Source organism: Sus scrofa, chromosome 12, assembly GCF_000003025.6.
Source record: "Sus scrofa isolate TJ Tabasco breed Duroc chromosome 12, Sscrofa11.1, whole genome shotgun sequence".
In the NCBI taxonomy this organism is placed as follows: Eukaryota; Metazoa; Chordata; class Mammalia; order Artiodactyla; family Suidae; genus Sus; species Sus scrofa.
Genome location: NC_010454.4, coordinates 53,521,151 through 53,646,722, shown reverse-complemented (window position 1 = coordinate 53,646,722; position 125,572 = coordinate 53,521,151). Strand labels below are relative to the sequence as shown.

The window sequence follows — 125,572 nt, the reverse complement described above, 5'->3', positions numbered from 1 at the left end:
TCTGAAGCAGGTCGTGAAACCTTCGCTGGGCATTTACAGCCCAAGGAAGACAGCCGACGGGAACTGGGCTCAGAGTGTCCAAGACAAGGCACCCGGGGGGCCCCCACCTGCAGGGTGTGGTCAGGCGTGGGGAAGGGTTCGGGCAGGCGTGGGCCACCTTCAGCTTTCTGTGAAGACGGAGTTAGATGCGCTCTGCCGGGGTTCTGACTCACCTACGCTCTAAGTGCCGTCTGCTCTTGCCGCATCACAGGTGCTGCTCTTTTTAAGGCAGACATTCCAGGAAGTTCTTTTAAGTTACTTTTCTGAGCCTGACTGTCATCAGGTGCTGACCTCAGAGCCTAGTGCTCTAGCACATCTCCTTGTCATCCCCGATTTTCCCCATCCCTGGAAACCCTGCAATGAACTGAGCTGGAAGAGCAGAGTCCTACAACCAGCTCTGGGGGGCCACTGACCCCCGGCTCCCTCCTCCAGAAGCCAGCATGGCTAAGACAACAGACACATCTGTCAAGATCAGACTCAGAACCACCCCTGCCACTGCCTGCCCTGCCCCCTAAAAAAAAAAGTAAACCACCACAAGCCATAGGTTAGGCTTTTTCGAAATGGAAGGGGTGGCCCCTCTACCCTAGTTCAGGCGCGTCCCAGTCAAGCCTGTGGCTGAGACCGGAGGGGAGGTGCCGTGCTCAAAGGCTTCCCAGCTTCTGGGAGGAACAGTGTCTACACCACGAGCGCTCCCCAGGTCTGAGCGCCTGTTAGAATGCTACGCCCTGTGCGCTTCCTGGGGTAGCCACCTGTCATTAGGGGATTTAGAAAATCATGCAAAGCATCTCATATAGTTCTTGTCAGAACTCCAACATGAAATTATCAGTAAGGGTCCACAGACACAATGCCGCCAATTTCAAAAAACAATGTTAACTAATGACAGCGCCTACACACTGTGTGCAGGAGGCGTGAACACATCCTTCAACCCCTACTGAGACCAGAGGTTCGGGTTTGCTGCTTCACAGGCGTGAGGTCTGCTCATCTTCCCAAAGCAGCCCATTGATGGACTTCATCTCCGCTGACTGGACGTCGCGAAGCCTCATTCAAGATACAACAGGACACAGACGATTAACCCGGGGTCTGACTGAGACATCCAAGCGAGCACCGCCTCCAAGGACCAGACTGCACAGATGCTCAGAGGCTCCTGTTCTCACCCGGGTGAACGCACGTGTCTCACAGTCAGGAAGTGGCAGCTGTCACTGCCCGACTCCTGGTAGGGTCCATAAAGCCCAGCATCAGATCCGGTAGAATATGGGTATCAGCATCTCCGAAGAACATTCTCGAGCCTGCAGCAGAATACCCTCTGCAAAAGCACTGTGTCACCGGGGCTCACCACGGCACAGAGAAAAACAGCACTGCTTGGGAAAACGTGGACGAGGACACCTCGGGGTCAAAGTGCGGTTCAGCACGTCAGAATCACACGGCAGAGTTCTGGGAGGACGGCTCACATCTTCCTTTCTGTATGTGACTTGTGACCAAAACTGGTATAAAGAAGAGCCCTTCAACAAAGTCTAAATGACAGGCATTCTCAGAGTTCTGACTGGCACGTTTTTCTTACTGGTTTGCAAAATAAAGATGTCTTGGAATTGCTGGTGTTTGAGATCCCATGAAATACAGTCCTCACTGGGCCAGTGCTGGGGTAGGAAGAACCAGGGAATCTGCATTTTAAAATTCCCCCAAGTTCAAATTTTGAATCAACTATAACTAAAAAATAAAATCTCCTCGGGTATGACTCAGCCTGGTCATCCGGCAGGTTAGGGAGCCCCTGCCTTGTGCTCAAAGCTCGGAACTACTCACTCAGCACAGGTCTTCAGGCCAACTGGGGCAATGAAAGAAAACTGGCCTCGTTACTGTGGATTTCTTTAAAAACTTCAGCAACTTCACAGGAAAATCTAGAACTCACGAATGGTAAACAATGTGCATCTTTTCATTTGGCTTCTGTTTTTCTCACGAAGCTGCAATGCCAGGCTCCTCTTTTCCACTGATCGTTTCCACTCCTGTGGCTGAGCACCCGTGCCCGCTTACAAGTCAATGGCTCTGTGGGCGCCTCTTCAGCTGCGAAGTCAGCCTAAGCCTTCCCTTCCCTCCCATTAGTGCTCGAGACGGCTGCTGTTTGTTCTTACCGTGGAGGAAGAGCCGTTACAGCTTAGCACACTGTTAGAGTCCAGACTCTCAGGATAATTCAGAGTCCCATGTAAAAGTGTACCTAGTCCCCGAAATTCTAGGGGGCAGGGGCATGCGTGGGGGTGGAGGTGGGGTGGTTTCCAGTTAAAACGGACAGTTTTTGAAACAGTGTTTCATAGCTCCGTCTACTGACAGGGCTCTGAGCCTCGCAGACACCACTGTCTGTCTATCCACGCAGATGCCAGAAACCTACTGGCCAGTCCTGCCAGCCCAGCACCCTCATCCCAGGCCCACCTGCACCTCAGGATCCAGGCAGGATCTCCCTAATTTAATGGAGGCAGCAAACTTGATCTCTGATTAGAAACCCCCTCCCCACAGGCCAACAAGTGACATTTCTGTTCAGTTTCCCTTGGGGAGGACCTCAGAGCTGACAGGAAACTAACTCCTGCAGGTGCAGACAGACAGCAGGACAAAGCATGACTCCCGACCATAACCCCGTGGCCCCGCAGCGCCGGCCCTGTCAGCTTTGTTCCGCTTTCACATGTGCCTCTTCACAGCAGTATCTTCTACGAGGAGTCCACTACCTTAGTCTTTACCAGAGTTTTTCCTTAAGATCGAAACAGGGCTACTGTAGGCCCGTGTGCCATCCTTTCAACAGTCCTGGGACCAGTGTTTAAGATTAGATGCTCTTAAGTCGTAGGAAGATAATTTACAAAGAGGCCTCCCACCCCGTCCCCATTTTTAGCTGAGAATCAAGTAACACATCTATATTTTAAAGGCAAGCTAGGGTTCTCAACTGGTTTCAACCCCTGGGGCAAACAGAGAGAGAAGAACCACCCATCAAGTTAAAGTCAGAATGTAGAAAAGGCCTGTCTCAGCATCTCCCAGGCAGACAGCGCAAACAACGCGTGGCTTGGACCCTCCCCTCATCGGCGGCCAGGCTGCCTCTTCTCGGGCTTAGCCAGGCAGGAGGGATCTGGCTCCAGGGTGCTCCCTAAAGCCACTGCTCCACCCCAGGTCACATCCCCTTCCCCAGAGGTGCCAGCCTCCACCCTGGCTCTCAGGAGATGCTAAGGCGTCTCCAGGACGGCTTCTGAGAGGAACAGAGTCAACACAGGGACAGGCAGGCACAGGACTGGGGGAGGCAGCGGGTGGATGAGCCAAATGTCTCCTGCTGCAAAGGCTGGGCGGCCCCCACACGAATCATTTCTAAGCATTCAGCAGCAGCTCACCTCCTGAGGCACGAGGCAGAGCAAGGCCTCCGTCTGGCAAGGCACGAGCACCGCAGGAAAAGACACTGAGCTCCTTTCCAGACCTGGCTTTTCTGTAAACCAGCTGTGTGAGCTCAGGCCGGCCACCTAAACCCTGGGCCCACCTGCCCTTCGGTAAACAGAGGCAAAACCGGCTCACCCCGCTCCCTGGTCACTTCATCCAGTTCTCAGGTGCCTCGCTTGTGGCCCAACGTCCCAGCTGTAGCTTCTGGTTCCGCACAGTTCGTGGCATAGATTCTGACCCACTCATCGGAAAAAGCGGGACACTGGCTCCTATCCTTATGCAGAGAGACGGCTCAGGGCAAGGGAAGGAAAACATCTGGGTGCAAAAAGTTGTCCTTCGCCACCTGGAAGGGGAGAAAAGTTGTCCTGCCCACGCAGGGGAGACCTGCACGCGGACCCAGCTCAGAGGACGGCTTGTTTCGGAAGGTTTCCGTGAGAGCCGTGCACCTCCGGCCATCGGGCAGCCCTGGGAAGAGAACCCGCCAAGGCCAAGCGGCGGACAGGCTCTTTAGCGAGGCAGGCCAACAGTGTGCAGCCAGTGCTGTGTGTGAGCAAGTTCAAAGTAGCACAGCTGGTCACCCCCTTACAAGGGTCCGACTCAAGAACTTTTTACTTTACCATGTTATGAAAGTGAGACACAGGCAAGAGAAACCATACTTTGGATTTAAACTCCCATCTTTTCCCAGGCTGGCAACACGCGGTGCGGTGCCCCCTCACCACGCTGGGCAGGGCAGCTCCCCGCTGCCCACGTGATCACGAGGGTCAACACGATACACTTACAGCCACTCTGCACCCAGACGGCCACTCAGTTTTTCACTTCCAGTACAGTATTCAATCCACTGCATGAGATAAGCAACACTTTTTTTTTTTTTTTTTTGGCTTTTAGGGCTGCACCTGCAGCATATGGAAGTTCCCAGGCTAGGGGTCAATCGGAGCTATAGCCACCGGCCTACACCACAGCAACCCCGGAATCAAACCATCTCTGCAACCTACACCACCGCTCACGGCAACGCCGGATCCCCAACCACTAAGCGAGGCCAGGGATCGAGCCCACAGCCTCATGGACACTAGTTGTATTAGTTTCCACTGAGCCACAACAGGAACTCCCAACACGTCATCACCAAGCAGGCTGTGGGTTAGATGTTCTGCCGAGTGCAGGCTGGGTGAGTTCTGAGCACGTTGAGGGTGGGCGAGGCCAAGCCGTGACGCTCAGGAGGTGGTGTTCAGCGCCCTTTCGATTGGAGATATTTTCGACTTAGAATAAACGGGTTTACTGGGACATACTCCCAACATGTGTCAGAAAGTGGAGGAAGCTCTGGAGTCCACAGAGAAAGCTGAATGAGGCCTGGGGAGCAGCCTCCCCAGGGGTCATGGGCCAAGGGCTGCCGTAGCTGTGGTTAACCAAAACCATGTGGGAGTCCCCTCGCGAAGGGGCCAGAAATAAGCCCCGCTGTACACTGCTGTGCTTCCAGACCTGGCCCCTGCTCTCCTGACCCACAGCAGTGGTGACATCCAGTGCATGACACGTGGACTCCTACAGCCAGGGCCCCGCCGTCCCAGCCATCAACGGACTGAGTAACTGACAGGCTCGTCTGGTGAGCTGAGCCCAATGCAGCTGGAAAGGAACTCAGAAATCACCGGCAACGAGTGGCCACGCTCCAGGACCCAGGCTTCCTTTAACTAGGGCGGCTCTGCTGTGTGTCAGACTTGGGGTTCCTGCGTAAACAGAGAGGGCTGCTCGGTGCTGAAACCTCTGATCTAATCCAATCCTTCCACTGATGGTGGGAAGGAAGCTGGGAGGCTGCCCATCACCAAGAGGCTTGTTTTCTTTTCAACTGCTCGGACGGCACAACTGGGCACAGTGCACACACCAGGGCAAGCATCTCTCATGAGTCAGCTTATAACAAAATCTCCAGGAACAACCAAGAGAAGATATTCCTGCCTGTGTATTGACAGACAGAAGGAAAACTTTTTAATGTATCTTAGTGTTTCTCATTCACTTAGGAATTAGGCGCACTTTTCGTTTACACATAATTTTAAAACCACGAGCGGTTCTGTCTCTGCTGCTACACATAAGCAGTGCTCAGAATCCGGCACGTTCGTCCAGACCCGGTTTGTGTGTTCCTCAAGCCCAGGCCCCCTGTGTCTTGCTACCAAACATCTGGCATCTTTTTTCCAGGCTAACGTCAACCTGAGGATGCAGAGAGAAGCCCAGATCCAAGCAACCTCCAATCCCGGAGCACCGGCATGCGTCCCAAAGGGCAGCCCAGCCGGAGGACCAGCTCCTGGATCCATGGCAGTGACGCTGTGACTTAGGAAGCTGCCCCTAAGTCAGCTTCCTAAGTCCAGGTCCTTCCTCTCAAATTCGGGACGGGGCCAGGGCCATTCTCAGGCTGCTCCCGGAAATCACAGCGAAGAGCAGAAACCAGCAGCAAGAATCCGCGTGAGGAATCAATAAGCCGTAAGGACGTACTACCCAGCACAGGGGGCACAGCAGTGCTCCGCAGTAACTGCTAACGGGCTGTAGCCTTTAAGCTCTTAGGATCACGACACTGTACACCTGTAACTCAGGTAATACTGTGTGTCAACTCGACTTCAATTTAAAAAGGTAAATAAATTAAATGAGAAAAGAATCAGCAGGAGAAGGCCTGCTCGGTGCCCTAGACATCTAAGGCCGCCTCACCTTTCTCTGTCCTGGTCTGCAGCTGCTGTCTATTCGCATGTCCCACATCGGGGCAGAAGTGACATTTGAACCCGCTCTGCAACTGCAGCTCTTCTCTCACAGGATGGCAGAAACCCAATAAAGCAACTTCGATACTTTTTTTTCTGTGAAATTTATTGTTTCCACATTAAAAGATTTTTTGGAGGGAAGTACTTCTTTTTCACCACATGATGATCCTATACAGCTGCCCAGAGTCGGACACCATCGTGAGTCATTAACATGCCATATGAGTTCTGAATAAATAAAAGCTACAAAGCCCAAGTTATATACAAATATCTTAGGCAATAATGTTTACAAACCTATGTACAAGAAAACAAATGTAAACAGTAAATGCAGCATGAGAGTAATCAAAGGACGCACAGGGACAACCACTTCCGGTCAGTCTGCCCCCCCAGAAGCTGGCACCGGCCAGCCCCCGGCATCAGGCCACTCAACCCTTCCTAACACAACGGGAGGGGCCCTTAGAAGACAAAACAAAAATGCTCTGAAGATGTCATTTAACCAAAGGACCAGAGGGCTGGCGAGGAGGCTGCCGCCACCCCTACCCGGAGTCTGAGGCACGTGGAGGAGGAGGAGATGGCGGGGGCACCGCCCTGCGTGCGCCCAGGCCCCGGAACCTCCTGCCATCTGGGGCTCAGACAGGCGTTTCGCTGCTCTGGGAGGCAAGCTATGGAATGATAACTGCTAACGTAAAAGCAGAAGGTGCAGAAAATGTTCCCTAACTCAGTGACCTTCCTGACTCTTTGCCAGCAACAGGCCCCAACGGGGGGGGGGGAGTGGGGGGCACGTGATCGTGAGCACTGGAGACGCTCCTGGGAGCTCAGGAGGAGGGCGCATGTCGACCTGATTTGGGGGAGAACTTCTAGAAGATCTGCAATGTCCTAAACACAACTAAATCCTATCGGTAGAGCAGGGTGGGAGCTATGAGGCAGGTGTGACGAATGGGTACTTCTGCATCCAGTGACCAAGTAATACACGCATGTATCACCTTGTGACCCACAAAAGTGCAATCATGTGAAACCAACGGCACTACGGCGAGAAGAGAAAAGAGCCAGTATTGAGATCGCGCAGAGTCCTGGGGCTGGCGGGGCCCAGCAGCCGCCCCTGCATGCAGCCTGCCCTCCGCCGGCCGTGCGGAGGCAGACGGCGGGGCGCGCGCTGGGCCCAGGCACCGAGGGGCGAGGCGTGGGTGTCCTGGGTTGCTGGAGGAGGGCAGGGGCCCCCACCCGGAGGCCGGGCACTCACACACTGAGAGGCAGCATACCCGGTGCCGACGACGGGCGCGAGGAGCCCAGACCAGGAGGAGGAGGAGCTGGGTCAAAGCCGTTTACTGCCCTGCGGGGGTGACCAGAGCAGAGAAGGGAAGGGGAAGAGAAAGAAGAGAGACTGTCATTTAAAATCACTCGACACACAGCGAAATTCATTTGCTCTCTGCGACTATCCCTGTGCCCTGCCCACAGTGGGATCCTGCCGGCCAAGGGAGAGCGGCTGCCTGCACAGCACCGGCCGGTCAGAGACCCGACCGCTCCGTGGTCCCGGGGCGACGGGACCACGTGCTCCCTCCTCGCACCGGCCCTGGCGGCCGGCCCTGATCCGTTTCCGGGAAGAGCCGGTCTGAAGGGCTGCCGCAGGGAATGAGCGAAGTAAGGGTACCACCGAACAAGGAAATGTGACAGGCCTTTAAAAACGCATCCCACAGAGTTCCTAACAGCATGGAAATACTCCGCATGTGATGCATGCGAGGTGGGAAAAGCGGCAGGTTACCAAACTGGATGGTGCTCAACGTTATGAAGGAAAAAAGGAAGGAGTACGTATTCTGCACTAGAGCCCTTATGCAGCTAGACGTTACTATCTACGTAGCAAAATCTAGAACGTATGGGGGCACACACACACATTTTCATGTATATCACAGAAGGAAAATTTAACAATGGTTACTTTTCTTCCCTCGGAGTTGCAGAAAAATTTTATTCACTACTTTATGCTTTTTAAAATTGTTTTCCAAATCCTCTCCAATGCATGTGAATATCTTAATACGGGGGAGAAAAATAACTCTTTAAAATTGTAAGCAAGCAAAGCCAGATGGGTAGTCTTCCCAGCAAAGTGGTGAGACCCCAGCCCCACCCAGCACAAGCACCTGCAGCCAGGACCCAGCACCCGGGCGGAGCCACCACCCCAGCCCCAGCCACCCTGCAGCACAGCCACGGGAAGCAGCAAGGGGTGAGTGCAAGGCCTGGAGCCTCTCTCGGGAAGCCACCTCTGCCCTTCCTCACTGACAAACTCACTAGGAAAATGCGTCCCACTCACAACTTGAGAGATGCAGCCAACACTGCCCCACACATGCCCCCCCCACTGTCTCCATGGGCCCACTCACTGGAGGGGCCCAGGGAGTTGAGTACGGACTCGTGGAGAGAGGTTCTCTTAAAACAAAACCACCAAAAAGCCTGCAGACACATATTCCCCCCAGGACGGCTGTTTGATAGAGGAGGTGAAGGGAGTCCGTGGAGGAGAGGCCTGCGAGGAGACTGGACACATGACCCTTGACTACTTTGGAGAAACAACATGAACAGCTCAAGAAACCAAGCTGAGTACAGACCTTGAGGGGGAGCTGAAGCTGCCCACACAGGCCAAGAGCAACGAGGGGCCCTGACAAGGGCCATCTCTGCCCTCCGTACGTTCTCCCCCCTCAGGGACCCGCACGGGTGGTCCTTTGCTCTCTGGGCTGGGGAGTCTGCTGCTTGAGCTTCGACACATGCCAAACTTTCAATCACCCTCCCTCAGAGCTGCACGATGAGGAAAAGGTTTCCAGAAGAAACCTCTCCAGGCTCACCACATCTGATGTTTCAGGGAGCAGCAAAAGCACCGAAGGGACAGTCCCAGTGGACAACACGGGAGCAAACGGAAAAAGAACGGGCAGGGATAGATGCAGATCTGGGAATCATCTACGGAAAAAAAGGTTCCAGAAGCCGTGAAATTCCATGATCCTACTACCAAAATCTAGTTCCTCGTCTAGCCAGCTAAGACAAGGAACTAAAGTCAGTTATAAACGGCAACAGCAGGGACAAGGGAGAAAGAGCCAATGCGTGTTCAGAAACTGGTCAGGAGAAGCATCAACACAACACACTAAAGCACGGGGACTAAGGCTGTCAAAGAGGCAAGGCCAGGAACCCTGGAGAGGGCAGTCAAGAACCGGAGAGTGGGCCAGAGCGAATTCAGGAGAGCGGACAGACACTCCGGACCCCAGCCTCCCCAGTTAGAGGGAAACACGGAAGCTCAGCGCAGCTCCGGGCCTCAGCCCAGGCTCTGCAAACTCAAGCGTCTGTTCCTCCAATGTCAGGCAGCTCTTATACCCAGGTCCCCACCTACCACCCAATGTCCTGTGGGGACACGAGCATGAGAGCAGAGGAGAGAGGCCCCCACAGCGAGACTCCAATCTCGTTAGAAGACACTGAACAAGAACTCCAGGCCCCCGGAGGCAGTCAAAGGCGGTCCCAGGGCCCGGCAGTGACCCCCGCCCCCCGACTGCGGGCATCTTCTCGACAGCGCTCTCCCTGCGTCAGGAGGACCATCAGGCCTGCCCTTCACCACCGCCCCCGGACAATGAGCCTGCTTTTGTTTTGCACAGCTGGTATACAGTCCAATCACACAGGAACGTGAAAGCTCACTCATGGGCTGTAAGTCGGCTCAAGCAGAGTCAGCCCCATGCACTTAGTAAAACCAGTTTGTTAATGGGTCTCCCACCACACACCATGATTAAGAATGAAAGGGCACAGCAAACAAATTCAGTTACCCATGAACAACGTGGGAAATATGACTTTTTCTTGCCTAATAAAAAAAAGGAAAAAAATATTAAACAGTAAATACTAATTTCACACCATGCCCTAGAATTAGTCGATGCTCACCTACACACAGCCCCGAAGAAGTCAGACTGGCTTACGAAATTAGGGCAAGTGATGCCTAAGAAACTAAACAAAAGCTACGGCGAGACAGCGTTTCTGGGAGTAAACTCAAGTGACTGAACTCTCCATGGACTGGTATCCCCCTGGATGACGGATACCAAGGGCCAGCAGTGGCTGGAGGAGACAGAGCAACAGCTGGGAAGCAGGCCCAGGAACCCACATTCTAGGAACGGATGACGTGGTCACAGGCTAGATAAAATCCTGATTCTGAGTTAAGTCCTCAGATAACCAGAACCTACAAAATATTTTCAAACCCCAAAAACAATATACAACAAGGTTGTGTGTTCACGTGCTGAGATTCCGAGGGAGGCAGGAGGGTGCAGTGTACGTACAGCCACCTGCGTGCAGGTGCACGTAAACCGACTTGAATAAACTCTCCAGACAACACTCCTGCAGGTTTCCAGGAGCACTAGCAAACTATGGTAACTTCAGTGCTTCAGACCCTGCAGGAGCCTCTTTTTTCTTTTAACCAGCCAGCTTTAATAATGGAGCTGGGAGCTGGAGTACTTCCCCCTTCCTTTTGTAGCAGGTATGCACCATCGTGGTTTTTATCTAGTCACCAAGTCAGCAGGAAGAAAGGCCAGAGGTAAAAAGCCAGGCAGGCCAGAAGGAAACCAGAATCACAGCAAAGCAGCAGGAAATAAGATCACAGCAAAACCCAGAAAAGAGTTATCCTCAGGAATACAGCCACCAGAGAATGCAACTCCAGCAATAACAGGTTAGTGTTTAAGTGGGTCTATACAATCCGGTTACCATATAACCTAAACACCTGAGAAAAGGCCAGCTCACAAAAACATTTAATTCTTACAGTACAATTAAAAATTTGTACTATTGAGGAGTTCCTGCTGTGGCATGGTGGGTTAAGAATCCGACTGCAGTGGCTCAGGTTGCTGCAGAGGTACAGGTTCAATCCCTGGCCCAGCGCAGTGGGTTGGGGATCCAGTGTTACCGCAGCTGGGGCATGGGCCGCAGCTGTGGCTAGGCTTCGATCTCTGGCCTGGGAACTTTCACATGCTGTGGGAGTGGCCATAAAAAAAAAAAATGTCCTATTTAAACCTAAACTCAATAATCATCTGTAACTATTTCTATCAAGAAGCCTCTCTCCAGATTCAGCTTGGGACATAAAGCCTATACCTACACCTGGGATGCTCCTCGGGGGCTCCCGTGCCCAGGGCGCCCTCCTCATTTCAGGCTCTGCACCAGAGGCCAGGTGGAAGCCAGCCTCTAAGGAAGCAGAGCAGTGAACCTGGACTGAGCATGCCTCCTTCATCATGACACCTTCAAGGACTTTTTTTTTTTTTTGCAAAAGCATCTGCCCAACCAATCCAATTATGGTTTCCCTGTATTCACATCATAAAATGCCCAAGGCCTATCAAGAAATGTGATTCCAGGGAGTTCCCGTGGTGGTGCAGCAGAAACGAATTTGACTAGTGTCCATGAGGACGCAGGTTTGATCTCTGGCCTCACTCAGTGGGTTAAGGATCAGGCGTTGCCGAGAGCCGTGATGTAGGTCGAAGAAGCGGCTCAGATCTGGCCTTGCTGTGCCTGTGGCACAGGCCAGTGGCTACTGCTCCGATTTGACCCCTAGTGTGGGAACCTCCATATGGCGGCAGGCATACAGCCCTAAAAAGCCAAAAAAAAGAAAGAAAGAAAGAAATGTGAATCCAGACAGAGACTAATGACTACTCTACTGGAGGTAATTCTAAGTTTCTGGAAAAAACAATTAGGCACTATTTCCGACACTCATGAAAACTACCCCTCAACTTTCCCTGTACACGTGTGTGGGAGAAATGGCATCTCTAATGTAAAAACCTATTTATCCCAATTACCATTATGGTACAAAAATGACACTCCTCAAGGCTGCCTCAAACTCCCAAACCTGAGGAAGAGTAATTCTATTCTTACACCACTGAGGAGCCCAACTCTTCAAAGTTCTGATTTATACACTATTTTAGAAGGTTCTTTTAATGAAATGTGTACTAAAAAAGCCCTATGTATACATTATTGTATATATATTCTTTTAGAATGTGCTCCTTAATGAAGTATGTATACTTCAAAGTAGAATTCTCTTAGGGGAGAGAGAGAGAGACACCAGAACACTCCACTCCCAAAGGATGAAAAACAAAAGGCGTTTTTAGAGCATCGAATCAGGTCCTCCACAGATGTGCCGCGATCACTGAGGAAAGCAGAAGACACAAGCTCCTTTAAGAGTGTGAAAATTTCTCTGTTGCTTTCGCAGAACAAGGACAAGCGGCCTGACTCAAAGCAGAGGCAGTGACACGGGATGGCCGGAGCCTCAGCTGCTGCTCCACTAGCAGCCAGCTCCCTAAGTCACAGGGTCGCCACCCCAGAGCGCAGGTCCTCGCCAGCTGCCTGGATGAAGGCACACCTGTACCCGAGTGCAACCAGGAAGTGCTCTGTCTTATTTTTGTAGCTGAGGGCAAACAATACACACTGCCACGGAAAGGGCCTGGTAATGTGAGTCGTACCAGGCGTGCTACAGAGCAGAACTGGAAATACCTCCGAAGTTTTTAAAAGCATGTGGCAGATGCACAAAAATAGGGTTTTACACACCCGGGAGTCACTGTACAGATGCAAAAAAACAGTGTGAAAACAGAAAATACTTACTTTCTACTTTATATACTCTGTAGCAACTGAAATATTTTTTGCACTAAGGACGTAAGACTGCTTTAATCTTACAACAATTTTTTTTAGATGCTCGATTCCCCAAAAAAATCCTCGCATTATATAAAACTTGTATCTCCTAAACCGTACCTGATCGAGCCATTTTTATCGTTTTCAAAACCCTTCAGACAGAAGGTCTGCTGAGGAATTCGCACGTACACCATCATGTTCGCTTCCACTCCGAACGAGTATCTGCCAAGAAGCTTACTGGCCTGCAAGCATCCTGAGCGCGAGGACCGCGTCACAGTCTTCGTTAATCCCCAGAGCCTGCTTCCCCGACAGACGCTTCGGAGCCAGGGCTCCCAGGGCAACAGACTCCATGGGGATAAGAAGGCAGCAACAGATTTCACGTCCCCTGAGATCTGAATGATAATACCTCAGGTGGGTTTATAAAACTGAGTTTATCTTTTTCTTTCTTTTTTTTTTTGTCTTTTTTTTTTTTTTGCTATTTCTTGGGCTGCTCCCGCGGCATATGGAGGTTCCCAGGCTAGGGGTCGAATCGGAGCTGTAGCCACCGGCCTACGCCAGAGCCACAGCAACACGGGATCCGAGCCGCGTCTGCAACCTACACCATAGCTCATGGCAACGCTGGATCCTTAACCCACTGAGCAAGGGCAGGGATCGAACCCGCAACCTCATGGTTCCTAGTCGGATTCGTTAACCACTGCGCCACGACAGGAACTCCGAGTTTATCTTTTTCAAAGTTCAGTAAGCTCACTTAAAAATGTGCAACTCTGCTTCCCAAAAAATTGACATTTAGAATTTCCAAGACTTACCCTTTGTCAAAGAAAGACGTGTGCCCTGATCGAGAGAACTTCGTGCCGTTGCTATTCATCACCCCACAGTTAACATTCCCTGAAATATAGGATTTTCGTGATGCTTGGTCCTTTGCAAAATTCCTGCAAGCTGCTAATTTGGATTCTAAAGCCTACAAGAAGAAGAAGGAGGAATGATTTGGTTGTCAAAACAAGAGCTGCACATAAAAATTTGCATTTCAAACCATTTCTATTTCAAGACTTAGACCTTATTCTCTTGGTTGATAATGGTGGCTCTTTAAACCTGATGATATCAACCACCTTTCTAAGAGTCAGAGGCAATATTTACGTGGACTCCTTTTTTAATGAACTCAGAATGCTTATTTCTCTGTGACTGAAGGATGCAGATGTTATCCTTACCTGACAACTATGAAAACTGTGGCACAGCAGACAGAGATGGACCCCGGGTCTCTTGGCCCTATCCACTGTTCCTTTCAGAGCTGGGAACCGTTTGTCAGCCGGCTAGTTGGGAGGGTGTGTGTGCTTGTGTAGACAGTGGGGGAGCAAGCAATATAAAGACTGCAAAAACATCACTTGAGAATTTTTTGAAGCAGCCAATTCTTTCTTTAGGGCTTCCTGTTAGTTGTTTCCACAGCCTCAGAATGGGTAAGTGCCGTTACAACACCTCACATGAAGTTAAATGTTCTTCTGCTTCTGAAAGCACACTGTAAAATGTCTAATACCCTTTGTCTATAATTACATAATTAATTTACGTCTAAATCGAGTGCCTGCTTAGCATCTGTCACCACAACACCTGGCCAGGGCCAGGGTCTACAAACAGATGGCATGAAGAGAACAGAAGTCTCTCCTCAGTTTCCACCCCACACAATTATCGCCAACTCCCCCTTTCCCGCAAACACTTTACCAAATCAAACCCCTCCCTCCACACACAAAAGGGGGAGGGGGAATAATCCATAGCAGAAAGAAAAATGAAAGAAAAGAAAAGCAAAAAGAGCTCAATTCTACTGTCCATGACAATAAGGGACTGGGAACATACAGACAAATTAAATCGGCAGATAACATATTCCACTCTGAGAAGCCTCCCCCCATAATTCCAATAAGAGCCGTTACGAAACCAACAAAAACAGCCTGAAACTTCTCTTCTCCTTTCTTAAAAGTACCACCACCTAGTAAAACAGCAATGAAAGATGAAAGAAAAGCAGTGACCTTGTAGGATAAGCTCTGAATAAGTGTCGTTTTCAGCGTCTTATTAGATATACACACAGAAAAAACTGAGAGCCATTAATTTTCTATATTCAAGACAATCATTTGTCTGATATTTGCTGAAATCTATCACATAATAGGTCCAAGTTGTGTCTGAGGTGTCAGTGAGGCAACCAAGTGAAGCACCAGGGCTGGCACTACAGCAGGTGGTCTGGAAATCAACATTTAGATGATACCTGCACCAAGTAGCAGATAAAATCACGGGGTCTTTTGGTTTTGTTTTGGTTTGGTTTTGTCTTTTTGCCTTTTCTAGGGCCACTCCCTCAGCATATGGAGGTTCCCAGGCTAGGGGTTGAATCGGAGCTGTAGCCACCGGCCTACGCCAGAGCCACAGCAACTCAGGATCTGAGCCGCGTCTGCAACCTACACCACAGCTCATGGCAACGCTGGATCCTTAACCCACGGGGCAAGGCCAGGGATCGAACCCGCAACCTCATGGTTCCTAGTCGGATTTGTTAACCACTGCGCCATGATGGGAACTCCTGAAATCACCGTTAGGAAGAAGATGATCAACAAATCAAGGAAGAACTCTGAGTAAAATCAATACTGAAAGTGTGGGCCGATGAAGACTCAACAAGATGACCAAGAGGAATGGGCAGAAAGGCAAGAGGCAGACATGACACAGCATCAGAAGAGCAGGGGAAAGAAGGCATTTGTTTTTTTAAGTCCATGTTAACTGTTTCAAGTAAAATTAGGACAAAGCAGCATTCATCGGATTTGACACCACTGAGATCGTCAATGAGCAATTTTAGCGGCCTGAGCAGGGAACAGGGCCCACACTAGGGTATCTCGGGAGTGTGCATGCCATCAAAAATGCTAACAAGAAATGGAGGCACGCCTGCCTATGAAGGGAAGAAAGTAATAGAATGACAGCTAAAGAGAGACCTAGGGTAAAAGGAAAGTATAGCTCCTTTTATTTTTAAGATTAAAAAATTGTGTAATATATAACATAAATACTACATATAAAGTACATACGTATAAAAAACATAGTGTTATAAATATTGCATATAAATATTAAGATATAGAGTAAAAGGCTGAAGATACAGGAGACATAAAGATGAGAAGGCTGGAAGGAGTGAGCTCCAAAGCACAGAGGGACAAAATCAGCCATGGGCAGGAATGTGCTACTTTTACCACTAGGATCAAAAGAATAGCTACAAAGGGGCATAAGAATAGGACAGTAATAAAAGAAACTAAGAGAGAAAAATAAAGTTTAAATAGAGAGCCTTGAAGTCTCAGTGCAAGAGGATCAGAAGTGGGGATGGGGCTTCCAGGTGAAGTCGGTGGAAGTAGGGCAAAGAAACAGCAATATTCATACGGTTACGCAGGGGCTGGTGGATAACAGCAGACCAAAAATTCTAATGACACCTTAAAAGACAAACCAAACAATGCCAGGACTCCAAGTTCAACCGTCATGCATCATTCCTGAATAAATTACTTACGGTACTAAAGCCAAACAGGGAACAAAGAAAGATGACAATACGGGGTCCAGGTACAGGCAGAACGAACCCAAGAGAATAATGAAGGAGAGTCAAGGGTGACAGCAGTGCAGCGGCCCTAGAAGCACGTCAGCAGCCTCAGCAAACAGTGTGAATAAGACGCCTGAAGAGGTGAGATAAGCAAAGTGTATATTTCTTCTCTACACAAGAAAAAAAAGGAAACGAGAAACAAAGAAAAAGGTATACAAATCATCTATGGTACAAATATCTAGTATGAAAAACCTAACATGATTTTGAGTAAGTAACAGGTAAGGAACCAAACTCCTGAAACACGTGTTGAGTGGCACAGGGGAAGTGGCCCCGAGACCAGCTGCTCCTCTCAAATCATGCCGTAGTGTGGACACGGGCATCAGAGGGCAGGTGCTGCTGACGAATTTTCAGAACCAACCGATGGAGTGTTCAAAAAGGGACACACAGGGAGTTTCCGTTACGGCTCAGTAGTAATGAACCCAACTAGTGTCCATGAGGACTCAGATTCGATCCCTGGCCTTGCTCAGTGAGTTAAGGTCTGGCGAGGCCGTGAGCTGTGGTGGAGGCCAGCAGCTGCAGCTCCCATTAGACCCCCAGCCCAGGAACTTCCATGTGCCAAAGGTACGGCCCTCAAAAGAAAAACAACAAGGGGACACTCACGCAACAGGAAGCTGATATACAATCTAATAAATTCAGAAACATAGGTTTAAGCATGTTACATAAAGTTATAAAAATAACCGAGAAGAACAAGAAATAAAAAATTAGAAAGTGTGAATTAAATTCCTCATCTTTTTGCTTAAAGTTGCTAAGATACTGAAAAGCAAGATTATTTCAAGTAACATGTTACAACAAATAGGTTAAACTATTACAACACAACTCTCAGGACAAGTAGGTTAAAAAAAAAAGACTATGTGGAGTCCCCGTCGTGGCTCAGTGGTTAACGAATCTGACTAGGAACCATGAGGTTGAGGGTTTGATCCCTGGCCTTGCTCAGTGGGTTAAGGACCCAGTGTTGCCGTGAGCTATGATGTAGGCTGCAGACGCGGCTCAGATCCTGCGTTGCTGTGGCTGTGGTGTAGACCAGCGGCTACAGCTCCGATTCAACCCCTAGCCTGGGAACCTCCATGTGCCCGAGGGAGCAGCCCAAGAAACGGCAAAAAGACAAAAAAAAAAAAAAAAAAAAAAAAGACTATGTTAGGAGAGAAAATTATGTACTGTACAATTTGTGCACATTACTTTTTATAGTAACTTTAAAATGCAGATTTGGAGCTAATCGGTTAGAAAAAAAATTTATGAGCCAGAAAAGGTAAACACAGGACCATGTATCCTCTTCTCATTTCTTCTTTATATAAAGTACAATGCAATTTCTCCTTTTTTTGCCAAGACCCACACACAAAAAAGTGAGTGAGGGTGCAGTGGAACGTGGGAAGTTTCAGGGGCAGATTACTGAAAAGAGAGATTAAAGTCACTGAGGGAAGTAGGGAGGAAACTGACCTATGCCAGAAATGCTGAATTTATAGTGGCTTAAAAAATCCACAAAGTTATCTCATTGTTCCCAGCAGTCTGCATGCAGGAAAGGAGAAGCCCAACTGCCTGACTGATCCAGGCTGCAGGTCTCCTCCGCAGCAAAGAGTCCCTGAGTCCAACAGTGACGGAGTGAGTGATCCAGGGATGGCGGATGAGTAGCAACAAAGCGAACGCAAGAGAGGACTGGAAAAATCAAAACAGAGTGCTACTCCTGATAAGGCCCAAGAGTAGGTACGGTCCAGAGTAAAAAACTGAATAAGCAGAAAATCAGGTTTAATATTCCAGAAGCCAAACTGCTCTGGAACGCAAGGTCAGAGCCCAGGGGACGGCACTCAAGCTGAGGCGGCCAAGCAGCCCTAAGGCGGGCGTGCCTCGGAGCAGAAAGTCACGGCACAAGCCCAGCCAAAGTCCCACAGAGAAATGGCCCAGGGCATGACCAGGGGGACAGCAGGCAGAGCGAAGGAGGAGAGGAGGGCGGTGTGAGACACACAGCGGGCCCCAGTGGCAGTACTTGAGAAAAAGACGGAGGAGTCGTGATGTTTTCGAAACAGCCAGGGGACACGAAGAAGGCCCAGGGGAACTCGGGGCTCGCGTGCGCATGCGGGGCCTTCTGCAGAGGCCCCAGCAAGGCCAAGCCCTGAAGGTGTTTATCTGGCCCAGGCTCAGCCGGTCCCTGCAGGCCCTTGCTTCTCAGCCTGATTGAGCCTGTAGCACAGGAAGGTATCCTTTTTTCTTTCCCTCACGTTCAATTACGAAATAATTCAATACCTAGACAGTCAAACACCTAGTGATCAATAATGGAATGCTCACCCCCACTTTCCGTAAGAGATCCCCCACGATGTTCAGCGCCGATATCCTCGCTGAAGGAGTCAGCGGACTGGTGCCAAAACCGTTTGGTATAGCTGCAGAAAGACAGAAGGCGAGTGACCACTACTGCAGTCGCCTAGGTTTTGCTCGGTATCACAAAGCAGCACACACTCCACGAAAAGTCAGTTGAGAATTCAGAGCCGTGGATAAAATATAAACTGGAGGCGCCACAAACAGGGTCAAGAGTTTTCCAGCAGATGGAGATTTAGATCATGTCCAATCTTCATCATTATAAACAAAGCTAAAGGGACACATATCCTTAAAACATCTAGACAAGCATTTCTAGAGAAGAAGTTCCTAAAAATAGAACTGCTGGGTCACAGGCTATGCCCTTGTTCTCACCTAAGTATCCTGCCCAAACGCTCTCCAGGCTGTGCCAACATCCGCAATCTGTCTGGTGGTGCCCTTGCTTAGTATTAGACATCCTTTTTCTAGCTACCGATTTTTTTTTTTTTTTTTTTTTTTTTTTTGGTCTTTTGTCTTTCTGAGGCCGCACCTTCGGCATATGGAGGTTCCAGGCTAGGGGTCCAATCAGAGCTGTAGCCACCGGCCTACGCCAGAGCCACAGCAACGCGGGATCCAAGCCACGTCTGCAACCTACACCACAGCTCACGGCAACGCTGGATCCTTAACCCACTGAGCAAGGCCAGGGATCAAACCCGCAACCTCATGGTTCCTCGTCGGATTCGTTTCCACTGCGCCACGACTAGAGCTCCTCTATCTAACAATGCAATAATCACTCTGTTTTTTGTTTTCTTAATAACTAGTTGTCTAAATCTCTTTGGAAGTCATCTGTTTATCCTCTGCTCTTTTTAACCTTTTTTCCACTGGGTTGTCTTTTTTTGAATCAACTGGCAAGGGCACTCTGCACCCTAGATAGCCGCCCTTTCTCTATCTATGCTGTTTTTCTCAGGGTGACACATATCTTTTAAACTTTGGGTTTTTTGGGGAAGCCTTGGGCTTCCTCACAACATTATAAAAATGTTCCCATTTTCTCCTAATGTTTTCCTAAAAAACTTTTTATCACTTAGATCATTTATTTCATCAAATACCTAAGTTCTTTCCCTCCAAATGGATATCTAATTGTCCTAACACGATCTAGTAGAAAAAAATTTATCTGAAATGGCACTAAAATCATACACTGAATTCCCTACATATTTCAAGTTCCATTAAATTGTCTATTCCACCAGAAATATGCTGCTTTAGTTCTAAGTGTTAAAATATAATTCCTACAGGGCAAACCCTCTTCTTGTTATTAACCTATTTCAAACTGTTTTGGATTATTCTTGCACATTCAGAATAACTTTTTGTGTGTGTGTGTCTTTTTAGGTCCGCACCTGCAGCATATGGAGGTTCCCAGGCTAGGGGTCGAATCAGAGCTGTAGCCACTGGCCTGCGCCACAGCCACAGCAACTTGGATTCCATCTTCATCTGTGACCTACACCACAGCTACGGCAACACCGAATTCTTAACCCACTGAGCAATGCCAGGGATTGAACCTGCGTCCTCATGGATACTAATTAGGTTCGTTTCCACTGAACCGCAACGTGAACTCCCAGAGTAACTTTAAAAATCTTGTTAGGATTTTTATTAGAAATTTAAACTGGAGTTCCCGTCATGGCGCAGTGGTTAACGAATCCGACTAGAAACCATGAGGTTGCGGGTTCAGTCCCTGCCCTTGCTCAGTGGGTCCCGAGTTGCTGTGGCTCTGGTGTAGGCCGGTGGCTACAGCTCTGATTGGACCCCTAGCCTGGGAACCTCCATATGCCGCGGGAGTGGCCCAAGAAATAGCTAAAAAGATTAAAAAAAAAAGAAAAGAAATTTAAACTACTGATTTGGGGGAAATGGATATAGCAATTAAATTGTCTTCCTATTTGGAATCATGGTATTTAGCATGATATTTATTCACATCATTTTTCATGCCCCTCAGCAAAGGTTTTCAGTTGTGCACATTTCTTCGATTTACTTCTGAGACCCTAGAGCATATCAGCTAACAGCTCTGGAGCTACTGCTGGATAATAACCCATCGCTGCCACTTAGTAACTGTGTGACCTTCAGTACCCAAATGAAAAAGGGGCCAACAGCACTTATAAAGCTGTTGTGAGGTTTAATTAATGTATTTTTTTCTTCTTGGGGCCACACCTGCAGCATATGGAAGCTCCCAGGCTAGAGGTCAAATCGGAGCTGCAGATGCCAGCCTATGTTAACAGCTCACAGCAACGCCGGACCTTTAACACACTGAGCAAGGCCAGGAATCGAACCCACATCCCTCATGGACAGCAGTCAGGTTCATAACCCGCTGAGTCACAACACGAACTCCTGTAAATTAATGTATTTTTAAAATGCCTAGCACATAGCAAGTACTCAATAAATGTCGGCTAACCAGTGCATACACTGCTCTTGTTGCTACTGCTGCTGCTGCTCTCCTTGTCCTCCAGAAGAGAAGCTTACTGAAGGTAGGAGCTTGGTCTTACTCACCACTACACTCCCCCAAATCCTGCACATAATAGGTACCCAAGGTGATATCAACAAACAGCCATACTTCCTTTTTTTTCCTCCGTCCTGCCTATGGCATGAAGATCCCAGGCCAGGCATCAAACCTGCACCAGAGCAGTGACCCGAGCTGCTGCCCTAACAATGCTGGATCCCTTAACCACTAGGTCACCAGGGAACTCAGCTGTACTTTTCTTGGCAGGGATTTCTGGATCTCGTTTTTCCCTACTCCTCAAATTTTGTACTTTCGGTATCATTAAATCTGAACTTTTACGGTAAGTTGTCGTAAATGCTTTTTGGAAACAGGCATTCTATCAATAAAATGCAATTAGAAACAGACCACGTCAGAGAGATCAGTTCTTCGATCTTGCCACTGATTTCTCAGCCTGAGGCTTCTCACTGAGTCTGTGCTGACTTGCTCGTCATGGAAGAGCAGCTTTCAGGTCAGTGAAAGTTCACGCTATCAGTTCCAATCTAAATACATGTCTACCTGGACAAATATTACCATCTTAATTCTGTGCCGGGGCAAGCTCTACGTCCTCCTGACCTACCCCCGAGGCTCCTACTATTCTGATCAGTGCTCCACTATAGAATTTTAGAACTTATCTGCATGATTCTAATTAGTAACATAAAAGCGCAACTTTGCTGATTCTCAAGTGTTAGCAATTCTGAGGTCTCAACTACACAGGTAGCCCTTCTGAAAAAAGGGACAACAGAGCTTCTGATGACCGCTATAATCTATATACTGCCTGCTCTGTGTTCTCATCAGCAAACTCAGCAAATACCAACACAATCAGTAACACCTTCTAACTATACAGCATCTTCATATACTTTATCTCACCTCATAACAAGACAAAAATAGGGTGACCACCTATTCAAGAGCTACTCAACACTTGAAACGTGGCCAATGAAATTAGAAACACCATTTCAGCAGTTCTTGTGGCACAGCAGAAACAAATCCGACTAGTATCCAAGAGGATGAGGGTTCAATCCTTGGCCTCACTCAGTGGGTTGGTGATCCAGCGTTGCTGTGAGCTGTGGTGTAGGTCACAGGCACGGCTCGGACCTGGCATTGCTGTGGCTGTGGCAGAGGCCTCAGGTGAAGCTCCAGTTCAACCCCAAGCCTGGAAACTTTCATGTGCACAAGTGTGGCCTTAAAAAATTAAATAAAATATAAGTAGTCACATTTGAATAGCTACTGCATTGGGAATGCTTACTGTACTAACAGCCCCTACAGAAACCTTCTCAATCACTCTGAGAGACAAAACCTTAGAGTTAAAAAATGGGTAGGAGTTCCCGTCGTGGCACAGCAGAAACAAAACTGACTAGGAACCATGAGGCTGCGGGTTGGATCCCTGGTTTCGCTCAGTAGGTTAAGGATCTGGTGTTGCTGTGAGCTGTGGTGCAGGTCGCAGAGGCAGCTCGGATCCTGCGTTGCTGTGGCTATAGCTCTGACTGAACCACCCCTACCCTGGGAACCTCCATATGCCTCAAGTACGGCCCTAAAAAGCAAAAAAAAAAAAAGGTAGAAAAAAAGATGCGAAGTGGAAGTAGCTGAAGTATGATCTGCAAGCTGCAAAAAATAACCTCGACTGAGAGCTTCGAGGTTCCATTCCTGAGATTCTATCTAGTGGCTACCACACAGTTTTTCCACTTCTCTGGATTTAAGAAACACCTTGACTAATGGCAAAGGAACATTTTCTATGTACTATTCATCAGTTACTACGCAGGTCGCCTTTGAAAAGGGCAGCTGCTGAAGAATGTCGCAGAATGGACATGTCCATCCGAGCCAATCTTAGCCAAGTCTGACTGGCAACCTGATGAGCCTCTGGACTTCCTGTGTATAAAGGCCTCCGGTTTCCTGTGATATGTTAAGTTGCAAAACTGCATTTAAATATGATCTAAAAACTTGTAATAAAGAGGTGGCACAAACACAAAAGAGCACACAGAGTAGGAAAAATGCAAAGTATCGATAATAATTGAGTTTAAGTACAAGATTGCAGATGGATTTTATTTTTCTACATGGACATGTATTACTGCTATACTCAAAAAATGAGCTTTCCTTAAAAACCTTTAACTTTTGAAAATTTCAGTTTATTAAGCTGCTCGTCTTAAATGTCGCCCTCATCTCACTGTTTGCTATGTACGGATGGCCTAGGGACACAATTCCTTCTACTCCACAGAGCACAGGACTTAGCTATTAAACTGAAATTAGCTTAAACCTTAGCAACCCCCCTGCTTCATCAGCAAACCCGCTTAAGCTGATAATCAACCACAGGTTCAAAGAAAGACATTACAAACCTTTTGGTGACGGAAAACTGTTCTCCGTTCCTTTGCCAACAGGAGTAGCTGGCAAAGAAAGTGACGCTTGGACAGCAGAATCCATCTTTTCACAGTCTAGAGTTGGAGAACTAGGAGCCGATTTTCTGGTTACTTCCTGTTGTCTTTCCCGAACAGCTAGTTCTTGTCTTAAATCTGTAAAATGTTGCAAAGGCAGTAATATTCAGTAGAGGAAACAAATACATCAAACAAAGTCAAATCCAAAATGCCATAAAGACAGAGTTCCCTGGTGGATCAGCAGGTTAAGGATCCATCATTGTCACTGCTATGGCTCTGGTTACTGTTGTGGCGCAGGTTCAATCCCTGGCTGGCCTCGGGCACAGCCAAAAATAAAAAGCTCCATGAAGACATTCTTCCTAAATTACTCTTTCTCAACAATGAATTTCCTATTTAATAATTTTTATTTCCATGGGAATAAAAGTGACATCCAATCAACAGTGATCATTTAGAAACGCTATAAGCCTAACAGTTATTTATGCCTATACATAAAAAGAAATAGGGCAGAGTCCAAAGGAGAACTCACAGTGAACCTATATGACCCGAAAATAAATATTCTTTGCCAACTCATTAGCATTTATTTTGAAATGATAATGCAGTCTGGGGGTTGTTACAAAATCAATGAAGTACATTTTTATCATCTTAAATGGGTTGGCTTTTTTTTTTTTGTCTTTTTGCCTTTTCTAGGGCTGCTTCCTGCGGCATATGGAGGCTCCCGGGCTAGGGGTCTAATTGCAGCTGTAGCCACCGGCCTACACCAGAGCCACAGCCACAGCAACGTGGGATCTGAGCCGTGTCTACAACCCTCACCATAGCTCACGGCAACACCTGATCCTTAACCCACTGATCGAGGCCAGTGATGAAACCTGCATCCTCAGGGATAGTAGTCGGGTATGTTACCGCTGCGCCATGACGGGAACTCCGGCATTTTTTTAAATTATCACTATGAGGGAGTTCCCATCGTGGCTCAGTGGTAACATACCCGACTACTATCCATGAGGATGCAGGTTTGATCCCTGGCCTCACTCAGTGGGTTCAGTGGGTTAAGGATCAGGCGTTGCCGTGAGCTGCAGTGGAAGTCGCAGACGTGGCTCAGATCTGGCATTGCTGTGGCTGTGGTGCAGGCCAACAGCTGCAGCTCTGAGTCAACCCCTACCCTGGGAACTTCCATATGCTGCAGGTGCAACCCTAAAAAAAAAATAAAATAAAAAAATAAAGTAAAACAAAATTATCACTATGAAATACTTTGCTTTAGAATGGAAGTAGTTAGAATGACTGCAAACTCTCTTGCTTCAAATGTTGAATTTTTACCCCAAAATTAATGTCTTCTTTCCCATTTACAAAACTGACCTACAGAATACTTGCTTTTATTTTAAAAGGATACAGTTATCACACTTCTGGGTATTTGTCTAAAGGAATTCAAAGCAGGATATCAAGATATTTGCACACCCATGTTCATTATGGACATACGATAGGTGAAATAAGCCAGTCGCAAAAAGGCAAATACTGTATAATTTCACATATATGAAGTACTAAAGCGCAGCAGCCCCCTCCTTATCTGAGGAGAAGATATTCCAAGAGCTCCAGAGGACCATTCAAGACCACTGAACATGACACACAAAACTTCATCCTGCTACTCAGAATGGTACACAATTTAAAACTTATGAGCTGTTTACTTCCGGAGTTTTCCACCTAATATTTTCAGATTGCAGCTGACTGAGGTAACCAAAAACCATGGGAAGCAAAACCAAGGATAAGAGGGACACTGTAGTCACACAGAACACCAGAAAGAGCTGTGGCTGGAGTTCCCACTACAGCACAATGGGATCAGCAGCATCTCCGCAGCGCCAGGACACAGGACAACGCGATGAAGGGTCCAGCAACTGCCGCAGCTTCGGGGTAGGTCACAACTGCGGCTTGGACCAGATTCCTGGCCAGGGCATTCCATATGCTGCGGGGCAGCCAAAAATGAAAAAAAAGAAAAAAGAAAGAAAGAAATAGAATTGTGGTTGCCAGAGGCTGGGGAAGGGAGAAATGTGGATTTGTTGCTCAATGGGTATCAAATTTCAATTCCACAAGATGAAAAAGTTCTAGAGACCCAGAAAACAATGTGACTATAGTTAAAACTACTGAATCATAATCTTAAAAATGGTTAGGATCATAAATTTAATGTTACGAGGTTTTTTTTTTTTACCACAACTGTAAATTTAAAAATAAATAAATGGGATACAGCTAATATTTTATACATTTTATAAATTATGAGAAGTTCTTCAGATGAATAAATCCTCTCCCAAAAAAAGAAAAGTCATCCAAGAACAATTTTTTCTGGCCACACCCACAACAAATGGAAGTTCCAGGGTCAGGGATCAAACCTGAGCTGCTTTAATGACAGCACCAGATCCTTAACCTGCTCTGAAAAAAAAAAATATTAAAAGAGCCAATAAACACTGGACAAAAAGCTTTCACAAGCAGTCACCAAAGAACTACAAGTTAAAAACAACATGATACAGGGAGTTCCCATTGCGGCACCGAGGATTAAGGACCTAGTGTTTTCTCTGTAGCAGCTTGGGTCGCTGCTTAGGCACAGGTGTGATCCCCAGCCTGGTGCAGTGGGTTAAGGACCCAGCGTTGTTGCAGCTGTGGCTTGGATTCAGCCCAGGAACTTCCACATGCTGAGGGCATGGCCAAATAAATTAATTAATTTCTAAAATGTATCAATTTTCAACTTTCAAATGGATTTTTTTCCTGGTCACACCCATGGCATGTGGAGGTTCCCAGGCTAGGGATTAAAGCTGCACCACAGTAGTGACGATGCCAAATCCTTAACCTGCAGAGCCACTAGGGAAATTCCTCAGACTTTGTAACTATAAAATCTATTGTGTTGTTTGCAATACTAGTAAACACTGTGCGGAGGACACTCTCGGTCACTGCTAGAGGGTGAAGGTACCAGCTTATCTAAAAAGTAATTTCGCAGCACCTGTGACAGCCATCAAAGACACTTACATCCTTTGCCATTGCTAGGAATCTCTTCTAGAAAAATCACCAAAGATACGCCCAAGTATTACAAACAAGGATCCTGTTTATAGCACTATTTATGGCAAAAAAGTTCCAGTAATAAAGAACCCATTCAAAAAATAACCGAACAGTACACATTTTTAAAAACCTGTTTCTGGAGTTCCCATAGTGGCTCGGTGGAAACAAACCTGACTAGCATCCATGAGGACGCAGGTTCAATCCCTGGTCTCGCTCAGTGGGTTAAAGATCCGGCATTGCCCTGAGCTGTGGCGTAGGCCAGCGGCTACAGCTCCAATTGGACCCCTAGCCTGGGAACCTCCATATGCTGTGGGTGAGGCCCTTAAACAACAACAACAACAAAAACCCTATTTCAGGGAGTCCCAGCTGTGGCACAGTGGATTAAGAACCTGATTGCAGCGGCTCAGGTCACTTGAAGAGATGTGGGTTTGATCCCCAGCCAGGTGAAGCAGGTGAAAGGATCCAGCCTTGCCATAGCTGTGGCATATAGGTCACAGCTAAGGATCAGATTCAGACTCAATCCCTGGCCCAGGAACTTCCATATGCCACCAGTGTGGCCATTTAAAATAAAAATAAAAATAAAAAAACCAGAAAGTTCCCATTGTGGCTCAGCAGTTACGAACCTGACAAGTATCCCTGGCCTCGCTCAACGGGTTAAGGAACTGGCATTGCCGTGAGCTGCAGTGTAGGGTACAAACGCAGCTTGGAACCCACATTGCTGTGGCTGTGGTATAGGCTGGCAGCTGCAGCTCCAATTCGACTCCTAGCCTGGGAACTTCCATGTGCCATGGGTTCAGCCCTAAAAAAAACCTGTTTCAAAATGTATTTTTTTAATGGCACGGATTATATTCACTATATTAAAGAAAGAATAAAAAGAGAATGGAAAAAATAAATGTATGTATATATAATGTGGTCCCAATTTTATAACGGAAAAGAATACAGGTATATTTATGAAAAGTCACGGGAAAGACTGGAAAAAAACACACCAAACTCTGTGGGTTCTCTAAAGATAAAGGGATTGATAGTAGCTTTTAGCTTCTTCTTTACAATATTCTGCATTTTAACAAGCATAAAAGAAAAAAAGGAAGGAAAGAGAACTTTACAAGTATATATTCGCTACATGTATAATACGTATACAGCAAAATGTACACATATGTAATGTCATTACGTGCACAACACAAGATTACTTAGGTACAAGCAACAAGGAAAAAATGCTAACAAACCAAGCAGTATATTCACAGTGGTAGTGGTTAATGGTTAAGGCTCTGGGAAAGAGATCAGGGTTCGAATCCCGACTGATAAACTCTAAGACCTTAGACAAAACTCAAAGTCTCTGTGCCTTAGTTTTCTGATCTATAAAATGGAGATAACATCACCTCCTAGAAATGATGGTTAGGTACTGACTTAACAGATTAAAAGTACTTAGCATAGTGTCTGATAAAATTATATAAATGCATAGTTTTCAAAAGCTGATCCTGAAACTAGCTTAGCACTCTGGCTTAGGGATGGTAAGGCAGTAAATATTCTTTCAGTTATCAATCTTACCTCTTGCTTCATCCTTTAATCTCTGTACAGAGACCAACAAAGATTCCTTTTCATCAAGTTCACTTTCTAAAAATGCATTTCGTTCAATGGCCTGATTTAGCCTTTGTTCAAAGTCTTCCAGTGAAACTATCGTTGCCCTAAAAAAAAAAAAAGTACAGAGTCCAAGAATTTAATAAGTAACATGCAAAGAGATAATACAGAAGGAAGCTGTCAGTTTTATCTCACGCCATTTCCCAGCCTAGAAAGCCTGGCCCAGTGGGAAGAATGACCTCATCCCTTCTGACCTCTGGTACATTTAGGGTCTCGACTCTCATTTGGGGCCATTCAATATATCCTTTTCGTAAATTCCTATCTAAATCCCTTAAAGTTTTTTAAAGGAAGGCCACTTATACAATTTACATCTGCCCACTGGATTTTAAACACAATATAACCAAGCTTACACATTTTCAGGAAGAAAACCTTGCAACAGTTTTACAGTGCATAAAAATTAACCAAGACTGTGTATAAGGGAGTTCCCGTCGTGGCTCCGTGGTTAACGAATCCGACTAGGAACCATGAGGTTGAGGGTTTGATTCCTGGCCTTGCTCAGTGGGTTAAGGATCTGGCGTTGCCATGAGCTGTCATGTAGGTCAAAAGACGAGGCTCGGATCCTGCGTTGCTGTGGCTCTGGCGTAGGCCAGTGGCTATAGCTCTAATTGGACCCCTAGCCTGGGAACCTCCATGTGCCGCGGGAGCGGCCCAAGAAATGGCGAAAAGATTAAAAAAAAAAAAAAAAAGTATGTGTTTAAAACACAAAGTCCCAGACCCCACTGCATCTACTTTCTTCCTACCAACCCTTTTCTTCTTCCTGCATTTCTCGTCTTCCTCATTTATTCAACAAACACTGACAAGCACCTACTATGCACCCTCTACCCACTATGTACTATCTGCCACAGAAATAAAATTCCCTAACCTCAAGTCAGAACTCCCAATGCCAGGTCCAGTTTCATCAAGTCCTGTCAATTGCCAAAACGTCTCCCAGTTTCATCTGCTCTCCTTCAACCTTCTGCCCCTGGCTTAACCTTGACCCATCACCAGCATTAATCCTAAATGGTCTTCACATCTCCTCCTCCCTGCTTCCAATTCCTCAGTATTATCTTCTCAAATCACAATCTGAAAATATTCCTCTGTTTAAAAAAAAAATTTTTTTTTTTTGTTTAAACATTCTTAAAGAGCAACCCTTGGCCTACAGAATGAATGACTTTCAAACACAGCCAAGCACAAGGTTGGTTCTTCCTAACTTGGCCCCAAATACCTTCAGTGTCATCTCGTTCAGCCAGCCTGTCTCTATACACTTCCAAGTGAAATATTAACACCTCATGCACTTTCCTGCCTCCACATCTCTCTCTTCACCTGGTTGAAATCTATTCCTCCTTGCAGCATCAGTTTCCCTAGTTACCACAGGGTAGTTCATCTGCTCCCTTCTCTATGCCCTGGAGCAGCTTGTACATTCTTTGTACTAGTGTTTATCACACGGAATGCTCTTGCGTGTCACGCCCAAGGGCAGTGGCGAGTTCATCTTGGTATTCTCAACTCTAACATCATGCCAAGCATTTAAGAGTCACTCAAATACTAAGGAAAGAAATCCCAGACAGTAATTGTAAAGTAAAAGGAATTACGTTTGGAATGGTTAAGAAACAACTCATTATAGATACATAAAATCTTGGCAAAGTAACAGCAAGCAACTACAGGCTATTCAGCAAAATCATCATAAAAGCATTATTTTGAAAGAAAAAATTCATTGGTATTAAAAGAAGAGAATAAAAAGGAGTGAATTTTTAAAAACAGATTGGCTAGGAAGTAACTGCAGAATTCAGCTATACAACGAGAGGACCTACAAAAAGTGTGGTAGTCGTGACAACACAGAGGGAAGACAGAGAAGGGAACGAGACACGTTTTAAACAAAGACCAAGCAGAGCCAACAATGGTACATAAAGGAAGGAAAAAGTCAAAACGGAAAGAAAAGCCTGGAAGGGCATCATCTGGGGAGATGAGGATTTTTGCTAAGTTGCAATGCAACGAACGAGGTACAGGGGGCATGAAAGATGGCAAGGAAATGCTGTGGGCCGGAGAGCCAGGTGACAGGTTGAGACGATTCCGACCGCCAGCTCCAGTGAGTCTAACAAAACGCACCTCCCGGACTTACCTTTTCGCCCGCTCCAGGTCGTCGTTGGCCTGCTCCAGCTCTCTCACATACTTATGCAACTGCTCCTTAATGGCCCGAGTCTGGCTTAAATCATCTTCTAATACGGAGACCTGCTTGTAGCTCTGTGCATATTGATGTTCTAATTTCTCCTGAAGGAGTGAGTGTAAGAAGCAAAGTACACATCACAAACATATATTTTTCTCTAATAAAAGATGTAACCCAACTAAGCTGCAGGGTCAGGGGGGATCCAAGGCATTCACCCATAATCTGAGTTGATAATACCCCTCTCTTCTTAAAATAGTTTAGAACAGTAACACATTCAGATCCAAGTGCCTCAACTCATCAAATCAGTCAAGCCTTCTCCTCTCAAAGATATCTAATAATGATCTCTCTGAAAAGAGGTAAAAATACTGAAAGGTATTGCCTCCAAAACCTCAATCTTGGTGAGGGAACCTTAGGTTCTTGGCGGAATGCAGCCCAGGATGAGCACAAAGAAGTGACTGACAAGTGCAAACTGGCTCCCTCTCGCCAGCCCATCCCCACTTCCTCAAACCCACCCCACGCCCTGACACAGCAACACCCAAGCATGTGGCTTCGGCATGTGATCCAGAGCAGCCAAAGGGGTTCATCATTTTACTCCTGAAAATTACTTGTTAGAAGGGAGTATCTAAAAACCAAACGCAACTCCAAAACTAAAGGGACTATGAACCATAATGACATAAATGTGTACTTCACACAAATATGCTTTTAAAGTACCACAGAATGAGGCAATCTGTCAAAACAAGTCATCAGGCAACTTTTGAAAATCATAGGCACTACAGCATAATATTACAGCAAGGAACATTATAGCTTAAGAAACTGACAGCTACAGAGTTTCTAAGTGAACTCCTGAACTCTAAACCACCTATCCCTTGGTTCCATCAAAGTAAACAATTTGTGTCAAAAATTCACTTTCGGTCTTTTTATATTTTCATGTTGCCTGCTTCGGCTCTTAAACTCTACCTGAAAAAGACGTACTTCTCATTTTAATAAAACCCAGCACATGAGACACTGGCTTCTACCTAGCACAATTACCTTTAATGCTTCCACTTCATACTTCAGTCTTTGGTTATCAGCTTGCAAGTCTCTATTTCTTTGTTCAGCCTGTACTAATTGTGCCTCCAACTCTGCTTCTAATTCTCTGCTTCCTTCCTGGAATTCGACTAGCTCATCCCGAGCTTCCTGGAAGCTAATCAGAAACAAAGTGGGAAAGATCACTTATAGAAGGAATCATAAGAATCCTTGGGGAGTTCCCGTTGTGGCATGGCAGAAACGAATCTGACTAGTATCCATGAGGATGCGGGTTAGACCCCTGGCCTCACTCAGTGTGTCAGGCATCTGGCGCTGCCGTGAGCTGTGGTATAGGTTGCAGACACAGCTTGGATGCCTAGCCTGGAAACTTCTATATGCCGAGGGTGCAGCCCTAAAATGCAAAAAAAAGAATCATCTTAAAGAAGATGACTATGCATCAATTTAATAATTTTTGCCTGAACACGGTGTTACCATAAAATATGTTAAATAATAAAGACAATCTACTTTGCATCTCTTACTCTACATTCAGAGTTCAGTGAAAGTAAGTTATAAGCCTCAGGGTTCCCTCTGTGGAGCTGGTGGTTAAGAATCCAACCACAGCGGCTCAGGTCACTGCAGAGATAGGGGTTCACTCCCCAGCCCAGCACAGTGGGTTGAAGGTTCCCGACATCGCCACGGCTACAGCTCAGATTCAGTCCTTGCCTGGGAACTTCCATATGCCAAGGGTGCAGCCATAAAAATGTTTAAAAAGTAAAAGTCTCAAAAGGATTCGCATTTTATACACTCACCCCACCCTTCTTATTTAACGTATTACTATCCACAGATTAATATTTAGACATGCATTTTCATATAATTGGTTTCCTCTGTAATTCTATTCTTTAATTGTACGCATTTAAAAAATGTTATTCCAGGAGTTCCCGTCGTGGCGCAGTGGTTAACGAATCCGACTAGGAACCATGAGGTTGCGGGTTCGGTCCCTGCCCTTGCTCAGTGGGTTAACAATCCAGCGTTGCCGTGAGCTGTGGTGTAGGTTGCAGACGCGGCTCGGATCCCGCGTTGCTGTGGCTCTGGCGTAGGCCGGTGGCTACAGCTCCGATTAGACCCCTAGCCTGGGAACCTCCATATGCCTCGGAAGCGGCCCAAAGAAATAGCAAAAAGACAAAATAAATAAATATCCTGTGAACAGTAAAAGCGGCCCAAAGAAATAGCAAAAAAAAAAAAAAATGTTATTCTGGAGTTCCCATCGTGGCGCAGTGGTTAACGAATCCGACTAGGAACCATGAGGTTTCGGGTTCGGTCCCTGTCCTTGCTCAGTGGGTTAATGATCCGGCGGTGCTCTGAGCTGTGGTGTAGGTTGCAGATGCGGCTCAGATCCTGCATTGCTGTGGCTCTGGCGTAGGCCGGCGGCTACAGCTCTGATTAGACCCCTAGCCTGGGAACCTCCATATGCCGCGGAAGCGGCCCAAAGAAATAGCAAAAAGACAAAAAAAAAAAAAAAAAAAAAAAATGTTATTCTGGAGTTCCCGTCGTGGCTCAGTGGAAACGAATCTGACTAGGAGCCATGAGGTTGCAGGTTCAATCCCTCACCTCGATCAGTGGGTTAAAGATCCGGCACTGCTGTGAGCTGTGGTGAAGGTCGCAGACGCGGCTCAGATGTGGGATTGGCCGGCAGCAACGGCTACCATGAGACCCCTAGCCTGGGAACCTCCATATGCCTCAGATGCGGCCCTCAAAAGACATAAAATAAAAAATAAATAAATACATAAAAACGTTACTCTGAGAAGGGTTCCATAGGCTTCCTCAGCCTATTTAAGCAACTACAGCACAAGAGAAAGACTAACAACTCCTGCCATAGATTCACACCTTCCACACCCAATGGCAGACAGAGTAACTGGCTTCCACAGTGACCATGAAACTGCAGTAAAATGTTTACTGAGTCTTAGTAAACTGTCAACCAAGGCAGGAAAATGTATATATATATACGCACATATAAATGTGTGTACATATATATGTTTTAGAAAGATTACATTTTTAAAAGAAATTTAAGTTTCGGTGCTTTTAAAAAAAAAAAAAAAAGGTTATCTAAAAGGTTTCCCAGGCGTGGCTCAGTGGTAACAAACCCAACTAGTATCCATGAGGATGGGAGTCTGATCCCTGGCCTCTTTCAGTGAGTTAGGTATCTGGTGTTGCCACGAGCTGTGGTGTAGGTAGCAGACACAGCTCAGATCCTGAGTTGCTGAGCTGTGTCGTAGGCCTATAGCTACAGCTCCAATTGAATCCCTAGCCTAGGAACTTCCCATATGCCAAGGGTGAGGCCCTAAAATGCAGGGGGGGAAAAAAAAAGTTTCCCAGCTAACTGAAATAACTGAGATGTTTTAAAATGCTCCACATACCCCGAAGCTCTTGTCCCTCCCTCCAAGCTTTTCGCTGGCTCCAGACACTGCTAACACTGCGCTATGGAGGCCTAGACGGTCTCCACAAAAGACCAAAACGATGAGGCAGCATCAGTGCACACCGAGCAGACCAAAGATGGCCAAGCGTAGTACTAAGCATAAAAGAAGGTTAACTGCCAGAAGAAATCACAAATGACTGGCACTGTCCCTACCAGTAGGAACAAATGCTTCCTCACTAGTTTAATAATCCAAATAATGCAAGGATTTACAGCATTTTTTATTACTTAAATACAATGTTATGACTATTTCTAGAAATTCAATCCTAAATCTGCAATTCTATTTCTAATCCAAAATTTAGCTCTGTTTAAAAAAAAAAAAAGGACAAGCCAGAGACGACGTACTCAAGCCCTCGCCTGTGCCGAGGACGCTCCTCAACATTACCTTTGTTTATACTTCAAGGAAAGTTCCTTCCAATAAGCAGTTTCCTCCTTTAAACTTGAAAAATCTGGTATATCCTCACCATCCATGATCAAGAAAGCCTGTGAAATAGCAAAGACAAAAAAATTAACAGAGAACACAGGAATCTTAGTAAAAGAATAAAATCTGGGACAACACAAAATCTGCAGCATTTCGGAGGGAGTCAAACATAAAAGATTCTAAGAATGGTTAACTCTCTATTACAACAAACTCAGACACACAAATCACTTCACTATCCCACTCTCAGGGACCACAGCACCGCAGACGGGGTCAGGAGAGGAGATGAAAAAAGAAAAGAGTCACTGAAGCCACATGAAGCACCTGTGGTCACAGCACTAGGTTCTGGGGAGCTGGCCCCATACAGTCATCCTGCACCGGGCTCTAGCGGTTGGCTTACGGCCACTGATCTGAGAACCAGGTGACAGAAACACGTTTATTATCACAGTTGCCGTTACCGCATGCCCTTCTCTGGGGTACAATCGGTTCCAAACACCTGCTTGAAACATTTTATGCCTGGTGACCTTACTAGATCAGGCACCACATTCCCAATAATTTGCTATCATTACATTTCTAAAAATTTCTTGTTAATTATCTTTTAGGTCCCAAGCTGTCTCCATAAATGCACCAGTCCTCCAACTTCAATGTTCTTTCATCTCGGTTCTCCTCCCAAGGCGTTCACAGAGGGTGACTGTGCAACTGGATTGCCTGCCTAAAGCTCCCAACTGATCCTCAGGCCTGACGGAATACCAAAGAGGTCGGCCTTGTCCCAGATTCAAGCCCAGGTGTTTGCAGTCTCAGCTCCTACAGGCCACTCCCCAGGCATCTTGCTTTATCTCCTAGCAATTCAGTTCAAACTTGTCCTAAGGCATCATTCTGTTTCAGGTCTGGATGTTTCATCTACCAGGAATGGCTCTCCCTTCCTTGTGCATTTGGAAAGCTCCTATTTATCCTTTAAAACCTAGTGTCATCTTTTCCAGAAAGCCTATCCTATCCTCACCCAGACAGCACCAAAATCTCCCACATTTTTTGGTTACCCCCACACCCCACACGTGCTTTCATGAATAAACGTACCACATAGTAATGCATTTGCTTATACCTCTGTGTCTATCAGGCTGTATATTAGTCTTACTGGTTTCAACCATAGCACACGGCCGGCACAACAGCATATACTCAATAAATATTTACTAAATTAAACCAAAACTGTAGCAAGAATTCCACCTTTAAAAGTAACTTGAAGCTATAGAAAACAACGGAGTTCATCTAGCACAATCCACTACTCATGAAAACATGCATAGTCATGGACCCTGCAAACACAGCAAAGTCACGGACAAGAACAAATACAGAACTTCAACTTGAGGGCTGGTATCTCAGAAACAGGAACGGTTTCTGGTTGAATGATTTTAAATACACACACACACACTCTTAGGCCTCGGTGGCTTACTGTGATTTTCTCTTTCAGTCAGGTCTTTCCTGACCACACTATCTATTATTACTTTCGGTGTGTGAGTCCATCCTCCACTTATCTTACATGACCCATCAGCAGAAGAGTTCTTTGAAAAGAGATGGGTCCTTGACATACTCTGTATCTGGTCACGGCACTAATACGCACAGCGTTTTGCTCAGAGAAAGTATGTGATGCTGGAAAACATTTACTGAGGGCCTACCATGTGTCAGACATCATGTACTGGATAAATATTTGATGCACCAAACGCCCCCCCTCTGGTCCGACTACCCCCACACTGGCACATTTTGTCTGCTCTACTCTTGAAGGCAACACCCTTAGAGCAGGACAGCACACTAAAATGTAAATGACAGAGGTAAGAGCCCTGTTGAGACTGGGATCTACAGTTCTAATTCTGCCACTGAATTCCTTAAGCAATTTGTTCAATCTCTTAAAACCTTAGTTTTTTCATCTCCTAAGAGTTTAGACAATACTAGCTGACTTGTAAGTGTACTGATCAGTAAATAATACTGATAAATTTTATAAAACTATCCTTTCATCCAAGTTTCCAATTCCCACTCAATTTCCCCAGATGTACGGATAATCTTATTTGTAACTAATTTAATTTGTAGTAAGGTGTGAATGAAAATGAGGCGAAACCAGCAAGAGGTACTTGTATTTCAAAAGAATATCCAAAGCATTTAAAAGGCATCACCATGTGGTATCAAAAACCCCTCACACTTACTGGCTAAGTCCTCTTGACGATTCAGCTGAATATACAACTACAGGACACATGAGAGAAGCATCTAGGGGTGAGGCAATCATTGTGTTCCTTGAATGCTCTTCATAAGGTCTATCCCCAGAATGCCCAAAAAAAAAAAAAAAAAAAAAAAAAAAAAGCTAATTCCATTTGAAATCTATGAATCCAGCCCTAAAGAAGCTCATGAAGGAGTTCCCTTGTGGTGCAGTGGGTTAAGGATCTGGTGTTGTCATGACAGCAGCTTGGGTTCCTACTGTGGCATGGGTTCAACCTCTGGCTTGGGAACTTTTATATGCTAAGGGAGCAGCCAAAAATTTTTAATTTAAAAAACAAGGCGGGAAGACCCAGAATCGCCAAAGCAATCCTGAGAAACAAAAACCAAGCAGGAGGCATAACTCTCCCAGACTTCAAGAAATACTACAGTGCTCGCTTCGGCAGCACATATACTAAAATTGGAACGATACAGAGAAGATTAGCATGGCCCCTGCGCAAGGATGACACGCAAATTCGTGAAGCGTTCCATATTTAAAAAAAAAAAAAAAAAAAAAAAAGAAAGAAATACTACAAAGCCACAGTCATCAAAACAGTGTGGTACTGGTATCAAAACAGACAGACAGACCAATGGAACAGAATAGAGAACCCAGAAATAAACCCTGACACCTATGGTCAATTAATCTTTGACAAGGGAGGCAAGAACATAAAATGGGAAAAAGAAAGTCTATTCAGCAAGCATTGTTGGGAAACCTGGACAGCAACATGCAAAGCAATGAAACTAGAACACACCCTCACACCATGCACAAAAATAAACTCAAAATGGCTAAAAGACTTAAATATACGACAGGACACCATCAAACTCCTAGAAGAAAACATAGGCAAAACACTCTCTGACATCAACATCATGAATATTTTCTCAGGTCAGTCTCCCAAAGCAATAGAAATTAGAGCAAAAATAAACCCATGGGACCTCATCAAACTGAAAAGCTTTTGCACAGCAAAGGAAATCAAAAAGAAAACAAAAAGACAATTTACAGAATGGGAGAAAATAGTTTCAAATGATGCAACCGACAAGGGCTTAATCTCTAGAATATATAAACTTATACAACCCAACAGCAAAAAAGCCAATCAATGAATGGAAAAATGGGCAAAAGACCTGAATAGACATTTCTCCAAAGAAGATATACAGATGGCCAACAAACACATGAAAAAATGCTCAACATCACTGCTTATAAGAGAAATGCAAATCAAAGCTACCATGAGATACCACCTCACACCAGTCAGAATGGCCATCATTAATAAATCCACAAATAACAAGTGCTGGAGGGGCTGTGGAGAAAAGGGAACCCTCCTGCACTGTTGGTGGGAATGTAAACTGGTACAGCCACTATGGAGAACAGTTTGGAGATACCTTAGAAATCTATACATAGAACTTCCATATGACCCTGCAATCCCACTCTTGGGCATCTATCCGGACAAAACTCTACTTAAAAGAGACACATGCACCCACATGTTCACTGCAGCACTATTCACAATAGCCAGGACATGGAAACAACCCAAATGTCCATCGACAGATGATTGGATTCGGAAGATGTGGTATATATACACAATGGAATACTACTCAGCCATAAAAAAGGACATAATGCCATTTGCAGCAACATGGATGGAACTACAGAATCTCATCCTGAGTGAAATGAGCCAGAAAGACAAAGACAAATACCATATGATATCACTTATAACTGGAATCTAATATCCAGCACAAATGAACATCTCCTCAGAAAAGAAAATCATGGACTTGGAGAAGAGACTTGTGGCTGCCTGATGGGAGGGGGAGGGAGTGGGAGGGATCGGGAGCTTGGGCTTATCAGACACAGAATAGATTTACAAGGAGAGCCTGCTGAATAGCATTGAGAACTTTGTCTAGATACTCATGTTGCAACAGAACAAATGGTGGGGGAAAAAATGTAATTGTAATGTAGACATGTAAGGATAACCTGACCCCCTTGCTGTACAGTGGGAAAATAAAAAAATTATAAAAAAAAAAAAAAAAGAACTTGAGCTTGATATGCCGTAACTTTAAAATTAAAAGAACAATTTATATAGGGGGAAAAAAAAAAAAAAAGGCGGGGAAGTTCCCTTCGTGGCTCAATAGTTAACAAACCCGAGCAGGATCCATGAGGATGCAAGTATGACCCTGGCCTTGCTCTGTGGGTTAAGGATCCGGGGTTGCCGGGAGCTGTGGTATATGTAGGTCACAGATGTGGCTCAGATCCCGAGTTGCTGTGGCTGTGGTGTAGGCCAACAGCTATAGCTCCAATTCGACCCCTAGCCTGGGAACTTCCATATGCCACAGGTTCAGCCCTAAAAAGGAAAAAAAAAAAAAAAAAAAAAGGTGAGAGTTCCCACTGTGGCACAGCAGCATCAGCAGTATTTCTGCTGTGCCAGGACACAAGTTCAATCCCGGGTCCGACACACCGGGTTAAAAGGATCCGGCCCTGCCACAGCTGCAGCATAGGTCACCACTGTGGCTTGGATCTGATCTCTGGCCTGGGAACTCCATATGCCACTGGGAGGCCAAAAAAGAAAAAAAAAAAAAAAAAAGTCAGTTTCTGATACACAATCAATAAATTACGGTTGTGCAAAATGTTATGAAGGTCTAAGGGACACAGGAAGCAACACATGAAAAGCTAAGTCTCTCGGCTAGTTCCTGAGGGCAGGACCTGTGTCTTACTTTAAATCCATTCTGCATCACCAGAAACATGGGACACAGTTGAATTCAACCAATATTTGTTTTGTTTTGTTTTTTGTATTTTCTAGGCCTGCACCTGAGGCATATGGAGGTTCCCAGGCTAGGGGTCCAATCGGAGCTGTAGCCGCCAGGCTACACCACAGCCACAGCAACTCGAGATCCAAGCCACGTCTGCAATCTACACCACATCTCACGGCAACGCCAGATCCTTAACCCACTGAGCGAGGCCAGGGACTGAACCCGAAACCTCATGATTCCTAGTCGGATTCGTTAACCACTGAGCCACGACGGGAACTCCAGAATTCAATCAATGTTTGAATCTGACTTACAATCTTTCTTTTATCAGCCCCTCTTTGCTTTCAAACTACTGCTTTCCTTTATTCATGTTGAAATTCCTATTTTAGAAATGATGTCAGCAAAAAGATGTGTGGGTCGTTTATTTCTACCCCACAACACACCACCACATATCAAATCAGGATTAGAAAACCTCTCATTCTTGGCTAGACAAAATTATCAGGGTGAGGGATGGCAAACCACACTCACAGTCACTCATCAAGCTCAGCAAAGGCTCCTCATCGAAGAAGAGGAGCTGATGGGCCTTACTGGGCAGAGCCTCGAAGATAACTCCTGCACCCTAGCTGCCTAAAATAACCACTGTCCAGCGGTAAGTCTTAAATATAACCAGACAACCAAGAACCACCAGACAAACAGAAAAGCCAGTGGCAGGAGTAAGAAAATCCTAGGACCTACTAAACCTAAAGGAAAACAAATAATTCAGGAAATGAGAGAACTTCTTTTCTCACACAAGCACTCAAGAGGGTTCCTCCCACACACATCCTGAGACAGCTACACAAGCAGAGAGAAAACTAAGACCTGGACAGCACAGGATGCAGAAAATAGCGGCTCCAACCTAGGACTGCAAAAAGAGGAGGCGTCCCAAGACGAAGTCCAGTCCATCAGGCCGGGAAGTAACTCAGCCAGAGTTACTGACGTTTCCTGGATGGCTCCAGGAAAAAAGGAGAATCCCACACAGCAGGACTGGGAAGCTAGATCAATCTGAGGCTGTGTCGAAAGCACATCACTATTGCATCAATTTACAAAAAAAAAAAAGTGGAAACTCCAGATACCAAAACTCAATAGAAGAAAGTCCTGGCCCTTAGAAAAGACGTTTTTTAAAGATTTCAAGTTCAAAATTTTAATTTACTGATTTTATATTACTTCACACAACTGAGATAAGCTCCACAATTTTATAACTCTACGTCAATTTCCTATTTTTGGTCTTAAATTTACCACACATTTAGTGTGTTGTTCCCTTTTAAGCCTCTAGGATTCGGTGAACAAATCCATATTCTTCTACAGTCCCTTTCCATATTAAAGACTTGGTGATAAGAGCTTTCAGACTTGCTCTTCACAAAGTGAGTATTTCTTATCTGTTTAGCTTATATTCACTTAGCAGCCATCTCAGTCCCTTAAATATTTTTACTGTCATGCTTTGGCCCTTCTCCAGATAACATATATGCCTTTCTGGAGTTGAGTGACCGGTGCTACTTCAGTATTTCAACATTCTATTCACCCGATACTTTGCAACTTTCCAGCACTCCGTCCGTTACTTCGCAGCATTTGATGAGTCTGGCGCTGCTGTGGTCCGAGGGCCAGTGTGCTTCTGGGCCTTTGTAATGACTCCTAGATGTTTTGCACGCCATCAAAAAGTCATCTGAATGTACTGAATGTGGAACCAATCCTTCTGCACACAGAGTTAGGGTTGTTTTTATGCAAATGTTATCACTCACAGGCCCAGTTTGAAACCTTTCTGTGTTAGACTGGTTTTTTTCCTGTTCTAATTGATCCATTCATACAGTATCAGAGGACCTACAGCAGCTACTGCTTTGAAGAGTGCTTAGAGGAATCTCACTGTTTACACCTGCACAGCTGTGGGAGTACTATAAAGTACCCATTTGTCCCTGATTTCTGGTTCTTAAATAGGGCCATATTCTTAACACTACCAATTCTTCCATCATTGTCCCCTAGCAGCTCACGTTTTAAATAGCCATTCATGTGAAACTTCTTGAGACTCTATTTCTTGTATCCTTGTCTAACTACTTGGCTGAGTGTCAAGTAAGTCTAGCAAAACTTTTTTTTTTTTGCTTTTTAGGGCTGCACCTGCGACCTATGGAGGTTCCCAGGCTAGGGGTCTAATGGGAGCCACTGCTGCTGGCCAATTCCACAGCCATAGCAAGGCAGGATCCCAGCCATGTTTGCAACCTACACCACAGCTAACAGCAACACCAGATCCTTAACCCACTGAGCAAGGCCAGGGATTGAACCCACAACCTCATGGTTCCTAGTTGAATTTGTTTCCGCTGCTCCACAACGGGAACTCCTCTAGCAAAACTATTTTAATATGTATTTTCATTTCACACACTTCTCTGTTTTCTTGAATCTTATTTGAACTGAATATTGACTACAACTTTTCTAATAAAAAGACTACTTTTACAACTCACTTATTGGTCCGTCAAAGAGTATTATAACCTATGCCAGGAGCCTTTTACTAAAATGAACAACAGCTTTTCCAGAACAAACCAATTAAAAACACTTAATGGGGAACAAGTGGTCAGAGCAGCAAAGCGTAGCTGTTAAGAGCCCAGACCTGGAGCCAGACTGCCCAGGTCTGAATGAGAGTCCTCCACTAGCTGACCTTGGGCGAGTTAGCTAATCACTCAGTGACCCATTTCCTCGCCTACAAAATGGGGAAAATTATTAAAAACAGGGGTGTTTTGAAGACTGAGTTAGTATTTGCACGTACTTAGTACAGAGTCTAGCACACAGTAAACACAGCATAAATTTTATTATTTTAAAAAACTGTGGTTCAGTTGCTGACCTCTGAAGTACAACCACAAAATAAATGCGCTTCAGAATTTATAACAAATGACTCCTTAAAATTAATCACTTCTGGAAGCTATGTGCATATTTCAGTGATACCACCATTACTGAAAACATTTCTACAATCTCTTTAGAAATAGCCTTAATGAACTAGATTAAAAACTAAACAAAAAGCTCTTTCTTTGTGGTCCCACCTCGCTTCAACTGCTTCCTAATATCATCCAGCTTTATCACTCTAATCACGCTAATTTTATTCATCAGATTTATTCTTTCCAAAAATCAGATTTTTTTTTTTTTTTTTTACAGATAACAAAAATGTGCTGCCACTGCAGATATTCAAAAGATGTTCTCAGGGGCAATAAAGACAATCTGTTCATTTTGCTTCAAGTTACAGCAGGAGGATGTGTTCACTGTGTTATCTGAAACTTTGTAACTGGAGATATCAGGCTATAGAGAGTTGGCCAACACAGAAAACTACACTGCTAAAAACAAATAAATAAATAAATTAGCTTTAATGACACATCTATAATCTTGAAGCTGAAATGAGGGTAGATGATCATATACTCTTTGCCGATACCCAATCTTCCCTCAACGCCACGTCTCATGGATGGGGCGTCTCATGGATGGGGCGTGACCCCGAAACAACTCTTACCTGGGTCATTAGCATACGGTATATGACCTTCAGCTGTCTGGCAGCTGACAAATCAACTCATTACGGCATAAAACAGCCTTTCAAAATGCTGTATTTACAAAGAAACTATTCTTTGTGCAATGGTAAGAAAATTCATTTTATATGAACTGTCTCTTTGTTGATCGTTGCAGAATGGACTCCTGAGGCTGGAAAAGTTCTTCTGGAATTCACCGTAGATAATAAATACCTTTTTACGAAATTCTTCTACTTCTCCCAAAAGTAACAATTACAGAATTTCAAACTTTTCAAAGTTGAGCATAAATATGGTCTCCCTCTTGGTCCTGACTTATTTTTCTACCTTATAAAGAGCAAAAACTTATGTCAGAAGTAATTTTAAGCTTTAGTAACCAAATTTACCCCAGCATGACTTAACATGAAAATAAAAATAAGTGTTGGAGAGATCATGAAAGCAACATCTAAGTTTTTACTGAGGTTTCTACTTATTTTAAGCATTCCTCACCCAATTTCAATTTATTTAATTAAAAAAACCTAAACAGGGAATTCCAGAGCAGTAGCGTAGTTAGATTTGGGGCTTTCACCTGTGGCCTGGGGTCAATCCCTGGTCTGGGAACTGAGATCCCACATCAAGCCACTGCACACCACAGCCAAAAACAAAAAATTTACGCCAAAACAGGAAAAAAAAAAAAAGCTTCATAAGATTTAGCAACTTCTATCTGAATCAGGTCAATGTGAAACCAGGGCTGGCCAAAGGGGGGATTTTGTTCCTTATGACATCTGATTTTAAACAACTTAATAAAAATTCAGAGGAAATATTTTAGTTCCCTTTTATTCTCTTCAACACGACTTAATGCTGCATTTTACCCCCCCAACTTCATGACTTAGCAAAGCCATTACCCTCTTTCATAAACAAATTAAAAGCAACACAACTTATCAGACAAAATAATTAGCCAACCGTGGACAAGTTTCAGCGTAGGATTTTTCTTAAAACTGAGCAGCAATCCTCATCCTAGGTGGGTCTGCTGAAAAAAATTTGAATAAATCTTCTACTAGCTTCTGGTATAGTTCTGGCAAGTCAAATTTACTATTTTGCTCTCCAGCTGAGAAGGATGTAAAAATCTCACGGAAAGAAACCACAACTCCAGGCAGGGAGACGCAAATTCTGAACCAAGAGAAGCCTCTCACTGGTTGGTGGAATCCACAGAATAAATCACCAAAACCCCCACCCGACCTGGTCTCAATTTCTCTATGGGTAGAATCACAGACAACCACTAACGAGGTGATGAGGTTCAAAGCCGAGATAACAAGGGTGTTCTCAAACGTGTAAAGGCGCCTAGAGAAACGTAATGAAATTATCCGTGAAGCACCCTCAATTCCCAGGCAAACCTTAAAAGGGTCACTTCGTTGCTTACCAGCTAAAAAACAAAGGCGAGTACAAGCAACCCGAACCCGTTTGGTGACACTTTCCTGAACTCCGAGAGGGGTAATTAGCAGTTCGGAGCTGGCAATCACAGGAATGCCACCGGAGCTCAAGGTGGGCAGCTTCCGCTCTCGCCCCCCGTGGGAGAGAAGCAACGAGAATTCAGAATCCAACCTGGCTCCGAACCACCCTCCAGATGAAGGGATGCGGGATGGGGGCTGGGGAGGGGGAGGGCTGGGCGCGCCGCTGCCACCTCCAGCGGAGCCACCCCTTGCGCGACCAGCTTCCCGGCCCACGGTGCCACGTCCCGGCCTCCGTCCCCGCCATCCCTCACCCCACCCCCGGATGCGGGCACATCCTCCGGAGGCCGCCCGGCTCGCTCCCTTCCAGGCGCCCCAGGTGGGCCACACCTCGGACCAGGGCGGGGAGGGGGCAGTTAGAGCGGTTGAAACAGTTGGCCCCGGACTGGCCGCCCCAGAACCCGGGCCCGGCCCAGCCCGGCGGGGGCTCGGACACAGCCCCCGGGGCTGGCAGGCTCCGCGGGGACAGGCCTCGGCGCCGTCGGCCGGGTCCGGCGCCCTCGGGAGCGGCCCCGCACGGCAGGCTCACCTCCAATGTGTCAAAAGCGCATGTTCGCCACCGCTCGACCGACGTCTCCGCTCCGCTGGCCTGGCCAGGCCCGCCCAGCCGCTCGGCTCCGCTCCCCGCCGCAGTCCTGAGCTCCACTCCGCGCACCTCCGCGCCCGGCTCCTCCCCGACACGTCAGAGGCTGCCTGGGTGTCCGAGGCCATTCTGTGACGCACGGGGGCGGGGCCCGAGCATGCGCACGAGCGCGCGGGCGGCTAGGGCGGGGCTGTGGCAGGGATGGCGTCACACGGGGCCGGGCCGGGCCGGCGCGCTGACGTCAGGCTGGCGGAGGCCTTCTGCGCAGGCGCCCCGGGCCCGCGCGGCGTGCCGTTTACGACTTTCGCGGGTCCCCGGAAAGACTCTGCGTTCCGGAAAGTGGCACTACCGTAGATGAGAACCCGCCTCCCAGTTTTCATCCACCAAACCCTACAAGTGTCTGTTTCGGGGTTCCCGTTTGAAAGAAGAATCTCGGCTCAGATCTCACATCCGAGTCCACCCCGACCACCCAATACCGTACCAGGTGTATTCTAGCACCGTCACACTCTCACACGGAGCTATGTCGGTTTAAGGGCACGTCCACTAGCTGAAATTTTATGCTACTTCTTGTCTTCCTCCAGTAAGATGTAAGTTCCATGAGAACCGGAACCTCATTCCTTGCTTATCCCAGCAGATAGCTTGGTCCCAGGGTGGGTGCTCAGATATTTGTTGAATGAGTGAATGGATTCATTGAGGGCACCAAGGGAATATAAATATATCCATGTATATGTACATATGTGCGTACGTGTTTTCATCCCTTCAGGGCCCCCAACTAATGGAATCCATATATATGTACATCCCCTAGGAGACTTGGAGAAGAAGACTTGGGGGTGTGGAGGGAGAAGGTGGGGAGAGACTGGCTCAGAAAGGAGAGAAATGAAGGGCAGCTGATTAGTGTGTGGAAACTTGGAGAAAGAGAAGTGTTTTAAAAGCAATTTTAGGAACTTTGGACGTTTCACGTACCCTGTAATTCTCTTATGTCAGTGCTCTTGGGACTGGATTTGTGGGGCTTTTGGACACAATGATGTGTTGGTACGAGCCTCAAGGCATGGACATAAAGGGGAACAGCACAAAATGGATTCTAAGAGATGTCCAGTGAAAATCTGAAAAGTGATTTGGGGTGTTAGAAAGTATGGAACTTTGAGTTAGACTCTGAAGGAGAGCAGGTTGAACAGTTTACTTTTGCTGTGCCCTTTGTATGTACTGGCAGGTGTGCCAAAGGCTTTGTCTGCATAATTCAATTCTCACAATAACCCCATGAGATAGGTACTGTTATTATTCCCATTTTACCAATGAGGAAACCGAGACTAAGCGAGATGAAGTTGCCCAATGTCACTCAACTAGAAAAAGGAGTTTTCGGAGTTCCCTTCGTGGCTCAGTGGTTGACGAATCCGACTAGGAACCATGAGGTTGCGGGTTCAATCCCCAGCCTTGCTCAGTGAGTTAAGGATCTGGCGTTGCCGTGAGCTGTGGTGTAGGTCACAGACACAGCTCAGATCCCGCGTCTCTGTGGCTCTGGCGTAGGCCAGTGGCTACAGCTCCAATTCGACCCCTAGCCTGGGAATCTCCATATGCCGTGGGAGCAGCCCTCAAAAGGCAAAAAGACAAAAAAGAAAAGAAAAAGGAGTTCTCACAGTTCAAACGCACCTAGTCTGGACTGTCTAACTCCAGAAACCATACTACTAACCACTCCTGTACTGCCATTCAAGGAGGACTATTAATAAGGACCATTAATTGGGCCAGAGCAGTGCGCTAAGAGTTGTACATACACTTCCTCTCTCAGTCCTCACAGGCAGCTTGTGAGGCTGGAATTATTATCTCCATTTTATGTTTTGGAAAACTGAGGCCTAGGGGAGCTGGGGTTTAAACCCAAGCAGGTCTTGGAGTTCCCACTATGGCACAGTGGGTTAAGAACCCAAATGCAGCAGCGTGGGTCACTGTGGAGGGGCGGGTTCCATCCCTGGCCCAGCACAGTGGGTTAAGGATCTAGCACTGCCACAGCTGCAGCTCAGATTCAGTCCCTGGCCCGGGAACGTCCATAGGCTGCAGGTGCAGCCATTAAAAACAAAAAAAACAACAAAAAACCCAAGCAGGTCTTAGTCCAAGCCCAGTGACCTGAGAGCTCGTGGAAGCTGTTTCAGGCTCTGGGGCTCTGCTTTCCTGGCTGAAGCTGTGCTCTGGTGGATGAGATCACAGGCCGAGAGGTGATTAAGCAGGGCGGCCTTCCTGTGGACCTCGTGCCAAGATAGAACAGTCCCACCCCAAGAGGAAAAAATAAAAGCTGCAACTCTGATCCCTGTCTCCTGGCTGAAGTCCTGGGAAGCACACTGAGTCACCTAATGGCAGGCCACGCCCTCCAGAAAGTGTTGGCGTCATCTTCCAGGCCACCACCCCTCCCACACAGCCTGGACCCAGAACTTGCGTTTATCAGGCCTGGTGTGTTGGCCTCATCTTAATGAATGGGCTTTGCTTGGCAGGGTTCTCAGAAGTATCCAAGCCCCATACTGATCTCCTTTCTCTGTGTCTGTTGAGTTTTCTCCCAAGTAATAGCGACCTGTTCCCACTCCCCACTTGCAGTGTGTCCCTCCCGGGAAAATCAAGCGAAAATGAAGACAGAGGGCAGCCTCCAAGGGGAAAAGAGGTTAAAAAGTCAGCTTTGTGAAGGGTTGAGGATCTGGCATTGTCACTGTTGTGGCTCCAGTCACTGCTGGGGCACAGGTTCGATCTCTGTGGTTCCAGCCACAGGTGTAGCTCCCTCCCCAAAAGAGAAATCAGCTTTGTGAAGGTAGAAAGGTGAGTGAGGATTGCCCGACCCTGTCTATATAAACCACTCGGAAGGGGTTTGCTGAGCCATGGGTCCCCTTCCAAGGTCTTTCGTGGATCGAGCCACGGTGGTCAGGGTCGAAGTCTCTTGAGAGCATCACATCGTCCCTTCAGCAAACTCTGAGACTCAGGAAAGGAAGGCCAGGTTCCACCGCTGGGGGAGGGGGCTGAGCAGCTTCCTTGGGAGAGGTCCAAACACTGACACAGACGCTAGCTAATGAGAACGTGGACCCTGGCCACATCACTCATCAAAAGGGACACAGTGCCCACGGGTCTGCCGTGAAAACTCTTAAGGAGATGGGGCGTGTGTACCGTTGACTCAGAGGAGCGGACAACTCAAAGGCTGGATTCAATCTCATCGCTACATTTTGGGGGCCAAAATTTTCTAAGCCTCAGAGGCATAGATCAGGCAGGGCTGGCTGGTTGCTAACAGCTGCTGTCCGCCGTCACCAGCTCCAAGGCTTCATGTCTAAACCGCAAGCAGATTTTCCATTTCCACCAGCTGAAACTTCCAAAAAGGGTTTCATCTTTCTGCCGGTGTCATCACTCCCCCTGTCACTAAGGCACAAATGCCTCGTCACATCACCCTTAAGTGTCCCCTTCCTCAGCTTTCATGTCACTCATGTGGTCACCAAACCTGAAAGACTTGCTCTTCATAAACCCTCAAAATAATATACTTCCAGGAGTCTGCCCCTGAATCTGCCCCATCCAAAGTCTCCCTTTCCGGACCTCTCTGCCTCGAGTTTCTTGCTCCAGCCCTGCAGTCCACACAGCCATCAGAATAATCTTCTAAAATCCCACAGCGCACAGAGCACCACCAGATCCAAAACTTGTTATGGCACCTTGTCACCTTGCAATAAAGTACAAAGTCTGGCATCCAAGGCCCCCAGAGCAACTCCAACCTACTTCCCCAGTGCCCTTCCTGCATTTTACCCAGCGCTCTAAGCAGACCCTCCCCCGCGTCCCTCAGTTTGACAGCCCCCTCCCTCCCTGGGCTTTTTTTTTTTTTTTTTTTTTTTTGTCTTTTTGTCATTTTCTAGGGACGCTCCTGTGGCACATGGAGGTTCCCAGGCTAGGGGTCGAATTGGAACTGCAGCAAATCCAAGCAGCGTCTGCAGCTCAACAGCTCATGTCAACGCCAGATCCTTAACTCACTGAGCAAGGCCAGGGATCAAACCCGCAACTTCATGGTTCCCAGTCGGATTCGTTAACCACTGAGCCACAACACGAACACCCCTGTCTCTGCCTTTTGAAGTCGCATTCATTGCAGCCTCCTCCAGGAAGCCTTCCCTGGTCCCTAAAGTCCCAAAGGAAGTGCGCCTAAGTTCACAGGAGACTTGCTGAACACGGCTTTTCAGTCGCGGAGGTGCCCGACCTCCCCCAAGGAACCAGAGCTCAGCGAGTGCGGAACAGTGGCGACTGTGCGAACATCCCCCAGCACCAGGCACTGAGCAGACACTCGTTTACTGTGCCCCCATCAAAGAGGATGAAGGAGGGGTTTGGAGGCGATGACTGCAAATCAAGACTGTCGGCACTTCCTTTAAACGCCCCGCATTCTGAGAAAATTACACCATAGAAGATTCTCACTGGCATGAAAGGCGGAACTTAGCTGATGCCAGGTTACACCAGGAACTGGGATTTGGGTGGTGGGTAATTACGACTTTTCTCTAGCTGAAATCTTAAACTCACTCTTCTGTAGCACCTACAATCCCCAAAGCAACATCTTTTGGTTTTATAATTAAAAATTACTACTAATTGGGCTTTGTGGTTTTTTGTTTTTTTGTTTTTTGGGGTTTTTTTTGCCATACTCCTGGCATGCAGAAGTTCCCAGGCCAGGGATCAAATGCGCACAACAGCAGTAACCAGAGCCACGGCAGTGACAACACTGGATCCTTAATCCTCTGAGCACCAGGGAACTCCGAAAGGTTTGTTTTTTTTGTTTTGGGGGGGGGGTTGTCCTTGTCTTTTTAGGGCTGCACCCGGGGCATATGGCAGTTTCCAGGCTAGGGGTCAAATCAGAGCTACAGCTGCCAGCCACAGCCACAGCCACAGCAATGTAGGATCCAAGCCGGGTCTGCCACCTACACCACAGCTCATGGCAATGCCGGATCCTTAACCCACTGAGCAAGGCCAGGGATCAAACCCACATCCTCGTGGATACTAGTTGGGTTCATTAACCACTGAGCCAGGATGGGAACTCCCAGGTTTGATTTGTTTTTTAATTTAAAAGATTACATGTTTGGACCTTGAGGTGAGAGGTGGTTTGATAAAATCTTTTGCCAGCTATGGGTTTAGTGCTTCATGCTAGGCCTCAGGGCTTCAACCATATAACTATATAAAGCCCATTCCGGAGTTCCCATCATGATGCATCAGAAACAAATCCCACTCGGAACCATGATGTTGCGGGTTCAATCCCTGGCCTTGCTCAGTTAAGGATCCAGCATTGCCATGAGCTGTGGTGTAGGTTGCAGACACGGCTCAGATCTGGCGTTGCTGTGGCTGTGGTGTAGGCCGGCAGCTACAGCTCCACTTAGACCCCTCGCCCGGGAATCTCTATGTGCCGCAGGTACGGCCCTAAAAAGACAAAAGACCAAAATGAATAAATAAGTAAGAAAAAGCCCATCCCACCCCCCAACCCCATGGGGCTTATATTCTCATGGGGAAGATGATAAGCAAATAGATAAATTTATTGCCACGAGGTCATGACAAATGCCATAAAGAAACAACCAGTGTAAGAGGAGGAGGTGTGTCCAGGGGCTGCTCCCTGAGGGAAAATAGGGCTTAATGTCCTTGGGGTGCTTTTCCTCGATAAAGCTGTCAAGGCCCTTAAAGGGCTGCCGTACAAAATGAAACAGGTGTGAAGTTAAGAACGTTAAAAACATGTGCAGATGCCCTAAATAGAAACGTTTACCTTACTTTCTATCAGAGTACCTGGCACAATTGGTTGAACGACTTGCTAGACGGTCTCCAGAATGGCCAGATGAGAAATTTCCCCTTGCAAGAAATGATAACCAGTTTCGTGGTTGATCTTAAAATGCCCACTTCCTGTGGGTCCCCGACCCCTGACCCATCTAGCCATCCACAGCCCAGCTTGGGGTATCCCTGTGCCGAAGGGAAGGAAAGTTTCATGTGTTGTCTTTCTTGTATCCTCAGTAGCCCCTTAAGCAAACAGGTGCTCACCATCTACCCAGAGCAACTCAGGCTCCCAAACCTCAGCTCTTCCAACAGAATTTCCCCCCTAAATTTCCAATCCCAGTTGGCCTAAGTCAACAGAAAGGCAGGAATTGGGTATGATGAATTCGCCATGAGGGGTTTTAGGTTTCAAACCCCCTCGCTGGTTTCTCCCTTTCCATGGTGTCTGAAAATGCAGGCTGCTCTGGCCCTAGTAGGGTGCATCACTTTCTGAGTGCCTCCAGGGGTAGCTCACTGAAAAGTGGCTCCAGCAGGTACAAAAAATGAGCACAGGGAGTTCCCACTGTAGTGCAGTGGAAATGGACTCGACTAATATCCATGAGGAGGCAGGTTTGACCCCTGGCCTTGATCAGTGGGTTAAGGATCTGGTGGTGTTGTGAGTTGTGTGGGTCACAGATTCGGCTCAGATCCAGCATTGCTGTGGCTGTGGTGTAGGCCAGCAGCTGTAGCTCCGATTTGACCCCTAGCCTGGGAACCTCCATATGCCACCAGTGTGGCCCTAAAAAGCAAAAAAAAAAAAAAAAAAAAAAAAAAGAGAGAGAGAGAGAAAAATGAGGACAATTTAGGTGGAACCTGCACCAGGCCTCCCTGTCAGGGTCCAGATCTGGTTCCTGGTACCTGGAAGGAAAGGGTGCTCGTGTTCATCCAAGGGGGCCAACTGAGGTTGCAAGAGCTGTGGGACTTCAAGGCCCCTTCAGGGAGACAGACCTCGAAGCCTCCCGCCAAGACAAGAATCACCAGACCCTTATCCTGGCCCCACCCACCTGACTGTAATTTACCCTCCCCCTCCTTGAGCCACCTGGCCGACTCCTTCCTGCCCCCGACTAGGAAAGGTACCTGGCCCACTCCTCACCCCACCTCTCTAGAGGCCTTATATGCCCCCAACCAACCAGCAGGTGTACCCTAAGACCCCCTCTTTCCCCAACCAATCGGCAGGTCGGCAGGTTTATCAAGAGACCTCTGCTCTCCCAGGGCTATAAAAACAGACAGGGCCACGCGCCTGGAGTCAGCTCTCCCTGGTCAGCAGGAAGCTGGCCCACTGTGTTAACAGTGTTTCTTTCCTCCATAAACTTGTCTTTTGTTCATCCTGCTCTGAGTCTCAAAAATTCTTTTTCCAACCCACATGCACAAATCACGAAAAGAGTCTCTTTCCCCTGCTGATGGAACCTGACATCCTGCCACATGTGAATCTCTTAAAGCTGCCCCATGTCATCCACAGAAGCCTACCTGAACTGTGGACTTCCTCCTTTTCTAGAACTTTCTGCAGCCTCGTGGTCTTCCTGGCTTCAGAACCTCCACTCCCTAAAGCTACAGGATTCACTGTCAGCCCTGGCCCCAGCCCCAGCCCCAGCCCCGGCCCCTTCACAGTAACGTCCCACACCCCAGAGTGACAGCTGCCTCCACAGAAAAGGATGGCACGACACTATAAATTGCTAACTGAGTTAACACCTGGCAACCACAAGGGCTGTTGACATCACACCTACATCAACACTGTTGACTGTCCCAGACAAAAGCAGTATCTACTCATACACCTCTGCACAGACAAGGTGGCACCAGTTTTGCCTACTCCCAAGCCATTCTAATGAAATGACAGGGCTTGAAAGAAATGGGGTGTTTTTACCAACTTGATTGTCATGAGGCAATGTCAACCAAATTCCCATTACCACTGAGTCAAAGTTACCAGGAATGACAGATCCTGAATTCAACCATCCGACAAATATAATTGAGTGCCTGGCACTGTTCTAGGCCCCGAGGATACAGCAGTTAACAAAGTAAACTTACAGAAAAGAGGAGAAAGAATAGAAAACGAAAACAGATAGATAAACATTAGCATGTCAGGCAGTGATAAGTACTGAGGGAAAAAAAAATCAGCCAGTACTTTTCAATATCCTATATTTAGCATAGCATTCAAGGCAGCACCTGGCATGTGGTAGGTGCTAAGCATTTGTTGAATGAATTTTTTAAAAAACTCGGAGGAGTCCCTGCCATGGTGCAGCAGAAATGAATCTGACTAGGAACCATGAGGTTGCGGGTTCGATCCCTGGCCTCGCTCAGTGGGTTAAGGATCCAGCGTTGCCGTGAGCTGTGGTGTTAGGTCGCAGACGAGGCTCAGATATGATGTAAGCCAGCAGCTGTACCTGCAACGGGACCCCGAGCCTGGGAACCTCCATATGCCGTGGGTGTGGACCCCCCCCAAAAAAGGATGTGTGCTAAGATTTATCCATGAGGATGTTCGTCAAAGCAGTGTTTAGCACAACATTAGAAACAACCTAAAGGAAAAGATCAGTTAAGTGCAATTATGTGATAGCCACACAGCAGAGGAGTACGACTGGTGAGAAGGGCAGTACCAATCAAAACATTAACAACGAAAGGTGTTCCTAATACGCAGTTAACTCAACAACACGCATAATAGGATCCCACTTTTATAAAACAGAAATACGTGTCTTTGGGGAGTTCCCTTGTGGCGCCGTGGGTAAAGGAGCTGGTGTTGTCAGGCTGTGGTGCAGATTCAGTCCCTGACGCGGGAAGGTCCATACACTGTGGGCGTAGCCAAGGAAAAGGAAATACATATATGTGCACATATTCCACAGAGAAAACGTCTGGAAAGGTAGACACCAAAATGACATTAACAGTGCTCATCTCTGGGGGGTGGATGACCTCCACCTGTCCTTCCTTTTTTGTTTCTTTTCTGTATTTTTTAACCAAAAGTGATTAACTATATACTTTAAGTTTTGTTTGTTTGTTTTGTCTTTTTAGGGTTGCACCCACAGTACATGGAGGTTCCCAGGCTAGGGGTCAAATCAGAGCTGTAGCCACCAGCCACAGCCACAGCCACGTGGGATCTGAGCCGCATCTGCAACCTACACCACAGCTCACGGCAACGCCGGATCCTTCACCCACTGAGCGAGGCCAGGGATCGAACCCGCAACCTCATGGTTCCTAGTCGGATTCGTTAACCACTGAGCCACGACGGGAACTCCTACTTTAAGTTTTAAGAAAGATAAGAATGCATCCACATCAACAAAGCAAGATCATTTCCTCAAAATCCTTTTCCAAATGATTTTCCTAAGTCCGTGCCTTTAGGACCATTTTAATTTTTTTCCTTTTTAAGGCCAGACCTGGGCTAGGGATCCGATCAGAGCTGTAGCTGCTGGCCTACACCACAGCCATAGCAACACCAGATCCAAAGCCGCAGCGTGACCTACACTGCAGTTTGTGGCAACCGAGGGATCCTTAACCCAATGGGCAAGGCCAGGGATCCTTGTGGACACCATGTTGGGTCCTTAACCCACTAAGCCACAATGGAACTCCTGGGACCATTTTATTTTTTGTCTTTTTTTTAGGGCGGCACAAGATATATAGAGGTTCCCATGCTAGGGGTCAAATTGAGGCTGTAGCCACTGGCCTACACCACAGCCACAGCAACACAGGATTCGAGCTGTGTCTGCGCCTATACCATAGCTCACAGCAACGCCAGATCCTTAACCCACTGAGCAAGGCCAGGGATCAAACCCGCGTCCTCATGGATGCTGGTCAGATTTGTTTCCACTGAGCCACAGTGGGAACTCTGTGGGAGCATTTTAAAATCCAGCCTTTCAACCAAGTCACTCCAGCGGATACAAGACCGGTGTGGGTTCTCTGGGTCAGTAAGGTATTAAAAAAATAAATATATAAATAGGAGATAGGGCTTTACTCAAGGAGCATCCACTCCACAGAGGCCATTTTTAACTCATAAATGTTGAAATGCAGAAATAAAACACCCCAGGTTTGCGCTTTTTTTTTTTTTTTTTTTTGGTTTTTTAGGGCCGCACCTGCAGCATATTGAGGTTCCCAGGCTAGGGGCCCAATAGGAACCACAGCTGCCAGCTTATGCCACAGCCACAGCAACGCAGGATCCAAGCTGCACCTGCAGCCTACACCTCAGCTCATGGCAACGCCAGATCCTTAGCCCACTGAGCAAGGCCAGGGATCAAACCCAAAATCTCATGGTTACTAGTTGGATTCATTTCCACTGCGCCACAATGGGAACTCCCCAGGTTTGCTCTTAATCACAATAGAAATGTCCTTTTTTTTTTTTAATGGCCGCAGGTGTGGCATATGGAAGTTCCCAGGCTACGGGTTGAATCGGAGCTACAGCCGCTTGCCTGCACCACAGCCACAGCAACACAGGATCTGGGCCACATCTGCAACCTACACTGCAGCTCATGGCAACACCAGATCCCCAACTCACTGATCGAGGCCAGGGATGGAACCTGAATCCTCTTGGATACTAGTCAGGTTTGTCACCACGGAGCCACAATGAGAATTCCGAAATGTCCCTTCTTTTTAAACTTTTTTTTTTTTTGACCGTGGCATGCAGCACTTTGATGTGGGATCTCAGTTCCCAGACCAGGGGTTGAACACTGGCCGCAGTGGGTGAAAGCGCAGTGGTCACCAGTAGACCACCAGGGAACCCCCCAAATGCCCCTTCTATGAAAAGAAAATAAGCAACCCTTTGGAGGGATGCAGCCAGAAGAGAGGACATTAGTTGAGGGGCTGGGGGCAGTAAGCGGGGAGCAGGGAGCCCTTTCTTCCTGCATGTTGCTGTTTCAACAATTTTCTCATCAGCTGTTGGCAGGATGGTTATTAAAACCCTGATAAAAAAGATGCTAGAGGACACAAGAAGCCCAGACACACAGAGAAGGTGACCAAAAGGTGGCAAGATCCACCCTCCTCCACCCGGAGCGCAAGGTGCAGGCCCCACCCCTCCCCTGGGCTCCCCGCCCTGGTGTGAGAACCCGGCCCTGCCCTGCCTCTGGGCTTCCCTCCCGCCTTAGGATCTCAGGCATTTGTCCTTCTCACCAAATCCACCCCCTCCCTTCCCTTCTCTGAGCCTCAGGTTCCTCGTCTATAAAATGTGCAGGTTGGACCAGGTGACACTCTTGAGAGTTGCCATGCGTCAGGATCCACTCTATCATCCAGGTGCCAAGCACCCTCCTGGGGGACCGCAGGCCCTGCCTCTCCTTGGCCAGTGGCCAGTGTGCCCCACGTGATGGCAGGGCGTCGCTGAACTTGCAGAATGAACCACCTCCAAGGGCATCTAAGGTCGGGTGCATGGGTTTCCTGGGGCTGCTGTCACACATGACCACAAGCTTAACCCAACCCAAATGTATTCTCTTCCAGTTCTGGAGGTCAGGTGTCCAAAATGACACTTCTGGGGCTACAGTCAAGGTGTCGGCAAGGCCGGTTCCTCGGGAGGCTCCAGGGAGAATCCCTTCCTGGCACTCCAGCGTCTACAGACACAGCTTTCCTCTGCTCACGGCTGCATCACCCCAGCACTGCTTCTGTTATCACTCCTCCGGCTTCTTTTTTTTCCTTTTTGGGCCGCCCCGCAGCACATGCAGTTCCCAGGCCAGGGACCAGATCCAAGCCGCAGCTTCAACATATACTGAAGCTGTGGCCAAACTGGACCCTTTAACCCACTATGCTGGGCTGTGTCCTTGGTGCTGCGGAGACATGGCTGATCCCGCGGCACCACAGTGGGAACTCCTCCTGCCTCCCTCTTGTAAGGACCTTTCTGATGACACTGGGCCCACCCAGCTTCCACCCGGAGGAAGAGGAGGAAGTTTCTTCTCTGGGGAAACCTGAGGCGGGGCGCATGCCTGAGGGCACGGGGCTGAGTCACTCCGCATTCAGAGACAAGACCCCAGCTTCCTCTCTTTGAGGACCTTCCAGAATGCTGGCAGTCCGTATTCTCCAGGCAGGAGATGGGAGTGCTTTTCTTGACAGAATAATGACCTCCTCCCAAAATCCTTAATCACAACTGCAAAGTCCTTTTTGCCATACAAGGCAACATACAGGTTCTGGGGCTTAGGACCCAGACATCTTTGGGGGGCTGTTATTCTGCCCATCACAGCTGATGCTCCAATTCGACCACCTCCACGATAGATATTTGCCATTTCTGCATATTATTTAAAAATTTTTCTTTAGGAGTTCCCATCACGGCTCAGCAGTTAACAAATCTGACTAGCATTCAGGTTCGATCCCTGACCTCGCTCAGTGGATTAAGGATCCGGGCGTGGCCGTGAGCTGTGGTGTAGGTCACAGATGCGGCTCAGATCCTGTGTGGCTGTGGCTGTGACCGGCAGGTACAGTTCCACTTAGACCCCCTAGACTGGGAACCTCCATATGCCGCTAGTGCGGCCCTAAAAAAAAGAAAAGCAAAAAAGTTTTTTCTTTAAATCAGCTCACATTCTAAAAAATGAACTTGGGAGTTCCCTGGTGGCTCAGCAGGATAAGGACCTGGCATTGTCACTGCTGGGGCTCTGGTTACTGCCATGGCGCAGGTTTGATTCCTGGCCAAGGAACTTCTCTATGCCAAGGGCATGGCCAAAAAAAAAAAAAAAAAAAATTTAACTTAAACCCTACCTTTGCCTCATCCTAAACAACCACATTTATGAAATCAAGGAAATGATTGCTAGTGGTATTTTCCCAAATATTTTCAAAGTTAAATACATGATTATTAAGATGTCAGGTGTGCATCTCTGTGCCATATAACGTCACTTTGCAAGCCACCAGAAGTACAGCGTATACCATCCTTTGGGGAACAAAAATAGAATGCAGCCTCCTGATTTTACAGAATAGGGTAATCCGCCCAAGAATACACAGGCGCAAAGGGCAACACAGCAGCTACACCCACGACGTCTTCCTCCCGTCTCCGTGCTCATCAATCACAGCTTGAAAGGATGTCAGCTTTTTCTTAATACCGTTCCAATGCCGGTGATTCATGTCATTTAGGGCTCAGGCGAAATGCACTCGTGGATTTTTTATATTTGGAAAGTGGGGTTTCCTATCGCCTCCCCCTGATGACCAACATTCATGCATGCTACTTATCTGCGTTAAGCAGTTGGTGTTGATTTGACTCACATCTGGACAGCAGCCAGACGCTGGGGAAGAACACGCTGCAAGGGGAGGGCTGTGGCCAGGGGTGACTTTGTACTGTGCCCTTGGCCTGGGTCCCAGCTGCTGGCTGAAACTTGGAAACGGCTTTTGAGAAGGCAGAGTTCCTTTTCGCACACAGGGTGTGGGATGATATAATTGCTCTCCTCTTACATAACAACTGGCAGGCAATAAAAATAGTTTTCATTTATTGGATACCGAGTCTGGGTCAGGCCCCGTGATTAGTGCGTTACACACATCCATTCATGATGACGTGATGAAGGAGCTATTTGTGTTCCCACTTTACAGCCGAGAACACCTCGTCTGAGAGAGGTTGAGCAGCTTATCCAGGGTCACCCAGCTGGGGTGACAAAGCTTGTATTCATAGAACCTCAGAAGATGTGAGAGAATTTAGAACTAACTCCACCTGGGATGAGGAATGACAGTGAGGAAACCAGAGAGGCTGAGCACCCTCCCAAAGGGCGCACAGCTGGCAGCAGACTCAGAAACAGAGTTCAGGTCTTCAACTCTCAAACCGGTTTGTTCTTTCAGGTTCTGTCTCTCTCTCTCTCTCTTTTTTTTTTTTTTTTTTGGTTTTGTTTTTAGGGCTGCATCCTCGGGCATATGGAAGTTCCCAGGTTAGGGGGCGAATCAGAGCTGCAGCTGCCTGCCTACCCCATGACCACAGCAACACAGGATCCTTAACCCACTGAGCAGTGGCCAGGGATCAAACCTGTGTCTTCATAGATACTAGTCGGGTTCATTACCACCAAGCCGCAACGGGAACTCTCTGGTTCTCCCTCTTTTAAGCTATTATTTCTTGGAGGATTTTTTTCAGATGCCTGCCTGGTCAGCATCCTTTTTCCTCATCTCTCCTCCCTGGTGCTTCTGCCCCTTATCATTTTCTCTCTAATTGAACATCGTGGAGGAATCTAACGAGAATCCCAGAGTGACACTTCCCCATCTCTCGCTCTGACCCACAGAAAAAGAGAAAAATCTCCATGAGTCTGTATTCGTTAATTTAGATTAAGTAACAACCAGAAAAGGATTAAGATTTACCTTCATCATCTGCCCCCGAAAAAAGAGATGGCTAAACAGATACTCAGCAGACGGGGTCGTGATCAAAAGAGAAACGATGTTAACGCAAATTCTAACCCAGTAAGAACCTGAATGCCCATCAAAGAAAATGGACTAAATAAATGATCATATATCCACACAACAGAATCCAATGATAATGTCACAGGACAACGTGCCGTAAAATGAGAACAAATTATAATTAGTAAGTCAAAAGCATGAATATAACATAAAATGACTTTGCCTTATACTCACGGGGAAAAAAAGACTAAAGAATATAACAGGTGATTATCTCTGGGTAGTTTACATTTTCTTTCTTTTTTTTCTTTTTTGTCTTTTCTAGGGCCGCTCCCGCGGCATATGGAGGTTCCCAGGCTAGGGGTTGAATCAGAGCTGTAGCCGCCAGCCTACACCACAGCAAACACGGGATCCCAGCTGCGTCCGCAACCTACACCACAGCTCACGGCAACACCGGATCCTTAACCCGCTGAGCAAGGCCAGGGATCGAACCTGCAACCTCATGGTTCCTAGTCAGAGTCGTTAACCACTGTGCCATGATGGGAACGCCTACATTTTCTTTTTTGTATTTATCTTTATTTTCTAAATTTTCTACAGTGACCACAGATTATTTTTTACAGTCCAAGAGAGAAAAAAATTCATCAACTTTTTGACATAGTCATTAAGAACTGCCGTTTTCTTTTTTTCTTTTTTTTTTTTTTTTTTGTCTTTTTGCCTTTTCTAGGGCCACTCCCCCAGCATATGGAGGTTCCCAGGCTAAGGGTTTAATCGGAGCTGTAGCCACCGGCCTACACCAAAGCCACAGCAACACCAGATCCGAGCCACGTCTGCAACCTACACCACATCTCACGGCAACACCAGCTCCTTAACCCGCTGAGCAAGGCCAGGGATCAAACCTGCAACCTCATGGTTCCTAGTCAGATACGTTAACCACTGAGGCACGACAGGAACCCCGAGAACTGCCGTTTTCTAAAGCCCACTCTCGGAGCCTGTATGTACAGCAAAATAAAGAATCAACCGTAACCTCTTTCCTGAGCTGGCCATATGCTAGCAATTTAACAATTATCCTCCTCCAGTAGAAAGATGAGCAATGGACATCAATCAGTGGTCACAGGAGAGGTACGAATGGCCAGTAAACATGTGAGAAGATCCCCAGTCATTGCATTCATAACTTTTAAAATGTAAATTATAATGACCATGAAATACTGCTTTTTGGCTTATCAGATGAGCAGAGTTGAAAACAAATGACAGCGAGTTCCCTGGTGGTCTAGTGGTTAGGACTCAGTGCTTTCACTGCTGCAGCCCAGGTTCAATCCCTGGTCTGGGAACTGAGAGCCTGCACCAAGCCACTGCTGCACGTCACAGCCAAAAAAAATTTTTTTAATAAAATAAAACAAATGATCATACCCGGTGCTGGTAACACTGTGAGGAAGCCAACACTCCCAGACAACGCTGGTCCGAGTGCAAGTGCTATAACCATCACAGTTACCCTGACAGATTGATTACAAGTATCTCCTCTTCCTCCTGAAAGACGACCAAAAACCCACAAAGGACAGAGGACCAGAGAGGAGACAGCAGGGGAAAAGGGATGTTCGCAGGAGCTTGGCAGATGGAAAGCAGCCTGGTGAGTGGCTGCTGCTGGGATGGACCCAAGAAGCCTGGAAACTGAGGGCCAACGAGAAACAAGCAAGACCTGCCCCTGACCACAGAAAGGCCCAGATCTGGAGGTGCCCGCTGCATCAGAAGGTGGAGGGCACGGGGACCAAACGAGGAGGGCTGCTGAAAGCACCGTGTGTTCGGAGGCGGACCTCACAGCCCAGCAGGAGGAGGAGGAGGAGGCTTCTCCTCCAGGGAAACGAAACCTCAGAAGCTCCAGACCTAGGGACAGTGGGCATACAGGGCGCTGACTGCACTGCAAAGGGAAACGGGAGAGAGGAGAGGCGATTCTTCAAAGGCTGCCTATCACACGATGAGAGCCCGGCTGCCCTCCCCTGCGGACCCTTCAGGAACATGGGCAGCCTGGTTTGTCCCTTCCAGGCAGAAAAGCAGAGAGTTTTTCCCAACAGAACCACACGGCCTGCTCTGCCCACCTGATCAACCAGAGAAGCCCCACAGCTGACATGGCCGCCTCCTGCTCCCACCCCCAAGACAGACAGACAGACAGACAGACACACACACACACACACACACACACACACACACACACGTCTTCTGATCAGCTTCTAACCCCTTGGTCGTAAAAATGAGCATTCAACTAGGAGCCCCCAGACATTTGAGAAAGTCTCCAAAGTGAAAGAACAATGTAACGCAAAAGAAATTCAGGTGTCATAAATTCAATAAAGGGAGCAGAGGTAAGCTAGAAAAAGAAAGAACTGGAATAAATATCTTTAGAGAGGAATTCCCATCATGGCTCAGTGGAAACGAATCTGACTAGCATCCATGAGGACACAGATCCGATCTGGCGTGGCTGTGGCTGTGGCTGTGGTGTGGAGCTACAAAAAGGCATGAGGACAGATACCTTTTTTTTTTTTTTTTTTTCAGTGAAGCTTAAAATGGAAATATTCAGGGGTTACCCGAGTGGCCTAACCATTAAGGCTTCAGCATTGTCACTGTTGTGGCATGGGTTCGATCCTTGTTCCAAAAACATGGACAAAACCAAAAAGAATTGTTTAAAAAAGCAAACAAGCAAGAAATATTCAGCTGTAGAGTATGACCATAAAATTAAGACTCCTTAAAAAGAGAACAAAAGACAGATTTCCCAAATAGGAGATTAAAAGCAAGAAAAGGAGAGGATAATCCCCCAAAGTCCAACATCCGAATGAGAAAAGTATCACAAAGAGAGAAACAAAAAAATAAAGAGGAAGATTTTTTTTTTTTCTTTTTAGAGCCGAACCTGCGGCATTTGGAAGCTCCCCGGCTGGGGGGTGCAATCTGAGCAGCAGCTGCCGGCCCACACCACAGCCACAGCCATGCAGGATCTGAGCCGCATCTGCAACCTACGCTGCAGCTTGTGGCCACACCAGATCCTTAACCCACTGAGCGAGCCCAGGGATCAAATCCACATCCTCATGGTTTACTAGCTGGGTTTGTAACCCACTGAGCCACAGTGGGAACTCTGGAAGAAATCATTTTTAGTGTAATAATATCTCAGAGTTCCTGCTGTGGCGCAACCAGATTGGTGGCATCTTAGGAGTGCTGGGACACAGGTTTGATGCCAAAAAAGGAAAAAAAAAAAAAAAAAAAAGGATAGCAGTAATTCCAGAAATTCTCCCAGAATTAATAACATCATTGCCAATACTGAAACGTCTCCTGAGCATAGAGCACCACGGATCAAAAAACACCCACAGATGGAATATACTTGGTACGGTCGCTATGGAAACAGTATGGCGGTTCCTCAGAAAACTAAGCATAGAGTCACTGTGTGTTCCAACAATCCCACTTCTGGGCCTCTATCTAAACAAAACTATAATTCCAAAAGATACATGCACCCCTAGCCTCACAGTAGCACTATTTACAAAAACTAAGACATGGAAACAACCTAAATGTCCACAGACAGACGAATGGATAAAGAAGATGCGGTATACAGATTTCAAAATCAAACTTAAGGGGAAACCAAAGGGGAAACCATGCTGGGGAGGAATAAATTGGGAGGATGGGATTACACATACACACCACTATATATAAAATAGATAACTAGGAGTTCCCATCGTAGCACAGTGGTTAACAAATCCGACTAGGAACCATGAGGTTGCGGGTTCGGTCCCTGGCCCTGCTCAGTGGGTTAGGGATCTGGCATTGCCGTGACCTGTGGTGTGGTTCACAGACACGGCTCGGATCTGGCGTGGCTGTGACCGTGGTGTAGGCCAGCAGCTGGAGCTCTGATTGGACCCCTAACCTGGGAATCTCCATATGCCTCGGGTATGGTCCTGGAAAAGACAAAAATAAAATAAAATAGATAACTAAGAAGGGCCTACTGTACAGCACAGGGAGGTCTACTCCATGTGCTAGAATAACTTATATGGGAGGAAAGAATGGATCTATGTATATAGTGTGTGTGTGTGTGTGTGTGTGTGTGTATAAAACTGACTCACTCTGCCATAAACCTAAAGCTAAAACAACACTGCAAATCAACTAGACCCCAATGCAAGTTTAAAAAATAAAAAGATAAATTTAAAAATTAAATAGTTGATTGTACCTACAGTCAACAAGACTGTATTGTATACTAGACTGAACCCTGTATCCCACCGTCTTGTATCCTGTATGAGACAATTTGTTAAGGAAGATCTCCTAAGTGTTCTTACCACAATAAAATAAATTTTTTTTAAGGCCCCATCCACGGCACATGGAGATTCCCAGGCTAGGGGTCAAATCAGAGCTGTAGCTGCTGGCCTACACCACAGCCAAGCACCATGGGATCCAAGCCGTGTCTGCAACCTACACCACGGCTCATGGCAATGCTTGATCCTTAACCCACCAAGTGAGGCCAGGGATCGAACCCACGTCCTCATGGGTGCTATTCAGGTTTGTTAACCACTGAGCCACATCATGGAACCTCTAGCCTGGGAACCACCATATGTTGCAGGTGCGGCCCTAAAAAGACAAAAGACAAAAAAAAATGCATATATATATATACACACACACAAACACACACACAAGGGAATATTACTCAGCAATAAAGAAGTGATAACACCATACACAAAAATAAACTCCAAATGGATTAAAGACCTAGATATAAGACCAGACACTATAAAACTCCTAGAGGAAAACATAGGCCAAACACTCCCTGACATAAACGACAGCAACATCTTCTCAGACCCACCACTCAGAGTATTGACAACAAAAATAAACAAATGGGACCTAATCAAACTTCAAAGTTTCTGCACAGCAAAGGAAACCCTAAACAATACAAAAAGACAACCCACAGAATGGGAGAAAATCTTTGCAAATGAAGCGACGGACAAGGGATTCATCTCCAAAATTTATAAACACCTTCCGCAGCTCAAAACCAAAAAAAAAAACAAACAAAAAACGGGCAGAAGATCTAAACAGAAAATTCTCCAAAGAAGACATACCGATGGCCAAAAAAACACATGAAAAGATGTTCAACATCACTCATGATTAGAGAAATGCAAATCAAAACCACATGAGGTACCACCTTACACCAGCCAGAATGGCCATCATCCAAAAGTCTACAAACAGTAAGTGCTGGAGAGGGTGTGGAGAAAAAGGAACCCTATTATACTGCTGGTGGGATTGTAAACTGGTGCAGCCACTGTGGAAAGCAGTATGGAGATGCCTCAGAAAACTAAACATAGAACTACCTTTTGATCCCACTCGTGGGCATCTACCCAGAGAAAACCAGGACTCGAAAAGACACATGTACTCCAATGTTCATTGCAGCACTATTTACAATAGCCAAGACATGGAAACAACCTAAATGTCCATCAACAGAGGAGTGGGCACAGAAAAGATTTGTACACATACATGATGGAATATGACTCAGCCATTAAAAGGAACGAAATAACAGCATTTTTCCAACATGGATGGACCTAGAAACTATCATGCTAAGTGAGGTCAGCCATACAATGAGACACATACATCAAATGCTTTCACTGACATGTGGAATCTGAAAAAAGGACAGACTGAACTTCTTTGCAGAACAGATGCTGACTCACAGACACTGAAAAACTTTTGGTCTCCGGAGGAGACAGTTTGTGGGGTGGGGGGACGTGCTTGGGTTGTGGGATGGAAATCCTGTGAAAATGGATTGTGATGATCATTATACAACTACAGATGTGATAAATTCATTTGAGTAATAAAAATAAAAATAAATAAAAAAGACAAAAGACAAAAAAATACATCTATGTATACACACACAAGGGAATATTACTCAGCAATAAAGAAGGAAATAATGCCATTCACAGCAACATGGATTATTGTACTAAGTGAGGTCAGACACAGAAAGTCAAATATCATATACTATCACTTATACGTGGAATCTAAAATATGATATGTATGTATACCTGAATCACTTTGCTGTACAGCAGAAATTAGCACAACACTGTAAATCAACTAACTATACTTCAATTAAAAAAAAAACCCAACCAATTCTGAAATGAAATTTCAGAACCTCAAGGATGAAGAGAAAATCCTCACAACTTCCACAGACCTAAACCCAGGTCACATACAAGGGATCAGGAATCCCAGCTGCACAGGACTTCTCAGCAATAAGCCAGAAGCTTGACGACAATGAAACAATACTTGTATAATTAGGAGGGAAAATTATTTTCAACCCAGTGTTCTAAATCTAGCCAGACCATTAAGCAAGTACAAGGACAGAACAAAGGCCTGTCTTCAGAGCCAAAAATACAAAAACTCAGCCTCTCGCCTTCTGAGATGGCCCCCACTCTCTCTCTCTCTCTCTCAATAGATCTACAGCTTCCCTATCAAAAACAAAACAAAACAAAACAAAAAAACAAAACGCACAGAGTTCCCGTCGGGACTCAGCAGTTAACAAACCCGACTAGCATCCATAAAGATGCGGATTCAATCCTGGACCTCACTCAGTGGGTTAAGGATCCAGCGTTGCCATGAGCTGTGGTGTAGGTGGAAGACGTGGCTCAGATCCTGCGTTGCTGTGGCTGTAGTGTAGACCAGCAGCTGTAGCTCCAACTTGCCACTAGCCTGGGGACTTCCATATGCCACGAAGGTAGCCAAAAAAAGGAAAAAAAAAAAAAAAAAAAAAAAAGAAGAAGCCAACATAGTATTTAATCCCTGGCCTCGCTCAGTGGGTTAAGGATCCGGCGCTGTCACAAGCTGCAGTGTAGGTCACAGATGAGGCTCAGATACAGCAGGTTGCTATGGCTTTGACATTGGCTGGCAGCTGCGGCTCCAATTCAACCCCTAGCCCACCATATGCCACAGGTGTGGCCTTGAAAAAAGAAAAAGAAAAAAGAAAAAAAGAGATGGAAACAGATTACCTGATATGTCCAACCATGCTGAGAGTAACTGAGTAGCTCTGTTGCAGCGAATATGTGATTGCCACATCAGGAAGAGGGGACAGCAAGAACGTGGAGAGAGTGATTGAAGAGTTCTGTGTCTTTCCCTTTCATAATATGAAAACAATACATAAAACTAAAACAGAAAAAAAAAAAACGGCTATAGAGGCACTTTATTTGGAATATTTGCAATAATTGAAAATGTTTGTGTCTTGAAAGTGGGGAGATGAGACAGGGAATTGCTAATTCTTTGTTTTGGCCAAGCCCATGGTAACTCCCAGGCCAGGGACTGAACTTTCACCATAGCAGCAACCCAAGCCACAGCATCGGCACCAGATCCTTAACCCTCTGAGCCACCAGGGAACTCCAAGACTTGCTACTCTTCATTTTAAGCTTTGTATTGCTTCCATAGAGGTGGATATGAAATTTGAAATCACTGGTATGATGTTTATTAGAGGAATTAGAATAACTGAATTGAAACTGTGAAGATTAGTATATCCTTTCACCCAGCCATCAACTTGTAAGGATTCATCCTAAGGAAATAACAGAACTAGTACGCAAAGATATATGGTCAATGATGGTCACTGCAGCACTGATTATTATTATGCCAGTAAACCAGAAACAACCTAACCACCCATAGGTAGGAAGTTGGTTTAATAAATCATAGCATATCCACACACTGGAATACTATGCGGCTATGAAGAAGGACAAGGTAGATATTTATAAATTAACATGAGATGATACTCAAGTGCTATTATTCAATGAAAAAAGGCTAGAGGACAGTGAGTAGAGCTTGACCTAAGAAACGTCGCTTTAAAAGTCTGGAAGTCTAGGTAACTTCCAGAATATATAAAGAACAACAACTCCACAACAACGAAAATACCAAACGACTTGATTTAAAAATGGGCAAAGGACTTGAATAGACGTTTCTCCAAAGAAATATGCAGATGGCCAATAAGCACATGCAAAGAGGCTCTGTGTGACAAATCATTAGGGAAACTCAAAACTGCAATGAGACACCATTACACACTCCTTGGGATTAAAAAAAAAAGGAGAAAAGAATGAGTGTTGGTAAGGATGTGGAGAAGTTAGAACAGTTGTGCACTGCTGGTAGGAATGAAAAATGGTGCAGCCACTGTGGAAACCAGTATGAAGGTTCCTCAAAAAATTAAAAACAGAACTGCCATATACGCCAGCAAATCCACTTGCGAGTATTGCCTCAAAAGAATTAAAAGCAAGGACTCAGATACCTGTACGCTCCCATTCCCAGAAGCATTATTCATGATACCCAGGAGGTGGAAACATCCCTTCTATTTATCGACAGATGATGGATACACAAAACGTGGGGCATGCAGACAATGCCCCATAGAGATAGATATTTTGGGGGCTTTGTCTTTTTGTCATTTTAGGGCCACACCCATGGACACATGGAGGTTCCCAGGTGAGGCGCTGAATCAGAGCTGTAACTACCAACCTACACCACAGCCACGGCAACGCCAGATCCTTAACCCACTGAACAAGGCCAGCGATCAAATCCGCGTCCTCATGGGTGCTAGTCAGATTCTTTTCCACTGAGCCACGATGGGAACTCCCCAGACAACGCAATATATTTTTTTATGGCCTCACCCAGAGCACGTGGAAGGTCCTGGGCCAGGGACTGAATTCAAGCCATAGCAGTGACAACACCGAATCCTTAACCACTAGGCCACCAGAGACTCCAAGAAGCAATATTATTCAGCCCAAAAAAGGAAGGAAATTCGGAACCCATGATACAGCATGGATACAGGCTACAGGAAATGGTCCAGTCATCAAAGTTCAAATACTGTATGATTCTACGTATATGAGGTAGACTGACCCAGACTGAAGGGGGGTTGCCAGGAGCCGAGGGTGGAGAGAATGGGGAATTATTGTTTCATGGGTACAATCATAATTTACCCAAATCTGTGTCCCCATGGATGCTAGTCAGGTTCGTTACAGCTGAGCCACAACGGGAACTCCAAAAACGGTCATTTTTATGTTACATAGATTTTATCACAATCCAGAAGTCTACACACCAAGTGTCAATAGCAATCTTTTCGGCTGAAGTTGTGAAAAACTCTTCCCCTCCTCTGCATTGTGTGGATTTTTACTAACTATCACTGTCAGGAAAAAAAAATGCCTAGTTTCCTTTAGAAAATGAAATAAAGGGAAACTCAAACCCCAAGAAGAGGAGTTCCCGTCGTGGCGCAGTGGTTAACGAATCCAACTAGGAACCATGAGGTTGCGGGTTCGATCCCTGCCCTTGCTCAGTGGGTTAACGATCCGGCGTTGCCGTGAGCTGTGGTGTAGGTTGCAGATGCGGCTTGGATGCCACGTTGCTGTGGCTCTAGTGTAGGCTGGCAGCTACAGCTCCGATTAGACCCCTAGCCTGGGAACCTCCATATGCTGTGGGAGCGGCCCTAGAAATGACAAAAAAATAAATAAATAAATAAATAAAAAGTGTGAAAAACCTAAGATAAATTGAAAAAAAAAAAAAAAACCTGAGAAGATCATCTTACAGTTTACAAAACACTTTCACAATCATTGTCCTGCTTAAGCATCACAAACATCCCACGAAATAGATATTTAGCCACGGTGTAGACCAAAAAACAGGTTCAGAGGGAAGTGACCCGCCCGAAAGACAAGGAGCCAGACTTAATCACAAGCCCTTACTTGGGAGTTCCCGTTGTGGCTCAGTGGGTTAAGTGTCAGTGAGGATGAGGGTTCAATCCCTGGCCTCGCTCAGTGGGTTGAGTATCCCTCAGTGCCGCAAGCTGCAGAGTGGGTCACAGACACGGCTCGGATCTGGCGTGGCTGTGCCTGCGGTGTAGGCTGGCAGCTGCAGCTCCCATTGGACCCCTAGCCTGGGAACCTCCATGTGCCGCAGGTGTGGCCCTAAAAAGAAAACAACAACAACAAAGCCCCAATTTAGTTCGGCGCCATTTCAAGCAGCACACACACCAGCTTTGTCTCAGCCCCAGATAAGCCAGCCTGAACCCAAGGAGCTCTCCCTGCCACCCCCCCAAAATGCTACCTGGGCAGCCCAGGTAAAACACGACCAAATCAAGGTACAGGACCTTAGGGGGACAGTGTGGTTTCAGGAAGCCACCAAAGCCATCCCCATAAGGACACAGCCAACTTCACAGACTAACCTCAGCCTTTGACGGTCCCCCCACCACATGCTCAGAGAAGGACCCCAGACCCCCAGGAGCCCCCCAGTGACCTCACCTGAGCCTGACCTTGTCCAAGCGGATCCCTAACTCCCTCCTCATCCCAGGGTACCTGGTCCTGTGTCCCAGGCTTCGCTGATCAGATCCGCAGCAGCGCACGGGGGCCGGAGCTGAAGCAGCTGAAACAGAGTCAACAGGAAGCATGAGAATCACCTTCTGACAAAAGAGGCACAAGGACCGGAAGTGGGTTCAAGCCAGGAAGGCTGGGGCCAGCCTTCTAGAAGTGAAGCAACCCCGCCAGCCTCATCGCTCAGCTGTTGTTAAGCAAGAGTTCAGGGCTGGGGAAGGAAAAAACGAAATCCAAGCCTTAACTCTTGAGCCAGGCCTTCAAGCTTCCCCATTTTCACTACAAGCATGAAGCCCCTGGCCCCGAACTGAGGGGGATGAGCTTTCACACACTAAGGGCAGGAGATAAAAGGAAACTCAAACCCCGAGAAGATCATCTTACAGTTTACAAAACACTTTCACAATCATTGTCCTGCTTAAGCATCACAAACATTCCATGAAATAGACCTTTAGCCTATTGTCTAAATGGCACTGAAGAGAATGAACTTAAATCAGACAGCCTCCACCTACCACTTCTAGAAACCGGACCTTGAACAGGTGGCTGTGCATCTCTGCGTCTCACTCTCCTCTCCACACAGAGGAGCCCAGGCCAGTACTGACGTCACAGCCTTGTTTGGGCTTAAATGAGATCACGTGTAACTGGCTCCATCTGCATCCAATCAGTCTCTTTCGTGGTTCGTGGTGTCCACTCTCCAAATCTGACCCCCTCCTTAAGTCTTTGTCAGACCAGACCACCCTAGTCTGGAGAGTTCCCCCCGCTCCCCCGAACACCTCTGGCCCCCACAGGAGCTGCAAGTGTCATGCGTCACCAAGTCCCACCACTAAGTCACGAAGAAGCACCGTTGCTGACACTTGCCACTGAAGCCCTTCACTGATGATTCCATCCCATGGTGATGTTTATCTCCCCAAGGTCACCCAGGGGGGCAAGGGCTGCATGGATTTGACCCTGTATTCCCAGGAGCAGCCAGCAGAGCCCTGGAAGTTAGTCCATCAATGTCCATGGACCTTTGAGATGCTATGGAAACACTGCCCAGTTGAAAGCATTTAGGTAAACTCAGGCATCTGGGCTGAGGTTGCCATAGCAATGGCACTGAGGTTTTGCAGGCTGTCACCAGGTGGGGCCAGGGTGATTCTTGGCTCCTCTTAGCTTCTCTCACACCCCCTAAATCCCCTAAAGATGTGACGTGGGTAGTATGCTGAAAGCCACAGCTCGAGCTGCCTGGAAGTCCAGCTTCCCACCCCGCCCCCATGCCCAGAGGGAAGCCGGCTCAGCCTACAGCACACTTCAGTCGCCCTCAGAGATAGCCCTAGGTTTGCCACCCGATCGGGAGACCTGCCCTTCTTCTGGCTGGCTGTCCTCAGCTCCTTGGTGCCCTTTTTTTCAGATGACAGATATCTTGATAGCTGAGATGGTACTTTTTTTTTTTTTTTTCTCTTGACAGTCACACCTGCAGCATATGGAAGTTCTCCAGCTAGGGGTCGAATGGGAGCTGCAGCTGCCAGGCTACGCCACGGCCACAGCCATGGCAACACCGGATCTGAGTCGCATCAGCAACCTATGCTGCAACTTTCAACAATGCCAGACCCTTAACCCACCGAGTGAGGTTAGGGGTTGAACCCACATCCTGACAGAGACATTGTCAGGTCCTTAACCCCCGAGCCACATGGGAACTCCCTAAGATGACACCTTTTTTTTTTTTTTTTTTTTTTTTGTCTTTTTGCCATTTCTTGGGCCACTCCAGCGGCCTATGAAGGTTCCCAGGCTAGGGGTCGAATCAGAGCTGTAGCCAGCAGCCTACGCTAGAGCCATAGCAACAAGGGATCTGAGCCGCATCTGCGACCTACACCACAGCTCATGGCAACACCCAATCGTTAACCCACTGAGCAAGGGCAGGGATCGAACCCACAACCTCATGGTTCCTTGTCGGATTTGTTAACCACTGCGCCACGACGGGAACTCCGATGACACCTTCTTAAGGATCGCCCCTCATCTCTTGCTCCTTCCAACTTACCAACCAATCAGGGATGCCCGCCTCAATACTTAGTATAATCCCCAAGCCCAGCTGAGGCTCACAAGGCACCAGGCACCGTGCTAAGGGTTTTACTTACAATACCCTGCTTTAACCCTCAAATAATTCTCTAAATAAAGGCTGTTACTATTCCCATTTTACTGATGAAGAAACTGAGACCCAAAGAAGTCACACAACTGGCCCAACTTTAACTTGCAGACGTTTCAGAGGGATTTTGCTCAGGAAGCTGTAAACTCTCCCACCTCCCATGTTGCATAGAGAAGGGACCTTGTAGTCACCCTGTTCTAAGTTTTGGAATTTTTTTGTTTTTTTTTTTTTTTTTTGGTCTTTTTGCCATTTCTTGGGCCGCTCCTGCGGCATATGGAGGTTCCCAGGCTAGGGGTCCAATCGGAGCTATAGCCACTGGCCTACGCCAGAGCCACAGCAACGCGGGATCCGAGCCGCGTCTGCAACCTACAGCATAGCTCATGGCAACGCCGGATCCTTAACCCACTGAGCAAGGGCAGGGACCGAACCCACAACCTCATGGTTCCTAGACGGATTCGTTAACCACTGCACCACAACGGGAACTCCTGCAACTACTGAGTATAGATCATCACCAGGAAACATTGTTAGAAATACAGACCTGGAGTTCCTGTTGTGGCGCAGTGGAAACGAATCCGACTAGGAACCATGAGGTTGCAGGTTCCATCCCTGGCCTCGCTCAGTGGGTTAAGGATCCGGCATTGCCCTGATCTGTGGTGTAGGTCGCAGATGAGGCTCAGATCTGATGTTGCTGTGGCTGAGGCGTAGGCTGGAGGCTGCAGCCCTGATTCAGCCCCTAGCCTGGGAACATCCATCTGCTGTGGGTGCGGCCCTAACTAAAAAGAAAAAAAGGAGTTCCCATCGTGGCGCAGTGGTTAACGAATCCGACTAGGAACCATGAGGTTGCGGGTTTGATCCCTGCCCTTGCTCAGTGGGTTAAGGATCCAGTGTTGCCATGAGCTGTGGTGTAGGTCGCAGACGCGGCTCGGATCCCGCGTTGCTGTGGCTCTGGCGTAGGCTGCTGGCTACAGCTCCGACTGGACCCCTAGCCTGGGAACCTCCATATGCCGCGGGAGCAGCCCAAGAAATAGCAAAAAGACAATAAAAAAAAAAAAAAGCAGAACCTCATGTGCCATCCCAGTCCTGCTAAATCCAACCTTGCATTTTTAGGGGAGAATCAGATGATCCATTTGCTCTTCAAAGTTTGAGTCTCTAGTCTCTATTGAATTGAATGGATGGTGCAGTACAGCTGCCCAGAGGCAAAGCAAGCATAGAAAAAACCCCACAGGGCGCTAGATCTTGCATATTTCGCCTCTGGAGGAAGCACGGAGGCAAAAAATTTAGGGCCGGAGGCTCCTGGTGCCTCAGTAGGTGTGCAAGCAAAATCTCCACGCTGGAAGTCTGGAGAGCAACCCGACTGCTTTAGAGCGCCACCTGCTGGTCATGACTATGCAAAACAGGTGTCTACGCCAGGCATCCTCTGCCCGAGCGGCAGCTCACATGTCCACAGCGGCTGAGCCTCCTCTTGGGATTTCCGTAGTTCTTCCCAGCTGTAGTCCTTCTTCAGCCTTCAACATTCACCCTTCACTATTTCTTTTTTTTTTTTTTTTTTTTTTTTTTTGTCTTTTTGGTATTTCTTTAGGCCGCTCCCGCGGCATACGGAGGTTCCCAGGCTAGGGGTGGAATCGGAGCTGTAGCCACTAGCCTACGCCAGAGCCACAGCAACGCGGGATCCGAGCCGCGTCTGCGACCTACACCACAGCTCAGGGCAACGCCGGATCGTTAAGCCACTGAGCAAACCCGCAACCTCATGGTTCCTAGTCAGATTCGTTAACCACTGCGCCACGACGGGAACTCCACCCTTCACTATTTCGGTCACTGGTTCAGATAACTCCTTACTCTCTAAATGACAATAATGTAGCATCTCATGTTTGCTTAGTCCCTTGACCTTCTGAATTCAGTTCGTTAGGGGTGTGAAGCCTGAGACTTCAAAAGGCGGTTCCTCTTTTCATGAACATCAAAGCAAGTGCTGAGCCCAGGCCCTTAGTGTTACAACCAAGGCATAAAGATTTAAATCTGATCCCTGCATGCACATGGATGTATTTCTTGTCAGCCCGAGCTCCAGTTTTTGAGCCTTGCGATAATGTCAAATCTTAGGCCACCATTTTCCGCTCAGCCTCAATGCCTCCCAAGCAAATCAGCAAAAGACTTAAGGAATTTCCTTAAGGGGAGCAGTGGAGACCACCCACCTCACTTCCAAGTGTTTTGTTTCTGCAAAGGAGCCTGTTTTACCTAAGTTCTGCCCGCTCTGGCTATTCCCTCAGCCGTCAAAATCCTGGGGGGGAGGGGGCAGATCTCATTTTCACATGTTCTCCAGAGGAATCTTAGTCTGATGCAAGCCACCGGGTCATAACCAGGAGCAAAAATCAACTAATGCACATTTTTTAAAAAGACAATTCTTGGAGAACAGATCCGGGGGGGGGGGCGGGTGAGGAGAGGAGAGAGGTTCGGGAAAGGGAGTTAAAAGGCTCTCTCAGGATTCCAAACAAGTTGCTGATGGCATCTAGGGCTCAGATACTGACAGCGCTGACAGAGAGGAGAGATTTGAAGGGTCATTGGGATGCAAAGGGGAGGTGGTGGCGGTGGCGGCGGCGGTGAAGATTATAATACCCAGGCCAGGTGAGTGAGAGTGAGGAGAGGCAGTTTCGCACGCTGCTGGAGGGAGTCCAAATTGGTACAGCACTTAGGAAAGGAAATCTGACCATTTTTACCATATCTTTATTTAAATGATATTACACTTGGACTCATCAAGTCCATTTCTTATCATTCAAGTATGAAACAGAATAAAGGAAACCTCATTTAAAGTGAAGTTGGGGAGTTCCCGTCGTGGCACAGTGGTTAACAAATCCGACTAGGAACCATGAGGTTGTGGGTTCGATCCCTGACTTCGCTCAGTGGGTTAAGGATCCAGTGTTGCCGTGGGCAGTGGAATAGGTCATAGATGCCGCTGGGATCCTGCGTGGCTGTGGCTGTGGTGTAGGCTGGCAGTTGTAGCTCTGATTAGACCCCTAGTTTGGGAACCTCCATATGCCACGAGTGTGGCCCTAAAAAAAAGCAAAATAAACAAATAAACAAACAAACAAATAAATAAAGTGAAGTTGGGAGACCAGGAGGGGGAGCCCTCAGGCGCTACCAAGCCACATCAATTACAGACCCCTCAAGGAGGAAGAATTCTCATCGCCTAGCAACTGGCCCAGCCAATGGGAAGTGCCCACCATCCTGACCGTCCTTTTCCCCCAATTGACTTTCTTCAAAATAACCCTTCCCAACTGCTCCCTTTTGCTCTATAAAGCAATATTGCTCTTTGTTGGATTTGGCTATGGTTCTTGTTATACTTGCTTGCCCCAGATGGCAGTTCCTCTACTCTTCCCTCCGAGGGAAAAAAAAATTTTTTTTGCTGGCAAAATAACTAACTGGCTGTTTATTTTTAGGGTCAACAAAGGAAATAAGACAAAGATTTTGCAAAAAAAAAAACCCACACTGCAGAAGGTTTTTATGATAGGGGACAATAGGAAACAACTTAAATATCAATAGATCAATTAAATAAATGACTATATCCATTAAAAAATGAGGGTATAGGAGTTCCCGTCGTGGCGCAGTGGTTAACGAATCCGACTAAGAACCATGAGGTTGCGGGTTGGGTCCCTGCCCTTGCTCAGTGGGTTAACGATCTGGTGTTGCCGTGAGCTGTGGTGTAGGTCGCAGACGTGGCTCGGACCCTGCGTTACTGTGGCTCTGGTGCAGGCCAGCAGCTACAGCTCTGATTAGACCCCTAGCCTAGGAACCTCCATATGCCGGGGATCGGCCCAGGAAATGGCAAAAAGACAAAAAAAATAAAATAAAAAAAGAGAGTGTATAAAAGAATTCCCACTGTGGCAAAGTGGGACAGCAGCATCTCTGGAGCACTGGGACACAGGTTCAGTCCCCGAGGGCACAGTGGGTTAAGGATCCTGGGTTGCCACAGTGGCATAGGTCAAGGAACTCCATATGCCATGGGCCAGCAAAAAAAAAAAAAACGTGTAAAAGAAAATTTATTGAGGATCATGACATAACAACTGAAAAAAATCAGGTCCTAAAAGTACTTACTCAGTGTGATCCCACTTATTTTAAAATAATTACAAATTATAATTACATACATTATATAATATATAATTATTTTTAGTGTGTGTATATATATATGTACACACACAGGGGCTGGTAGAATAAATACGAAAATATTCATATTTTTATAATAGTTATCTGCAGAGGTGGTATAGAGCTTAAGCTTTTACTTTTTCACATATGCTCTTATGAAATTTCCACGTATTTTTCAACAGTAGTGCCATTTTTGTGGGCCCACATGCATACAGAATTTCCTGTGCCAGGGACTGAACCCGTGCCACAGCAGTGACCTGAGCCACAGTGGTGAAAATACCAAACCCCTAACCCCTTGGGCCACCAGGGAACTCCAGGAGAGCCATTTTTTATAATCAGAAAAAATATATACAGTGTATGTTCCTTTTTGCTTTTGACTCCTGACTCTGTCTCTGACCCTGGCCTTACCTGCCTCAAGAGGACTCTCGGCTGTCAGGGAGGCTGTCAGTACGGGGATGAAGAGTGAAGACGCAGAAAAGTCCCCCATCGAAGGCTCATTTCAAGCACTCTTCCTCCTGCAGCTGCCATCACCGCCGAGGGGTGGAGAGAGGTTTCCCTTCCACATTCCACCCGGGGAAGAAAGCCCTGGGCTTCCCACTTCTTCAGCTTCCCTCCCCCACCCGTCCCACGGCAGCTCTGCACCTGCAGTGGGGTATTTTATGAGGATGGTGGAGGGACTGGAAGCGGGAGCGCACGCGGAGGACCGGGCGAGTGGCAGGGACGCAGCCCACGCCCCTCCGCGGGGTTGGGGCATTACTCAGACTTCCTGCAGGCCCGGTGCCCCACCCCTGCCACCCTTGGCCTCCTCCCGCAGCCGGCACCCTCGGGTCCGCGGCCGTCCTCGCCAGTTCCACCCTCAAGCCCAAGCTATCGCCCCTTTTCTCAGAGTCCCTTTGGTGGAGCCCACTCAGTGGCCTTCCCGTCCAATGGGCTTTCAAGCACGGAAACCCAGTCTTAGCCTTGAAAAGGCCTGAAGCGGCCTCTTTCCCCTCCGGATCCCAAGCCTCTGTGGCTCCCCAGGTCGTCATCCCTCACCACACGTCTCAAATCTGCGAGTGCTAAGGTCCCCGCAAGCCACGGCGTCCCGTGGTACCCAAGAGAACCCATTTTTTTCACTCAACAGTATGTCATCATTTTGCTGTTTATTAAAAAATATAATTAGAACATTAGGCTTGTGGTTTCACAGTATGGATGCTCAGAATGAAGTGCGAGTAAATATTTATGTGTAAAATGTGGCTCCGTTTCCTTTTCTCTTTTTTTCCTGTTTAGGAAAAACATCCAGTACACAGTGGCACATGCGGTACTTTGATGCGGCAAAAATTATCGGGACAGAAAGCCACTAGATTAAGTAGTCCCCTGGGGATTCCTCCTTGAAAAGCCCCAGATTCCTCCACGAGTCCCTTCCTCTTCCCTTCCCATTCCCACCCCGCCCTCCCGCCCCCCGCCGCCCTTTCCCAGACTCACCTCCTGGAGAACCTGCCCAAGACCGTGCTTGTGCAAAAACAACATCCGTGTACAGTGGCTACGGCTCTAACCCGGGGGCCGGGTTCATCCTTCTGCCTCCAGCCAGACCCGAGATTCTCAGTCCATTATGACTCTGAAGAGGGAATTTTGGTGCACATTCCGAAGGTGTTTAGAATAAAGTGGAATGACCACATCGCCCAGACTTCACACACACACACACACACACACACACACACACACACACACACACAGGAGCTAGGCTTGAGAAGGTAGATGTGCTGATTTAACAGACACTGATCTCCTGAGCCCTGTTGATAGATACCAGGCCAGAGATGACTTAGGATCCCCTCCTTCAAGGTCTTAAAAGACAGAGATGCCAGTGGGGAGGTGATGAGGTTGAAAGGCATTCTAGCCAGAAGAAAAAAGAGGGGGGCATAAAAAAAAAAAAAATCACAGAGCCCTGGGAGTTCCCTTGTGGCTCAGTGGGTTAAGGATCCAGCATCGTCACAGCTGCTGGCTTACACCACGACCACAGCGACACCAGATCCGAGTCAGATCTGTGACTCACGCTGCAGCTTGAGATATCACCTTGCATTTCCTTGATGACTAATGACATGGAGCATCTTTTCATCATGTGTCTGTTGGCCACCGGCAATCTCTTTTTTTTTTTAAGCTTCACCTGTGGCTTATGGAAGCTCCTAGGCTAGGGGTTGAGTCGGAGCTGCAGCTGCCAGCCTACGTCACAGCCACAGCAACACCAGAGCCAAGCCACACCTGCAACCTACACCGCAGCTTGCAGCAACGCCAGATCCTTAACCCAATGAGCAAGGACAGGGATTGAACCTGCATCCTCATGGACACTGTGTCCAGTTCTTAACCCGCTGAGCCACCACAGAACTCCTTCTGCCCATTTTTTTTTAAATCAGGTTGTTTGTTTTTTGAAGTTGAAGTGTAGGGGCTGTTTATATGTGTTGGATATTAATCCTTTATTGGTCATATTATTTGCAAATATTTTCTCCCGTTCAGTAGGTTCAGGCACACCATGCATCCATTCTTTTAATCATCACAGTCCTATAGAGGAGGTAATGTCACCTCCATTTTTCAGATGAAGTAACAGAGGAACGAAGGGATGTGGGTTCGATCCCTGGCCTCGCTCAGTGGGTTAAGGATCCGGCGTTGCCGTGAGCTGTGATGTAGGTCGCAGACGCGGCTCGGATCCCGCGTCTGCCTTACCCAAAGGTACACGCACTTTCTCTTTATATCAACGCACTAAGCGCCCTTGTGAGTGCTCTTGCATTGATCTCAATTTCCCTAAACTCCTTGCTGTCAAATCCTATAGGGTGGGTCCTTCTGGCTAATATACTTGTGCTCTCAAGCTTTCCTGACCACCAGTTCCCCGCTGCCTGTCAGAACTTAACAGTCCAGGAGTTCCCTGGTGGCTCATCAGGTTAAGGATCCAGTGTTGGCACTGCTGTGGCTCAGGTTACTGCTGTGGCATGGGTTTAATCCCTGGCCCGGGAACTTCTGCAGGCTGTGGACGTGGCTAGAAAAACCCTACGTCCAAAAACACAGCTCTATGTCATACCATGTTAGGACCTTGCTAGATGGCTAGAGACGACCCGATAAATAAAGGCACGGTTTCCCAGCTGATATGCTGACTCTCAAGTAAGTTGTGTGTACGTACATATGCATATACATACGGATATATGATTCTTTTGTGTGTGTGTGTGTGTGTGTCTTTTTAGGGCTGCACCCATGGCATATGGAGGTTCCCAGGCTAGGTGTCTAATCAGAGCTGTAGCCCCCAGACTACGCCAGAGCCACAGCAATGCCAGATCCAAGCCACATCTGTGACCTACACCACAGCTCACGGCAACACCGGATCCTTAACCCACTAAGCAAGGCCAGGGATCGAACCCGCAACCTCATCGTACCTAGCCGGATTAATTTCCACCACGCCACGATGGGAACTCCTAAAGTGGAATTCTTATTTGGGAATGCAAAACCGTGATAGACTCTGATAACACATACTTACATATTCAGCATAACCTTCAAAGTCCAGCTTCATGGCAGGACCAATGGAAAAGACTTGGGGGCCACGAGAACTTCAAATGTTACCCCATCATCACATCACAATAGACAGAGTGTAAGGACAGCCTGGCCCGGCTCAGTTCCCTCCACAGGGGACATACAGAGCACTGACACTGAGTGGGTGGGACTCCTTTTCAGGGACCCCTCCCAGGAAGCCCTGGTAGAGTCAGAAGCCACACTGCTGAAGGGGTCCCTGGAGGTGTGACAAAAGGAGAGAAATTTGGACAGCCCGCTGGGACTAGAGGTGCAAAGTGAAACAGGATGGCCAGTAAATTTTGAGTTTTAGGTAAACAATGGCTAATTTATTAGTATAATAGATCCCAAGTATTAATTTTTTTTAATTTATCAAGGTAACACTGGTTTGTAATCTAAGTTTCATGTGTCCAACATCCTATTTCTACTTCTGTACACACTGCAGCCTGGTTATCACCAAAACTCTAGCTTCCAGGGAGTTCCTGTTGTAGTTCGGCGGAAACGAATCTGACTAGCATCCATGAGGACGAAGGTTCAATCCCTGGCCTTACTCAGTGGGTTAAGCATCCATCGTTGCCATGAGCTGTGATGTAGCTGACAGATGCGGCTCGGATCTGGTGCTGCTGTGGCTGTGGTGCAGGCCGGCAGCTATAGCTCCGATTCAACCCCTAGCCTGGGAACTCCTATGTGCTGTGGGTGCAGCCCTAAAAAGACCAAAAAAAAAAAAAAAAAAAAGTCTAGCTTCTGTCACCATACCATTGATCCCACTTACCCATGAGTGGGTCCCAAAGATTGCACTGAGCACACTTGCATTCAAACAAACAAACAAACAAAAAAGCTTGTTGTTTACCTGAAATACAAATCTACCTGGCATCTGCATTTCTGCTAATAGACCGGGGACTGCCTCAGTCAGCTCCTGGGGAAAGAACATGAGGCCTTCACGACACCTGGCACTGTGTGGGCAAGAAGGTGGGGAGCACTGCCCTGACCACCCCCCAGCCCCCTGGGTGAGGGAGGGGCCATCTTCGGGGGCCCCCTCAGTTTAGCTCCTACACTATCTTTTTTTTTTTTTTTTCCTTTTTTTTTGGCCATGCCTGCAACAGGCAGAAGTTCCCGGGGCCAGGGAGCGAACCCACGCCACAGCAGTCACCAGAGCCAGACCCGCTGAGCCACCAGGGAGCTCTGCTCCTGTCTTATTCTTTTCTGATCACGAAAGAAACACACATTCACGTAGCATAGGAACGTCTAAGTCAGAAAGTTCCTCCAGAGATAACAGCTATCAGGTTGGATGTGAATTCTTCCAGATCTTTCCACCATAAATATGATCATATACTAGCATTTCCATAAGGAGGTTCATAAGATGGTTCTGGGACGTCCTTCTATTGCACGTGACATCAGGGACTTCCATGCAGACGCCTATTTCAACTTCATTGGTTTCCCCTGCCTCCCTTAACCCAGAGGTGTTTGGTCTTTGGGAGCCCGCAGCCCCTTGGGGGGCGGGATGAAGGACAAGAGTACGAAAGCACGTCGCCCAAACACCTGAGCCTTCCTGACTCGGTCTTACCCCTTCAGCCTGTGCGCGGCGGCCGGGGGAGGTTAAGGATCACTGAACCGGGTCCAGGAGGCTGGAAGGCCTGTGAACATGGCTTTCTCGTCATGGGGTGACCCACGGCTGGGGAGCCTCAGTCAGAGGGGTCCTGGGTCACTGCCCCCATTGTGAGACCCATCCGTGGGCTCCTCCCCAGGCCAGGGGCCCCTCCTCTCCAGCATCCTCACCGCCATCAGCTGACTCCAGCAGGGGCCAAACCCCTGGGCAACGCCAAGAGCCTCCCAGCCTCAAACGGGTTGGGTGACATTCACTTCCTGGCGCTGTCCTCCGGGCCTGCTCCGTCATTAGGAAATCAGTGACAGCCGCGGGACGACGAGCCACCCGCCCAGCACCTCTGGTGGCTCAGACCTGCTCCACGGAGGCCCCGGGCGGACAGGCGGATGCTGCTGGCCCTGGTCCCAGCCAAGGTGAGTCTGGGGGCTGGGCTGGGGGTGGGGAAGGAGCTTGGCAGGGTCCTGCCCTGACGGGCATGATGCTGGGTGTGGGAGTCTGTGTGTGGTGTCTCCAGTGCGGGAACGGTCAGGCTGAAGCTGTAAAGTCTTGCCTTGGGGACCCAGGAGGGAAACAGGTACCTAGGAGTGTCCCAAGGCTCACTGTCACAAAGTGGAGGGGTCAGGGGTTGCCTGGGCGGGTGACACCCCCCACCAGTTCTCACAGTGGGCTCTACTGTGGGTGAAGCCAGGCACTGGGGTTCAGGGGGTCGGCTCCCCCAGGCCAGCCCTGATCCAACCCCTGCCTCCGGGGGGCTGGAGTGGCAGCCCTGTTTAGTCACCCCAACTAGAGATGTTTGGGAAGTCACTTTTATATCCGTGCTTCCTCATCTATTCCTTTAAAAAAAAACAACCCTTTACAGAGGTACAATTGATGCGTGAAAAGCTGGACCTATTTAGCCTCTACAACTGGATTCTAGAGCTCCTGTGAGGTGCTGTCACCCCCGGCTGTTTGTTAAACCAGTGTCTCTGTAGAGGTGTGAGGGCGGGGACCTCCTATTTTGCTAGACTCTTCATTCACTCTTTCCATCAAGGGCTGGAAGGCCAGCCACGGATGCAAATCCGAACCCTGGCTAGAGGCGGTGGCTCACAGCATAGCTGCACAGCCAGGCTGACTTGGCCTCGAATCCTGGGTCTGCCTGTACCAGCAGCGTGACTCTGAACAAGCTACTTAAGCCTCGGTTCCCTCACCTGTAACACAGAGATAATATCTACCTCCCAGAGTGGTCATGAATAAATGAGGAAGGGACGCAAAATGCCAAGCGCATAATTAGTGCTCAATAAATAGTCGCTGTTATAATTATTTATTATTAGCTCCACACTGGTCCCATCTCATCTAGGACGTCTTTCCAGCCCGCCTCTCCCATTTCCTGAAGCACCAACCGGGGTGCCTTTGGCATAGACTGTCTTGCACTGCTATTTAGCTGGTTTGTGCCCAAACCAGAGCGTGTTCCTTTGTTTTTTGGCCACACCTGCAACATGGGAAAGTTCCTGGGCCACGCATCAAACCCGAGCCAAGCTACTGCAGTGACAATGTGGGATCCCACTGCACCACCAGGGAACTCCCAGAGCCTGCCCCTTGCATTTCTTCTGCTGCCCTCTCTCCTGCTCCAGGACTCAAGACAGAGTCAGGCCCCTAAGAGGAACTTGAGGATGGAGAATGCAAAGGAATGAGGGGAGAGGGAGAGACACGCGGAGGGAAGTTGAGAAAGAGGTGGAAGGCGGGGACGGAGGGTGGGTGGCACTGTCTGGACATGAGGGGCACACCTTCCCCAAAGCACAGGAGGAGGGGACTGCACGGAGGGGCCACCAGTGGGACCTGGGATGTCTTTTGCATTCCTGCGTCCTTGTAATTTTTCCACAAACTCGGATGAGAGGTCGTGGTGCTCCTCCCAGCTCCCCTGCTCGTGCCAAGGAGCTAATATCGACTCACCGGTCTATCGAGGGATTCTCGTGTTTTCCAGACCAGCTAGGAAATCAAGCAGTCTCTCTCTGCCGTCTCCCTGTCCCTCCCCTTCCCAGGTGACCTCAGACAAGTCACTTCCTCATCTCTGGACCTGGGTCTGCCTCCTTATAAAACGAGACTTTACTGAGTGACCTCAAGTCCATTTTGCCTCAAGTATTCTCTCATCTGCTTGACTTCTGCCTGTCCTGATACCTACTTCTCAGTTACCCAAACAACCTCAGCTATTAATCATCATGCCTTCTTTAAAAAAAAAAAAAATCTTTTTCACCAAGAAATTTTTTAAATGTCCACTAGGCTCTGACGCTTCATGAAGGAGTCTGATTACCACTGATCCCCAATGCACAGCTCAGTATTTAGTATGCAACAGGCGCTCAATGAGTATGTGTTGAATAACTGGATAAATGGAAGGATGGATGGAAGGAAGGAAGGAATTGCCGGCACGCGCCTGTGGGGAGTTGTGACCTTCGGGGACACTGTTAGCAGTTGGTTGGCTCAAGAAATTCAAGGTCATCCCAAGAATGACCCCAGTTTGGTTTAGACACTGGCAAGTGTGTAATGAAACGACAAATGACTGAGAAAGACTGGAACTGCCGTCTTAATTATTCATTATGCATCACTTACCTGATCTATTGTCCTCTTGCTCAGTTATTCTAATTCGAGGGGTGCTGCCCTCTGCCAGGGGGGTGATATTTTGGGTCATCTCCATCACAGGGAACATCAGGGGAGGACAGGGAGGGCAGGGAAGGCAGATGCCAGGAGGGGAAAGGACTCAGCCGGCCTTAACGAGGCCCCCACAGTTCACCGAGCACTTCTCTGGGCCAGGCGCGTCCCGCACGTCGGCTCGCTTAATACTCTGGACAACTCCGAGAGGAAAGGAGGTCTATTGCTGTCGAGCCCACCTTAGAGACGGGAAACAGGCTCAGATGGGGGATTCAGACAGTCACGACACGTCAAGGACTTGAAGCCCCTCCCCCAACCCGGAGGCCACACTCACCACCTCAAAAAACCCCTGCCCTCCTCTACACATCTTTGCTCTTTCTTGGTTATGGGACATTTTCCTTTTGTTTTTTTTTTAATCCCTTTTTCGGCCACGGTGTGTAGCAGCTTGATGAACCCACACCGAGAGGCGAAAGCGCCAAGCGCTAACCCTGGAGCACCAGCAGCCCCCCCCACCCCCCACCCCCCGGAATATGGGACATTTCATCCGGGCAAAATGGACTTGGAACCAAGCCAGGAAGGGGGCGTGATTCCAAAAGATTTGTGATTGAACCAACTCTAGTTTGTCCTTCCAATTAACTAAACTTGTTCCCACCAGGTCACCTCTGGGGTCTGGGGCTGCCGCAGAGGTGCAGGTGTCGGGGGTTCAGGGGTCCTCTGTCTACTCCCTGAGGGAAGAATGGATCAATGACAGGCGACCACGGCTCCTCTAGAGAGGCTGCGCTGGGCGAGCTCAGACTCCGCAGCACAGGCTAGGGACGCCAGGCTCAGCGACGGCACTCGGAGCATCGTGTACCCAAACAGGGGTTCCCCTCTGATCACCACCTTGGGAAACTGCGTTTGACCCAACAGCCACCACTGCTGGGCACACGCACCCGCAGGCCTCTCCTGAGCTCTCAGATGGTGTGAAACCTACCCGCTACTCTGCAGAAACTCCCCAGCTTTGACCCCGAGTGCCTGTGCCTGGCACTCACTTGCTTTCTCTTTGGCTATTTCAAAAATTTCAGACACATCCTCCAGGGATGACAATCTGCCTTCGCAGAGGTTAATCAGAAGTCCTCTCGCTGTCTCGGGCGGGCCTCTGAGAAGAATCTGAGGAATGACCGAGCCGTGGTGGGCGGCGGAATGAGCTCATGGCTCCCTGACTTGACGACAAGGCGGGCCGGCGGGCACCTGGACGCGTAAGTTCTGAGTGTTTGGTTTTCGTTTTTTCGACCACACCCGCAGAAGTTCCGGGGCCAGGGGTCGAACCCAAGCCACGCAGTGACAACGCCAGATCCTTAACTGCTGTGGAGCTCCATGAGTTTTATTTTCAAAACCGTCACTGCTGAAGTTTCCATCGTGGTGCAGCGGAAATGAATCCGACTAGGAACCATGAGGTTGTGGGTTCCATCCCTGGCCTCACTCAGTGGGTTAAGGATCCGGTGTTGCCATGAACTGTGGTGTGGGTCGCAGATGTGGCTCGGATCTGGCGTGGCTGTGGCTGTGGTGTAGGCCGGCAGCTGTAGCTCTCATTAGACCTCTAGCCTGGGAACCTCCATATGCCCTGGGTGCAGCCTTAAAAAAAAAACTGTCACTGCTTCACAGCCCCACTTAGCGCAGAGGAATAGTGATCCCGGGGCTGGGTACAACCCAGGGGTCAGCCGACCCCTGAGCGGGAGACAGAGCAGCACAAAAGCTTTTCTGGAACACAGCTCCTCTGGGCACAGCCCCACAGTGGACTGAGGCCGGGGGAGCATCTGGCCCTGGGCAATGGGTCCTCCTGCCTCCGCTTCGGGCACCCACCCAGGAAGAGGTGAGGTGGGGATGTGCTTGAGGTGACAGATCAGGCAGGCCACGCCTTCCTCCTGCTCCACACGCCTCCTTCCGGAGTCCCCTAACCCCCTTCCAGAGGCGCCCCCGCCCTCCTCCTAAGGGTCCCGGTCCCTTCCGCGGGCACCGAAGAGCCGCGGAGGGAGACAGGAGGAAAAGGCGGCGGGGGAAGCAGAGGCGCAGAGGGAGTCCGGGCGGGGTCGGGAGCGGGCAGAGGAGGAAGCGGCGCTGATGCCCGGCCCTTCCCACCTCAGCTGCGGCCCCGGGCTCCGAGCGCCATGTCCGAGGGGGAGAGCAAGGACAGCTCGGGCAGCGAGTGCCCCGTGTGCTACGAGAGGCTTCGCGACCTGGAGGGCGCCGGGCGCACGCTGAGCTGCGGCCACGTGTTCTGCCATGACTGCCTGGTCAAGTACCTCCTGTCCACCTGCGTGGACGGGCAGGTCCAGAGGACCATCGTCTGCCCCGTCTGCCGCTACGTCACCTTCCTCAGCAAGAAGAGCTCCCGCTGGCCCTCCAAGCTGGACAAGAGCTCCCAGACCCTGGCCGTGCCCGTGGGCCTGCCCCCTGGGCCGCCACCGGCCACCCTGGGCCACGCCACCCCCCCAGCCACCTCCCCGCCTGCCTGGGGGCCGTCCCCGAGCCAGAGCGGCCAGCTGCCCGTGGACCTGCCGCCCGGGCTGCCCCGGGAGCCGCAGATCTTCGTCATCAGCCGCCACGGGATGCCCCTGGGGGAGCAGGACAGCGTCCTGCCGCGGCGCAGCCTGGCCGAGGTCTCGGAGGCCTCCCCGGCGCCCAGCTCCACCCGGTCCTTCTGCTGCCGCTCCCGGGCCCTGCTGCTCATCACCCTCATCGCTGTGGTGGCCGTGGTGGCCGCCATCCTGCCCTGGGTGCTGCTGGTGAGGAAGCAGGTGTGAGAGAGGGCACCTGCAGGGGCTGCCGAGCCCGTTCAGAGGCCGCGCTCACGCGGCCGGGCTGGCCATGGCCGTGGCAGGCGGGAGGCCCACTGGCATCTACCCTTGGGCGGGGGGCAGCTCAGGCAGGGCAGGGAGGCAGGATATCTGAGGCCAGAGCTGGGCTGAGCCTGGGCTCTGGGCTGAAACGGAAAGTCCAGGTTCCAGGCCAGGGAGGGACGTGTGACGGGCGCCTCTGCCAAGAAGCAAGGGCGGCAGCGACCCCTCGGCAGATGCTCTCCGCGCTCTCTGTGCTGGAACCAGCCAGGTGGGCAGGTGGGCTCAGCGGCTGGGAGGAGAGGTCCTTATCTGCCAGGTGACCTCCCTGAGGCCAGGTGGGGTTCCGTGTGGGGGACAAGGAACTTCTGCTGGCACATCTTGCTGGATGGGGGCACAATGGCAGGACCCCTCCAGGTCAGAATCCACCCCCCCGGCCCCAGTCCTCTGGCTCCCTCCCAGGGACAGACAGAAAAGGTGGCATGGGACCGAGAATCTCAGCCCCCCTCCGTGATCCTCAGCGCCAGGCCAGCGGGCACCCCCCCACGCCCAATCACCAGCCTGGAAGGTCTTCCCTGAGGGGGAAGCTGACCTCAGGGGTGGCAGGCAGCCCTGGGGAAGGAACAGCAAAGGGGGGCTGAGGCCACACCAGGAGTCGGGGGTTTGCTGACAGAGGCCAGCAGAACGGCCCGCCTAACAGAGCCCAAGGGCTCCCCAAGCCTCCCAGGGGGTTTCAAGGACAGCCCAGAGGGCGGCGAGGGCAGAGGAAGCCTGGTGGCCAGGACCTGCGTCAGCCGAGAACTATGCGGGTGGTGAACCCCTGGGGGCTCCCGCCTCCCTGCCAGCCCAGGTCCTCCTCCTCCCAGGGACCAACCACTCATTAGAGGCCACACCAGCCGGGCCAGTTTCCGAGGTGGATTCCCCGGCTGAGCTGGGCGAGGAGGGTGGGGAGGAAGACAGCTGTGCCCGACAGGGACACTACTGTCACTTCACCTGGGGACCCCGCCTGTGCTGGGGATCCCTGCTGAGGACACTAGAAGAACCTCTGGTCGGGGCCTGTCTGGGCAGCAAGCCTTTCAGGAGCAGCTATTTCCTCCTTATTAAGGCCCATTAAGTCAGGGGGCCGACATCTTAATTTTAGGGTTAAAAACAGCAAATCCCTCAAGCCACTCTCTCAAAGAGGTGGGTGTTGGAAGCCCAGGTGTGCCAGCCATTGGGCCCTGCACGGGCCGAGCCTCTCTCCGCAAAGTCTTCCGTCTGACTTTGACCTCGTTCCTAAGAGCCTGCGGTGCGGGTCACTTGCGGACCATTAGCGAAGGGTACCCACACCGCAGGTGACACGGGGTCACGGGGGCAGCTGACTGAGAGCACCTGCGGGATTCTTTATGCTCTTTTTCCAACGAAAGAAGAACACAGACCCGACTGGGGGAGATACAGGTGGGCTGGGGGGAAGCATGTATTATACAAATTACGATGGAACATTTACGAAGACTCTAGTGAGTCAGGTTTAACCACAGCTAGGCTGCTTTGAACCTGTGTCATGAATTTCTGGGGCCCTGACTTTAGTCTTGTTGGATTCTGTTGTGTTTGCCAAAAGTTAATTTCAAAATACCTGTAGTGTTTCTAGATTGTTGTTCTGTGGTGACGTGTAGACCCCACTTATTTTCAAAGAATGTCAAAAGCTATTTTTTAAATAAAGGTATATATTTTCTCAAAGATTCCAGACGGATTGCAAATGCATGTGGAAAGCACTGAGCTTAGACTTTTAGGATAATTCATTTATCTTTTTGGCTGCGCCCGTGGCATGCAGAAGTTCCAAGGCAGGAATGGAGCCTGTGCCACAGCTGCAACCTGAACTACAGCAGGGGCAATGCCGGATCCTTAACCTGCTGCACCACAAGGGAACTCAAAGGATAATTCACTTTAAATGAAAAAAATCAGTCCAAAAACATAAATGCCAATGGCTCTTAAATTATTTACTTAGCCACACTTGTGAAAGAAATGCAAATGAAAATTCTGCTGGCATACCATTTTTTACCTAGAAGCTTGTCAAACCCTGAAAGTTTCTTTTCTTTCTTTTCTTCCTTTTTTTTTTTACATGGCTGCACCCTGGGCCAGGGGTCGAATCGGAGCTACAGTGACTAGCCTATGCCACAGCCACGGTCAACACTGGATCCTTAACCCACTGAGCGAGGCCAGGGACTGAACCTGCATCCTCACGGACACTGTGTCAGGTTCGTGACCTGCTGAGCCACAACGGGAACTCTCCAAACCTGAAAGGGTTCAAAGCCCACTCTGCTGCCAAGGCTCAGAGCAGCAGGGGAGGCTGGTAGGCGTGTATACTGACAAAGATCCTAGGAAGGGAAATTTGACATTATTCACCAAAATGTCCACTTCGACCAGCAATTCCCACTCTAGAAATGTATCTGAATGTTTGGGCACTGACATATGTCACAATTGTAGCATAACTGCATCACCGTCCCTTAAAGGCCTGGGCAAATCCCACCTGCCAATCAGGTGGGGGCTGGTTGTATAACTTAAGACGCAGGGAATATCATGCAGCTATAAAAAGAACAGGGAAGGACCCGCAAACCAACGGCCAACGGGGAAAGGCAAGATGTGGAACACGGGGTATTGACTTGTGTGGAAAGCGGGGGAATGGGGAGTTCCCATCGTGGCGCAGCAGAAACGAATCTGACTAGTGTCCATGAGGACTCGGGTTCGATCCCTGGCCTCGCTCAGTGGGTTAAGGATCCGGCATTGCCGTGAGCTGAGCCGTGATCTGACCTGAGGACGCAGCTCAGATCCTGCACTGCTGTGGCTGGGGTGTAGGCCGGCAGCTGAAACTGGGATTCTACCCCGCGCCTGGGAACTTCCATGTGCCGCAGGTACGGCCCTAAAAAGCAAAAGGGTGGGGGGGAGATGGGATTTACGTCCCAATTGGGTTACTTGTGCTTAAAGCAACTGGGAAGAGACACCAAACCACTCGTGAACAGTGACGAGCTGGGAAGGGGTGAGACAGTGATGGAACAGCGAGGGAACGTCTCCCTCTCCCTTTGGTAATTTCTGACTTTTTTTTTTTTTTTTTTTTTTTGTCTTTTGTCTTTTGTCTGTTGTTGTTGTTGTTGCTGTTGTTGCTATTTCTTGGGCCGCTCCCGCGGCATATGGAGGTTCCCAGGCTAGGGGTTGAATCGGAGCTGTAGCCACCGGCCTACGCCAGAGCCACAGCAACGCGGGATCCGAGCCGCGTCTGCGACCTACACTGCAGCTCACGACAACGCCGGATCGTTAACCCACTGAGCAAGGGCAGGGATCGAACCCGCAACCTCATGGTTCCTAGTCGGATTCGTTAACCACTGCGCCACGACAGGAACTCCAATTTCTGACTTTTTGAACGAAGTAAACATATGTATTACTGAAAACTGAAATTGAAAAATTTCAACAGAAGCTAAAGAGATCTTCAGTGAACATACCTGTTACCGGGTGAGGATCTGGCCCCAAGAACATTCGCGAGCCGCCAGACTGCTTGTCCTGTGGTTCAAGAGGGTCAGCTGCTGGCTCTGTGGGGCTGGTTGGTCCGGTTCGAGGTGTGACATCTTAGGCTTAAGAGGCACCCCAGGAAGGAAGGTTAAAAAGGTTAATATTCTCATTGTTCTTAAGTTCCTACGGATTTCATTGAGCCCCACCATTTATTGTGCTTCTTTGGGAGACTTTTTGGTTTTGGCCACACCCAGGGCATGTGGAAGTTCCCAGGCCAGGGACTGAACCCTGCTGTCATAACGCTAGGTCCTTAATCCACTGCGCCACCGGGGAACTCCTCTTTCCTTTTCTTTCTCAAATAAAACGTTTTGCTTTGAGCAACCACCCTGGGGTTAGGGCACTAGAGGAAGATAACATTACATGGAGACAGAGGCAGAGGTCCCGGTTAAACATAAACTGTTACTCCTTCCTTCGCCCCTTGTTTAGAGGCCGGCCCCTTACACTCACACGCACACACTCACTCACACTTTGCCACCTCCCATCACGACACCGGTTAACGCTCAGATACACTGCATAGCCTGGCTTCAGGCAGGTGGAAGGATCCATCCGTGGCTGGCGGCCTGGGGCTGGGGCTGCCAGGAGCCTGGGCTCAGCAGTCCAGACTTCTCTGCGCTCAGGCCTGGGACCTCTGCCCTCACGGAAGCCTGATGACTCAGGCAGCTCTTCCGCAATCGCCACTTCTCCCTCTCAGTCCACATGTCCTTTTCGGGCACCAAATAAACAACCTCGCCCATCCTGACAACTTCCCACTTGCCTCCACGCCCCTCTAACCCAGGTAAGACCAACCAACGCCACAACTAATTCTCCGCACGAACCACGGCAGGCTCCCCCAGGCGGCTGGTGCAGGCCTCTGGGCCCCGGCTCGGGCCCTTCCCCCCGTGTCTACCTGGAGAACTTCTACCGAGCTTTCCAGAAACCGTTCAAGGGTTACCCACAAAGACCTCCCGTCCCCCCAGCAGGGTCAGGAGGGGCCGCTCCTAGGCTGTGCCCCCCGCCGCCGCAGCCCACCGTGCCTGCAGACACTGGCTCAGGCCTGTCTGTGGACACGGCCGCCTCCACGTCCTAGACCACGTGCTCCCAGGTCTTGCTGACCTGGCGGAGAGCTCACCAAGCGCCCCGCACAGAGGTCAGCAGAAGGGGAAAGCTGGATAAATATTTGAAAAAGGCTCGAGGGAATGAATGAGTGACTGAAGGAACAAATGAATAAATAAACACCAGGGTTTGGTGTCTGGAAAACAGTTCTGCCCAGGGATGCAGGCAGGACATCTGGACAACACCGGCTTTGGTGGGTCTTGGGGCTTCACAAAGACTGCCTGTAAAAGGACCCTAAGGGGTCAGTTTAAAAGGCCTCGTGGAAGAGGAATGTGAGCAAGAGCGAGGGCAGCCAGGCCGGGTAGGGCCCAGACACCCAACAGCCACCAGGGAAGATAAACAGAGTCTGCAACTAGGCCTCCAGCATCTGGGTGTTGGGTCTGTAGAAATCTCACCCTGTAGAAGGCAGTCAGGCTTCCAAAGGGCAGGCTGAGGGTGTGGGAGGGAGGGAGGGAAGGTGGCCTGAGAGGGTGGTGACAGTGCAGAAAGCCGGGAGGCTGAGACACAGGGAGGAGAGGAAGATGACTGGGGAGCCGACGAAGGAACTAGCAAAGACGTGAAGAAGCAAGAGGATGGAGAGCAGACAGGAAGGCAGGAGTCCGCGCCAACTCCCCGGCTTCCCGTGTCCGAAACACACTCAGCTCAACGCCGGCGCCCCCCAGGCATCTCTCTGAATGCCTCTCAGGCCAGCCACCCAGACCTGGCTCCCAGAGCTCCAGACCACGGGTCAGGGGCCTTCCACCTCCAGCCCTCCCTCAAGCTCTCCCGCTGCTGCGTGGAGCTGATTTGAACACTCCTCCAACCTCAGTCAAGGGTGACCTCAGCCCAGGCCTTCCCTGACCCCAGGCTTCTCCTCTTCCCACAGCACAGAAGTGCCAAGTGCTGCCGGCCCAGGGAGCGCTTTTCTGGGGTCTTGGGGTCATTGATCTCCTTTTATTTCTCTTCTTAGACAATGAGTTTCCTGCAGGGACGAACTTGGACTAATTCCACTTTGTAGCTCCAGTGTGCAACTCTGAGCTGGCCCATGAAAGTGCTCCATAAACATTTGTTGAAATCAATTGCAGCACGAGAATTCTGCTTTTTTTTTTTTTTTTCTTTTTATCTTTTTAGGGCTGCACCTGCAGCACATGGAAGTTCCCAGGCTAGGGACTGAACCCCAGCTACAGCTGCCGGCCTGCTCTGCAGCCACAGCAACGCAGGATGTGAAGTGCATCTGCGACCTACACCCTACACCCTACACCAGAGCTCACGGCAACGCTGGATGCCTGTCCCACTGAACAAGGCCAGGGATCAAACCTGCATCCTCATGAATACTAGTCAGATTTATTTCCGCTGCACCACAACTGGCAACCCCTGGATTCCTGAATTACAAATAAAACCCCGGGGAACTTCTTCACAGCATGTGTAAGAACACAACTCTTTTTAAATCATGAAAACATTTGTTCTTGACTGAATCCACTCTTTGACTTGACCCAATGGGGTATTACAAATGGGACTGTACATAGAATTACGAGAAGGGGCTGGGAAGCCAGCCTGCATGGCTTGGTTAGAGGCAAGATTTATATATAACCTTGTTGTTCATGACAGGATTTATATGGGTTCCTATAACCTCGCACAAGCTCCTCTCACTTCTCTGTGGTCCAGTGTCCCATCTGTAAAATGGGACAATACCAGGACCCGAGGCTGTCTGGTGGAATAAAGGAGCGAAAATTGCAGGGAGTGGAAGAGTGTCCCCAACACTCGGAAAGCTCACTGCTCGTTGTACCACGCAACGCGTGTCTTCCCCCAGCATGACAGCCGCCTTACTCACTCAGCAGAAACCGATCCCTCAGCAGGGGCGCGGCCGGCGCTCACCCCGCAGTGCAGTCCTTTTGCAAGGGGAGCGCGCCCCCTTGCCTTGCTTCCATCAGATCCTGAACCGAATGAGAGCAGGCAGTGCAATTCGGAAAAGGGCACAGCTCTCGGCGGGAAAGGCTTCCCCACGCCGCGCTCCTTCAAAGCGCGATCTTGGACCAGCACCCTCGGTGTCCCCTGGGAGCTCGTTAAAAACGCGGACCTACTTGGGCGGGGTGGGAGGAGGACCCGGGCCCCAGTCCTTGGAAGGCCTCTTGCCGGCGGGAGCCGAACCTCGGGCGGACCCCACGGAGCAGTCGGCACACGCCGCGGCCTGGGGGCGGCAGCGGCCGTGGGGCTGGAGCTGGCTACCGGACAGACACACCAAACAGACCCACGCCCGTGGCTTGGGCGGGATTGTCCAGGTAATCGAGGTGCCCGGCCTGCCGGAATCCCAGCGCCACCTTGCTTTCAAATATAGGACCTGCTCTTTCCCGGCTAATGGGATACCAGTCGCCGGGCGCTAGGGAGTGAAGGGGCAGGGGTCCCTGGAGCCGCTCGTTCCCTCAACACCCGCAGCAAGAGTCAGAGCCTGAGCAGCCCCCGCCACTCGCCCAGGTACCACTGTTCCCAGAGAACTCACCTGTGGAACCCACAGCTCCCAAGGGAGGAACCAGGACCTGGAGAAGTGTTTTGCAGTCCCTCACAGTTCCCCTCCGAGACACAAGAGGTCGGTAGTCATCAGTTTCGTTCCCAGTTTCCTCTCCGCCGTCAACGCCGTGCCTCTCTCGCTCCAAGAAACATCTGTCTCGCGAGATCTCTCGGAAACTTACACAACCGGAAGACGACTGTGGTTCTCTTCCCTTTTGCGGCCATCGCTGAAGCGCCAGCGGGTGAGAATTTCCCCGGACAGTGCATATAATCTGCAGCCATCCGTTCACGAGCACGGTGGCTCTCGATCCCGGGGACCTAGATCATGTTCTGGAGGTCGAGTAGCAGCCAGAGAGGGGGGCCAGGATGGTCTCGGCCTGTTTTTCCCCTATCCAAAGGGCCTCCGGGCTGGGGGAGGAGGAGAGAGACTTTGGGACTTGGAAACCAGCGCTAAAGGGGAGGGAGCCTGTTGCGATGGAATCTAGCCTGTGCAGTGTGGTTTCCGAAGTAATGATCTCCATATAGTTTCTTGGTAAATGTGCAGAACTTTCAGATCGCGTTCGCCCGTCAGACGCCTTTTTGGACTCGAGTTCTGTGCGTTTTCCAGGTTCGGGATGAGGAGCCTGGTTTCATTCATTGTGGAGGGGTTCAAATGTGCTCACACTCCGTAGGCTAACGTTGATTGGTCTTTCTAAAACGTGATTCTATTTAAATTGAGTTGTCAATCTGCTTTGCCCTAATTCAGTAGATGTAAGTCCTATCTTAGCTTCCTTACACAAGAAGTTTAAAACAAGTGTTGATAGTGGAAAGTTCTGTTTTGGTGGAGTTAAAGGATTTATGACAATTTCTGTGAGCGTTGTAAACGTTCGAGATGAAACTGTTGCAGTTACTTGTTTATAAACTGAGTGAGGTTTTGGCCGTGTAAGGGTTTACATTTAATTTTTTATTTAGCCAAAATGAAGTTCAATCCTTTTGTGACCTCCGACCGAAGCAAGAACCGTAAAAGGCATTTCAATGCACCTTCCCACATTCGCAGGAAGATTATGTCTTCCCCTCTTTCCAAAGAGCTGAGACAGAAGTACAATGTTCGATCCATGCCCATCCGAAAGGACGATGAAGTTCAGGTATGTGCTGTGTTCTTATCATCATAGCGGATGTCCCACACATTTGGCATAGACGGTGGACTGCGTTCTGCAAGGGACACATCTGAGACACTGGCTCCCAGAACACGGAGTAGAAAGATGTTGAGCCAGGGACTAAAGTATAAAAAGTGTGCTGCTTTCTTCACCTTTACTTTGGTGAAAATCAGTTGCCCCAAGTATCAGATGCAGTCATAGTTAAACAAAAGAAAGATGGCTTGGAACCATAACATTAGATTGGGGAGTATTTTTTTCTGGGTATGTTTGGTTGTTGAGGAGGCATTTGAGGACTAGTAAACAATTGTGTGTCTGAGTCAAAATCCAGACAGCAGGGTTAACGAATCTGACTAGCATCCATGAGGATGGGGGCTTGATCCCTGGCCTCACTCAGTGGGTTGCCGGCGTTGCTGTAAGCTGTGGTGTAGGCCAGCAGCTGTAGCTCGGATTGGACCCCTAGCCTGGGAACTTCCATATGCCAAAGGTGCAGCCCTAAAAAGACCCAAAAAATCCAAACTATAGAAGTCCTAACTGAATCATGTTTCATATGATTGTTTGCAAACACTAGTAAATAATTTGTCAAATCTATTTAAGTGAAATTTTCTATAAATGTTTCCTACCTGATTAAAAGATTCAAGCAGTCTCTAAAGCAACTTCATGTTAGCAACATTATTAAAGTTCCCAAATAGTGGTAGGGGTTGAGAACAGCCATTTGTCCCTTCTGTGCTGGTGCTAAAACTGCCAGGAGATTTGGGAGGCAGTCTTCTCTGCTTTCAAGATATTTTTACATGAGAAAGTCTGACCAGAAGGAAACATCTGTTCAGAAGCTGTTTAGTAAGCTGCCAATCACTGGGACTCCTGGGTAGAGAATGAAGTTAGTTAACCTTTGGGAAAGAACTGGTATGCTCCCTTAAATATTAGCTGCTGCCCACTCTCTGGCAGTGAATTGGACACTTTAATGGGTTGTGAATTAAATATTTTTGGCCTCTGGCCTGTTCCTTTTGAGATGGGGTGACAGTTTCCTTGTCAACTTGGTCAAAAAATCAAGGTGAGCTTGTTGGCTTCCTTTTTTGGCTGCCCCACAGCATATGGAGTTCCCGGGCCAGGCATCAAATCTGAGCCGCAGTTGCTACTTACACTGCACAGCAACCCTGCATCCTTAACCCACCGCACCAGGAACCTGTGTCCCTGCGTTCCAGAGATGCCACCAATCCCTTTGGACCACAGCAGGAACTGCCGATGGGTCGTCTTTTGTAGGGATGCTCCGGCCATCACTGGAGATTTATATGGAGTATAGTTTATTTGCAGGTTAGTTAAAGCCAAAGAGAGAATTACTGGCACGCTTCCATTAATGATTGGGTCTTTGAAAACTGGAAGGGCATATATATAGCCGCATAGAGGAAGTGATGTTTACCTGGTTCATAGTGTTCCCGACAGGTTTAATGTTCTCTTATCCACCTATATCTGCTATTTTTGAATTCTGCATTTAGGTTGTACGAGGGCACTACAAGGGGCAGCAGATTGGCAAAGTAGTCCAGGTTTACAGGAAGAAATACGTCATCTACATTGAACGAGTGCAGCGGGAGAAGGCTAATGGCACAACTGTCCATGTGGGCATTCACCCCAGCAAGGTGGGTGTTCTTGAGGTTTTTGCGGATGCTTGACGGGAGGAGGCAAGCACAGCAGTTATTGGCAAATTGCTTGTTTGCAGAGCAATCCCATCTGAAGAGATTTTAGGTGTGCTGCAAAGCAGTCATAAAGCCAATACTGTATTTGAATTGAGTGTTCTAAATTTTTATGAAGTCAGGCTGTCTTTAACATTCTGTATGTATATTTATGTACTTTTTCCTTAAAAGCTATTAGTAAACTGATTCATCAATCTAACAATGGATAGGTCTTAAAATCTAGGAAATACAGTAATTTTTAGATGACATAGAGCTGGTACCCTGTGTATTAAACAGAATTGAGTAAAAGGTAAGGCAAGCTTTACAGCCCTGGCGAGTAAGTAAGAAGCCATTTGCAGATGGGGAAAGTCTAGGGCTTAGAGGCTAGAGCCTACTGCTAGTGATATCAGTCAAGTGAAAATAGAAGGTATGGCCTCATCCTCATGTCTTGGTCCTTAATGTGAATTCTCCAATATTGCTTTCTCTAATTTCTCTCAATTCAAAGACAATTATGTTTGAGATAAAGGTAATAAATGCACTTGTGCCTGTTCAAATACTGAGGTGTTTGTCTCTTCAGATCTTATGTTGGCACCATGAATCTAAGCTTCAAACTACAGAAAAGTCAAAACACTCGCTAGTACAGAAAAACAGCTGCTGCCTATCTAGCGCCTAGAATTCAGCAAACATTCCTTCCCCCTCTTCCCTACCCTCGGTGTATCACAAGCATCCCAAAACTTCACCTCTGTCTACTACAATATGTATCTCCTGAGAGTGAGAACTTACCCATTCTTTGCTCGAATCATATTTTTTGCCCCCACCACTAGATGAGCTGTTGCCAAGGTCACCAACAGTGACAGTCAGTGACTGACTCCTAGAGTTTTTAGAACTTAAGGCAGCGTTTGACACAGTTGGCAGCTGGTCCTCCTCTTGGCTCAGTGAGTCATCTTCATCTCCATTATTCCAAAGAGACTTCAATATCCCGTTGACTATTTTGCGTTTCAACTTGGCTAGCTAATGGATACCTCAAACCTAACAAGTTTAAACTGGTTTTGTCCTTGAACCCTCAACATTTGCTACTGCATCACCCTCTGGCAGTGCTATCCTCCTGATGGCTCAGGCCACAGTGTCATATTGATTATTATATACCCCGTGTGGGGTGATAAGAACCATCAGTGTGGAGTTCCCATCGTGGCTCAGTGGTTAACAAATCTGACTGGGAACCATGAGGTTGTGGGTTCGATACCTGGCCTTGCTCAGTGGGTTAAGGATCCGGTGTTGCCTTGAGCTGTGGTGTAGGTCACAGACATGGCTTGGATCCCAAGTGGCTGTGGCGAAGGCCAGTGGCTACAGCTCCGATTGGACCCCTGGCCTGGGAACCTCTGTATGCCACGGGTGGGGCCCTAAAAAGACAAAAAAAAAAAAAACCATCAGTGGCCTGCAAGACAACCTGATCTCCAGTCACCAGCTATTTCTTGCCGTCGTCCTATCCCACTCTCCACGTTCTAGCCTGATGGCATCTGCTGCTCCTACAGCCATGACAACTTGCTAGAATTGAAAATTCAGTTCCCAGGTCTACTGAAGCAGAATTTGGGGGCGGGGACCCAAGGGTCTATTTTTTAAATGTCACTAGACACCCAAACTTACACAAGTTCTCCTGTCTCTGGACCTTTATGCTTGCTGTTCTCTGGAGCACTCTTAGCCCTTCTCATCAGGTCTCTGTTCAAATGTAGCCCTGTCACTGGGGCCATACCTGACCACGATACAATGCGTGGAGCCCCTGTGCTCCAGCATTCCATTTACCGGCTAGAAGCTCCGTGGCGGCAGAGGTCGTCTTCTGGGTGCCCTGCTCTATTTCCAGACCTCATTCAGTGCTCTCTTCCCACTTGCCACACCTTCCTTCATAAGACCAAAATTTAGCATAGTCTAGGTGTCCTAGTGACTAGATCTGTTGCAATAAGACCTGTTAAATGACTTCACTAAAGCTTTCTGCACTGAAGTATATGTGGAGGCTACATTTAATTTCCAATCTACAGTTCTAAAGTTACTATAGAAACAAAAATGTGTACAACTTGGTTAGCTTATAAACCCGAGATTAGAGTAGAAAAGATGGTAAATTTTACAGTAGAAAAGCTGATTTTGCAATGAAGCACAGAAGAGGATGGGCCCTGATGCTGCACTGCCTTCTTTGTTGGCTGAGCATTAGGGAACACAAGCCAGGCTTGTTTGGGGTTCAGGAATCCCCCACACTCTGGCACTGATGTGTTACGGTGGCCACTACCACAGGTCAGGAAATGGGACTGAATATTGGGCCTTCCATGTGTTCTGTATTGCTCATTATCTATTTAAAGCTTAGAAGTGTTTTTCTTATTTTCCTGCAGGTGGTTATCACTAGACTAAAACTGGACAAGGACCGCAAAAAGATACTTGAACGTAAAGCCAAATCTCGCCAAGTAGGAAAGGAAAAGGGAAAATATAAGGAAGAAACCATTGAGAAGATGCAGGAATAAAATAATCATGTATAGAACTTTCATTAAAAACCTAAAATGAAGAGTCTCTGTTTATGTCTGGTACTTTTGAACACTGTCTAGTTTCCAGTGGGTCAGTTTTCAGAGTGCAGGTGATACTGGCTATCTAGGAGCAGACTACCCGTTTTGTGGCTTGATCCCACTAAGAAAAGTACTGTTTAAGAGAGCTGGTTTTTTAACCAACTTTGAGCATCAGCTCTTTAATAATTTTTTTTTTTTTAATCTGGCTCTTCATTTGTTTATTTATTTATTTTTGTCCTTTTTGCCATTTCTTGGGCTGCTCCCACGGCATATGGAGGTTCCCAGGCTAGGGGTCTAATCAGAGCTGTAGCCGCCGGCCTACACCAGAGCCACAGCAACGCGGGATCTGAGCCAAGCCTGCAACCTACACCACAGCTCACGGCAACGCCAGATCCTTAACCCACTTAGCGAGACCAGGGATCGAACCCGCAACCTCATGGTTCCTAGTCGGATTCGTTAACCACTGCGCCATTACGGGAACTCCAGCTCTTTAATAATTTAAATGCTTCCTTTCAACCAGTATTTCTGGAATTAGGGCTAATAAAATTGTGGTGTGTTTTGTTTTGAGCAGGCAGCAGCAATTCTGGGATGTAGTGAAATAGCCAAGGGCCCCCTTTACTAGCTTGTTTTGTGCACTGGTGTTGCGTGAGTGCCGTTAGAACCAAAACAAATCATTAAGTTACAATGAGAAGCAAAAAGTGTTCATCTAAAAATGCAGGTTCTGGAGTTCCCGTCGTGGCTCAGCAGTAAAGAACCCGACTGTTGTCCAAGAGGACGCGGCTTATCCCTGGCCTTGCTCAGTGGGTTAAGGATCCGGAATTGCCCGGAGCTGTGGTGTAGGTCGCAGACTTGGCTGTGATATGGTGTGGCTGTGGAACACGCTGGCAGCTTCAGCTCTGACTGGACCTCTAGCCTGGGAATTTACATATGCGGCGGGTGCGGCCCTGAACAGATTAAAAATAAAAATGCAGGTTCTCTTAGGACTGACAGGGTGCAGAATACTGGTAACACCTGTGTGTCTCCGCCCTTCCTCACTTTAAGCATCTAAACCCGCGGGACAATGAATGCGGTTTACTTTCCAGGGGAGGCGTGCACTTACCTGGGAGCCTTTACAACAACGAATGGGACTGGGTAACCGAGTTTGCCGCCTGAGACTTGAGGTAGTGCCTGGCTTAGCCAAGGTCACGTCTCCGCCGGCCCCAGGTGTCACCTTGGAGCCCTTACTCACCCGCAAGCTGGGCAGCGCCCGGAAGCAGCGTTACGAGCGGAGAACAAGTATACGGCTTCTTCCCGGCCCGGCGTCTGCGGGCCGCCCCTCAGGCGGGGCGGGGCTTCCGGTCAGCACGGAGCCACTTCCGGCGCGGTCGGCCGCGGGAACCCCGGCGGGGCGGGGCGGAGAGCTGCTGCGGTGGGTGGGGCGTGCTCCCGACCTTGGGGCTGATGCATCCCTCTGCTTCCAAGTGTCGCGGTCATGCAGAACTACCTGATCGGTCGTCTCAGGCCTCTCTCTGCTCCCTTGCGGGCCTGGTTTACTTATTCAGCGGAACTGGCCCCCTTCGGAGGAGTGGGCGGGGCCCGGTGTGGAGCCGGGCGCGGTGGTGCAGAGGCCGCGGTAGTCAGGGGAGGATGGCGGTACAAAGGAGGTGATGTCCGAGCCAAGGCTTTTTTTTTTTTTTTTTTTTTTTTTTTAGCCAGGTCTTTAGGACTAAGCGGGAGTTTGCATTGTGGAACGTGCGGGGACGCTGTATTAACTGGTTTATCTGCATTACCACCGAGTCTTCCTAACAACTCGTGTTGGAGACTAGTATTCCATTTTATAGTTGGGGAAACTGAAGCCTTAGCAACTGCCCAGCTTACGCCCACAGTACACGATAGAGTCAGAAATTGACTTCCCAAGCCTAGTCTCTTAATCATACCTGTGCACTGCCTCTCTACTACACCTAAAACCTGTGTTTTACAAATGTCCTTTCAACACCATTTGTCTCAGCTCTGTATTCGTCGGCCCTCTGGGGGATACAGCGAGGTAGAAGCCTTGGCCCCGTTCTGAACCAGTTGACCAAAAATCCCGAGCAAAGCGCTCCAGTGAGAGGAGGGAGAGACAGCTGTCAGCTGGAGCTGCTGAATGCAGCGCGAAGGATGGAAGGATGCTGATTTGAGCTGGGCGTGATTTGGAAGATCCAGGGAAGGACATTCCAGGTCCCGGACAGCCAAAGCGAAGTCTCACAGGTGGGTGAGAAAGGGAGTTCTTTCTCTAAACAAGCTCATTTCATCAGTTAGGCCACCAGCACAGGACACCAGGAAGCTGGCCGCCTTCCTTTGGGGCCACGTTTAGTTTTTTTCACTCTGTTTTAGAACAGGTGTTGAAACTCAGAAAACTACAGGGGTGGGCTGGTCAGGTGAAGAAGTTAGTAGTGTAGCTCCCTATCTAACAGGAGCTGCTACCCCTCCACTCCAGCCAGTTATAGCAAAGGAGCAAAGCTCACTCTGTGACAGCATCTTCCCATTTTCAAGAAAGCCAGAAATCTAGATTTTTTTTATGAAAGTTCCCAGTCTGTAATTATAGGTAAATCATTAGATTTTAAAAAAACACACACTGGATAAAATAACCAAAATAAATGTGTCAGGATTCCTGTTGTGGCTCAGCAGGATATCCCATGTTCTCTCTGTGAAGATGTGGGTTCAATCCCTGGCCTCAGTCACTGAGTTAAGGATCCAGCCCTGTGGTGTAGGTCTCAGGTGCATCTCAGATCTGGTGTTGTGGCTGTGGCTTAGGCCTGCAGCTACAGCTCCGATTCAGCCCCAACCCAGGGAACTTCCATATGCAGCAGGTGCAGCCGAAAAATTAAAAAAAAAAAAAAAATCTATTAGCCAGTCGTGGCCCTTGAGTTATGCTTTAGAATTTCATACTATTAGGAGGAAGTGGGATGGACTGGGAGTTTGGGGTTAGTAGATGCAAATTATTGCATTTGGAGTGGATAAGCAATGAGATCCTGCTGTATAGCACAGGGAACTATATCTAATCACTTGTGATGGAACATGATGGAGGATAATGCAAGAAAAAAGTATATATTTGTACATATATATATATATAACTGGGTCACTTTGCTGTACGGCAGAAACTGACAACATTGTAAATCAACTATTATAAAATTTTTTGAAAGAATTTCATAGTATAGTGTAAGGACCATTTCTCATATTAAAGACTGAGGTTTTTTTCGGAGTTCCCGTCATGGCACAGTGGTAAACGAATCCAACTGGGAACCATGAGGTTGCGGGTTCGATCCCTGCCCTTGCTCAGTGGGTTAATGCCATGAGCTGTGGTGCAGTTTGCAGATACAGCTCAGATCCTGCGTTGCTGTGGCTGTGGCATAGGCCGGTGGCTACAGCTCTGATTACCTAGCCTGGGAACCTCCATATGCCGCAGGAGCAGCCCTCAAAAGGCAAAAAGAAAGACTGAGGTTTTTTCAATTTTTGATAATAAAACTGTTTCCAGGATGTCTTCTCCATCCTTTTATAGGATGGAGATGAGGCATTTCCTTCCTGCATGGTTCCCTGAGGGGCCTCAAATAGCAGCCAATGCAGCCAGTCAGTTTCTGAGAGATGCTGGTTTCCCTGAGGAGTCTGGAAGGTGCTCTTCCTGGATCCCATTGAATTGAATATCTTGTGGTTTCATGTCTCTTCTGAGGACTGTAGAATGATAATAGATATTAGTTGGGAAACAAATGAATGTCAATGATTATGTCATTGATTATGAGGGGCTGGTTATGAAACAAGCTGTTGTTTTTTTCCTTTACTGCAGGACTTATCAGAGCCTTTAAAATGTCAGTTTGCACTGAGGATCCTGAGTTCAAGCTTAGAGTAAAGAGCATTTTACAAATAATGTATTTCTTCACTTCTGAAAAGCGTATTTTTCACATTTCAAAAATCTGGATGTGTTCACTTATATAAGGCCTCTGTTTCAACTCTCAAAAGAAAATTGTCATCAAGTCAGTGGTTTTATGGCCAGTAGTGCATTAGAATCAGGAATATTCCATGGTTAACCAGAGAGGCTAAGCAAGGGAATTCAAAAGCCTTTTTTAGCGGAGGACCTTCAGGACCTGGAAACAGGCTCGGCTTAACCAAGACTCTTGCTCAGAGCTTCTAAATGTTTCCATCTTTCTCCGCTTCGCAGGATTCTGCCCTGCCCTTCAGCTCTGCATCTGATGGCCAGCATCTGGGGGATCTTGTTTTCCTAAGATTGTTGGAATTCCTGTTATCATCATATGAAGTCTTCCCCTGGCGTCATCAGCTTCCTGTATCCAGGAGCTGTTCTAACTAAGGAACCTCAGTGCAGACACCTGAATATCACATTCTCTGCCTGAAGAATTCTCCGATCTTGGTAGAGTGTGGACCCTTTTGAGATCTTGCTTTTTGGCATGATCATTTCTGACATACCTCTGTGTCCATTGGTGTAATTTTTTCTTTTTGGAAACAGACTGAGCTGCTTCTGCCCAGAGCCATCAAGGCTGTACCTGAAACTGTCTCCTGACCTTGGAGTGCTCAAGTTCACATGGACTCTCCACTTTGTTCTGGAGATAGGTGGGCTCCGGCTCAGGCAGCATCAAGACAAGCCAGGCCTGCAGACCTCCCCAAGGGACAAAAGCCCTCCTCCTCACCCACGAAGGTGGGCTCATCCTGCTGGATATGAGACCTTCCCTTTACCTCTGCTATCTTTTCTCTGTGTAAGATTCACATGACTCCCGCTCAGTCATGGATGTGGGCACGCCTCCGTGCCCGGGACCTCCACCGTCTCTTCCCCAGTCCTGCTGCAACTGCTCCGTAGCCCAGGCCCCACGACATAACCGTCCCTGTGGCAGCAGCTGGTAGATAAGACCAAAGGATATGACCAAAGATTGGAAGGGTTAGGCCTCTCAGGAGGATTGCCCCAGGGGCGCGATGCTGGCAGGTTATGAGAACGAGATGCCTCAGGGTAAGGACCCAGCCTTCACTTACTAATCCTGTAAATGATGGAGAAGGGAAATCCAGCGTTTAAAAATATCCCACCACGGAGTTCCCGTTGTGGCACAATGGGATTGGCAGCATCTAGGGAGCTCTGGGACACAGGTTCTGTCCCAGCCCAGCACAGTGGGTTAAGAATCCAGGGTTGCCGAAGCTGTGGCTTAGGTTGCAACTGCAGCTCAGATCGGATCCCTGGCCTGGGAACTCCATATGCTGCAAGGCAGCCAAAAAAAGAAAACAAACAAAAACTATATATATATGTGTGTGTGTGTGTGTGTGTGTGTATATATATATATATATATATATATATATATATATATAAAATCCCACTGCTTGCTCCATGAGTCCCCTAAAATGAAGATAAGACTCCAGCCAAGAAATTAAGTTGATTTGGGAAAAACTAAAAATCCCTCCTTGGTGTTATAACTTCAAGTTCAGTTTACTGTTATTATGTAGTGCTTTCTAGCAATATTTTCCCATTTATATTATTTTTAAAAGAAATGGAATTTCCCTGGTGGCCTAACAGGTTAAGGATCCCGCATTGTCACTGCTGTGGATAAGTGACAATGCTGTGGTGTGGGTTTGACCCTTGGCCCAGGAACTTCTGCATACCATGTCCAAAAAAGCCCATTATTGCCTTAGAGATTTCCAATTATCTCTCCAGTTTGATTAACAAAAACTGGTTAATTAGGTTTCACTGTATGAGCTAAGGAGTTTCATTATTCTGTTTGCCTAAAATCTAAAATTTGTACTACATATTTGCATATATATATCTTACATATATGTATTTGTATATTTGTATTGTGCCTTTGTATTTGTATATATCTTTTTTTTTTTTTTTTTTTTTTTTTTTTGTCTTTTTGCCTTTTCTTGAGCCGCTCCCGCGGTATATGGAGCTTCCCAGGCTAGGGGTCCAATCGGAGCTGTAGCCACCGGCCTACACCACAGCCATAGCAATGTGGGATCCAAGCTGCGTCTGTGACCCACACCACAGCTCACAGCAACACTGGATCCCCAACCCACTGAGCAAAGGCAGGGATGAAACCTGCAACCTCATGGTTCCTGGTCGGATTCGTTAACCACTGCACCACGACGGGAACTCCTGTATTTGTATATATCTTATTTAAAATTCTCCTTAGAGTTCCTGTTGTGGCTCAGAGGGTTAAGAACAGCATAGCGTCCATGAGGACGCAGGTTCAATCCCTGGCCTTGCTCAGTGGGTTAAGGATCCGGCGCTGCTGCAAACTGCAGTGTAGGTCACAGATGTGTCTGGAATCCCACGTTGCTATGACTGTGGCCTAGGCAGGCAGCTGCAGCTCTGCTCCAATTTGACCCCTAGCCCAGGAACTTCCATATGCTGCAGGTATGACCCTAAAAAGAAAAAAAAAAAAAAAAGATGAAACATTAATGAGAAACTTTGGCAGGAAAGTCTTCCAGGTGGAATATCAGCGACTTTAACTTTGTTCTGTTTCTTTCTCCCTTTCTTAGGATCCTTCTTGCACTTCTCCATGACGAGATCTGGAAGGGACTCCCCTGGTGTCTCGAATACAAGGGAAATAGAGACACGTAACATGAGAGCAAAGGTTCCTTTTTTTTTTTCCTTTTTTTTTTTGGTCTTTTTGCCTTTTGAGGGCCGCTCCTGCGGCATATGGAGGTTCCCAGGCTAGGGGTCTAATCAGTGCTGTAGCCACCGGCCTATTGCCACAGCCACAGCAACGCAGGATCCGAGCCGCATCTGCAACCTACATCACATCTCACGGCAATGTCAGATCATTAACCCACGGAGCAAGGCCAGGGATCGAACCCGAAACCTCATGGTTCTCAGTTGGATTCGTTAACCACTGTGCCACGACGGGAACTCCCGGGAGCAAAGTTTCTTCTCAGCGTAACAAAATTAGCTGACAACAGCAGTTGCAATATCACGTGGTATTTTCCAAAGAAAATTACTCTCAAGCAGTCTGGGAAGTCAACAAAGCTAAGGAGAAGGGGAGGAAGTCATCACGTGGCTTATCGCCAGGCAGCAAAATAGGACGTGATCTCTGTACAAGGCACAGAGAAACTTGCCATGGAGAAAGAGCTCAAATACGGTACCACGTGCATAAGGAAGAGCTGTTGGCCATGCTTCACGATACACATCCCAACACTGGGCATGGCGGGCAGACGTGCAGCCTCAAGGAGCTGCAAGGGAAATACGGCAGTGTCACCAAAGAAGTCATTGTCTTATATCTGACACTGTGGAAACAGTGCCACCAGAAGAACGCAGTACCCAAGAGAGGCCTTGCACCCAAGCCCATGCCCTTTAAGGACGTTGACTCCAGATGCCCAGTTGAAGTGCTTGAGATGCAGTCCAGTGCTGATGCTGAGTTCAAGTTTATTTTGTGTTACCCGGACCGCTTGACCACGTTTATCACTTTACAGCCATTAAAAGCCAAAGAGGCCCACGAGGTGGTCTGTGCCCGCTCGGATGTTTTCACAATTCTTGGTACAGCTAGCATGTTGGAGTCGGCCCATGGCGTGGAGCTCCCAAACCAGGTTGTTAATGAGCTCAGTGAGGCATGGCCAGACCTAAAGATCACCTCTCTGGTAAGTATCACCCTGGCCAAGGCCAGGGCTCCCTGAGCCAGCAAGCCATGATGTCAAGAGCATGCTCAGTGCCTGCTGCGGAGGCACCACTCACGTCCCTGGGCCGAAGGCCTGCCAGTCACGAGGAATCAAGCCTTTGATGTCTCCTTGCAGCAAAGTCCGCACGAGGCAAGGTTTGGTCATAAGGCCAAATTTGGACTCTATTCCTCGCACTTAGCCCTGGAGATGGAGGCTGTTTTACAGGCAGACGAAGAACTAGAAATTGCTGAAGAACAGCTCGAAAGCAGCCTGTGGATCAGACAGGAAGAAAGGGCTGAGGCTGGAGCAGACAGATCGGATATGGACAAGGACGTCATTCCCACCCCTCCCAAAGCTGCAGAGCCCAGCACCCACAAGGGGCCCCAGGTCTCCTATGCTGGGGAACAGACATCTCCTGGGTGGGCACTCACAGCACCTCTGGGCACCGTGTAGCCACCTGAGGACGGCTGCCAAGGCCCTGGAAGCAGGAGTGCAGGCCACACTCTCAGGAAAGCTGCCTGTGGTGGTCCTGGCTCGGAAGGGGACAGTGGCTCAGGTCTCTGATCTAGGGCTTCCCTAACAAACTGCCACCAACACGGAGGCTTAAAACAACTGGAGGCCAAAGGTCCGAAATCAAGGTGTCGGCAGGGTTCGCCCCCTCTGGAGGCGCCCAGGGAGACTCCATTCCATGCCTTTCTCCTTCCTCTGATGGGCCTCGCTTGGCTTAGAGTGGCACAGACCCAGTTTCGGTCTCGTCTTCACAGGCCTTGTCCCCTCTGTCGGTGTGAGTGCTCCTTCTCTCTCTCTCACAGGACACCTTTGGACACCAAATCTATGTCGTTGGATTCGGGACCCACCCGAATGGGGGCTGATCTCATAGTGAGATCCTTACCTTCATTTCATCAGCAAAGACCCTTTTCCCAAGTCAGGTCACATTCACGGGTGCTAGGGGTTTGGACCTGGTTCTGCCAACTGTATACAGTCCGTAGGAGAGTATATTTGCCTGCAGAACATGACTGATGGGATCTGAAGCCTGGAGAGCTGGCGGGACTGCCCTACGTATATCTAGTACCTATTCCTGCCCTGCCCGTTACGGCCACTCAGACACATAAACCAAAGCCGGGGGCACTGGAGAAAAAGATATACGTGAAAGACAAATAGTGAAAAGAAAAGAGGTTGATCGGAATGGCTCCTGTGGCACCAGGACACAGGTTTGATCCTGGGCTGGCACAGTGAATAAAGGATCCAGCGGTGGTCACAACGGAGGCATAGGTCACAACTGCAGCTCAGATCTGACCCCTGGCCTGCAAACTCCATATGCCACAGGGCAACCAAAAAAGAAAGAAAAAAGAGGTTGATCTAACATGCCCCAGAGACTGGCTGCCCCGGCAGCCTCAAGAGAAACCTGATGTGCCATCCCCGCCCCCAGGATGGCACACACAGGGATGATTGCCTGAAACATAGTTTAAAAGTAGGTCGAAATTAAGGCATGGCTGGGATTTGGGTCTGAGCCTGCCAATTTTCTCTGCCTCAAACACAGCACAGCATGTTGTATTCCTGGAACGGGTCAGTGCACTGCAGGAAGTGACCAAGAGCAAGGGAAACAGCTTGGGACTCTGGAGCAAGATGTAGAAGTTGGCCTGAGGTCATGCGCCAACCAGAGAAGAATAGAGCCAGGGCCAGTCTGGGTCAGAGTTCAGAGTAAAGGGAAAGAGGACGCCAGACGGACTGTCTATTCAGGGATGGAAATGCATGGAGGTATAATGCAAGAAAAAAGGAACATTTGTTTCTATTATCTTTGCATATAGATTGAACATGGGTCATCTGGTAGCGGAGAACTACAACATGAATCAACTATTTAAGATATATATTTTTGTAGAATTTCATTGTTTTTTTTAGTATAGTGTAATGGGACCATATCCATATTAAAAACTGGGTTTTTTTTCGGAGCAGGTCCTGATGGCTCCAGTGGTAAAGATCAACTGGGAATCACGAGGTGCGTGGTCATCCAGCAATCTTTCATCCGTGTGAGCTTGCATCTGCCATTGCATGTTGCTGATTCAAGTCTAAGCTGGTATCAGGAATGTTTGTTCGAAGGATGTAGCTTAGTCATGTGAAGATCTGTTGCTGCCTATTTCATTTTTTTGTCTCGGAGTTGTTCATGCACATTGTGGCAACAGAATCATAGCCATGGGTGGGGTGGATGCCACTGCTTTCCGGGGGTGCTAACAGTTGAGCGGACATTCCTCTGCTTGTGGGAGGTTGAGATGGAGCTGACCATGCGTTCTTCTTAGCAACAGAGCCGTGGCAAATAACAAAAAAAAAAAAAAAAAGCATCTAAGAAGACTTCTTATAAACCTCTGGATATCTAGCGTGTCTTGAAAAGTTGGAAGATCTGGCTCCGCAAGGCCACATTTTTGCATGGCAGTAAATGAGTGAAGTTGTCACCCCCAGGAGGCGGGCCAGGCCTGCATTCTGTACGTGGCCACTATCTGGGCCATTCAGATTTTTTGCATTTGCAATCCTGTAGCCCATTGCTAAAGAAAGGCAGATGAAGTCAGAGTAGGAGTAAGGGCCAGAAACAGACCCATCCAATTATTTAGGAATTTATGATAAAAGTGGCATTTCACCTCTGTATTATTCGGTTAGTGGTGCTCATCAGTTATATCTCAATAAATTAAACAGCGATGCTGGATCAAGTAGCTGTCCATCCGGAGGAAAAAAAAAAGTTGATCTTTTAAAACTATAAAAATATTGGGGGGAAAATAGATTTTTGTGATCTTGGAATGGAGAAAGCCATAAAAGAAAAAGTTAATAGGAGTTCCCGTCATGGCTCAGTGGTTAACAAATCCGACTAGGAACCATGAAGTTGAGGGTTCGATCCCTGGCCTTGCTCAGTGGGCTAAGGATCCGGCATTGCCTTGAGCTGTGGTGCAGGTTGCAGACGTGGCTTGGATCCTGCATTGCCGTGGCCCTAGCGTAGGCTGGCGGCTACAGCTCCGATTCGACCCCTAGCCTAGGAAACTCCATATGCCACGGGAAGCAGCCCTAGAAAAGGCAAAAAAAGACAAAATAAAAACAAATAAAAGAAATCTCTCGGGTCAGGAGAGGCAGAAATTGCCACACTCTACTCAAGACAGCAGCGCTGGCTTCCTGGGGCTGGCATAACACACTGCGTGGCTTAAGCAACAGAAATTTATTGTGTCCCAGTTCTGGAGATCACAAGTCTGAGGCCAAGATGTCAGCAGGGTTTGCTCCTTCTGAGGACTGAGGGAGGGTGTGTCCCACGGCGCTCTCCTCCGTTCCAGCAGCCTCAGATGCTCCTCGGCTTGTAGAGGACTTTCTCCCACGCCCTCATTGCATCTCTCCGTGCGTGTCTGTCTCAGTGTCCAAATGTCCCCTCATCATAGTGGATTAGGGCCCACCCTTAATAACCTCACTTTAGCTAGATCATCTGCAGAGACCCTAATTTCCAAATAAGGTCACATTCACAGGTACTAGGCTTAGGATTTCAGTGTCTTTGAGGTGACACTCTTCAACCCATAGCAGCAGCCAATCAGAAAGTTTTTGGAGAGTTAGTTTTTATGAGGCATGGCAACAAGTCCTAAAGTCTTAGATGACTTACAAAAAACCCCTCCCCCATACAGGGGTTCCCAGGTGGCACAATGGGTTCAGGACCCAGCGTTCTCACTGCTGTGGCATGGGGTCCATCCCTGGTCCTGGAACTTCTGCACGCCAAGGGTGTGGCCAAAAACAAAACAACAATCCTGTGGAAACAACACTCACAAGGGCAGATTTATTTGAACAGAAAATAGAAGAAATGAGTACCAGTTACAAACATCATGCAAATCTCCAATATCAATTCTTGAGAAAGATCTTAATTTAATAACTTGTCCAAATAGATTATTTGGCTTAGTTTTATGATGCAAAACAGTATTGCTCCCTTTGCATCTGCTGCAGAGGGAATGTTGCTATATCTTTTTGCGACTCCTTTTTTTAATTATGAAGACTTGCTTTTTTTTTTTTTTTTTTTTTTTTTTTTTTTTTTTTTTCTCTTTAGGGCCACACCTGTGGCATATGGAGGTTCCCAGGCTAGGGGTCAAATCCACTGCTGGCCTACACCACAGCCACAGCAATGCCAGATCTGAGCCACGTCTGCAACCCACACCACAGCTCAAGGCAATACTGGATCCTTAACTCTCTGAGCGAGCCCAGGGATCGAACCTGCAACCTCATGGTTCCTAGTCGGATTCATTTCTGCTGCTCCCTGACAGGAACTCCCTGTTTGACTATTTTAGATCCTTCACGTCAGTGGAATCGTGCAGTAAGTGCCTTATTTGATTTAGCATCATCAGGTCCCCAAGGGTCATCCATGTTGTCACATGTAGCAGGATTTTTTCTTTTTTAAGGCTGAATTAAATGCCACTGTATGTACATAGCTCTTTGTCTTTATCCATTCATTCTCCTGTGTGTAATTACTTAGGTTGTTTCCACATCTTGGTTATTGTAAATAACGCTGCAGTAAACCTGGATATTCAAATGAAAATCCTGATTTCAATTATTTTGAATAAATATGTACAAGTGGGATTGCTGGATTTTACAGTTTTTTAATTTCTATTTTTAATTGTTTTGGCTACCAGGCACACAGAAGTTTCCAATCCAGGAACCCAACTTGCACCACGGCAGTGACAATGCCGGATCCTTAACTGCTGCCACCAAGGAACTCCTATTTTAATTTCTTTTTTTTTTTTTTTTTTTTTGGCTGCACCCACAGCACATGGAAGTTCCAGGGCAAAGGATCAAATCTAAGTCACAGCTATAGCATCACTGGATCCTTAACCCACTGTGCTACAGTGGGAACTCCCTATTTTTAATTTTTTGAGGAAACTCCATGCTGTTTTTTGTTTATTTGTTTTGTTTTGTGTTTTGTCTTTTCTGGGGCCGCTCCCGCGGCATATGGAGGTTCCCAGGCTAGGGATCCAATCAGAGCTGTAGCTGCCAGCCTATGCCAGAGCCACAGCAACGGGGGATCCGAGCTTTGTCTGCAACCTACAGCACAGCTCACGGCAACACCGGATCGTTAACCCACTGAGCAAGGCCAGGGATCGAACCCTCAACCTCAAGGTTCCTAGTCGGATTCGTTAACCACTGTGCCACCACGGGAACTTCTCCATGCTGTTTTAAGAGCAGCTACATCATTTACATTCCCACCCAAATCGTACCAGAGTTTCAATTTCTCCACATCCTTGCCAATACTTATTTCTTGTTTGTTTTTTGATAATAGCATTCCTAACAGGTGTGAGGGTTTTGTTTTTTTCTTTTATCTTTTTTTAAATGGAAGGATAGTTGATTTACAATGTGTCAGTTTCAGGTGTACAGCAAGATGATTCACATTTTTTCAGATTCTAAGCACATTTTTTTCAGATTCTTTTTTTTTTTTTTTTTTAGAGCCGTACCTGCAGCATATGGAGGTTCCCAGGCTAGGGGTCCAATCGGAGCTACAGCTGCTGGCCTACACTGCAGCCACAGCAATGCAGGATCCGAACCACCTCTGCGACCTACATCACAGCTCAGGGCAACACCAGATCCTTAACCCACTGAGCAAAGCCAGGGATCGAACCCACAAACTCATGGTTCCTGGTCAGATTTGTTTCTGCTGCGCCATGACTGGAACTCCCAGATTCTTTTCCATTCTAGGTTATTATAAAGTATTGAATATAGTTCCCCGTGCCATACACTAGGTCTTTGTTGTTATGTCGCTGTGGTTTTTATTTGCATTTCCATGACGACTAGTGCAACGAGCATCTTTTCAGGTATCCTGCCACCTATTTGTATGTCTTTCAAGTCCTTTGCCTATTTTTCAACCTTTTTGGTTTTTGGCTATTGAGTTGAAGGAGTTCCCTAAATACTTTGGGTATTTACCTTTATCACATACATGGTTTGCAAATATTTTGAGAGAAGATGGGAGACTCAGAGATTGATGCTTTCGTGAATATTTTCCAGTTACAACTTTATCAAAACTAGCTTTATAGTGTAGGAGAGAATCTGCTTTTTTGCAGCTCTGGGAAAAAAGAAACATTTGCTTCTGCTATTTCTGAGATCTTATTCCCAGTTGCTTTCTGAAGCTAAACATTGGAATGTCACTAGTTAGCACACAGATGGGGAGGTGTCTGAGAAGTTCAGACAAACTCTTGCTTCCAAATTATTCAGCATGCTTTCTGGACATTTGTGCAACAGACCACTACAGCATGGTTTGCAAAGATGAGTTTCAAACACTGTGTGGGCCAGTAACCTCTGCACAAACCTTTTCAGATTTGGTGGCTTTGGGTTACAGAATTTTAGGAGGAAAGGTTGAGAGGGTTGTTTTTATATATGTGAATATACATCTTTTGTGGAAATTGTTTAGAAACCTGAGATACATTCATTTATTTATTTACTAATTTATTTGTCTGTCTGTCTTTTCAGGGCCGCACCCATAGCACATGGAGGTTCCCAGGTTAGGGGTCGAATCAGAGCTATAACTGCTGGCCTGCGCCACAGCCATGGCAGCTCGATCTGAGTGCGACCTACATCACAGCTCTGTGACCTCAGCTCACAGCAACGCCGAATCCTTAACCCACTGAGCCAGGCCAGGGATCGAACCTGCATCCTCATGGTTACTAGTCAGATTCATTTCCACTGAGCCACGATGGCGGAAACGCCAAGAAACCTGAGATACACTTAAATATAAAAGGCAAGACCCCTCTGTTGTTAAAAGTTAGCCGCTGATGGCAGAATTTTATCTCTGGAATCTCCTGAATTTTGTCCAGAATTCTATTCCTGTGAATTATTGAAACTGGGCTTCTTTCTTCAGTCTCTGGTTCCACTTTATTGTTGTTATCTTGGCACTAATCTTTGTTTACCCAGGTTCTGACATTTTTACCCCAGAATTAATTACCCCAGATGTCTGCTCTTCTGTGTTTTCCAAGCAAACAAAGTAGGCAGGAAATATGAGCTTCCTGAGCAAACTGGCTTTCTGTTTTAATATGAGGCTTTGCTTCTTAGAAACTTATTCATCTTATGTCTACACTTCTTATTTATAATTTATTAAATATTATATATATTTCGGGTTTGCAGCTAATTATATGTTATCCTTTAACATTTGAAATCTGGTCCTGTTATCTTGCCTTTTGCTTCCCCAAATCTCCTTGGTAGAGTTTTCCTCTTCCATTTAATCTGAACTGCTACAACCTTTCTATCACGTAGCTCCTTGCTCAGAATAACCCTCCACACATGCAACTTTGGTCTAGGGTTTCTTTTCACTTTTAGACGCCTCCCTTGACGTGAGCAGCAGCGGAGTTCTGATCAGCCTCCCCTCCTTGGGTTTTGCACAGACGGGGCATTCAGTGACCAGATGTTTGCCTCCCCCTCCCCCACTCCATCTCAGCCCTGTGTGTGCTGTTCTTTGGAAGCTGTCCCCTCTCCCCGTGCCTTTCTCCCAAGGCAGTGACGTAAATCCTGGAAATGGCTGCCTTACACGCAGGAACCACTAAGCTCTTGCCTTAACACATAACCCAGATCACCAGCTGAGCTATTCACTCAGCTGCCTCCCAGTCCTAAAATACTGCCTCTGCCCCAGGTGGGGTGGAGGGAGTCAGTCCCGACACCTGGAAACCGCCATCCTTCCTCCCCTCCAATGCAGGTACACTCTGTATCAGAGAGCTTCCTTGAAATCCATCTTCTTTTTTTTTTTCCTTTTTAGGACCTCATCTGCAGCATATGGAGGTTCCCAGGCTAGGGGTCCAATTGGAGCTACAACTGCCGGCCTACACCACAGCCACAGCCACAGCCACAGCAACAAGGGATCCAAGCCGCGTCTGTAACCTACACCACAGCTCAGGCAACGCTGGATCCTCAACCCACTGAGCGAGGCCAGGGAGTGAACCCGAAACTTCATGGTTTCTAATCAGATTCGTTTCCGCTGCGCCAGGAAGGGAACTCCCTGGAAATCCATCTTCAATCTTGGCTTTTCCTCTTCCATCTCTCCTCACCCACCCACTGCTCTAGCCTGTGGGTGTCATTCATTCATGCAACATGCGGATGGGGCCAAGCAAAGTTAACAGCCCCAGTATGGGTACAAATACTAGTGCCTCCTCATATGTTGCACTGAGAACACATTTCTGTGAAATTAGCTTTTTTCTTTCTTTCCTTTTTTTTTTTTTTTTTTGCCCTACCCATGGCATGCAGAATCAAATGCAAGCCACAGCAGTGACTGGAGCCATAGCAGTAACAACACCAGGTCCTTAACCCACTAGGCAACCAGGGAACTCCCTGTGATATTTCTACCAAGAATGTGTTACCCAAATGTAATTATGAAGAAACATGAGACAAACCCAGATTGAGGGAGATCCTATGATATAACTGGTCCATGTCAGGAATGCAAAGACTGAGAAACTGACCCAGTTAAAGTAGGCTAAAGAGACATGGCAACTGCATACAATGCATGATCCAGGATTTTCTTTCATAGTGAACATCGCTGGGGCAATTGACAAAATCTGAATACTATCTGAAGATCATATTATTATATCAAAGTTAATTTCCTAATCTTGACACTCGTACTGTGGTCACAGAGAGAATGTCTTTGTTTTTAGGAAATACACATTGAAGTGTAAGGAGTAAAGAAGCATCACGTCTCAACTTATTTTCAAATGGTAAAGAAAAAGAAGTGTCTGTGTGTGTGTGTGTGTGTGTGTAGAGATGGAGGAGGGAGAGATACAAAGCAAACGGAGAAGTGTTAACATTTGAGGAAATCTGGGTGAAGAATATAAAGGAATATTGTTGTAATGTTCTTGCAACTTCTCTGTAAATCTGAAATTATGTCCTGCCCCCAGGCCCCGCCTAATTTTTTTTTTTTTTTGGCCACACTCGTGGCACATGGATGTTACCAGGCCAGGAATCCAACCCAAGCCACAGTAGTGACAATGCCGATCCTTAACTGCTAGATCCCCAGGGAACTCCCCTGACCATTTTTTTTTAAATGTTCAGAGTCCCACCAAGAGGAGAGACAGCTTTGCCTCCTCGAGCCCAGTCCTTAGGTCTTGGGGCCTGTGCAGATGGAGACGGAGGGCAGTAACTTGGGTTTGCAGAAGCAGGAGTCCATGCAGGCAGCCTTCATACCATGATGCAGATCTCAAAGGTAATCGGAAGCCCCCAGGCCCTGTGCTCTTTGCCCCTCTGCACACAAGTATATTCTAGGGATTCAGGAGAGTGTCATGTCTCAACAATCCCTGCTCAGATAAACAGACCCAGAGCCAGAATTCTCACCAATACCAAGGACAGTTTCTATCCCACCTACCAGGCTTCCCCCTCAAACAGTAGTTCCCCACTGAGGACAAGTCTTCCTTCCCCTTAGCTGACTCCTTCAGTGACATGCCCTGCTGCCAAACAAAAGTTCTCAGCCTGTGTCTTTTTTTTTTTTTTCTTTTTCTTTTTACAACCGCACCTGCAGCATTTGAAAATTCCCAGGCTACGGGTTGAATCAGAGCTGCAGCTCCAGGCCTAAGCCACAGCCATAGCAACGTGGGATCTGAGCCACACCTGCAACCTATGCCACAGCTTGTGATAATGCTGGATCCTTAACCCACTGAGGGAGGCTAAGGATCGAACCCACCTCCTCACAGAGACTAGTTCTTAACCCACTGAGCCACAATGGGAACTCCCTCAGCCTGTTTCTAATGCGTCTTTTCATGGCTTGACAGCGCATTTCTTCGTATCACTGATCAATATGCCATGGAATGGATGTATCAGAGTTTATCCATTCATCTATTGATGGACTTTTTTTTTTTTTTTAAGGGCCGCACCCATGACACTTGGGGGGTCTCAGGCTAGGGGTCATTCCTACACCACGGCAACGCTGGATCCCAGCCAAGTCTGAGCCATAATGGGAACTCCCATGTCCCACCTTTTTGAACAGAAATGTCTGTAATGGTGGGCCTTTGTCCTACCATTGTATTTTGGGTATTCAGGGGATGGTCACTGATCCGTTTAGTTCATAGGCATTCAGGAGCTGTACTTAAGGAATTACATCCAAAGAACCACATCTGTGGAGTTCCCATGGTGGCTCAGGGGGGTTAAGGACCTGACATTGTCTCTGTGAGGAGGTGGGTTCCATCCCTGGCGGAACTCAGCGGGTTAAGGATCCTGCATTGCCCCAAGCTCTGGTGTAGGTCCTAGAGGCTGCTTTGGTCGATGCTGCCTCAGCTGTAGCGCAGACCGCAGCTGCAGCTCCTATTCGACCCCCAGCCCCCGAAGGTCCAAATGCCACAGGTGTGACTGTGAACAGACAAAAAAAGAGCCTCAGCAGCACCTGGGCTTAATTTATTAGACGGTATATTAGTTTGCTAGGCCTGCCCTGACAAAGTACCACAGACCGGGTTAAACAACAAAAACGGATTTTCTCACCATTCTGGAGTCTTGAAGTCCAAGATCAAAGTGCACACAGGTTTGGTTTCTTCTGAGATCTTTCCACTTGCTTTGCAGATGGTCGCCTTCTCCCTGTGTCCTCACACGGTCTTTCTTCTGCGCACACAGCCCCCTGGTGTCTCTGTTTTCCCTTTTTTCTTTTTTTTTTTTTGCTTTTTTAGGACAGCACCCACGGCATATGGAGGTTCCCAGGCTAGGGGTTGAATCGGAGCTACAGCCACCAGCCTATGCCAGAGCCACAGCAACACCAGATCCGAGCCTCGCCTTTGACCTACACCACAGCTCACGGCAATGCCGGATCCTTAACACACGGAGCAAGGCCAGGGATCGAACCTGCCTCCCCACGGATGCTAGCCAATTCCTTTCTGCTGAGCCACGACGGAAACTCCATGGTGTCTCTATTTCTAATCTCCTCTTCTAGAAGGATACCAGTCAGATGCCAGGAGGGCCCACTCTAATAGCCTCCTGTTAACCTAATCACCCCCTGAAGACCCCATCCTCAGGTACAGTCACATTCTGATGTACTGGGGATTAGGGCTTTCACTTAGGAATTTGGGGGGGCTGGCGTTCCCATGGTGGTGCAGTGGAAACAAATCAGACTACTGACCATGAGGTTGCAAGTTCGATCCCTGGCCTCACTCAGTGGGTTGAGGATCTGGTGTTGCTGTGGCATAGGCCAGCAGCTGCAGCTCCAATGGGACTCCTAGCCTGGGAAACTCCATGTGCTCTGGGTGTGGCCCTAAAAAACAAAAACAACAACAAAAAAAAAAATGGGGGGCTACGGCTCGGCCCATGACAGATGGCAAATGTGTTGTAAAATTTTGTATTTTTTTTTTTTTTTTTGTATTTTCTAGGGCCGCACCTGTGGCATATGGAGGTTCCCAGGCTAGAGGTCTCATCAGAGATGCAGCCACTAGCCTATGCCAGAGCCACAGCAACGCAGGATCTGAGCCACATCTGGGACCTGCACCACAGCTCACAGCAACACCAGATCCTTAACCCACTGAGTGAGACCAGGGATCGAATCCACAACCTCATAGTTCCTAGTTGGATTTGCTAACCACTGAGCCACGACAGAAACCCCCTGTGTTGTAAAATTTTGAAACCTCATACTTTCCTGATGCTTCACCAGGTGACAAGGCTGGTTCCTGCCACAAGTTCCCCTCTAGACCTAGTGACACTCAAATGCACCAAGGAAATCCCCTCACACCTTTTGCTTGTGGACTCCACCTTGACCCCACTAGAGACATTTGCCCATGGGTCCTCACTCTCTCTCAGCTCTCCACTGGCTTGGTTGAGCCTGCCCCCTGGGTACCCCTCCCGTGTGGCCCCTGCCTGTGGCAGGCCATGTCCCCTTCTTCTAGGACAGCTGATTTCTTAGGCCTCTCCGAGTGTCAATGCCACAGCCATGCTGGAACCATTCTTAAAGACCCCCCCAAGGGGGACTTAACTCCTCCATTAACAACACAGCAAGATGCTGAGCATTCAGCTCATTGATGCTGTCATGGGCTGAGACTTTAGGGGGCCTTGGGATAGGCGAGCATAGTATACATGTGCGAGGAATGTAAATAATTTGTGACCCAAAAGCAGACTGTGGTGGTTTTAAAATATATTCACAACTACTGGATACTCTTCCCCTCAATTCATGAAGCTTAACTCCCCTCACCTTGAGTATGGGGGGAACCGGTGACTTACTTCCAACAAACAGAATATGCTGGAAGTCACAGTCTATTTCTTTCAAGATGAGGGCATAAAAGGCACTGGAGCTTCCACATTGTTGGTCCCTTAAATGGCTCACTCTGGGGGGGCAGTAAGCCCTGAAGCAGCCCATGAAGAGGCCACATGGCAAGAAACTGAGGCTTCCTGCCAACAGCCCTACCAGTGAACCATACTGGAAATAGATGCTCCATCCCCAGTCAAGCCTTCAGATGATTTCAAAAAACTTCAAATGGGAGTTCCTGTTATGGTGCAGTGGAAGCGAATTCGACTAGGAACGATGAGATTGCAAGTTTGACTCCTGGCCTCGCTCAGTGGGTTAAGGATCCAGCGTTGCTGTGAGCTGTGGTGTAAGTTGCAGACTCGACTTGGTTCTGGCGTTGCTGTGCATGTGACGTAGGCCAGCAGTTGTAGCTCTGATTCCATCCCTAGCCTGGGAACCTCCATAGGCTGCAGGTGCATCCCTAAAAAGACAAAAAATAAAAATAAAAACTTCAAATGGGGAGTTCCCGTCGTGGCGGAGTGGTTAACGAATCTGACTAGGAGCCATGAGGTTGCAGGTTCGGTCCCTGCCCTTACTCAGTGGGTTAACGATCTGGCATTGCCGTGAGCTGTGGTGTAGGTTGCAGATGCGGCTCGGATCCCACATTGCTGTGGCTCTGGCGTAGGCTGGTGGCTACGGCTCCGATTCAACCCCTAGCCTGGGAACCTCCATATGCCGCGGAGCGGCCCAAGAAATAGCAAAAAAAAAAAAAAAAAAAAAAAAAAAAAAAAAAACTTCAAATGACCCAGCTCACATCTTGACTATCACTTTGTGAGAAAACCTGAGCGAGAACCATTCAGCGAAGCTGCTTGCAGATTCCTGACCCCAGAAACCATGTGAGATAACATTATTTTAAGCTGCTAAATTTGGGGTAACTTGTTATTCGCCAATAGACAATATACTAGATCTTTAACAAAAGAGGAAAATTATATATAGACTGGAAGAGTGGCCCCCTTATGGGTGTTACTGGCCTAGCCTCTCTAGGCATTTGACTTTATAATTCTACAAAATTACAAAATCACTTTCTCTAATTAGATTGTCTCTATTTCTGGAGTTCCTGTCGTGGTGCAGTGGAAATGAATCCGGACTAGGAACCATGAGATTGTGGGTTCGATCCCTGGCCTCTCTCAGTGGGTTAAGGATCCGGCATTGCCGTGAGCTGTGGTGTAGGTTGCAGACACAGCTCAGATCCCGTGTTGCTGTGGCTGTGGTGTAGACCAGCAGCTACAGCTCTGATTTGACCCCTAGCCTGGGAACCTCCATATGCCATGGGTGCGGCCCTAAGAAGCAAAAAAAAAAAAAAAAAAGGATTGTCTCTAAGGCAGAGGTCATGACATCCGTGAGTCTTGTGTCCCTTCCCAGGATGACTGATTTAATACCTCCTCAGGTAAACCTTTTTGCTAGGTACCGGTGGGCGGAGCATCAGGGGGGATGCCGAGCAGGGATTTGTGGACCATCAGTTCTGCCTAATTTTCAAGCCCATGTATCAGGTTCTTTGTTCAGAATATTTGCTTGAAGCTAGATTAGAAATTCCACAACTACTGGTCAGATACGATAACGATAAGAATCTTAAAAAGACTCAAGTAAAATCCAAATCAGTCACATGTATTAGGTGGAATCATATGAAATGGCCAATATTTAACTTCTGAAACAACATTATATGGTTCAACTTAATAATACACATAATTTTTTTTCTTTTTTGGCCACCTTGTGGCATATGGAGTTCCTGGGCTAGGGAGCACATCTGAGCCCAGTTGTGACCTACCCTGCATCTGTGCCAGTGCCACATCCTTAACCCACTGTGCTGGCTGGGGATCAAACCTGTGTCCCAGTGCTGCAGAGATGCCGCTGATCCCTTTGCACCACAGTGGGAACTCCCATATATTTTTAACATATCCAGCCCACTCACAATTTGTCCCTGAACTCCTCTGGCTTGCTGGCATCATGGCTCTATCTGGAGGGATGTTACATGACAAAGATCAGTCATGGGAGGCCAGTTTTGCCGGGGAAGATATCGGAATCTCAACAGTCATGGCCAGCCCTGCCTAAGCCAGCTGCCAGCGTCTTCATGAGCCTGGGCTTATAACCCAAATGTGTAACTTTTCTTTTGATTTTAGGACCTGATCCTTTCTTGCAATGTTTTAGTCTTGTTGCTACAGAGTGGAGAGCAGGGGAGATTGAGTAGAAAGCTGTAGCAGCCAGAGAGGTGGGGTGGCGAGGGCCAGAGAGGTGGGGTGGCGAGGCTGGGAGGTGGGGTGGAGGTGATGGTGGAGGAGGTGGTAGAGGTGGAGACGGGGAAGGGGTTGGAGGTGGAAGCAGGGTGGTGGAAATAGAGTTTGAGCTGCTGCTGGTGGTATCCAGGCTCAGGGCTTTGTGAATTCTCAGTCCTCTGAGTGGGACACTGAGGGTGGGATGGCTGCCACACCCCCTCTCGTACTCTCATTGTTTAACCTGCTTCTTACCTGGGGCCATTTTCCTCTTGAACCCTGCACTCTGAATAAACCGGAAAGTTCACTGGTGATCTCTCCCTCCTGATGACTCCCCCTACCTGCTAGTACATCCTGGGATGGGGTAACAACGCTTAAGGCGTAGCTCTCTCCAGAGATGTCTGCCTGTGTACCAGTGTGCTATGGGCTAGGCTGGGCAGGTTTGGGGACTGTAGGATGCCAAAGGCTCCCAGGCAGGAGGAACAGGGAAACTTGTTCTTTCTCCCTTCCTCTCCTTCTTCATACTATTGTCTTTTTTTTTTTTTTTTTTTTTCTGGTCTTTTTAGGGCTGCATGCAAGGCATATGGAGATTCCCAGGCTAAGGGTCAAATCGGAGCTACAGCTGCCAGCCTACACCACAGCAACACTGGATCCGAGCCACGTCTGCAACCTACACCACAGCTCACGACAACACTGGATCCCCAACCCACTGAGCAAGGCCAGGGATCGAACCTGCAACCTCATGGTTCCTAGTCAGATTTGTTTCCGCTGTGCCATGATGGGAACTCCCATCCTTCAGACTACTGTCTTATCTCAACAACTGCTGGACGTGATCAACAAGAGACAGACAATTTATTCCACATCATCTAAGCTGCAGGCAAGGCAGGAACAAGGAAGAGGTGCACAAAGCTGGCCTCAAGTCCTCCCTCTCTAATTCCTTTGCAGTGAGGAGGGCTGACCTACTCAAGAGTTTAGGGGAAGGGAGGAGGAGAGGGATTCAGATGAATGGACAGAACTTGGTGCGAGGAGTTCAGAGAAGGTTACAGAGCTGCCATCTTTGACTCCGGATCCAAGACTTCCTCCTGGCTGATGGTCATGGTTGAGGCAACCTGCTCATTCACAGTGTCTTGGATGGAGCTGGAACTGCTGCTGGAGGACACGGTGCCAGAGGGATGGCTCAGAATCAGACACCAGAAACGTGAATGGTTGAAGTAGCAGAGGGCCGCTGGGAAAGGACAAGGGGATGGGGGAAGAGCAAGTCGGAGAATGGGAGGAGAGGGGCAGGCAGGGTGAGGCCAGAGGGAAGAGAAGCCCCCGAGAACCCATCCCTGGGGACTGATAGCCCCTGCTCCCTCCACATTTTCTCTACCCTGGCCCACCCATGTCCCCTCCTTCCCAGGGCCCTCCAGGACACTCACCACAGGTGACATATAGGATAAATACCAGCCAACCAATGAAATAGCTCCAGCCAATGGGGATGGATACATTTTTCTTCAACTCGAAGATCCAGACATTAATAGGGAACAGTATGAGGGTGAAGAAAATGAAGAAAACTAGGAGACAGGAAGCAGAGAAGTCTTATTCTGACTCAAGAATCCCTAAGGGACTCTTCCTCATCTGCTGAGCTCCCATCGGCGCACAGGGTACACAGCCCCCGAGGTGCATGAGAATCAACCCCTCCACCCCTCCAGTGACCAGGTTGTTGGAACTCGGTTCTCAAGTCAGTAACTACCAGCTGTCTTCTCGCACCACCCATAAAACCCCTACCCTACTCCCAGAGAAAGGAAGTGGGAGAAGTGCCAGGACAATGTGGGCTAGGAGAGACTAAAGGACCTTTTCCCGAGCGAGAGGGCACCTTCGCAGAAGCTCATGACAGTCCCAATCCAGCCAAAGAAGGGCAATCTCTGAAGACCAGGTATGTAGGGCAGGTGCAACCAGAGGGTGAAGAGGAAGCCCAGCCCCAAGGCCAGGCAGAAGGTTATCTTGGCCACCCCAAGGACCGGGTGATTTGTCCACAGCTTGAAACTGTCTAGGGGAAATAAGAAAACAAGACGAACAAAAGATTCACCAGAGACAAAATATAATCAAATGAACAAACTCAGAAAAGGTTGAGGCCCCTTAATAACCAAAGATAACAAGAGGTAATAAGAAAATGTTACTTTCACTTATTAAATAGGCAAAGATCCCCCCCCCTTTTTTTTTCTTTTTTTCTGGTTTTCTAGGGCCGAACCCACAGCATATGGAGATTCCCAGGCTAGGAGTCGAATCAGAGCTGTCGCTGCTGGCCTACGACACAGCCCCAGCAATACCAGATCTGAGCCATGTCTGCGACCTATACCACAGCTCACGGCAATGCCGGATCCTTAACCCCCTGAGCGAGGCCAGGGATCAAACCTGCATCCTCATCGATGCTACTCAGATTCGTTTCTGCTCAGCCACAACGGCAACTCCCTGGGCAAAGATTCTTGATGTGGAGGTTGTTTGATAATCCCAAACATATGAAAACAAATGCCTCAATAGAAAAACGGGGCAGAGACATGAACTGCAATTCTCCAAAGAATATGAATGTCTAATACACACGTGAAACTCAACACAAACAACTGCAAATTAAAGGTGATTTTTGGCCAACTGAATCATCAAAGATCAAAACAAAATTGATGATATCTAGGGTAGGAAAGGATTTAGAGAAAAGAGATGCTTTCACACACCACTGGTGGGCAGCATTTTTGATGTGTGACCTGCCACAACTATCCTCACCCCCAAATATGAATTGCTAAGGCCTTTTGACCCAGCAATGCTTCCTCTTGAAATTTTTTTTTTTTTTTTTTTTTTTTTTTTTTGCTTTTTAAAGGCCTCAGCCATGGCATCTGCAGGTTCCCAGCTAGGGGTCTAATCAGAGCTACAGCTGCTGGCCTACACCACAGCCACAGCAGCGGCAGATCAGAACCATGTTATCCATAGGTCTAACAACAGCTTTGATAAGGAGATCTGGTCGTGGCTCAGTGGAGACGAATCTGACTAGTAACCATGAGGATGCAGGTTCTATCCCTGGCCTTGTTCAGTAGGTTAAGGATCTGGTGTTGCCGTGTGCTGTGGTGTAAGTCGCAGATGAGGCTTGGATCTGGCGTTGCTATGGCTGTGGTGTAGGCCAGCAGGTACAGCTCCAATTAGACCCCTAGCCTGGGAACCTCCACATGCTGCAGGTGCGGCCCTAAAAAAGACAAAAGACCAAAAAAAAAAAAAAAACAACAACAAAAAAGAGGTTTATTAAATAAATTGTAATGTACTCATATATTAGATTTTATGTGTTCATTCAAAATGATGATACAGGAGTTCCCGTTGTGGTGCAGTGGAAATGAACCTGACTAGCATCCATGAGGACACAGGTTCGATCACTGGCTTCACTCAGTGAGTTAAGGATCCTGTATTGCTGTGGCTGTGGTGTAGGCCGGCAGCTGCAGCTCCTATTCTACTCCTAGTCTGGGAACCTCCCATATGCCATGGGTATGACCCTAAAAAGGCAAAAACAACAACAGAAAAACAAAATGATGATAGAGTTCCCATTGTGGCTCAGTGGGTTAAGAACCTGATGGTGTCTCTCTGAGCCTGCTGGTTCGATTCCCTGCTCTCGCCCGGTAGGCTAAGGATCCCAAGTTGCCACAAGCTGCAGCGTAGGCATCACCACAGATCCGGTGTTGCCCTAGGTGTTGCTATTGGTCATAGCTCCAATTTGACACCTAGCCCAGGAACTTCCATATGCCCTAGGTGTGGCCATCAAAACAAAAAAAAAAAAGATATGATAGATGCTTATCTCCAAACAGATCGTCTCTAGGAAGAAACTACAGAGGGAGCCTGGAGGCCAAAGGTGGGCAGCTCACTTCACCATGTAACCTATTGCATTTTTTGAATTTTCACTCTGTTCATATACTACATAATCAAATAAATTTTAATCATAGACAAGGAGTTCCTCTGTGGCTCAGTGGGTTAAGGATCTGGCTTTGTCAATGCTGTGGCTTGGGTCACTACCGTGACACAGGTTTGATTCCTGGCCCCAGGAACTTCCATTTGCCATGGTACAAGCAGAAAGGAAAAAAAAACACACACACAATGTCATAGAATAATTATTTTATGATATGAATAAATGCTTATCAGTGAAAAGTGGCGTTTGCAACACAGAGCATATAGAACGACTACACCTTTGAAATATTAAAAATATATAGTTGTCAGAGTTCCCATCATGGTGCAGCAGAAACAAATCCAACTAGGAACCGTGAGGATGCGGGTTCAATCCCTGGCCCCGCTCAGTGGGTTAAGGATCTGGCGTTGCCGTGAGCTGTGGTATAGGCCACCAGCTGTAGCTCCAATTAGACCCCTAGCCTGGGAACTTCCATATGCCACCTGTGTGGCCCTCAAAAGACAACTATATCTATGTACATATATAGTCGTCAAAATAAAAATATTTTATTTTATAGAGAGACACAAAAGACTGGAAGTAAATCCATTACAAAGTCAATGGTGATTATATCTGTGCGAAGAAATTTTAGGTGATTTTTATTTTCTTTAACCTTTCTGCATTTCTTTTTCTATTTTATTTTTTTAATTATTTATTTCTGCTTTTTAGGGCCGCACCCGCAGCATATGGAGGTTCCCAGCCTAGGAGTCTAATCAGAGCTACAGCTGCCGGCCTACACCACAGCCACAGCAACGCCAGATCGGAGCCGCATCTGCAACGTACACGCCAGCTCATGGCCACACCGAATCTTAACTCACTGAGCAAGGCCCGGGATGGAACCCGCTACCTCATGGGTTCCTAGTCGGATTCATTTCCAATGCGCCGCAACGGGAACTCCTCTTTCTGCATTTCTAACAATAACTGCAACTTTTTTAAAATCAGAAAAAAAATCATATATTCCTGTATTTTAAGTTAATAATCATAATGGAAAAGATATGAAAAGAATATATATGTAAAAGCGAATCCTTCTGCTGTACAGCAAAAATTAACACAATGTAAATCAACTATTCTTCAATAAAATACAATTTAAAAAATAACAAAGTTAGTCATTGCTGGCAAAGGTACTAAGAAATAGCCTTTCATACAGTGTAAGTGGAAGCATCAATTGCTCTCGTACTTTCGTGAA

General features: G+C 47.9%; 4 protein-coding genes, 1 long non-coding RNA gene and 1 other non-coding gene across 18 annotated transcripts in view; 4 read left to right on the top strand and 2 right to left on the bottom strand.

Moving 5' to 3' along the window:
- Positions 6,253–92,826, bottom strand: NDEL1 (nudE nuclear distribution E homolog (A. nidulans)-like 1). 5 transcript variants are annotated; one of them, XM_005657047.3, is made up of 12 exons: positions 92,639–92,826; positions 89,420–89,548; positions 76,842–76,974; positions 69,062–69,182; positions 34,201–34,298; positions 31,370–31,523; positions 30,296–30,444; positions 28,111–28,247; positions 23,497–23,670; positions 18,646–18,737; positions 13,577–13,728; positions 6,253–7,494 (listed from the first exon to the last, which is right to left on the bottom strand). In XM_005657047.3, the coding sequence occupies exons 5-12, from the start codon at positions 34,284–34,286 to the stop codon at positions 7,401–7,403; spliced, it is 1,038 nt and encodes a 345-aa protein (XP_005657104.1). In that variant the 5' UTR covers positions 34,287–34,298; positions 69,062–69,182; positions 76,842–76,974; positions 89,420–89,548; positions 92,639–92,826; the 3' UTR covers positions 6,253–7,400.
- On the top strand, positions 60,074–60,145 carry TRNAE-UUC. Its single transcript has one exon. It is a non-coding gene; the product is annotated as a tRNA-Glu (tRNA).
- Positions 80,034–87,662, top strand: RNF222 (ring finger protein 222). Of its 2 annotated transcripts, XM_013990066.2 has the most exons (3): positions 80,034–80,921; positions 84,195–84,368; positions 85,254–87,662. In XM_013990066.2, exon 3 carries the CDS (start codon positions 85,278–85,280, stop codon positions 85,911–85,913), a length of 636 nt encoding a protein of 211 aa, XP_013845520.2. In that variant the 5' UTR covers positions 80,034–80,921; positions 84,195–84,368; positions 85,254–85,277; the 3' UTR covers positions 85,914–87,662. The 2 variants fall into 2 exon arrangements, with proteins under 2 accessions (XP_013845520.2, XP_005657110.2); XM_005657053.3 differs by lacking the exon at positions 80,034–80,921 and having other exon boundaries at positions 83,837–84,368.
- Positions 93,270–98,410, top strand: RPL26 (ribosomal protein L26). Of its 2 annotated transcripts, none has more exons than NM_001243458.1 (4): positions 93,270–93,304; positions 94,014–94,186; positions 95,689–95,829; positions 98,241–98,410. In NM_001243458.1, exons 2-4 carry the CDS (start codon positions 94,019–94,021, stop codon positions 98,367–98,369), a joined length of 438 nt encoding a protein of 145 aa, NP_001230387.1. In that variant the 5' UTR covers positions 93,270–93,304; positions 94,014–94,018; the 3' UTR covers positions 98,370–98,410. The 2 variants fall into 2 exon arrangements, with proteins under 2 accessions (NP_001230387.1, XP_020921824.1); XM_021066165.1 differs by having other exon boundaries at positions 93,273–93,398.
- LOC102163526 lies at positions 98,802–105,062 on the top strand. 4 transcript variants are annotated; one of them, XR_001304436.2, is made up of 4 exons: positions 98,802–100,051; positions 100,396–100,634; positions 102,580–103,377; positions 104,895–105,062. It is a non-coding gene; the product is annotated as an uncharacterized LOC102163526 (long non-coding RNA). The 4 variants fall into 4 exon arrangements; XR_001304437.2 differs by lacking the exon at positions 98,802–100,051 and having other exon boundaries at positions 100,069–100,634; positions 102,580–102,786; positions 102,883–103,377; XR_001304435.2 differs by lacking the exon at positions 98,802–100,051 and having other exon boundaries at positions 100,069–100,634; positions 102,580–103,071.
- The window catches only part of ODF4 (outer dense fiber of sperm tails 4), an 8,284-nt gene continuing 3,976 nt past the window's right edge, over positions 121,265–125,572 (bottom strand). The window contains exons 2-4 of one of the 4 annotated variants that reach the window (XM_021066141.1): positions 122,290–122,463; positions 121,853–121,987; positions 121,265–121,583 (exon numbers count right to left, since the gene is read on the bottom strand). In XM_021066141.1, the coding sequence (XP_020921800.1) occupies positions 121,552–121,583; positions 121,853–121,987; positions 122,290–122,463 (341 nt within the window). In that variant the 3' untranslated portion in view covers positions 121,265–121,551. 4 annotated transcript variants of the gene reach the window in all.

Bases quoted from the DNA above. Each gene is read 5' to 3' on its own strand.
- NDEL1 (XM_005657052.2), bottom strand. From the start codon at position 34,286: ATGGATGGTGAGGATATACCAGATTTTTCAAGTTTAAAGGAGGAAACT. The intron at 13,729-18,645 runs GTGAGCATTCCA...TTCTTCTTGTAG, and splicing joins ATCTCTTACGGAAAGTGGGG to GCTTTAGAATCCAAATTAGC. The intron at 9,982-13,576 runs GTAAGTCTTGGA...TTTTTTTATTAG, and splicing joins ACGTCTTTCTTTGACAAAGG to GCAAGAAAAAGTCATATTTC.
- RPL26 (NM_001243458.1), top strand. From the start codon at position 94,019: ATGAAGTTCAATCCTTTTGTGACCTCCGACCGAAGCAAGAACCGTAAA. The intron at 94,187-95,688 runs GTATGTGCTGTG...TTCTGCATTTAG, and splicing joins GAAAGGACGATGAAGTTCAG to GTTGTACGAGGGCACTACAA. The intron at 95,830-98,240 runs GTGGGTGTTCTT...ATTTTCCTGCAG, and splicing joins TGGGCATTCACCCCAGCAAG to GTGGTTATCACTAGACTAAA.
- RNF222 (XM_013990066.2), top strand. From the start codon at position 85,278: ATGTCCGAGGGGGAGAGCAAGGACAGCTCGGGCAGCGAGTGCCCCGTG.